The sequence below is a fragment of the Podarcis cretensis genome (genome assembly GCF_951804945.1).
Source record: "Podarcis cretensis genome assembly, chromosome: 2".
In the NCBI taxonomy this organism is placed as follows: domain Eukaryota; kingdom Metazoa; phylum Chordata; class Lepidosauria; order Squamata; family Lacertidae; genus Podarcis; species Podarcis cretensis.
This window is the reverse complement of record NC_137171.1, coordinates 97,193,639-97,337,817: the sequence shown is the minus strand read 5'-3', so window position 1 is coordinate 97,337,817 and position 144,179 is coordinate 97,193,639. Positions and strand designations below refer to the sequence as shown.

The 144,179-nt window shown below is 43.3% G+C and overlaps 1 protein-coding gene and 1 long non-coding RNA gene across 2 annotated transcripts; one reads left to right on the top strand and one right to left on the bottom strand.

Annotated features, from left to right (window-relative positions):
• Positions 1-37,552: 37,552 nt before the first annotated feature.
• Positions 37,553-90,297, bottom strand: RYBP (RING1 and YY1 binding protein). The gene is made up of 5 exons (XM_079964100.1): positions 89,583-90,297; positions 88,114-88,239; positions 46,133-46,309; positions 45,586-45,684; positions 37,553-41,845 (listed from the first exon to the last, which is right to left on the bottom strand). Exons 1-5 carry the CDS (start codon positions 89,612-89,614, stop codon positions 41,593-41,595), a joined length of 687 nt encoding a protein of 228 aa, XP_079820226.1. The 5' UTR covers positions 89,615-90,297; the 3' UTR covers positions 37,553-41,592.
• A 17,052-nt stretch (positions 90,298-107,349) lies between these two features.
• Positions 107,350-115,297, top strand: LOC307209291. Its single transcript, XR_013835517.1, has 3 exons — positions 107,350-107,389; positions 111,832-111,982; positions 114,511-115,297. It is a non-coding gene; the product is annotated as an uncharacterized lncRNA (long non-coding RNA).
• Positions 115,298-144,179: the final 28,882 nt, after the last annotated feature.

The window sequence follows — 144,179 nt, the reverse complement described above, 5'->3', positions numbered from 1 at the left end:
GTGCACACAAATACTCCTGTAGCCCTCAGTTTGAGATTTTTATTTTATAAAAAGGTCCCCTGAAAATTAACCAGTATTTTAGCACACATTTCTCTAGATCTACACATTTTTATACATAATTTTGTCCTGATATACATATTGCTTACAGCAGATGTTTCCTAACACAATAAAGCGATGCATGTCATTTTCACTAATACATGCATTTTTTTGCCACACTCCCCTAATATTTGCATTTTTGTACACATCTTTTGGTTGGAGAAATGCATTGCAGATTTTGTAGGATAGGTGAACTGCAGTTTGCAGATTAGATCTGGAAGTGCAAAAATTAAAATGTGAAGTTATAGCTGTCCTATAGCTGAAATAGCTGAAATAAATATGCCCCACAGCTTTGCCCTGGAGCAGACAGACACACCATCACACTAGTCCCTCTTGACACAGGAGGTGTGTGTAATATTCTCCAATGGAAGGCCTACTTCCATGTTGCATGTTATTACGTATACATGTTATTCTTTACATGAAATATATATTTTTTATGTAACAGGTGTGTGTGTGTGTGTGTGTGTGTGTGTGTAAACAGGGAAGTAGAACCAATATTTACATTGTTGTGCATAAAAAAGTGGCAACACAAATTCTCAAGCCACTAATTTTCAGACCAAGCATTGGTTGCCTGATCTGTGATGAGCCAAAGTCTAATGTCACCCTTCATGGATGTTATTTTAACCCCCACAAAAAAATAATATATACAGCAGCCATTTTCCTGCAGGCCAAATGATTTCCTTGGACACTGACTTGTTATATGCTGGAGTGTTCCAAATGCACCTTGGTTTATTCTCAGGTATGGATGGCAACCCTTCAGAACACAGCTCACCGTTTTCAGTACGCTGCTCACATCGTCGCCGTGCCGTTCGAGTCTTCCCCTTTTGACAGCTCAGAGCAGAATTGCAAAATTAGAGAGCTCAGAATGCAGGAAAGGTTCCAAGGCATTTTGCTCCTGAGCTAGCTTATGCACGACTCTGATTTAAGACAATCGAAGGCAAAGTTATGCATTCCCAGAGTTCCCTGTGAAGAGAGATTGGTTGTTAAACCAGTGTAGGAATTGCAGCTCTGGGAGGAGAACAGTGGTCCCCTAACAATTCTCTGCACCCTTAACAAACTGCAGCTCCCAGAATTATTTGACTGTTTAAGGTGGCATCATAGTCCTTTAAATGTCTGGTTCGAATGTGGCCTCCCTCCACTCTCTCACACAAAATAGAACTGTTTCAAAGAAATAAATGCACAGTCGGTGAGAGCTTGGGAGCATCAAAAATGCAAAGGACACTTTGGGAGAGAATGTCTGTTGCGAGCAGCAGAGTTCATGAAGATCCCACTGAGACGCCCAAAGAAGCAAATGCATGCATGTACAGGCTGCTGTTTCAAACTCATGCAGAGCTGTTATTTCTAATGGAAGAAGCAGACGTTTGCCTCTTTCCATTTAAAAGTTCACAATAAGAATGTCACCAACATTCAAGAGCGAAACAAAGCATTTGCAGGACAAAATTCTCTGCATCTGTTTTAATACCACCCACCACATATGGCCACAAATCTGCCACACACACACACACACAACCAACCAACATAAAAGAAGCTTAAAGGCAGAAGATCCTTTAATATGGAGGAAACATTTGACATACTCCCTGGCTCGTAAGCTTTTACGGCACAGTGTGCTTGATTCTTATGATTTACCCGACTGTGAGAATTGACAGCAGCTCACGGGTAGAATTAGGCTAGGGGAAAATACACGACTGTGGAGCTAAGAGGGCAACAATAACCCACAGCAATCAGGTCAATCAAGATTACCACCTGCCTGCATTTAAACCAGCCATATAAAGTAGCGAGACCACACCGAGTGATGCAAAGCAAGCAGCCAGAGCCTCGGGAGGCAATGTGTAAATGCCAGCTCCAGAGCAGAACGTTTTTTAGAAGCATCCTAAGTGGGCACAGAAATTCTCCTTTGTGATGGAGGTGCGATTCGATGCGCTAAGTCTCTGTGGATGCGCAGCTGCTCAGAGAAAGTCAGCGTATTGGTTAGCAACAGCGTAGTGTGCTTTTGGTCTACTTTAGAATAGGAAGTTAGGACTGGCTTGTTTCTAATTCACCGGGGGGAATTTAAATATCACCCCCATCCCAATGCAATGCTTATTTGAAAGATGGAGCGGTGCCAGGGTAATGAAGTTAACTTGTTACACCTCAGCACTGTGAAATGTGAAGGGGAGGAAACAGATGACACTTTCTTTGTTTCTGATATATAATATTAAAACCAGAGACCTGTAAATAATGAAAGCGGCAAGCAACTATTTAAGAGGCAGTGAGGCAATTAGCATAAAATTAACATAGAGAATAATCACAGGGCATAACCTTGCCACCACCAAACACCTGAGTTTAGCGCTGCAAGATGGGGCAGAGATCACCTCACGTGGCTCCTGAAATAGGTCTGAAGGCACATGATACAGCACCCCTGCTGAAGATCACGTGGATATGGGTCGGATCAGTGCCAATGAGGCAGGCTGGGACAATTGTCTCATGAGCTGGGAGCCAAGAATCAGCAGCCCTCCCTAGGCCTCTTCATTAGCTTGGCCAGTCAATTGCCCACCAAGGGAAGCAAGGCACTGCTCAATTGCCCACCCTCTCCCCTCTCTGGACTTGCCTCAGCTCAAGAAAGGGTCAAGGAAGAAGGAGGAGTTTGGATTTGATATCCCGCTTTATCACTACCTGAAGGAGTCTCAAAGCAGCTAACATTCTCCTTTCCCTTCCTCCCCCACAACAAACACTCTGTCAGGTAAGTGGGGCTGAGAGACTTCAGAGAAGTGTGACTAGCCCAAGGTCACCCAGCAGCTGCATGTGGAGGAGAGGAGACGCGAACCCGGTTCCCCAGATTACGAATCTACCCCTCTTAACCACTACACCACACTGAAGGAGGGGCCTTCAGAGCATCGTCTTCTGGCTAAGGGATTGCCTGAGCCACCACAGCAGTTTGCCACAATGGCTAGAAAGGCTGTTTTCAACTTAGTGGGTTTTGGGTTTTTTTAGGCTTTAAAATGTGTGTGTGTATATAAGTTTAAAACAGCTTTTTTAGCCACTGTGGCAAACTGTAGTGACTCGGGCTCTCTTCTGACCACCTCACACAGGAGCTCTGAAGGACTCCCCCATTCCTGCTTGAGGTCATCCCATGGCTGCGTTTGCACATCACAGTAAACCGTGATTAATGCTTTACCATGAACAGGCAGATCTCTCCCATGAGTGAACAGGACCAATCCTTGGCTGAACATCGTGCACAAAATGGGGAACCCCAATTGGCAGGCAAAGAACAAACCTTGGCTTTGGACCGTGGTTAGCTTGGTTCCCAGGACAAATGTAATACAAAGCCAATACTGTGCTTTGTTTCTCCTATTCACAAGTAGGAAGAAGGGAAGTAGGAGTGATCTGTGTGGTTAGTAAACCATTAGCCATGGTTTATCAGGATGGGCAAATGGACTGAAGCTGAATGGCAGCAGATTCAGGACACCCAACACATAATTGTTAGTGATGCCTTTGAAAGTGGCATATCTATGGAGGGTCATCTTAGCTATGGCAACTGGTTATGAAGGCTATAGGTAGCCTCCAAATTCAGAAGCAGTGTGTAACTGAATACCACTTGATGGGGGAACTATAGGTGAGGGCTACTGAACATAGAAAGAGCTCTGCGTGCTGGGCCCGGGGGTAACACGGGTAACGCGGCCCAGGTCCAGTTCTGAATTCAAGGGTTCTGTGAGGAGTCAGTCGGCAGGGCCAAGGCAGGACACAAGGCAGAAAACCAGGCAAGGTCAGGCACCGGATCTCAGGCAGGTTCTGGCAAACAGCAACATTGTTCCCGCAACGTGGGGCGGGGTCCGACAGCCTTTTATCTTTGTCAGAGTAACGGCCAGTCCTGATCCCCCGGTGACTCACCTCCCTGTCTCAAAGGCGAGCACTCCTCCTGTGAGTATTCAGGTCTCTCCTTCTCTCAGCCCTTAATCTCTGCAGCTCAGGAGATGTCGGTGGGTTACTAGTCCCAGAGGCCGCCTCAGCCTCTCCTAACCCAACAGGTAGTGGAGCAGCTGTAAGTGATTGCCCAGCTGAAGGCAATGAGGTAATCCCCGCATCTGGAGCCAGGGCTGGCTCAGGCCACTGACTTGGCCCAGCTGGTGCTTGTTGCAGGGGAACCTGGGCAGACTGGGGCTCTTCAGAATCAGACCCTAGACTTGGTTCAGCTGCCGCCTGAGGCAAAGGATCCGGTGCAGACTGAGACACCTCTGGTTCCGAGTCCGAGCCCGAGTCCCAGGCCATCACACTCTCCTGCATCAGGCCAATGCATTCAGTCTAGCATCCTGTTCTCACAATGACCATCCAGATGCCTGTGGGGAATCCACAAGCAGGAACTGAGCAAATGAATGCTCTGCTGCTCCCCTGTGGCTTCCAGCAACTGGTATTCAGAAGCATTTCTGCCTCTGTTCATGGAGGCAGAGCACAGCGATGGAGGCTAGAAGACATTGGCAGCGTTATCCTCCATGAATTTATCCAATCCTCTTTTAAGGCAACCTTGCCCTCCCATCAGATGTCAAGGAAGTAAACAACTTTTTGGCTTTTAGAAAACATCTGATAGGGAAGTCTTTAGTGTTTGATGTTTTACTGTGTTTTAAATATTTTGTTGGGAGCTTCCCAGAGTGGGAACATGGACGGCATGTAAATAATAATAAAAACTGTTGTTACCATCTTCATCGTCATCAAAGTCGGTGGCCGTCACTGCCTCCTGTGGGAGCAAATGTCACCATTTATCTATGCGCTTCTTTCACAAGCTGCTCGAAATATGGGCTTTCCAGAGGCATCTGTTTTTTTAGCCACTGTGGGAAATGGGGAGTGCGATGCTAGATGAACCTTTGGTCTGATGTAGCAGGACTCTTCTTACGTCTTCACTGTGATGTTGTGCAGGTCAGATCCAAGGCTGGTACATTTTATCTTTTGGCTACAAAACGCATGCCTCATGTCTGGCCTTTCCAGGGTGACAATCATTTGCGTTCTGGCAGTGTCTCAATTAAATGTTCACGTGCGCAGTCACTCATCATGGAATGCTTCACCTACAACTCGGAGCCCTTCTCCACGCTGCCCTTGCTTTAAAAGCTGCTAAAAATAATGCAATGATTAAGGAATGTTAATAGTCTGCCTTAAACCCACAAGCATCCCAGCAAACAGCAGGGGTTTTTCTCTAATTGCAAGTAGGAGGGCAACTGCAAACGTCCTCTCATGCACTGAAGAACAGGAAGGCGCTTGTCTCCAACACAGCTCTTAATGAGATGACATTCCCACACCGTATCAGCTCCACTACAAAACAGCCAAACCCAGTTGTTAAGGTTAATTGTGACACACTCCCAGCACCAGAGAAGCAAAGAGTTACCGCTCTGCCATATATTATAATAGCAGTAATAACTTTCTACATTACTCAACGCCTAAGGCCTAGCTGGGTTCCTTTGAAGAAAATTACAGAAATAATTAGGGTTAAGAAAAGATGGACACAGCGACCCATCACAGTCACTAATGAGTGAATTCCCAGCTCTTTCCACATTCTCCTGGAGGTCTTTAACTCCACCAATTATGGAGCTACACCTCCATTGGTTTAGACCCAAGGTGGGGAAGCTGTGGCTTTCTAGATTCTTTTGGGTTAAAATCCCCACCTTCCCTGCACATATCGCCTGGGTCTGATGGGATGCCTGGCTTTCCATGGAGCCAATCTGGAAAGAAAAGTGCCCAGCCTACTTACCACAGAACTAGTCATTCAGATCTGTTGGCTGATCTACATGTTTTGCTACCTTAAGGTCCCGCATTTTCAGATATATCTTCTGGCTCTCCTAAGTCACTTACATGTCATAATGTCAAGTCAGAATCATTAGCTCAAGACAGAATCATATACTCAAGGCAGAATTTTACTTACCCTTGCGCTGGTTGCAATCCATCATTTCCAGGTGCCTAATGAAAATGGCCAGAACATAGGCATGCAGGATGGCACCTTACAGAACCATGCAAATTTGGTATTGTTCTTGGGGAACAAAGCTGTGGCCCTCCAGATGGAGGGAGACAGCATGCAGTAGATAACTTCATGTCTTCAGTCATCATCAATAACCAGCACTATTTTTCTAGAACTTCTCCCATGTTCTCTTAGAATGGCAAGGATGCCCACCTGAGAGGTGTCAGAGTTGAGTTCTGGTGAGCTCCAGCTGAAAAGAAGAAGAAGCCCTATCAAGAACTGAAATTGATCCCATAATATCAGTCAGGATAGTATATTGGGACACCTCAACATACACTGTATCAATGTCACCACTCAAGTTTCCACTTAGGTGCAATTGTGTCAATGGCCACCTCATGTTTTTTTAAAAAAGTTACTGTTGTTTTCTTTTAAAAAGTGGGAGATCACAGAGATGATACACATCACTTCTGTTTTGGCCTGAAAAAGCAAAGTTGAAATATTGTACATGAAACTGTCCTGCTTGAATACTACAGCATCCCACATTGTTTTATATTCCAGATACATAGATGATAGATAGATAGATGATAGAGATAGATAGATGATAGATAGATATAGATAGATAGATGATAGATAGATGATAGATAGATAGATAGATAGATAGATGATAGATAGATGATAGATAGATAGATAGATAGATAGATAGATAGATAGATAGATGATAGATAGATAGATAGATAGATGATAGATAGATATAGATAGATGATAGATAGATAGATAGATGATAGATAGATAGATAGATAGATAGATAGATAGATAGATAGATGATAGATAGATGATAGATGATAGATAGATGATAGATAGATAGATAGATAGATAGATAGATAGATAGATAGATAGATAGATAGATAGATAGATGATAGACAGATGACAGATAAACAGACTCAGAGAGAGGAGAGAGACCGAGAGGAAGAGAGGGAGAGAGATGGATTTGGCATGTCTGCAAAAGAATATCTGAAAACTGAATGGAGGACTGAATAAAAGGCTTGAACTAAAACCTTCAAATCACCAACAGAACAAAAGTACTTTGGGAAGGAACCAACTTTAAAGAATGGTTGTGATGATTAAGCATACCCTGGAAGGTGAGTTTGGTGCCAGCTGGCCAGATTTGCCTTGGAAAAAGCCCTATTTATTGTGTTTTCGCCATTCAACCATGTTTTTCAAACTCAGCCTTGCTGTTAGCCAATAACCAATCTTAAATTTGAATAGAATGAAATGATTTTCCATTCAAATCAGCACTGATACATTATTATTATTATTATTTTAAGTCTAGGAATGAGGTGACTGATTGAGAGAATGAGTTAAATGTTTCAAAATGATGCATGCAGCTACTACACCTTCTGCTCCACTTTTCCACTAGTCCCCTTGGGCAGCCATTTAATTTCCATAAACAGCCCTCTTGGCCACAACAGTTGGAAGAGCAGCACTGGGCAGAAGTAGCAACAGCTTCACATGCCATGCTTGCATAACAGCATTTAAAAACTAGCAGGTAGGTGGTCCTAAGTCCAAATAATAGTAAGAATAATAATTTATTATTTATACCCCGCCCATCTGGTTGGGTTTCCCCAGCTACAGAATATTAAAAATGCGATAAAACATCAAACATTAAAAACTTCCCTAAACAGGGCTGCCTTCAGATGTCTTCTAAAGGTCAAATAGTTGTTTATTTTCTTGACATCTGATGGGAGGGCTGTTCACAGGGCAGGCACCACTACTGAGAAGGGCCTCTGCCTGGTTCCCTGTAACCTCACTTCTCACAGTGAGGGAACTGCCAGAAGGCCCTTGGAGCTGGACCTCAGTGTCTGAGCTGAACAATGGGGGTGGAGATGCTCCTTCAGGTATACTGGGCCAAGGCTGTTTAGGGCTTTAAAGGTCAGCACCAACACTTTGAATTGTGCTCAGAAACGTACTGGGAGCCAATGTAGGTCTTTCAAGACCAGTGTTATATGGTCTTGGCAGCCACTGCAAGTCACCAGTCTAGCTGCCGCATTCTGGATTAGTCGTAGTTTCCGGGTCACCTTCAAAGGTAGCCCCACGTAGAGTGCATTGCAGTAGTCCAAAGCAGTTAGCATCAAGGAAGCCATAGATCAGTCTATGTGTGTGGGGGGAGCCAAACACCAGATCATCTTAGGAATTCTTCACTTCAGTCTATCAGGCTATGGAATCAGGCCAATCCAGACTGACTTTCAGGTGTAAAAATACAAGATGGTGGTGCTTGCTGAAACTCTTGGCATGTGCAGAAGTCAACCCAGCTTTGGACTTTTGGCCTGCCACAGCACAGGTTGCCTTTGCAAACCTTCGTACCTCTTCCTTCTATAATATTTGTAATGGCAGCATGCCAAGTGTCAAAGCCTGGGAGATTCCTGTATACGTATGCAGGTTCATACCATAGTCTTGCCATGGGTTGACACAGCTGAAGAGCAACACAGGTTCTTAGGAAGATTTAAAAGGGTCCACAGAGCTACAGAATGGAGAGGTCACGCTGCAAGGCATGTCATGAAATGAGTAATGCTCTCACACAGAGGAAAGACAGAAAGGTGATGCTATGCTTTCTGTCTTCTGCAGACACTAAAATGTAAGAAAAGTGTCCGTCTGTAATTATTCTGGTTGTAAATGGGAGCCTGCAAATCTGAGGGCTCACAACTGGGAGCCTCAAGGGGCGGGATTCTAAACTAGGCATTATTAGAGCTCAACGGAAGCTATGCAGATGTCTTGTGGGAGTTCGCTCTGCCTTTTGAGACCCTGCCCAGACTCAGGATCAGAGCCTCTGGGCGAGCACATGGGCTGCAACCTTTGATCTTCGGCTTTTTCATTTTAACCACACAGAGAACAATATTGCCTCCCTTTTAGCCTCAGAGCCCTTTCCAAGCTTCATTCCAGCAGCAGGATGTAAATCAGAAAGCAGAAGTGAGCGATTGCTCCAGCCGCCACCTAGGCAATTGGAGTGCCATAAATCAAGCCAATCTAAATAAATAAATAACTGAATGAATGACGCACAGGCTCTCCAGCTGGAGCTCTCTCTCTCGCCTGATTGCTATCAGTCGCAATAATTCAAATCAGATGCTTACCGGTTTTTCCTCAGCTTCTGCCCTTCCACTTACCTGGGCTGCCTGTGAAGTCCTGTGAAGGAGGAAATTCAGGAGAGGTTCTCCCTCTCTTTTTAATATTACTACTGCAGTGGAAACTCTAGCATTTGGTCTCCACATGTTCCCATTCCTGTTGAGGCTATGCACAAATGAGGTGGTGGCTGACTTGTGGGTGGGCAGGAGAGGGAGAGCTAGTGGTGAGGAAGCCTAGTAGAAATAAATGTATTATATTTCAGTTTACTAAATAATAATATTATTCTTATTACTTCTACTAGTTACATCTATAATCCAATCTGGGTACAGATACATTGTGCCTTTAAAGCGCATTCAAAGTACATTTGCCTCTCAAAGAATTCTGGGCTCTGTAGTTTGTTAAGGGCTGCTGGGAATTGTAATTCTGTGAGGGGTAAACTACAGTGCCCATAATTCTTTGAGAGAAAAATGTTCTTTAAAGGTACAGCATGTCCTACAAGTCTCACTGAAACAAATGAATAGAGCAAGTCTGCCCAAATCCCCTTGTGGCTTATCCTCCCTTTCACTTTTTTTAAAAAACATAAAACATTAATTTAGATTTAAATATGAAATATCTTGAGAGTCCCATGGACTGCAAGAAGATCAAACCTATCCATTCTGAAGGAAATCAGCCCTGAGTGCTCACTGGAAGGACAGATCCTGAAGCTGAGGCTCCAATACTTTGGCCACCTCATGAGAAGAGAAGACTCCCTGGAAAAGCCCCTGATGCTGGGAAAGATGGAGGGCACAAGGAGAAGGGGACGACAGAGGACGAGATGGTTGGACAGTGTTCTCAAAGCTACAAGCATGAGTCTGACCAAACTACGGGAGGCAGTGGAAGACAGGAGTGCCTGGCGTGCTCTGGTCCATGGGGTCACGAAGAGTCGGACACGACCAAACGACAAAACAACAACATGAACTATATCAAGTCACCTTGCTTCCCGTGGAGACTTGGTCATAATTAACTTCAGGTGACTTGTGGTCAACACATTCAAAGGACTTAAAATGCATGTAACTCTTATAACCAACCTTTGTAATGCACAATAAAGTATTGCCCCTCAGTTATGAGGGGCAGGGAGAAAGTAAACCAAGGGTGGTACCCTAAGTCCACCCAGTGAGCTAATGGCTAAGGTAAAACTTGAATTGGAGACTCTCTAGCTCAGCATAATCTTGTGCCTTTTTTGAGAATAGTAGCTCAATTCCAGAAAAGTGCAAACAGAGGTTGCAGCCTTTGGTCACTATGCCACACCAGATTGGAGAATAATCCTCTCCGCCAGTGTTTTCACTCTTTCATCTTATTAAGCAGGGCTTGCCAAATCGGTTGATTTCCCCTCATAAACAACTCTGCGAGTTCTCGGCGTCTGTCCCAGACACTTTGCCAGTGTGACTAGACTTCCCTCTGCCTCCTCTCCTAAAAGCCTATTGAAAAGAGAGGTTAATGTGTGGCACTCCCGTGCTGACTCAAGGCCTCTGTGGAATTTCTACTTTTCAGAGGGGAAAAAGAAAAAGATTCAGACAGTAACAGCTGCAGGATAAGCTGCTGGCAGAGCTGGCAGTTATGGCAGGCTAAAGCACACATCTGAAAGGGCCTGTCAGTCTGCATTGCTCAAAAAAGATGCCGCCTCCCTTCTAGACCAAAGATTTCCACTGGAGAGTGAAACCTCTTAAGTATTTCAATGGGAAATCAATAAGACTCCCCCGCATGACGTTTTTTAAGAGTAGTGGGGGCTCTTGCTGAATTGCCATCTCCTGAATTTTTGCAGCGCTGCAGGAGAAGTTGGCTCACTGGGGCAAACCACATTTGAACTGCCCTCTCGCCCTATGCAAGCTTGGCTCAGGAGAGATGGTCCACTCTGGGATTTTTAAAAAAATAGTAATTCATGGATCAAGGTTTCTCATTCTTGAAAAGAGGCAGGGGACCTTTTCCACCCCAGTGGCTACATTTTCTTCTAGACTAACTTCTGGGGTAGTACTCATCATATGCCAGTGGTGGGTGGGGCCAAAAGCAAATATGGGTGGGGGGTTACAATTTATCCCCCCAGTCCTGAGGATTCTTACCCCTGCCCTTCTTTCTCTCTCTCGCTCTCAAATCCTGTTCCATTCTATTCCTTTCTCCCAGCTCCCTCTGCTTTCCATTCCAGTGCTATTCCTGTCCCCTAATGACCAGTGAAGAAGTGAAAAGCCAGGTTAGGAGCTGTTCACCAGCATCATCCCATAGAAGGAAAGTTGGGCTTTTACCTAGGCAAACTGGTGGCGAAATGCACTTCCTTCATTTGCACACAGCCAAAGTAGATATGATGGAGCAGCCTATCAGGAGCTGCCGAGGCCAGAACCCTACAGCTGCCCCAGGTGATAAGCTATGTCAAGGTTGGGATAGTTCCTTGGGTCAGGACTGGCCACATTAAGGCAGACTAATGTTGAGCATGCTGCTTTATGGAAGTGAGTCATGGGTAACTTACACCTGCTAGGATTAACGCCTCAATACCTTCTATATGTGCTGCATCAGGAAGGTTTGGGGCATCACATGGCAGGAGAGAATCTCAAACTAAGATGTGCTCTCCCATGCCCACATTCCCAGCATGTTTGCAGTTCTGTCTCAGCGACGTCTATGCTGGCTTCATCATGTATGTAGAATGGAAAGGGGCAGGATCCCCCAGGACGTGCTCTGCAGGGAGCTGGCTTCAGGCACCTGACCCATGGGCAGACCAACTCTGTGTTACAAAGATACATATCCACAGATGTGGAAGATTAACCCTGCTGTGTGGGAATCCCTTGCAGATGACTGCAGTGCCTGAAGACAGACAGGTTGTGCATCCACAGCAGTGACTAGAGGAGGAATGACTGCTGGGAGGAGTGCAGTGAGAAGAAACTCCATGGTGCATCTGTAGTAGCACAACTGGATGCCTTTATACACCCCAGCTGCAACAAAACATGTCTCTCTTGTATCGGTCTCTAGAGCCACAGCAGGCGCTGTAACTCTCCAATGGTTTGACCTCACTCCTGAAGTCTCCTGAGACAGATGGATGCCAACAGCAAACATTGGGTCCTCTTGGACAGAGAGGCCAGCCAAATGGCTTCGTGTTTGGGATGGGACCTTGCCTGAGCAACAAAGTCTTCCTGACTCTGGTGTGTTTCTTGGCTCAGCCTCGACACATCTACCCTTCTCATGAAATGGAGTCTGTGGAGAAGGGAAGCGATTCCTGTCCCTCTCCTCCATCTTACTTTGCTGTGCTTGGCCCTTTTAAACATTTTTCTCCCAACCTAGAGTGACTTCTGGTATCAGAGATGGGGTGGGAGAAAATTGCTTGCAGAAGAAGAAGAAGAAGAAGAAGAAGAAGAAGAAGAAGAAGAAGAAGAGTTTATTCATAATTTTCTATGAAAACAAAGGTTCCAGAGCAACTTGCAAATATTTAAAATACTAAGCAGTATTTTATTCCATGTTTTTTTATAAAATTCAGAATCCAATAGTATGTGCAGGAATGGGCAGAATAATGTGACTAAGCTTTAACCTTATTAAAGAGGTCACCGTCTCCCCTTCCCGCTTCTTTCTTTATACTAGCAGTGGGGGTGGGGGAGGGACATGAATAAAATGGAAATGAAACGAGAGTGCTGGACGTACAGTTAGGAGTCCTTGGTCCTGATTTGGCTTCAGCAATGCCAGATGTGCTAGGTCTGTTTAGCAACCCCTCCTTGATGGCTCCAGATGCTGAGCTTGACCCCCCCCCACTAGCGTCACTCTGACAGTCTCTCATTTGCTTTGTAACATTCTCAGGGGCATATTACTTGAAAACTGATCCACACAGAATTGAATTCCATTTCACTAAGGAATCGGCTTTCCTTTCTCTTCCAGTTTATTGGTGCTCAGTCTGAGTCACGCCATTAATCTTAATGGACTGTCGTTTAGCTATGCGAGGGAGGGAGCTGCCCCTTGCTGCTTGCGACATTTTGTCAACTTGAGGATGGACAGAAAGCTGCTCTTGCATCTTCCTGAGAAGCAGCTGATACTCAGCATGAGCCTACACAGATCAAATCAGAGAAGTCCTATTAAGCTCCACAGGACTTACTCCCCAGGTAAAGTGTGTATAGCAGGGATGACTCACTTTTTTTGACCCAAGGGATGCAGTCACTCCTTCACCAATCCTCCCAGTGAAGCATGCCAGTGGTTGGTATAAGCATCTGTGTGTGTGTGTGTGTGTGTGGTGCTGTGGTCTAAACCACAGAGCCTTGGGCTTGCCGATCAGAAGGTCAGCGGTTCGAATCCCCATGATGGGGTGAGCTTCCATTGCTTAGTCCCAGCTCCTGCCCACCTAACAGTTTGAAAGCACGTCGAAGTGCAAGTAGATAAATAGGTACCGCTCTGGCGGGAAGATAAACGGTGTTTCCATGCGCTGCTCTGGTGTTGGTGTTCCGTTGTGCCAGAAGCGGCTTAGTCATGCTGGCCACATGACCCGGAAAAACTGTCCGCAGACAAACATCGGCTCCCTTGGCCTGTAAAGCGAAATGAGCGCCGCGACCCCAGAGTCGTTCGCAACTGGACTTAACTGTCAGGGGTCCCTTTAACCTTTACCCTTTATGGACAACATGGTACTCACAGGCACCAGGGTGGCAACTTCAGAGCCAAACAGTGGAGGCAATGGCCTAGATCAGGGACCCGCTGCATGTTGTTGAACTAGCAGTTTGAAAGCACATCAAAGTGCAAGTAGATAAATAGGTACCACTCCAGCAGGAAGGTAAATGCCGTTTCCGTGCTTTGCTCTGGTTCGCCAGAAGTGGCTTAGTCATGCTGGCCACATGACCTAGAAAAACTGTCTGCGGACAAATGCTGGCTCCATTGGCCTTTAAAGCGAGATGAGTGCCGCAACCTCAGAGTCGTCCGCAACTGGACCTAACATTCAGCGGTCCCTTTGCCTTTTACACTCTCTCTCTCTCTCTCTCTCTCTCTCTCTCTCTCTCACACACACACACACACACTGCACACACCTCTTCATCTGATCCATGTAGATCAGCTGAGGCGAGGACTTATGACCTCTTTCCCCACTCATCAGACCATTTGTCTAATTACTAAGGATGGGGCACTCATCCCAGCATCATGTTTACTTTCCCACCCTCCCACTTTTGTCACAACTTCCCAAACTTCAGGAAGCCAGAGAAAAAAAATTGTGTTGGGGAGTGGATCCATCCCTACATTGCAGTTTGCCACCTGTGGTGTAAAGGATCACAACTTTAGTTTGCCGGAGCAAGGCGACCAAAATGCAGTGGCATTCTTAGAAACTATGATCCCTTGTAAGAATAAGGCAGCCCCAGGCTGATCGACAGCTGTGCAGGATGGCTGTTGTGGACATCTACTGACATCTGCAAGAGGCAGCTGGGATTTTATTCCTGTCATGGTGCTACAAATGTCTACCAAAGCAAGTAGCATCAATGCTTGGAAAGATAAGTTTGCAGGCAGAAGCAAAGTCCAGTCCCACATTGATTTCTAAATAATAATAATAATAATAATAAATTATTTATACCCCACACATCTGGCTGGGTTTCCCCAGCCAATCTGGGCAGCTTCCAACAGAATAGTAAAAACACATCAAAACATCAGTCATTAAAAACTTCCCTAAACAGATGTCTTCAAAACGTCAGATTTTCTTGACATCTGATGGGAGGGCGTTCCACAGGCTGGGTGCGACTATCAAGAAGGCCCTCTGCCTGGTTCCCTGTAACTTCTCTTCTTGCAGTGAGGGAACCACCAGAAGGCCCTTGGCATCGGACCTCAGAGTCCGGGTTGAATGATGGGGGTGGAGACGCTCCTTCAAGTATACTGAACCAAGGCCACTTGGGCTTTAAAGGTCAGCACAAACACTTTGAATTGTGCTCGGAAATGTACTGGGAGCCAATGATGACCAACCATTGGTCATCACCCTGCACTCAGCTCTCACCTGTGGCTCCTAGAAGCTGTCAGCATGCAATGGCAGCCACACTCTGGGAATGGCTTTGACTGGCTGGCTAAACCAAGAGAGGGTAGCTGATGGGTCTCAAACCCTCGGTGAAGACAGGCTCCAGTGGATTGATCAGATAAGACCAATAGTGGGTTCAATGGTCAAGAAGGCGGTTTCTGCATGTGCTGTACAGGAGATGAGGGGAAGATGGGGCTCCTCAACTTGGGAAAGTAGCCCATCTAGAAGAAGGAAAGCTCTGATCCTAAACCTTCTCAGCATTCCATGATATCTTCAAGGAGAAGAAAAGCCTGCACAAATCTGCAGTGGAGTCCCTAAGACTGTTGGCTGGTGCCTTGAATGCCTCCTTCTGGCAACTCCTGCAGCCAAGCTGGTGCCAAACATGCTGCTGGTACAGGAGTGAAAAAAACTGAGAAATTTGGAGAAATTGTTTTGTCACACCACAATGGCTATCACTCATGTGTGATAGATATCAATCCATTTTGCATGTAGTCTTGTTCCGCCTATTCATAAGTCACAATTTACAGTGGAACCTCAGGTTACATACGCTTCAGGTTACAGACTCCGCTAACCCAAAAATAGTACCTCGGGTTAAGAACTTTGCTTCAGGATGAGAACAGAAATCGTGCTCCAGCGGTGCGGCGGCAGGAGGCCCCATTAGCTAAGGTGGTGCTTCAGGTTAAGAACAGTTTCAGGTTAAGAACAGACCTCTGGAACGAATTAAGTACTTAACTTGAGGTACCACTGTATACTCATTTTATTATGAGTTGTTGTTTTTGGTTGCTGCAACCTTGTCTGTTGCTTTGAGACATACACAATAAACGTAACACTAAACCCATTTAAAGCATCCATTTCCTTCAAAATACCATTAAAGGCCAGCATCAGCCATGCAAAAATAATAAAGCAGTCTAACTCTTAATATTTAGGAGCCAGACCACAGTTTGCAGTTTGCTCAACTCAAGACAGCAGCTCTGTCCCTCCACTCAACCTTGTCCCAAAGATAGAAAGTGAAATACATTTCAAGAGAACCGATTCATTAAAGGATGGTTTCTAAGGAGGGGGTCTTGGAAGCATGTTCTTCACACAACAGCATGTGTTAGTCAGAGTGGGGCTTTGAAACCTCCCATGCATAACAGAAGTGAAGAATCCCCTATTGCTTAATGCTTATCTAGCACCAGAGGAGTGCTAAATGCGCCATCGAAAAAGCCCTCCAGCACAAGAGAACTCACTTTTGCTGGTTAAGATGATTTCCTGTTTTCTTCTGTGGCCTGAACATAAAAGATAGGCTCACTCCAGCCCCCACCCCCTTTTTGGCAAAGCAATGCACACAAAACACATTATCACAGAGAAACTGATAGTGCTCTGTAGTGCTGTAGGCTACTGACAACACTCACCATTATAATATACTTCAACTGGTCCTGAGGCTCCTGTTTCCTGCTGAGGCTGAACCAGATCTTTTTTCCTCATAAGAATGTCTGGATGTTTTTCCACGACAGCCAGAATCCAGAAGAGAACCATTCTGAACTGGATGCACATTCTAGTACGTGCAGAATTTTCATTTTATTTTCAGACACAAGAAATGCAACAATTTAAGGACCCCAAACTCCTTTTCCTTTTTGTTTAATATCAGAGGTATCAATGTGGGGTGCTTGGATCTTTTTTTTGGAATGGCAAAAAATAGTTAAGAGCAACAGCTGATGAAAATAGAACCCAGATCTTCCAAATGATATAGTAATTACTGCCATTTGGTATTTGTGTTTTAACAGTCACTTAATGAGTGTGGAAGTTTGTGGGTTAACGGGCAAACCTGTGGGGAAAGAAAACCTGTGCTGTTAGAACTGTTTCTGAGCCTGCTTCCATATTTAAAAGATCTACATTTGTGGGAAGACACAAGATTTACCCACCCGGGAAGAATGGCAGATGAAGCTGATGGACTATATGGAATTGGCGGAAATGACTGGCATAATCCGAGACCAGGGAGAAGAGTCGGTGGAAGAAGATTGGAAAAAATTTAAAGACTATTTACAGAAATATTGTAAAATTAATGAGCTTTAGAAAAATGGTGGAATGAAGTTATATGGCTTTGGCAGAAATGTTATAAGGAACTAGGTACAGATAGATTGTTAATGTATTAAAGGGAAAAAACAAGGTTAGAATATGTTAAGATTAATTACAGGACAGAAAACAGAGGAAGATGGAAAGGAACTGCTGAAACAGTTAATTGAAGTGGAATACAAAAAGGGAGGCGTGAGGAAGTCAATGAAACAAGCGAATGAAAGATAAGCTTGAAAATATTGGAAGTGTTTTTAATTGCTCTTGTTTTGTTTTGTTAATTCAATGTTTTATGTAGTGTTTTTGTTTTTGTTTTTGTTTCTGTATTGTATTATATTGATGTGTTTAATTCTTTTTCTTTCTTTTGTAATCTTTAAACTCTTAATAAATATTATTTAAAATAAATAAATAAAAGATCTACATTTGTGGATTGTGATTTTTTGGCTAAACATGTTAATATTTTGTTCTAGGTAGGAAAGAAACAAGCCTAGGTGCCCAGGGTTTTCTCTACTACCAGTCGGTCAATGTGGCACCACTGTGGTTCACTTCCATGCTGTAACGATCCCACCCACACTCAGTTATAATAAAACCAAGATTGATGCTCTGCATACAGCCATTGAAACATAGAAATGGTTTTTTTAAGCATCCAGAAAAGAGCATGCTTTGCCGATCGTAATCTTGCCATCTGTGTCTTTCCTGCCTATCTTTTTCTTTCCCCAAATGCCACAATTTCAGGATCATTTGCTATCACGAACATTTCACATCAGTAATTCCCCACTTTCCTTGCTATTGTACTCCAATGTCTGCAAATTACATTATTGTCACAGCATGCATGTCAGGCACCCATCACACTTGACATCTCTATGACTATGAAACCCTCCCTTTGGATTGGCAAGCACAGCACAGCAGTTATTTCTAAAGCCTATCCTTGTTTCACACAAAGCACATTTTAGATTCCAGCTCTTCTTCCTGCTTTCAAATTCATAGTAACATGTGGGTTTTCCATGGAATGAATGGAATCCAGCAGCAAATAATGAATGAGGCATCAGAACATGACTTTCTGCAGTGAGCGCCATCAATATTATTGTGTTCGCCAAAGTTATATATACACCAGGGGTTCTTATTGCTATCACTTATCAATCACAGCTCTCACTTCACTTACTGGTTGAAAACACTGAATGGTGGGAGCAGCTAGGCTGGCTCATTGCAAAGAGATCTTTTAGAAAGATACCTGCATATTTTGCTTCGTAACGTACTTTGAAAAATTTATTTATCTATTATGTTCTTATAGCCTATAATAACATTGCACAGTAATAAAATATACTACCCTAACCCAAATGATGGTGTTTAAGGCAACAGGTTCACAATAACATCCAAATAACATAGTAAGTTCTTATCCCAGACAACCAATCTGTATAGAAAGTGATAAAACAGTTTGTGTTAACCCAAAGTCCTGTTTTCATATTTAGTTGTATACATAATAAAGCTTTGTCAATAAGTTACAAAAGAGTCTTTGTGCTTCAAACCTTGTGCCAATTCCAATTTATTAGTCCTTTTTTTTTGGGGGGGCATATACTATTTTATTGGGCCAATTTGTCAGAGAAGCAAGCACCCTCTAAGTTCTTCTAGCATCTCATTACTATGAGCCTTGTTAACAAAAGAGAACTCAATAGAGGTTTGAGCTGTAAGTTATTATTACTTCCCATGAAAAGATTGAGCAGCACCAGTCTGGACATTTAGAGACATTTTGACTCCAACGCATAACTTTCTTTCTAGGGGGGCTAGAGACTTACTTTTTATAAATGAAAACCCAGAGCCTAAAGCATCTGCTGGGAGCACAATTGGAGACCTTTATGACACAGGTGGCGCTGTGGTCTAAACCACTGAGCCTTGGGCTTGCCGATCAGAAGGCGGTTCGTGACGTGACATGGTGAGTTCCCGTTGCTCGGTCCCAGCTCCTGCCAACCTAGCAGTTCGAAAGCACATCAAAGTGCAAGTAGATAAATAGGTACCGCTCTGGTGGGAAGGTAAACAGTGTTTCCATGCGCTGCTCTGGTGTCAGTGTTCCGTTGCGCCAGAAGCAGCTTAGTCATGCTAGCCACATAGCCTGGAAAAACTGTCTGTGGAGCGGACAAACAGTGGCTCCCTCAGCCTGTAAAGTGAGAGGAGTGCCGCAACCCCAGAGTCGTTTGCGACTGGACTTAACTGTCAGGGATCTCTTTACATTTACCCTTTATGGACAACATGGTACTCACAGGCACCAGGGTGGCAACTTCAGAGCCAAACAGTGGAGGCAATGGCCTAGATCAGGGACCCTCTGAATGTTGTTGAACTCCAACTTCCATCAGCCCCAGCTGGTGGACCAACATCTGAGAAGCTGACAAGGTGCCCATTCCTGGCCTAGGCTGTCTCTTTGCTGACCCCTCTCAGCTGGAGGAGTACCCTCCTGCCAAAGCTTTTGTGGACACCCCCCCCTTCTCCCATGATATGAGGCTTAAAAAAAAAAGCACTGAAAGAAGCTAACCCACTTGTCAAATTTGTAAAAGAAAGGGGAGATCTGCATTTTACACAGCACAGCTATGAATTCCTATCTGCTCCAGACTTAGACTTTGGAATAATAATGTGCTCAGACTGTATCAGACGAAGAACAGGAATCACACCCCTGAAGGCTCTGTCCTCCACCCCTAATATTAAAACTAACATGCAAGTAAAATACTAGCACATTTAGAATAAAAGTTATCTGCTATAGCCTTCTTGCAGGTGGGTTGGTCGTTTTCTATTCACAAGTCAATTTTCACACTGTTCACACAGTCTGAATTGGTCCAGGTGTTGGAGGTCAATAGTATATTGTAATTCTGAATGTGTAGATCAGCTGACTTTAGACCTGAGAATGCACCATGCCTGCCATGAAGATGCTGCCCAAACAGTCCCTTCATGGCCACTAATCCACCATCCCACCATAACAGAAGGAATCACACTGTGTTAAAGGACCAGATCTTCAGTATAACAGCCGAGCCTTAGCCTAAAATTACCACGATGGAGTTGTTCTCTCATCAGGGTGTATTCTAGTTATTCCTCGTTCTTCAAGCCCCTCTGGCACATCTTCTTTCTCCTCTTGTCCTCTTGCCCCTTGTCCTATGACCAGTTTTCTTCATTTTGTCCATCCTCCAGATCTGCAAGCGGTGATACGTTTCAAAGCCTGCATTATCAGGTTTCATTTCCTTTGGACGAGGGCACACTTGAGCCATGTAGCACATACTCACTGCAGTATGTGCTTGGTTAACAAATATCCCAGCAAAGGAAGCAAAAAGGCACACCTTTGTCAAGCTATACCTGAGCACTAGGTCTTTTGCACCGGCCCCCAGATCTTCCATCCCTTTTAATTTTTTTAATCATACTTTGTTTACAGGACAGCTTTCTCTCTGAAAGTTTGCCTAAATTTACAACTTATGCAGGGTTCCCTCCCCCCCAAGAAATATTTGTGTCATGGATCTGTGGCCCGAGTCTTGTAAGAACCTAGCCATACTATTGGACTACACTTCATTGCAGCCGTAAACCCTGAGGCTGCATATACAACATACATTAAAAGCACATGTCTTCTAAAGAATCCTCGAAATTAGTTTGTTAGGCTGCTGGGAACTGCAGCTTTGTGAGGGGTCGGCTACAGGATTATTGGGGGGAAGTCATGTGCTCTAAATGCATGGTGTGTGTGTGTGTGTGTGTCTGTGTGTCTGTGTGTGTGTGTGTGTGTGTGCAGCTCTCTTTCTCTCTCTCTCTCCCTCCCTCCCTCCTTCTCACAACTCCTCTTTGCCATTTCTCTCTAGCTTCCTCCTCTCAGCTGGAGGAGTGTTATCCTTTCAAGGCTCTGAAGGGTCTCTCATTCCAAACACTTGAGAGAGAGATTCCCCACTTATCAAGGGGCAACCTCCTTCTCATTATCTCCCACTGGCGAAACATCAATCAATACCCCCTGGGCTGGTTGCCAGCAAAGGAATGGTAAGGCAGCAGCCATAATACTCTGTGCAAAACCTTCCAAACCTGAACTCTTCGCCAAGAAAAACACAGATCCCACAATCCCAATAAATGGTGCACACTTGCAAAGATATGCATTATTCTCCTGCTTTCTTCGGAGCTCCCTGTATGTGAGGTTTTGCACAATTTGGACTGCACATCTTCCATAACTGCAAGGAACCCAAATTTGGGTTGTTTTTTTTAATGATATTTATTAAGTTTCACAAAATATAACAAACTTCGAAACAACAAACAAAAAACATCAGAAATACAAACAATATCAAAAAACATAAAAAACAAAAACATACAAAAGATTCAACATAATAATAGAAGAAACATTAAAGGAAAACTCTGGTTCATTCTAATAGTCTTCAAAACCTTATTTTCCTTGCTTCCTCCCGCCTTCCCTTCTTGTATTCCACTTTAAAAGTTTTTTCAGCAAGCTCATTCAAATTCGTTTTATCCTTTATCTTTCCCTTTATACTCTTCCTTATCCTAATCACTGGAACCCCATCATTTCATTTACACTGCCCTTAGCACTCATAGATTTTACAATGATTTTGTAGATAAACTTTGAATTTCTTCCAGTCTTCTTCCACCAACTCTTCTCCTTGATCTCGGATTCTGCCGGTCATTTCTGCCAATTCCATATAGTCTATTACTTGTATCTGCCATTCTTCCAAGGTGGGTAGATCTTGTGTCTTCCAGTGTTTTGCGATGAGTATTCTTGCTGCTGCAGTAGCATACATAAAAAAGGTTCTATCCTTCTTTAACACCAATTGGCCGACCATGCCCAGGAGAAAGGCCTCTGGTTTCTTTAGGAAAGTGTATTTAAATACCTTTTTCATTTCATTATAAATCATCTCCCAGAAAGCCTTGATCCTTGGGCACGTCCACCAAAGGTGAAAGAATGTACCTTCAACCTCTTTACATTTCCAACATTTATTATCGGGCAAATGATAGATTTTTGCAAGCTTGACTGGGGTCATGTACCACCTATACATCATTTTCATAATATTCTCTCTTAAGGCATTACATGCCGTAAATTTCAAACCGGTGGTCCACAACCGTTCCCAGTCAGCGAACATAATATTATGACCAATATCTTGTGCCCATTTTATCATAGCAGATTTGACTGTTTCATCCTCAGTATTCCATTTCAGCAGCAAGTTATACATTCTCGACAATACCTTAGCCCTGGGTTCTAGTAATTCTGTTTCCAGCTTCGATTTTTCCACCTGGAAGCCATTTTTCCTGTCCAAATTATAGGCCTCTCTTATTTGAAAGTAATGTAACCAGTCACGCACCTTATCTTTAAGTTTCTCATAACTCTGCAATTTCCATTTATCTCCCTCCTGCTCCAAAATTTCACAATATTTTGGCCATTTAGATTCCATGTTAAGTTTTTTTAAGGCCTTAGCCTCCATTGGAGAGAGCCACCTTGGGGTTTTATTCTCCAAAAGATCTTTATATCTGACCCAGACATTAAACAGCGCTTTCCTGACAATATGGTTTTTGAACGACCTTTGTACTTTATCCTTGCCATACCACAAATATGCATGCCATCCAAAAGCATTATCATACCCTTCCAGATCAAGAATGTCTGTGTTCTCAAGAAGTAGCCATTCCTTCAGCCAGCAAAAAGCTGCCGCCTCATAATATAGTTTAAAGTCCGGCAGGGCAAACCCCCCTCTCTCCTTCACATCAGTAAGAATTTTATATTTAATTCTGGGCTTTTTGCCCTGCCAGACAAATCTAGAAATTTCTTTTTGCCACTTCTTGAAACAATCCATCTTGTCAATTATCTGTAGCGATTGGAACAGAAACAATAGTCTTGGCAATACATTCATTTTAATAACTGCTATTCTACCCAGTAAGGATAATTTTAAATTTGTCCATATTTCAAGATCTTTTTTCACTTCAGACCAACATTTTTCATAGTTATCCTTAAATAAATTAACATTCTTTGAAGTCATGTTCACCCCTAGGTATTTTGTTTTTTTCACCACTGTTAAACCTTTTTTGGGTACAAGGCTGCACATTGAATTTTACATGCATGGAATGAACAAATATGACTAGCCCTGTGTATAAACAGTAGATCAGTATTGGAACTGAAGAGTATGAGTCCAAATCTCTCCGCAGCCATAATGCTCAGTATGTGACCTTGGGCAATTTAATATAATTCAGTCCTGCCAGATTTAAAGTGTTAAAAGTTCGGAGACTTCCGGAGGCGGCGCGAACGGCAATGGCTGCCCTCTCCTAATCGGGAGAGGGAAGCTCCGCTGAGAACGGGTCGTCCGCTGCGGCGAAGCGGAGACCCATTTTGGAAAACCACAGGTGACAGAAGCCTGTGGTCTCGGGACCCGGCGGGCGCCAGGAGCAGTCCCCAAAACGTTGAAGGAACCCCGTAAGGGGCTCCGGATCGTGGAGGGGGTTGCGGCGCTGTGGGTCGTTCCGTAGTCAACGGAGCGAAGCCGCGTTGCTGCTGCCGGTGGGCGCTGACCTTTCTTCCTAAAACTTCTGATTCGGAAAGCAACAATCCGTGACTAATAAGGATTTTACAAAATTTTGAGACCTAAAAACATTGAATTTGGCTGAAAGCGGAGTGACGAAAAATAGGAAGTCCGTCTTCCGCCGACACTGAACTTCAAAGCAAAGAGCTGGAGGAGTGGAGGCAAAGAGCGAACTTTTAACTTAACTGATCTGGGCACCCGTGGAAATTATTTCTAAGCAGAATAAGGACTTTAAGTAATTGATTATATGACTTCTATTTGGACTCTGATACCTTTCTTCCATTTGGATTACAATTTAAGCAAAAAACCCAGGTGCTGGAACTGCCTGAGCAACTGAGCAGTCAGTCTGCAGGGTTGGATATTTTGAACTTAAACTTTGAAACAATCTGAGGGAGTTTGGACTGGCTACTTTGAAGCACCTTTCGGAACACCAGTAAGCACTGTCTGAAATATTGTGGCTTTTTAAATGCTAACTCTGCTAAAACCTACCTTAATGAAGGTTCCTGGACATTAAATTAGACTTTATTAATTTTATTGGAATTGATTTCTTCCCTAAAGACATTTTAAGCTCCCCCTAGAGGATTTGGGATTTACAGCAGTGACATTGTTTTACTTTCCTTTTCCCGGCCTCCTGTTTGACTGTTACCATCTGGGCCGTTGTTTTCTCATGGGAACAACTCAGCTTGACCTTGATTCTTAGATAACTCTGGAATGAGTGGTGCAAGAAAAAAGGGACCGAGAACCAGACAAACAACTTTAACAACTTTAACCGCAGCCTCTCAAGCACGTAGATCATCTGTGCCTACTCTGCCTACTTTGCCTATTTTGACTTCTGAGGAAGAAGCTGCTTCTCTGCCACGGGCAGGGGAGGGAGAAACTGAGGAATTACAATTGGAAGAGATGGCCTCAGGAGCAACTGGCTCTATTTTAGAGAAAATTCTTGAAAAATTGGAATCTTTGGATAAAAAAGTTGATCAGCAAACAGCTAAAATTGATCAAAACACAGAATGTTTAAATAGATTAACTGGACAAGTCGCACAGAATGTACAAGCAATTAGAGAACTGAAGGAGACTGCAGGTGAAAATCGGAAATTGGCTGAGGATACCAGCCAAAGACTGGGAAATTTAGAAAAAGAGGTAAGACCACTCAGCAAACAAGTAGGTGAACACCAGACCTATCTTTCCATGATAGAACTGCGGAACAGGGAGACCAATTTAAGGATAAGGTCGGTACCAGAAGTGGAAGAAGGCAACCTAGCTGAGTTTTTGACTAAAGAATTTTCCAAGTTTTGGAACCTAGAAGAAAAAGATCTTAAAATCATATCTGCCTTCAGGCTTGGAAGACTTATAAAGAAAGAGAAGCCCAGAGACTGTTTAATAACATTGAGATCAAAGGAGGAAAGGGATAAGATTTTGGGCCTGCATTACGGAAAGTCACTGGATATTTTGGACAAAAAAATTGAAATTTACAAGGATATTCCTAAACAACTGTTGGACCTTAGATCTGATTATTTGGAACTAGCAAGACTGTTGAGGAGCAACTCAATCATCTTCAGGTGGGATTTTCCTCAAGGATTATCTTTCACTTTTAGAGGGAAGAAGATTAAAATCAGAACACTGGAAGATAGAGATAAGTTTCTGATTGCCTACGGAGAGGACCTTCAAAAAGGACTTGAACTACCTTCGGGGCCTGGAGCACCAGGGGTGCCTGCACCCTCGGATCCTGAAGATCCAGCAAACAAGGTACCACCCCTGGAAAAATAACCAGATTTATTCAGGATGTCTCTGCAACTTCTGAGCTGGAATATAAATGGCTGCAACATCCCGGAAAAAAGGAGGAAAATATTTCATATATTAAAAAAGGAACAACTGGACATTATTTGCTTACAAGAAACACATGTGACTAGGCTCCACAGAAAAGTATTAATAAATAAAAGACTTGGCCAGGAATTTATATCTTCAGACAAAGTAAAGAAGAGAGGCGTGGTGATATATGCAAAAGAGAGCCTGTCACCTAAATTTTTATTTAAAGATGAACATGGAAGAATTCTGGCAATCGAAATACAACATCAAGGAGAAAAGATTCTGATATTAGGAAGTTATGCACCAAATGAAGGGAAATCGGAATTTTTCAAGAAGTTGCATGAGACCATGCTGGATTATCTGGACTATGACAACATCATTATGATGGGAGACATGAACGGGGTCGTGTCAACTAACATGGATAAGTCACAAAGCCAAAATGTTACAAAAGACGGCAGACTACCAAAGACCTTTTTTGAATTGACAGACAATATGGACTGGATTGACATTTGGAGAACGAAGAACCCCTTGGGAAAAGAAGGAACATTTTTCTCTGAAGCCCAGCTGACTTGGACAAGAATCGACCAAATATGGATAACTAGAGGTCTGGCACCCAAGGTCAGAAAGGTGGAAATCTGCCCAAAAACCTGCTCCGACCATAATGCACTGAAAATGGACATGATACTATTACCAACCGGCTCCTTTAGATGGAAGATGAATGACAATTTGTTTAGAGATCAGGAGACTATTAAGAAGGCCCAGAAAGCTTTGAAAGACTATTTTGAGATAAATATGAACACTACGGTGGAAAAAAGAATTATTTGGGACGCAAGTAAAGCTGTAATGAGGGGATTCTTGATACAACAGAATGCTGTAAGGAAGAGGACACAAAACGACAGAAAAGATAAGATTTTGGAGAAAATAAAAGAACTAGAGAAGAAGTTAAGATTAAACCCGAAGTCACAGCCGATCTTGAGAGAAATCAAACTCCATCAAGCACAATATTCTAAACTGATAAATCAGGAAATAGAGTGGAAGATTAAATTAATGAAACAAAAAACTTTTGAATCGGCAAATAAATGTGGGAAACTGCTAGCTTGGCAGTTGAAGAAGAGACAAAAATTAAATACAGTTACAAATTTGGAAATTGAAGGAAGAAATATTCAGAACCCCACGGAGATTAGAAAGTGTTTTCAGAAATATTTCAAAAAATTATATACTCAAGGGCCGCAGGACGAGGTTGAGATTAAACAATTTTTGGAGAAAAATGGACTTAAAAAACTGTCACAAGAAAATAGATCACTCCTGAACAGTAAAATAACACCCCAAGAGATTGAAAAAGCCATTCAGAACATGAAATTGGGCAAATCTCCAGGGCCAGATGGGCTAACCTCCAAGTATTATAAGACATTAAAAGACTACTTGATACAACCACTGACGGAGGTTAGCAATGAAATTATGGAGGGGAGGAGGGCGCCGGATTCGTGGAAGGAAGCATTCATCACATTGATACCCAAATCGGATTCTGAAAAGACACAACTCAAGAACTACCGTCCCATCTCCCTTTTAAATGTGGATTACAAAATATTTGCAGATGTCCTGGCAAGTAGACTTAAAAAAGTTTTAAATGAAGTAATTCACAAAGACCAGGCAGGCTTTCTCCCAGGTAGACACATGTTTGCTAATACAAGGAACATTATTGACATCTTGGAACTTTTGCAAACAGACATAAATACAAAAGCAGTGCTAATTTTCATAGATGCGGAGAAAGCCTTTGATAATATCTCTTGGAAATTTATGAAGGGAAACTTAAAAGAAATGGGGGTGGGTCGGGGTTTTGAGAATGGGATTGATGCAATATATTCAGAACAAAAGGCTAAATTGATAGTGGTTACAGAAGAGTTTAAAATTGAAAAAGGAACACGACAAGGCTGCCCGATTTCCCCTTTGTTATTTATATCGGTTCTGGAGGTGCTCTTGAATATGATTAGATTAGATTAGATTGGTGGAAGGGATTCAGGTCGGAGCGAAACAATATAAACTTAAAGCTTTTGCAGATGACCTAGTTTTGACCCTGCAGGAGCCAGAATCTAGTACAATAAGAGTATTACAATTGATTCAAGATTTTGGTCGGGTGGCGGGATTCAAACTAAATAAACAGAAAACTAAGGTGCTGGGAAAAAATCTGACAGATACAGAGTCGGAACGGTTTCAGAGAGAAACAGAACTAACTGTGGTTAAAAAAGTAAAGTACCTAGGGGTAAACATAACAGCAAAGAATCTGAGTCTATTTAAGGATAATTATGAAAAATGTTGGTTTGAAATTAAGAGAGACTTGGATAGTTGGACAAAATTGAAGCTTTCTTTGTTAGGCCAAATTGCTGCTGTTAAGATGAATGTATTGCCAAAGATGTTGTTTTTGTTTCAAACATTGCAGATTGTGGACAAGACGGAGTGCTTCCGGAAGTGGCAGAGAGATATATCTAAATTTGTCTGGTAGGGCAAAAAGCCCAGAATTAAGTTTAAGATACTAACTGATGCGAAAGAAAGAGGGGGCTTTGCCCTGCCAGACTTAAAGCTATACTATGAAGCCACAGCTTTCTGCTGGCTAAAAGACTGGCTACTTCTCGAAGACACTGATGTACTGGACCTGGAAGGTTTTAACAACGCTTTTGGTTGGCATGCATACTTATGGTATGACAAGGTTAAGATCAATAAGGTCTTTAAGAACCATATTGTCAGGAAAGCAGTATTTAATGTCTGGACAAAATACAAAGACTTATTGGAAAATAAAACTCCAAGGTGGCTTTCACCGCTGGAAGCTAAGGCCCGAAAAAGACCCAATATGGAGGCCAAATGGCCAAAATATTGGGAAATATTAGAAAAAGATGGAGACAATTGGAAATTGCAGAGTTTGGAGAAAATGAAGGATAAAGTGCGAGACTGGTTACATTACGCTCAGATTAAAGAAGTCTTTAAAAATGATTAAAAGGTAGGGTTCCAGGTAGAGAAATCGAAGTTGGAAACAGAATTGTTAGAACCAAAGACTAAGGTATTATCAAGAATGTATAACTTGCTGTTAAAATGGAATACACAAGACGAAATGGTTAAATCGGTTATGATAAAGTGGGCTCAGGACATTGGGTATAATATTATGTTTGAGGACTGGGAAAGGTTGTGGACCACTGGGCTGAACTTCACTGCATGTAATGCTCTGAAGGAAAATGTAATGAAAATGATATATAGATGGTACATGACCCCAGTTAAACTTGCCAAAATATACCATTTGTCTGATGATAAATGTTGGAAATGTAAAGAACATGAAGGAACATTCTTTCACCTCTGGTGGACCTGCCCTAAAGTGAAGGCCTTCTGGGAAATGATATATAATGAGTTGAAAAAGGTATTTAAGTATACCTTCACTAAGAAACCAGAGGCCTTCCTTCTGGGTATTGTCGGCCAGAAGGTGCTAAAGAAGGACCGAACATTTTTTATGTATGCAACAACGGCAGCAAGGATACTCATCGCTAAGAGCTGGAAAACTCAAGATCTACCCACACTGGAAGAGTGGCAGATGCAGCTGATGGATTATATGCAACTGGCCGAGATGACTGGTAGAATCCGAGACCTGGGAGAGGAGAGGGTTGAGGAAGACTGGAGGAAATTCAAGATTTATCTACAAAAATATTGTAATTTGGTTGAATGTTAAGAAGGATGCTAGATCATAAATAACTGCCCACCACTGAATTAGATCTGAAGTTGACGATAAGTGAGATTAAGGAAAATACAAACTTTTTGGAGAATTGCTAGATTTTATTTAAATGAGCGGAGATAAGATTGCAAACAAGTGGGTAATTTGCTTGGAAAAACTTTTTGTAACGATGCAAGTGCGAGCGGGAGACACGAGGGAGTCCAAAGAAGTGACGAAATTATGTTATGATATAAGTAATGTTGTTTAATATTTATGCATTTGTATTCAAAAATTTTTAATAAATATGTATATAAAAAAATAAAAATAAAGTGTTAAAAGGTCAAAATGGGACCATCCCTTCCAGGGATGCCAAATTAGATAATATTGGGGGAGCTCGTGTAAGCGCCATCACACATAATCGACCACAAGACATATGGAAACCATTTGAATGGCAGTGCCCATCAACTTTAGGAGGCCCTGACCCCCTCAAATATTTTAGTGGGCCCCACAAAAGGATCCCAGCCCCTAGGAGTTGGCCCCTATGATCCCTTCTTAACTAGGGTTGCCATATTTCAAAGTGAAGATCCAGACAGAAAAGTTGAGCTTTTCTCTCTTTTTTGGCCAAAGTTGTTGAGCTTTTAAAGCTATTTTTTTTGGGGGGGGGGGGCGGGGGACAGCACTGCTGACAGCCCAATACAAAATGTGGCAATTGTCACTCCCTGGAGCAGAAGTCTATTTGCAAATGCAGTTTACTAAAATGCAAAGGCCTTGTACTCTCTTCCTGATAGAGATCAGGAACAGAAACAGCTGTTCAGTGAACTCTGAAAACACGTGAGTTTTTGTTTCAACAATGCTTCAATATAGCAACAGCCCATGCTACGTGAGGGCCTCACCTGAGGAAGAGCTAATGAAAGAAATATTGCAACAAGGAGCTGGTACAAACACAGCTCCAGGCTCTGTTAACAAACAAACATCCTCATCCACACACCCAGATGTGAGCATGTGCAACAGCTCTTTAGACCTTGGCTAATGGCATGTCCCACCAGCTGCATTCATAAAACAGGAGATTTGAGCCACAATCTCATAACCCACTTACCTAAGAATAAACCCCCTTAAACGCAGTGGGACTTGCTTCTCAGTAGACAAGGACAGGATCACAATGTGTGTTACTATTGATTCATGAAAGACCTTTTACTTATATCTCAAGGGGATTTACAAACAAGCCATTTGAACAGCTAAAAGTAGTTTTTAGAAAGGTACAGCAGAATTGAAGATATGTAGGTTTCAAAAAAATAATACAAAGTGAACCCCTTGTCATCTAGCCGAAAAAGCTTGCTGAAATAAAAATATCCGTGTGTATGGAAAGTGCAAATAATGAAGTGTAACCTTTTCATGCAAACAAATGCCTAAGTTCTCTCTTCTGAAGGAAGTTCTGAATCCAACCAACCCACAAATTACCGTATTTTTCGCTCTATAAGACGCACCAGATCACAAGACGCACCTAGTTTTGGGAGGAGGAAAACAAGAAAAAAAATATTCTGAATCTCAGAAGCCAGAACAGCAAGAGAGATTGCTGCACAGTGAAAGCAGCAATCCCTCTTGCTGTTCTGGCTTCTGTGATAGCTGCACAGCTTGCATTCGCTCCATAAGACGCACACACATTTCCCCTTACTTTTTAGGAGAGAAAAAGTGAGTCTTATAGAGCAAAAAATACGCTATTCACTCAGTGGGATCTGGGATTATGCTTGCGTGAGTAGCCAAGTCAGAAGCCTTTCCTGTACTAGCATTAGGCTTCACACATTACATGAGTGGCGTGTGAGGAGACCACACTACAGTAGCATTGATGCCAACTGGGTAACATTAGAAGAGGCCGTTGGCAGAGCATGCGGAACTGGAACGATGAGCACACCAGTGGTATGGCTGCAGATGGTGAAAAAGCCCAGGTGAAAAAGAAACCAGGCTTCACATCCTTCCTTCAAATCTGCAGCTCACAAAATGTCAGCTTCATGCCTCCAGATTGAGCATAACCAACCCCATCTACAGAAGCAGTTCTGGCAATCTCTTACAGTGGTGCCTCGCAAGACGAAATTAATCCGTTCCGTGAGGTTCTTCGTATAGCGGTTTTTTCGTCTTGTGAAGCAAGCCCATTGACAGCTTAGCGGATTAGCGCTATTAGCGGTTTAGCGGCTTTTAGCGGATCAGCTGATAAGCGGCTTAGGGCTTAGGAAAGGGGGGGGGGAAAGGGGGGGAAACCCGCAGGAACTCGCAAGACATTTTCGTCTTGCGAAGCAAGCCCATAGGGAAATTCGTTTTGCGAAGCGCCTCCAAAACGGAAAACCCTTTCGTCTAGCGGGTTTTCCGCCTTGCGAGGCATTCATCTTGCGGGGCACCACTGTACTACCATTTAAAGCAGGGGTTGGCAAACTACGGCCCCCGGGCTGGATCATGCCCACCTGGGTCCTAAATCTGGCCCGCGCCGTGAAGTCGGAAACCGCCGCAGAGACTCCCGGCAGTGGCGACGGGAGGAAGAGGCTGAGCGATGGCAGCTCTGCCTCTCAAACGCCACACCTGGTTTACCTCAGCGGCATTTGATTGGCAGAGACGTCACCGTGCTGAGGTAAACCTGGTGTGGCGTTTGATTGGTAGAGCCGCCACTGGGCTTCTTCCTCCCATCACCGGCAGAGCTGCCGCTGCTCAGCCTCTTCCTCCTGTAGTCGCTCGGCCTCTTCCTCCTGTCCTCATCCCCACCCTGGTGCTCCTGTGGGCCAGAGAGCGGAGCGGACAAGCTCGCTCTGCCTACCCATGAGAAGCAGCAGTGGCAGCCCCCGGGAAGGTAAGCACAGTGGCTGGGGGTGGTGGGAGGACTACTTGCCCCCCCCCTCACCTCTTATTCCAGCTCCCCCCCCTCCCCGGCCCACCGCTAAAAAAATTTGCCGACCCCTGATTTGAAGAGTTGCACTTGCCAGGAAATTAATTTTTTTTTTTTGGTCTTGTCTTGCGGTTCAGGTACATAATTGTGAAATAAGGAACAATGTAACTCCCCCAACAATGCAGAACATGAGACCATGGCCTTTTCACAGCTTCCCTTTCCCCATCATGGGGGCCAACCATCTCTAAGACTCCCACATTCTCTCATTCTGCCAAGGGTGGGATGAAATCTTATCTGCTCCCAATTATTCTGAAATCCAGAGAGGATTTTTTTTTTTGCATGTTGCCATCTTGATAGTGACGCCTCTTTCAAGTTCTGCAAGTCAGATGACCAGTTCTTGGATTACAACATCCAAGCAAGTGTCCTGTGGGGTTATGCTTTGAGCAAACATCCCTGAAACGTTTGGCATGGCCACCTGAACAGAGTTTGTAAAAGTGCCCTTTTAGCAGAGTTCAGCTGTCTTGACTTCTACAGTGCCTTTTGAGCTCAGGGTGCAGGACTAGATGAGTCGCTGGCCTGATTCAGCAGGCTCTCCTTATGTTCTTCCCTTGGTGTTTAGGGATAAAACAGCAGCAGAGGCTATGCACCTCTTTATAGGAAACAATGCCAGTAGAAAATGGAAAAACAGCAGAACACCATTCACCTTAAGTTATTCAACTTGCCTATGGAAACAAGGAAGGCAAAATAATACTTAGAGTGGGGTAAGTAGAAACGAAGTGCTAAAAACAGCTATAGAAAAAGAAGACTATATTGCTTACAGGTGCCTAAACGCAGCTAAACACCACTTCTTTACTCATGGTTTCTTTAGTGTTGGAGAGACAGCAGGTGCCACAATGGTCAGAACCCCATCGAATGCTATATAACTTTTAGGGCACACCAGCACAGTCAGTTTAAACTCGATAGCTCCACTGGCACAGAGTCTCAGTCCTGAAAACCTCTTGTATCTCTCTACTTTCTTCATAAGCCTATTCCTGTAACTCTTGCAAACTTTTGGAGTGATTTACTTATCTTGCTTTTCTTTGTGACTCTCCAGAGTATTTGTTTCCAGAAATCCCAAGGTATCTGGAAGGCACTCCTGCTCACCCATCTTGGTTCTGAGGCTTCTAGCATCAATATATCAACATGTTCTCTCTCTCTCTCTCTCTCTCTCTCTCTCTCTCTCTCTCTCTCTCTCTGTTTTCTTCCTTGTTATCCCCTCCCCACAATGCTACTTCTGTCCCTAGGGCTCAGGTAAATGGCAATCTAGCTTCTGTGAAGGAGCCGTTGTCAAACATTCCTTATCTGAGTCATTGAAATGTTTGTGAACATCCTTCCACCATCACCCCAGCTCAGTGAACAGAGGTTACAAACGCAATACAGATATTTCCCCCACCTCCAGCATTGGAGAGTTGTAAAAATAAGGAAGGGAAGGTGTTTCAGCCACGTTTACATGGACCCAATTGAGTGCACTCATCTAAAGGAATTAAAATGGTTGACCGCACATCCATCTCTCTCAGTAGGCAAGGTGAAGAACATGGAACAACAGCAACAACACATTTCAAATTAACTCTACCCTACAATAAGGGTATGGCCATTTTCAGCTCTGTAACAGGAACTTTTCTTCAGAATGAACTGCATTTTCGAAGCCAAATAAAAAACTAACCACTTTTTTGCCTTCTAGCTTTCTCTGGCGTAAACTTGGGATTCCACTAGTTTGCAGCTTTCCTGTCTCAACATCCCAGCCAGCTCTGGTAGCTGCAGCCAATTAATACTTCCTAAATGCTACCGGTTGTGTGGCACACAAATGTGTATTACACAGGGAATTTCATAGTACTTTAGTGAAATCTGTCACATTACACGCTTCAGATATTTGTGACTCACCTGCCTGCAGGAGGAAATGAAGGCCAAGCAAGCACGGCGCTTGAAGAATGATCAGGATTTTCCGTTCCCTGGCTATGCTGACCGGATCATTTTGTTAAGCATCTCTCGGGAGTGTTTTCATTTTCAGGAAATCTATGGGGATGTTTCTTCAAAATATAGTTGGGGGCTGCATTTATAATCCTCTGAATGAATAGACGAGAAAGTTGTTCACAGCAAGAAGCTAAACTGAAAATCTATTGTGACTCTGTGGGTCACAGCTCATCCACACAATTTTCAATACCTAACTTTAATGCACATATAGGCGACCTGTAAATATCAACAGATAATCAAAATCACCAAGTTCATCCAAAATGTAGTTGCTCATTTTTAAAGGGATTGTAGGACTAGTTAGAATTGTCCCATTTAGAAGAATTTATGGGGCAGTAATTTTAGAAAACTGGCTATTTTAGTGCCCTACCCAAAAAATATGTCTGTAGGGTTGGAAAGGCAAAACACTGCACATACACACTGTATGAAGTCGCAGGGAATAACTGGTCTTGTGACCCTCTTCACTATTAGCTTGGAGAGCAATTCCAAAGCCTGCAATTTCTACAGCAACCAGTCTCCCACTAAGAAGCTAGACCGGGAGTGGGGAACCTATGGCTCTCTGAATGTGGCTGGACCCAACTCCCATCAGTCCCAGTCAGCAAGGTGAACTGTGAGGGATGATGGGAATTGTAACATCTGGAGGGCCATAGGTTTCCTATCCCTTTCTAGGCAGTCCATGGGACACACAAATAGGGACTCACATTTGCTGCAATAGGGAAATAGGGACTCACATTTGCTGGGAAATAGGGATTCATATTTGCTGGGAAATAGGGACTCACATTTGCTGGGAGCAATAACTTTCACCTAGAAATCACTTTGCCTGCCGTTGCTTCCCATCTAAAAATATATGTAACTAAGTTACGTGGGAGTATAAAGCGAGATGAGTGCCGCAACCCCAGTGTCGGCCACGACTGGACCTAACGGTCAGGGGTACCTTTACCTTTTTACCATGTGTGCAACAAAAGTTTGCGAGAACCTGAACATTTCGGTAGTAAAAGTATGATCTCAAGAAAAAAAAGTATTGCTAAGATCTTGCTCATTTAATACAAATTGTTCCCTTTCTTGCCTGTCAACTGTGTAAGGCGTGTTCCAGGATGTGTCTAACATGTGCTTTGGGCTCCCTAGAGGAAAAGCTAGCTCCTTATTCTTGGCACAAATTTTGACAAGCTTCCAACTGAGATTAAAGCGTGTAATGGCTTACACTGCTCCTTTAAGCACTGCCTCTACAGCTCTTTGAAGCAATTTCTATGTACGCTGGTTCTCACCCACTGGAGGATCTTGAGTTAATAGTTTTATGGATGTTATCAGCTGAAGCTTTATAACAGATTGTGAACTTTTTGACAAGTATTATAAACTGTCCTTTCCTATAAATGAGGCAAAGACTAACTAGTTAACATTGCCTCCTTGCTCCTGACTCAAAGTCACACTTGCAACCCAGCTCTTGCTACTTTTTAAGAAAAGGCTGTTCATAAAAACTTCACCCAGTCGTAATGATTAAAGTCTGCCTGGGTTATGTAGCCTGTGAGAGCAGCCCTGGTTCTGTGGCTTTTCTCAATTTAAAAAAAAGCAGGTTCAGGTTTGATTCAGACAACCATGTTACCCAACAGTAATTTACATGTAACTACTTGATACTGGTTACCTTAGCCCAGGCATAGGCAAACTCGGCCCTCCAGATGCTTTGGGACTACAACTCCCATGATCCCTAGCTAACAGGACCAGTGGTCAAGGATGATGGGAATTGTAGTCTCAAAACATCTGGAGGGCAGAGTTTGCCTATGCCTGCCTTAGCCCACATAGAAAGACCAAAGTATGGGTGATTTCTCTTAAATAGGAGTAAGTTCTTCAATGGGATAGCTCAGTCAGGAGAGTATGAGAATCCTTAATCTCAGTGCTGTGGGTTCGAGCCCCACGTTGGGCAAAAGATTGCTGCACTGCAGGGAGTTGGGCTAGATGGCTCTGGTAATCTATTCCAGCTCTACAATTCTATAATTAAATAAATAAATAAATAAATAAATAAATAAATAAATAATTCTGGGCGACTTCCAACAAAACACTAAAATACAATAACCTATTAAACATTAAAAGCTTCCCTAAACAGGGCTGCCTTTAGATGTCTTCTAAAAGTTTGGTAGTTATTTTTCTCTTTGACATCTGGTGGGAGGGCGTTCCACAGGGCGGGCGCCACTACCGAGAAGGTCCTTTGTCTGGTTCCTTGTAGCTTCACTTCTCACAGTGAGGGAACCGCCAGAAGGCCCTTGGCGCTGGTCCGGGCAGAATGATGGAGGTGGAGACGCTCCTTCAGGTATACTGAACCGAGGCTGTTTAGGGCTTTAAAGGTCAGCACCAACACTTTGAATTGTGCTCGGAAAGTGTATCTATGATACACTTGTATAGGATTGTGCTGCTGCTCAGTTTCATAAGCTTGCCACATGGCATAGAGAGTTGTATCGCATGCCAGATGCAGATATGTCATATAATAGTACTCTATACCCACACTCAAACTCTGGTTGCTGAAAAGATAACACGTCTCTACTACTGAATAATGGAGACATAGCAATTCCCTTTCAACAGAAAAGTTGAATTGCCACCTTTGATAGGTACTAATGGGCAGGAAAAAATTGCCTAACCAATATGTGGCTTTGCTCTTCCAGTCACAAGTGTTTAAAGCTAGCTTTTACTGCTGCTGTTTAAACCTGTTTCCACTACTGAAAGAGCCAGAAAAGCACAAAGAATTTAAAACACAAAATCAAAAACTGATGTACTACATGGCCACAAAGTAGTATTTCAGAGAACGAAACTGTCAGTATATCACGATGCCACCTTAAAACGTTTCAAATGATCAGCTATCTAACTGTCTCAAGGTCTTTGGGATTCTGAGTACATACAGACTGTCACTTGTAGGATTAAGTACAGGAAACAAAGACACCTGGTTTGGACATCAGGCTAAGCTAAACCAAGGCTTAGGTCAAACATGTGAGCTCACAGGACAGAGAACACAACCATTTTGCTTCTCTTCTCCTGGGTCAATTTGCTATTGCATCATACTAAGCCACACTTGGCTTAGCACATAGACTGAACCGGGGCTCATGGTTTAGCTCTTTCCAGACTAAGAATGAGCCCAAAACCAAAATAATCCTTCATCACAACTTGCGATAAGTCAGGAGAGCGCAAAACCATGAGCCTTGGTTGGCATAACAGCCATCATCCAGCAAACTAAGCCAAGCTGTGGCTTAATTCAGTCCAGTGCAGGAAACCTTTTACATACTAGTAGTTCACAAGCTTATGTGTTCACACTAAAACATAGTTTCACTAAGCTTGACACACGATCCAATCTAACAAGATCAGCTGTCTACACAGATTTGCTTAATTGAAATATCAATAAATATACCCTTTTTTCTTGCAAACAAAGTAAATTAAGCAATACCAAAATCAAACATGCTAGCACAGCAAACTGACTAGTCCTTTCCTCAACACCAAAGAATAGAAATTCAGGTTTAATTAAATGTTACTATTTTATTTGTGAAAAAACTACAAGCAGAATTCATAAATAGACATTTCTATTTAAAGCAGGAAAATGATAAAGTGGCTTCTAATAACAGTCGTGCACATGCCGGTAACAGGAATATATTAACATCTTTTATTTGCTAGACAAAGAGCAGTGTCCAATATAAATTTTCCGAAAACATTTAAGACCTGTGAATTTTTCTGACCAGTTCACAAAACCACCATTGACACTTTTAGCATGAAGATTAAACAAACTTAACAGGACTGTCAGCTCTAAAGACTTTACAGAGCAGAAAACTTTCAAAAGCGTTATACAAGCTGTCTTTCTGGGCAAATGAAAAATATAGCTCGTATAATACATTAACGTAAAAATCCACAAGATAAAATTATGTCTTGACATACTTAAACAAGCATTCTCTATTTGTCTCCAAACAAACAAAGCTAAAGAAATAATGTAACCATCTTTACACAGTAAATTAAGGTTACAAGTCATACACAAGAACAGAACTGCTTGCGCATTAAAAACTGTTCAGCTCCATTGTCATATTCTAAATGTTGGCTCTTAAAACCATTTTTTTCGGTTACATACAAGCAAAGGTTATTATAGTCAGCAAGTAATAAATTTTCAATAATTTACGTTTACGGTTCTTGTCGTTTTTAAAAAAGTAGACTGAAAATGGTACTGATAAGGCAGATGGAAGTGTCTCAATGAGTACAACTACTGCCCAATTTTTAAATCTAACTGATTTTTAACAAGCAAAAGATTTTCAATCAAAACTGCCTATCCAATTGGTTTTCTTCTTATTCTTATTGTTCCCTTTGCATGACTATTTCAAACTGAGCAAGTCAAGCAAGCTGTTGTGCGTATGGTGTGCACGTGTGTGTGTGTGTGTGTGTGTGTGTGTTTGTCTGTGTGTCTATATATAAAGTGTAAAAATTGAAACTTGCAAATGTTAACACTGTGCTTTGTCCTCGCCTGCTTTCTGTGCCACTTGCTACGAAGCATTTCTGGCCCTTCTTCTACACTAGTATTTTAAAAACATGCTCTCAAAACTACTGTATGGCTAACTGAAATGCAGAAAAGTGAAGGAAATTCCATTTTTAAACATGCTTTTCTTTAAAAGAAAAGGGAGGGGTTGTTGTTATCGATTGCAGAGTTCGCAACGCAACAGCTAAAAATGCGGCCCAAAAGAAGTTTGAATGCTTAGCTGACAATTTCAGCCAAATGCAGTTCAGTCACACCACTTGTGCCAAAGACAGATTTGCATACTTTATTCTAACAGGCTAATATGCCAGAGGCACACACACATATATATATATATTAAAAAGGGAGAAAACTAAAGAAAACCCAAAGAGGATTTCATTGAATTGGTAAGCCAGTGAGCAGTTTGTTACTGTTAAAGCTTTTGTTACCTAACCTAAAGGGCATATTCCATCAGGCAGAACCCGCCAACCCCTGCTGCTATGCACTATTTGAATGACGGCCCACAAAAAGCTGCACTAAAATGACTGGAGCAGCAGCGCTTGGTGGGTGGTGCTCACCATATTGAGCAATTTTATTCAACACACACAGTTTTTTTCCTACTCCAAAGGCCTTATTCTAGGAAGCCACTGAAGATGCACTCCTATTGCCCATGCCTGTAGATCAGGTTTTTGCTGGGAAGGGGCCAAATGCATATAGGCCTAATTCTTTCTGGTTCATTCATTTTAAAAAAGCTGTGCAAAATACACACATCTGGGACTTAAGTTCAAAACATCTCTTTAAAAATTATTTTTTTTCTCTCTCCAAAAATAAATTATGGCTGACCAATTTACCTCCCTGAGATCCTTTAAAGGAATAGGAAAACTTGGAAAAGGAATGTCTTTACAATATCATACCAATGCTAAAAAATGTGGATTGATGTGGACTATTAAAAACTACACCTATTGTATTTCAGAGCTTACGAGAATCATCTGGTTTTCCTTTGGTTCTTGTTTCTTTTTTTCTTTTTAATAAATACTTTTAAGAATAAGAGTTCAAAAAAGAATAATTCGATATATGAACAGTGAGAAACCCACCATTTTCAGAATTGAACTGCAGCTGCCAAGGCACTGCTCTGCTAATCTTACCTCTTTGAGCAGAGCGGCTTTTATTCAGTTAAGCATAGGTTAAAATTTAAGATTGATATGAGAGGAGCTTGTGTTTGTTGCTACTTAAAACTAATCTGATAAAAATGCAACGCTATACAACAGAAATAATTTATATATTTCAAGCAAGAAATTAGTACAGTAATTTTTCTAGCACCGAGTTCTGCCAAGTGGCCCACCGGGTATCCATTTTGATAATTGGGAAAGGGGCTACTGAAATTACAGCGAAGCACTCTGGGTCGCCTAAAAAAGCACACGCACAATGAATTTTCTAAAACAGTGTTCCATCACTTCATTCTAGTGTTTTAAGTAGGGTAACATGTGAGCTAGGAAAAAACTGCAACACAACTTGAAACGAAAGCAGCTTACACTCAGAAAAACCTTACTAGAAAGAATAAGAAGCTATTTGGCCATTCTGCTCCTAGCTTGCCGGTATGCAAGTTCTTCTCAACTTTAGCTCCCATAGCAGTTTATTTTTATCTAGACATGTCTAAACACCAATAAATCCAAAGACATCATCATTTGATGACGGACTGCTGTTGTTGTTGTTTTTAAAAAAGCGATCTCTCAGGATACACAATGAATTAATTAGAAATGAAAGAGCAGAGTCAGACATAAAATATTTGCATTGAGAATAAGCTGTGTGGCATAGTGGCCTAGTTATGATAGCAGGGGCAAGGGTGGCACCCTCAATATTAGGCTGTTGGCTGCCTTAAATCACAAATGCTAGCAGATATCCCCTGCCCCGTAGATATTCAATGTTACCCCCCCCCCCATAACCGATACAGAGCTGGACAATGGCTAGATAAAAAGTTGTGAAACAGTTAAAGTGAGATCAGTTATGCGAGAACTAGGCAACGTTAATGTGCAGCCATCATGTACATTAATACTAGGTATTCTGAAAACAGTGTAGACTGCAGTTTTTAAAATTTGTACACTACTGTAGGAAAAGGCTGGAATTTTATTGTTTTGTAGATATCCTACTGGGAATGCAAGTTACCTGGAGCACCTTTTGGATTTTAAAAAAGGAACAGAAAATAAGAAAATAGACATCTATCTTTGTCCAGTACTCTTCAGCCAAAGCACAAGAAGAAAGCCAGGTCCTATCTCCATTTGAACCTCCAGGAACACTCTTGTTAATCTAAAACTGGTTCCGGTTTTGTTTAAGCACTTTCCAAAGGGCACTCACCGTCCCAGATCTTAAATTGTTTCACTTCACAGTGTTTCAAGCACCAGCGTTTCCATGTATTGGTTTCAAATAACCCTATATATATATTTTATTTATTTATATATATTTATTTATATTTATATTTATATATAATTTATATCAAAACTGATAGTACACAGTATAACTGGAAGAAGAGGGAGAACTGAACTCAACAGGATATGCTGGGGTGGGGGTGGGGGAGAAGAATGAGAGGATGTAGTTTGTGAATACAATAAATAAAAATCCTCCGGCAGCCCTCCCTTCCCACCCGCATCATATCCCCTCACCCAAAACAAAACAAAACAAAACAAAACAAAACAAAACAAAAAGCTTCCAATATTCATGGGGGCGGGACGACTGTGCACAGCAGATTTATAAAAAAGTAGAGTCAGGAGCACATCCAATTATAAATGATTGTTAGGAAAATCATATAAAACAATGGAATACGTAAGTGTCAAAAAGTAATTGTCAGGGTGCGATATTCGTCGGTGGCCGGATGCCCGTAGCCTTCTCAAACGATCCTGGTGTCATCAGTTCAAGGGGACGATGTCCATAAAGTACGTTGAAGCACAGGAAGAGGAAGAGAAAAAGTGGCACTGGCAGCTTTCCCAGGACTACAGCCTAGTGGACAGATGGAATATTTTGAATTTCATACCCTGGTTTCATTGAGTTCCCCACAATTCCATGTGCAATTCTCAGAAGGATTCATCGTTGACTACGGACATGTCGCCCTTTGGCGTGGAGGAGCGGGACGAGCCCTTGTCTGTGCTCTCTGAGCCCGAGCTGCTCTGATTCTGCTGTTCTGATCCTGCACTGGAGGTCACTGTCGATGAAGATGTGGAGGAGGAGCGAGTCTTTTCTTTAAAGTCTGTGATAATTACTGTGACGTTTCCCACTGTGACTGCCAGCTGCTGGGCGGTACTTCTGTCCACATTTTTCAGTCTGGGCCTTAATAAGAATAAAGAAGAATCATAAAAAAGAATACCAAATACAGACAACAGATGAGCCTTCTGTTAAAATGTGTTGTTTTTTTCTCAGCTAACTTTCAAGGAACAGGTCAAAAGACAGCAGAGGTATCAGCCCACTGATGAATGGCTATGCATTAAACGAATCAACTGCTGCCCCTCCCCCCACTCAACACCTGACCTTTTGCTCTCTCTAAATTATGAGTCCAGAAAGGCTTCGCCAAAGCATGCTCAATCCCCAGTGAGCACACGTAGCTGGGGAATCAATTTTGGGAGCTTAGCCAGAAAGAACGGAAATATGACAAGCACAATCTAGGTATCAAGAAAGCCTCAGGGTCCCTTCCGGAATACAAGGATTCTGTGCTTGGAATTCGTTATCTTGTCAAGTGCCCCAAAGCCGTGATTTTGCAATACAAAACCACAAGAAAGCACCTGCGAGTGGTGATGTCATTTGCAAAGGGGATCTCTGCCTCTACAAACACCACAGGCACCAGCACAACTTGGCATTCCTTTCCACCTGCTGGGAATTTATACAGAGAAGCAACCCAAATAAGCCATGTAGAAAATTGCTCAATAGTCCCTTCTGAATATGCCTGGAGAAAACAAGGTTTGAAAAATTCACAGTCATTATGCAAATCGTTAGTTCTGTCCTGTCTAGAAATAGAAAGTTGCAGTTTATAGCTCATGAACCTCTTAGAGAGTTCATGCTATCACGCAATCAACATGCCAACTCATGTGGCTGCAGTGCATTCATCCTGTAACAACAACACAGTACAAAGAAGTGGATTCATTTGAAGGCAGTCCTATGTTTGTAACTACTGTAATTAAGATCTTAAGAAACCGTGAGTGGCTGCTTTGCAGCAGCTAAAAAAGGTACTCTATGGGGAGATTTGGGAGGAGTTCAAATCTTAAATAGCTGACTCAAGGTAAGAAGGGTTAATACAACTAGAACCAGTAGCAGTTTTAAAAGGAGTTATTTTTATAGGGATGCCAAATTTAGTCCAATGCAGACTCTTCTCCTAGTTTGGCGATTCTGCAACACCCAGACCTTAATTTAAATATATGACCACTTCAGTTAAAGATATGAGGTCAATCTCCTGCTGGGAAGTATGGGTTGTGGACAATAATCCTTAATCAATCCTTAATACATATATGAACAGAGTCAGCAGCACCAAACTTTATTCATCAAATGAGGTTTTGTATACAACTCAGAGTAGACACTTTGAAATTAATTGATCTAAGCCATGGTCAGGAATTTCAATGGATCTACTCCAAGTAAGATTAATATTAGGTATAGCCCGCAGTTTTGAGTACCTTATCTGACCATGCCAGCAACAATAAGAATATTGACCCTGAACCTCCTTTCACCCTTATCAATTCTTAGTATTCCCAGTTCATATCTGTATTGGATTTGAAATTGTTTGTATATATGCAATTGCTCTAAAATTCTTTTTATTCTACTGCTAAATTGCTTTGAGATGCTTCATAGGAAGTGATTCAAAAATGAGTATCTTATTATACAATAAAATTAATAATACAAATAAGTCACTTACTTCTTCAAGTAAGCCTATCTCCTAGTGCCAAGGGAATAAAAAGATTGCTTTTTTGTGCCAAGGTAACTAAGTGGTCACTTCCCCCTTCCTGAAATTCTCAACTCTAAAGGAAACCATCTCCTAGACCCACAGTCTAAAGCAATAAAACAAATGCATAGGGAAATAGTTCTGTCTCCTCTCCACTGGCCTGTTCTGGAGGTTCTTCTCACCTGCCCACCCCAAGCCAATGGGGTGCCGGGGAAAGCCCTGCTGCTCAAGCAGAAGTCCTTGCACAGGGCTTCCACTGGTGGGACTCAGCTGGTTACCAGGCAACCAAAGCATCAAGCATAGGGCTTGCAAAGCCCCTTGCACAACATCTGCAAACCACCCAGAAATCAGCTAGTTGCTGGATGCTTGGGAAGTGCTGCAAAAGGGGCTCTGCAGACGTTGCCAATTAGGAGTGTCTGCTAAGCCCCTTTTAGCCAAGACCCACTCTTATCTGCCACCTGTAGGTGGGTGTGGCTTGCCCAGAACAGCCTAGCAGGCAAAATGAGGAGCCTGGCGAGCCAAATTGGGCTCACAGGTAGGATGTTCCCCACCCTGCCATGTAATTTTAGACAGGCTGGGATGCTTTAATAAAGCAGAGAGCCACATCTCATCTTTCCACAGCCCATCTTTCCTAATTTCAATGTGCTTACGCTTGATGATGCACCACGCTGAGGAACACCCTCGTGGCACCCTACTTTTACGCATGCAGAGGAAAAGGAATTTCAAGTCAGGGTCTGAATGGCTCAAATCTAGGTTTAACATCTCTCAGTAATTTTGCTTGCCACCTTATTTAAGAACATAGGGTATTTATTTAAAATTCAAAGTTAAAAATATGCCATAAAGTAGTAGCCACAACCCAAAACAAGGAATCAAAATATTGTGAAAAAAATGCAAATACCGTTTGTAGATGAGTAGAGCTTGAAGTACTTGAGGGAGTTACTCAGTTTTAAAAGGATTAAAAACAGAAGGAATATCCAGTGCTGCATAGCACTAAAAACATTTTCATCCTATTACTCTACAATTGCCAGCACAGTAGCTTTCCATTAAAGCCAAACTGGCCGGTAGTTGCCCCTCCACCCAAAGAACAAATTAGAGAAAGGAAAACTCAGTTTACCAACTGAAATAAAGCTTTAAATGGTTCAAATCACATTGGCTAAGGTGCTACAACTGTCTGGAAGACATTCTGTCTGCATGTTTTATAATGAAAGAAACAGCATTTAGATGGCATTAATGGTCATTTCACATGTTATCTTAACAAGGTAACTCATAAGTACTGCCAGAAAAAGAAGTTGCTATAGAATCTGGATTTGCTTCCTTGTTCTCTTTGGCAATGATTCCCCCACCCCACCCCCACTCTCAACTGCATGCAAGAGCAATGAAAAGAAAACTAGACATTGTGGTAATTTTCTTATTTTTTTTCTGGGAAAAGCAGGTGTCAGAGCTGCCCCTGAGCCCCTGACAGCAGGTATTATGCTAATGAATAAGTAAGTAGTGGGTTGGGGGGGGGGGTGGAAGGCAAAGGAAGGACTGAAAAAAGGATTGACAATCCGAGTCACCTGTGGCAGCTCTTTTAAGAAGGAATGGTGTTAAGCTTCCTATTTGTTTTACCACATGTACATTTTGTTCTAGGGTATTGACACCCAAGCCTCAAAGGAACTATCCTTTCTTTCCCATTTTGATGAGAGGCCTATTGATGGGCAATGGAATCAGACCTCGCAAAGGAGGCTGCAGCCTCTACTGTGGGGGTGATCTTGTGAAAGGGAAACTGCAATTACCACTATATAGGCCCGACAGCCTGCAGGTCCCGGCACACACAAGTTATAGAAATACCAAACATTCAGTGTCCACAATCTCGTATATTGTATCTGAATTGGTGAGCTGAAATTATCCCTAATTATAACACCACAACTACCAGAAAATGGCAGTGCAAAGTAATAATAATAATCTGAGGCACAACCCCTTGTCACACTCCATTCCCTGAACCCAATGATTCAAGGAAGTAAGCTAATACATGGGTTGCAAGGAAAAATTACCACCCCACTCCCCGTTCAGTAGCATGGAACCTAAATATTTTCCCACTCCAAATAGAAACGCTAATTCAGCAAGCCTATAATCACGCAGTTCTTTACTTTAAAACAGTTACCTTGAGGTATGATTTGAGTCACTGGTCTTTGTTGTCATATTCCCAGACTGTATGCTGTTTGCTTCGCTTGGGGGATCTTTCACAATATCGGACTTTGGCCTGAAAGAAGGAGACAAGAAGAAATGCTAAAGGGCTTTATACTGTAAAAATATCAACTCTGAAACTTTGACAACTTGTGCCAGAGTGTGCCTTCACACACCCAGTCACGATGCAATGAACGCATGCAACCCTCCCACTAGTCAATAAAGCTACAGGCTACACTTACAGAAGATAATAATATACTTTCCTCTCCACCCACCCTGGAAAAGGACAAAACATGTCAAGTGAATCAAGAGATTGTGGTGACATGGGCAAGGGAAGGATGACTGAATAAAATCATCTGAGCGTCAGTGGAAATGTGCCTGGAAATTAAAGGTATTCTGGATCTGAGTGATATTTCAAGGCTGAGAGAACAAAAGTGTACATTTCTAGGAATTAAGCATAACATATTTGATGAGATCATTTGCATGAGGATACAGAGGGGGGGAAGGAAGGTCCAGAAACATACTTGGTCTTCTTGCTGGTACTCTTCTTTATAACACTTTGACTAATTTCTTTTTCTTTGTCTGGTTTTTTCTCTTCCTGCTTTTCCACCTTCTCTTTCTTCTCCTTTTTAGGAGGTGGTGGTGTAGCATATTGCTGAGCAACTTGTTGTGCAACAAGCTGAGAATTTATCCTAGGTTTCCTAAGAGGTGAGATGGGGAGAAAAAAAGTCAATGACTTTATTTATAAAACGTGTGTGTGTGACTGTAACCAAACATCAATAAAACAAACATATCAAAACAAGCAGTATTTCTAAGTGGTACATTCACACGTTAAAGGTAAGGTTCATGGTACTTAAGAACTTTCTGACTATTCACTGTACAGGTATATAAAATTGAGGATCCTTGTCATCATTGATTTTAGTGAAAATCTCAACAGATCTTAACAGAATATAAATGAATGAAACCCTGCCCATTATGTGCCCAAACAGAAGCAGCCCTGGAACTTGAACCTGCCACACTGTATTCCTTCTTTAGGAAATTTCTAGCCATCATGGTTTCTGAAAAACTGCCACTTCAGAAGTTTGGGGATGAAGATGTGCCACACTGATTACCGAAGGCCAAGAAATCACACTCATTCAGTCTACACTTTGAAGTGCTATGCCAACAGACAGCTTTCAGACTGCTTGTATTGTTTCATTAAATGGACACTAGCAAATTGTTAAACATATAAAGCAGAGTTAGTAATGTCTCATTCAACTGTAATTATTCAGAATAAATCCTTCTTCCCTAAAGCTACAAGCCTGACAACTACAACACAGCGATTGTCAATCAGAGCAAATCTAAAACAAATGGTACATTGAGTGTGCCATTAGCAGTCTTGTCTCTGCCAGCCTCCAACTGGCACTGTGTCTTAACACTATTTCCTGCAAGCTTCCATGATCATTATAACATATTGACATATAAACCTGCATGGCCAACAAGAAAGCAACAAATATGAAAGGCATTTTTAGCAAGTTCTGCACATAAAAGATGTACTGAAGTTGATAGGAGCCTGTTGTACTGACTAATAAGTAGCTGCTGCAATAACAGCTAGAAATCTTTCAGTCTATAGATCCAACACATTTTCAAGCCAAAGTACTTGGAGGTGATGGTGTGGTTTTTATTTGCAACCACAGGCATCTACAGACTCCAGTAGGTAAAGCAGTGAGAGATATCATTCTGGCAATGTGTATTCAGAGAATAGAAATTGATCTGGTGAATGGCATAAAACTTTGCCTTTGTATGTAAAAAAAAGAATGGGTTAAAATCTACCTCAGATGCACTTTTCATTGCAGGATTTACATTTTCTTCCTCAATGATAACATAATGTGGTTTTAAAAAATGATCCCATGTGTTTTTTCAACCAAAACCCAACCAGAAGGTCCTTCTTCTGATATTCTATAGTACATGGCTTTATTTTGGGGCATTTTACTAGACCCGAGACACATTTGACTTATGCTTGGGTAGAAAAATATCTCTGAAATTGATCCAGGGGAGAAGATTAAAGTGCTATTCTCCTGACACAACACTCATGAGCTCTGTCTGATGCATTCTACTACTTCAAGATACACTGGTAGGTATCTTGGGGTAGAAAACTAACCCTAGAACTGTCTTTGTCAGTTTTTTAGTCTTCCTGGATGAAAATGAAGATCGCATGACCTGGCACATGTCCTTTAGGGGATTTATCAGTTTTATACATAAGTTAATATATTAAGTAACTAAAACAGGGTACCAAATCTCAAAAATTAGTTTATAGTTGTGTTGAGAGGGCTGCAAAGAAGCTTGCAGCAGCAAAGGAAGCAGTCAAACCCATTCCCAAATTCCTCAGTGCAGCCCCTCTCCAGAGCAATACAATCCACTTAAATAAACAGTAAAAAAAAAACAACCAGTTACTCTTCTAAGTAAGAAGAAGAGGAGGAGGAGGAGGAGTCTGGAATTGATATCCCGCTTTATCACTACCCTAAGGAGTCTCAAAGTGGCTAACAATCTCCTTTCCCTTCCTCCCCAACAACAAGCACTCTGAGGTGAGTGAGGCTGAGAGACTTCAGAGAAGTGTGTTTAGCCCAAAGTGACCCAGCAGCTGCATGTGGAGGAGTGGGGACGCGAACCTGGTTCACCAGATTACGAGTCTACCACTCTTAACCACTACACCACACTGGCTCTCAGCTGGAACAAGAGCTAATAATAATCCACTTCATTTGCTTGATATTCAAAAATGACAGGGCCAATTACAATTAAGAGAAGACTACTGCTACTGATTTCCTGAGCCCTGGATGAGGTTTCACTTGCCACTGCGTTAGGAGCCTTGCTAAACATTTATCACCTGAAGTGCCATGTATATACAAAGCATATAGATTTCCATCATCAAAGAAATAGCAGTAGGCAAGTATCTCATTTGCTATCAGCATTTGCAATATCCCTCATATTTTGCAAAATGGAATAACTGGACATTATTAGTTTGATCTTGTCCTTTACAATAAAGTATTGTATAATAAAGGAGAAATCACCCACAAAACACTATATCCTTGCAGAGCTGACACCATATTTTTTAGATTATCCTACCCAAACTTACAGAGCCTTGGCTATTTTTAGTACTTATTTAAAATGGGAGCTCCCAGTAAAGGATGCAGATATGAACTGTGAAAGTATCAGCAGAAAAGTAAGGTGTCAATCTTCGACTCCCTCGCTGACCAAAACATTTTCATCACTTCACGGGACCTTGATTTCCTTTTGCTGGTGTCACCCAGTTTACAATGCTTTTGCTATATAATTTGAAACCAGTCTAATCTGCTTAGGTCTACAGAATGCCTAGCACAACATGTGCTTTCTTTTTAAACATCAAAATGTGATAGAGAGAAACAATATGCAACAACAATATGAGGCCAATGCTTACTGGAGAAAACACCGAAAATAGATATTTACTTAGCATGGAAAACCGTTATTGATAAATGTTTTCACGGGCTAATAACATCTATGGATTTATTTGCAAACATGACTTTCTGGCACAAGAAACTACATTAAATACTACCTGAAAACTACTTCAGCACTGAGGAATCATAGAATTGTCGAGTTGGAAGGAACCATGGGGGCCATCTAGTCCAATCCCTTGGAAGGAAGGAATCTTTTGCCCGACGTGAGGCTCAAACCCATGTTCCTGAGATGTAGAGTCTCATGGTCTACCAATTGAGATACTCACAGGATAGAGTCAGGCTATGGTCTCCCCTACTTCTGCTTGGTGCATCATGGTTCTACTAGGGCACTTTACTAGAAAGTAGATTTTAAAATGAAATGGCAGTACTATGACCCCCTCTAGAAAACTAAGTAAAGGCTTAAAAATGTAACCCAAATTTCTAGCAAAGTTCCAAAGAAGAATATAATTCCAAGTGAATACACTGCATAAAAATCCTTATTATCCAAAGTAAATGTAAATTCAAGTTTTAGCCACAAAATGTAAAAAATTGTCACGGGCCCAGGAGTGGGTCACAAATGAATTCACGGATTTGGTGCTTTGAAGTCAGGACTTCAAGGCAGGTAGCAAGGTGCTACTAATGGGAACTCCCCCCACTTCCTTTCAAAGGAAGAAACCTTCCCATTGGTAGTGCCTTACTGTCTGTTACATGCTCTTCCAAACTGGCCGGGTTCATGTGCGTGAGAGAGAACTCCCTGTAGAAAGCTCTCTTGTACACTTGCACCTAGCAAGATCCTTGTCACATCAGCTGGCGCCCAGGGAGACATGGTATGATCCTGCTGAGTGCTGGGTTTGGGTGTGCCAGAGACCTCCATGCAGTAAGCTCAGGCACGTGCCCAGAACAAGCTGGCTCCCCCTTCCATTGCATTGGCCAATTGGGGTGTCTGTGTCCTGCTTAGTGCTGGAGGCTCTGTTAATATGCTTTGCAAAAGCCTTCCTTGAAGCAGCTTGTACTTGTCCTTTAAGTGAAGAGGCAGAGGCAGTGGAGGAGTACAGGAGAGTTGTCTCCCCAACCCTGGTGCCACTAGCTTGAGGCTGAAAGGAGAATAGTGAGCGGCTTCAAAGGGCTTTCATCCCCACTCTGTCTACAAGGTTTCCATTATGCCCACTGTATCTGTGCAGTCCTCTAAGACCAAAAATCCATCTTGACTCAGAAGCTTCTAGCATTAGCATATAGATAACTTGTACATGTTGTATCTCTCTAAATGTCTTTGGCACATGTTTTACCCTATGGTGCTATGACCTCTCTGAATTACTATTATGTGTCCCTGAACTCTCAATGCCAAATTCTATCCTCCTCATTTGAGCAATAATATACATTTCCCCTGCATCCCCGGGGGATAATTTGTTCCAAACCAGATGCTCCTCATAATGGGGCCGGACACCATCTCATAATAACCCTCTATTATATTCCACCCTATACAATGCAGGCATACTTTCAACCTATACAATTTACCAGGTCTTTTGCCTCTTTCCCCATACGTTTAATTTTAGAATAACTCCTGCCATATTTTGAATGTATGTACACACTTCCCCAAGTTCATTACGCTGCCCTCACATTAAACAGGTAGGCTTTATCAATTTAGTTGCCTTATGTAAAAACGTATGTCTACTACTTGAAATCTGTTTGGAGGTTTGTTTTGGCATTGAACAGTATAAATAATAGTGCTGATTAATGATAATGAATTAATTATAAAGAACATTTTGTTTGAGGGCTGTTGATGCCTCTTTCCTGGAGTGCCTATTAGATCGCAAAGGGAATCGCTGCTGCTGCTGCCCAACTCATTTCAGACCATATTCCACCCCCATCGTTCTGCCTGGACACTGAGGTCCAGCGCTGAGGGCCTTCTGGCAGTTCCCTCGCTGCGAGAAGCCAAGTTACAGGGAACCAGGCAGAGGGCCTTCTCGGTAGTGGCACCCGCCCTGTGGAACGCCCTCCCACCAGATGTCAAAGAGAAGAAAAACTACCAGACTTTTAGAAGACATCTGAAGGCAGCCCTCTTTAGGGAAGCTTTTAAGGTTTAACAGACCATTGTATTTTAAAATTTTGTTGGAAACCACCCAGTGTGGCTGGGGAAACCCAGCCAGATGGGCGGGGTATAAATAATAAATTATCATCATCATCATCATCATCATCATCATTCAATCTCCTCTAGGAAAGGTTAACCTGGTACCTTCCAGGTGTTGTTGGGCTGCAACTGCCATAATCCCTATTTGCCATTCTGGCTGCGACTGATATGGGTTGGAGTCCAGCAGCATCTCCTAGGTATGTTATAAAGAACATCACAGAGAACCCTAGGAGCGATTTCTGAGAGTCAGAGGAAAACCCTCTGGCTTCTGCTTAGCTTAATCTAAAAGGGATTTGTTTTAGTATTTTAACTTCTGTATGTTTTAAAGTATGGTTATAATTTTTTCTTTTCACAGATCTGGATAATTCCAGCACTCATCTAAGAGTTAAAAGCCACTATTAACCAGACAGAATGGCAATGTTACAGATATAACCTTCCTTGGAGATGAAGCAACAAAACATGAAAACACAGAGCTGCCAAAGTGCTACTTATGAAGATATTTTAGTAAGAAGGGTCCCTAAACATTTATGAATGCGATTTCTCTTCCTGTAACACAAAGCACAAAGCAAATCACAAGTTTACCTACTGACTTTGGAAAATTGAACTACATTCACCCAACTTTGTGTTCCACATGAAGAACTCTGTTACAATGCAATTGTGTACTACACAACCAGATAAACTTTTGCCATGTGTTTGAAAAGTAAACTTTATTTATTATTTGTAATTATGAAAGACCTCATAAAAATTACCAGACAAAACATGTTCAATAAAATACTCTGTAAAAGCCAAACCAGAATGAAACAAAGCAATTTTGAGAGTTCCAGCCCCTCCTTAATATAAAGACACTCATCTACCATAAGAAATACAGTATTCTGTTCATCTTTCAATTGCTGCAGTCAAAATGAATCAGTTGCTCAGAAACAAAATCAGTGTGATTTTTTTTTAATGCTGCTTGTTTCAAAAACTGTACAGCACATTAGATAATATAAATTAGTATTAATTCCAACACCTATGGATACAATCATGCTTTGATATGAGATTCTAAACTTCACTTCATTCTATCTTTGATGCAAGGAGTGCCACTGAAGAATGCTTAGCAGGTGCTACTTTAAATACTGCTATGGGCATTTCTTGTCAAAATTTTGTCTTCATCTGCCATTTCATGCAAAACCCAGTTTTTAAAACAAAACCCAGAAAAATCATGATATGCAGAAATTCGCATATATCTGACAGAATGGAATGAGCACCAGCAATAATTTAGCATTATTCAAATGCTCAAAAAAGTTGATAGAATCTGTTATTTCTTAATGCTTTTAGACTAACAGAAAGGCATACCCCACAGGATCTCCACAGTTAAATGTGTACCAGTCTGCAGATTTCAACTTCGTCCCCATGTCAATGAAAATTTGACAGAATTACTAGCTGCATTAAGTAGTGAGAATGATAAACATGATCTGTATTGGATTATTTAAAGCCCAATTAATGATCTGTATTAGATTATTTAGAGCCCAATTAATCATGTCATCTCCTTGAAAAAACTGAGCTAAACTCACAAAATCTAAATTGATACACATTCAACACAGAAAAATACTTGTCAATTCAACAAATAGGATTCTAAACCTTTTAAAAAAGCAAACTGATTCCACTCAAAAGAGTTTAATTACACCAGACCAAATAGTATGCTATTCTCCTATGCGAGTCCTCTGACCCCAGCCAGCCTTTTCTAGTACATCATAAAAGCGCAGAAAAACTTAGTGCTGCTTACACAGGAAAATATCAGTAAAAAATAGTTCATTCTTTATAGGAAATTGCTTTCTTGTGTAAAGGGGCTTTGCTTTCTTCTCAGGTGTGATTTAGATAAAACTGGGCAAATGAGCTGGACGTGAGTAGTGCTGTGGTCTAAATCACTGAGCCTCTTGGGCTTGCCGAACAGAAGGTCGGCGGTTCGAATCCCCGCAACGGGGTGAGCTCCCATTGCTCGGTTCCAGCTTCTGCCAACCTAGCAGTTCAAAAGCATGCCAAAAAGTGAAAGGAGATAAATAGGTACCACTCCGGCGAGAAGGTAATCAGGGTTTCCGTGCGCTGCTCTGGTTTCGGTGTTCCGTTGCACCAGAAGTGGCTTAGTCCTGCTGGCCGCATGACCCGGAAAAACTGTCTGTGGACAAACGCCGGCTCCCTCGGCCTGTAAAGCGAGATGAGCGCCACAACCCCAGAGTCGTCTGCGACTGGACTTAACTGTCAGGGGTCCTTTACCTTTGAGCAAATGAGTTATTTGGGAAAACTCAGCCAGATGGGCGGGGTAATAAATAATTTTTTATTATTATTATTATTATTATTATTATTATTATTATTATTATTATTATTTGCAGCTTCTCACTCACTGGTATATAAAATCAAGTGAACCAGGTGAGGGTGAGAAAAGAGTTTCATAGATGGGAAACGGGGAAGAGTGGAGGAATGGAAGCCTCATGCCTCTCAAACTGAATCTTTGACCTAGTTTTTCAACTTTTCCTTCTTTGAAAGAAAATACTACCTCTTCCTACACCTCTGTTATGCACAAAATAATAAAATCAATTTTTTGGGGTCTTGCTTACTGTGGTCTCAAAACTGTTAGGATATTTTGTACAATAGAGGAAAAGCTAACATTTGTCATATATGCCAATTAAACACATACTATTTTGTATATGTTTTACAAAAGAGACAACACAAAGCCTGCTTAGTAATAGTGGACAGAACTCCAGCAAACACTGATTTAAGCATGAGTAAAGAACTGTACATTCTACAGCTCTAGCCCAATCTTGAAAACCGAAATTCTACATTCACTTCTCATCTTGGGACACAAAATATATTAGCCGAGTGTTTCCCAACCTTTTTCCAACCATGGCCCCCTTCCAACCTTGTTTCCTTCCTGTGCCCCTCCCCAATGGACATAGCCAAGGGAGGGCAGGGGGGCAGCTGCCATCCCCCAAATAAGTAAAAATCAATACAAATCAATACAAATTTGAGGTTCTGCCCCCCCCCCGACAAAAGCCTATTCCCCCTAACAAAAATCCTGGCTACCGGTACATCCATGCTCCCGTCCTACCAGTAAAAAAGTAGTCATAGAACATGTTTTATTTATATTTTTTTGTAAATTATTCAAAATTACCCTACTGGTCAAAATGGGAGCCTCAGCGATCGCCCTCTCCCACCAGAAACAAACCAGGATTGCTCCAAGAAAATGCACGTGGCAAAAAGTAGCGCTAGGCCCTGGTGAGCCTCCCCCTTACCAGCTTGTGATTAGCCAAGCATCTTGTATTACAAATACCCTGTACAAAAAGTACATTTCCCCCACAGCTGTGCTATTCAAAAAAGGAAGATGACCAAAAGTTTCAAAAATGCACGAATCCTGACTTATATGCTGCTAGTATTATACCTACGACAATTTAGAAAAACCTTATGAGGAAGATGGAATCAGAATTCAAAATGACCTTAACAAAATGAATTTCAATAGGGACAAATGTAAGGTTCTGCACTTAGGCAAGAAGAACCAGGTGCACAAATACAGGATGGGGGACACCTGGCTTACTAGCAGTACATGTGAAAAGGATCTAGAGGTCTTGGTGGACCACATGAGTCAACAGTGTGATGCAGCAGTGGAAATAATCAAATGCCCTTTCCCTTGCTACTCTAAATTACCCACTCTCTAAGTAGTTGTGTTTGTCTCACTTTTTTTCCTTAAAATTATTGGGAGTGCTGTTAATTGTGTACCTAGCCCCACTTAGCTGTATACCTCTTTCCCCCAAGCTTCTTCCATCTACTGCCTATTCTGCACATTTTTAAAGCCTCATTTTCTTTGGGCTCTCCAATCCTCAGAAACCCTATTCTCTCTTTCCAGACCCCACCTTATGTGTTTTAATTGAACTTTTCCTTCTTTCCCAGATGTTGAGCTGCTTTATTAACTGATCAAATGAACATTTCAGCTCAGCCAACTCGTCACAGACGTCATTGCTACAAGCAAATACAGATGTGTTCAACAGCACCTCACATTTCTACTATCAGCTAAAAATTAGTGAAAAATAAGTAATTCCATCTGTAGGCTAATTCTAGCTCTGCAGCTATAGCTCTCACACAGAATGAAAGCTACAGGTAGAGTTGATTCAAACATAGACTGTGTAGATGCCACCATCAATGAAATAATTAGCTCTATCACCACAATTAGGACAATAATTTCTATGATGAGAATTCAAAGCTTGAAAATGCATCAAGTTAAAAAGAAGTAGTTTTAATTGGATTGTCGCATATTTTTCTTTTGAACAGTCATCTTCTGAAGGCATGTAACAGAAATTCTAGCCATTTCTATAAGAAAACTAAGTCCATTTTATTAACTGGATTACTTTGCCTTAGGTTCCTCAAGTGTTCCAAGGGTGCTTGAAGGGGCTTCGATAGATCAGGAAAGAGAGGCTTAGAAACAGGAGGGAGACATTGCAGGGGGTAGGAGTAGCATGTTGCCTTATTTATCCCCTCTGTAAATGGGCTCCCACGGCTGAGGGTTAAGTGGTGAATGGCTGTTTCCAAGCTGTCTGGCTTCTCTCCATGATTTCACAGCTGCTCCAATACAGACTGCTGCTGGAGAATTTCACATGTGCGCCACAGGCTCTGACAGCAGCCTGCCAAGCTTTTCTTCTCTGCTCCCACAGCATTCATCGCAGTCATTACAGCACATGCAGCCCTGCCCAAACTGCCACCAATGAACACTGCCAGTTCTCCGCAACCGAGCAGTAAGTGGCTGTCTATGTCTAGCTAAACGCAGCGGCAGCAGGTGTGAGAGGAGGAGAGAAAGGAGTAAACAGTTAATGGCAACTAAACCAGAACATAAAAAGAGGGAACTCTTGAGAACAGTTTGCTTTATCCCACATCTCTTGCCCTCTCATTCCTTTGCTTAGCGGGTTCCAAATCATTCTGGGAAACCCTTTTCATTGCCAAGCAGAGCAAAAATACAGGAAGACCCTGCTGAATCAGGCGCCAAAAGCCCTTCTAGTCCAGTACTCTGTTCTCACAATGGCCAACCAGCCACAGGCATAACCCGAGAGCAAGAGGGCCCTCTCCACCTGCAATTCCCAGCAACTGGTATTGAGAAGCATACCACATTTGGAAGTAAGAACACAGCCATCATGGCTAGCAGCCATGCATAGCTTCATGCTTCACGAATGTGTCTAATCCTATGTTAAAGCCGTCCAAGTTGGTGGTCATCAGCACCTCTTGCAGGAACTAATCCCATGGTTTAACCGTGCACTGTGTAAAGAAATACTTTTGGCTTGAATCTTCCAACACTCACATTTATTTAGTATTTCAGATTAAGTGTATTTCTGTGCCATTTTCCATTCAAGTGAATCCCAAAGTGGTTTACAAGTGGTAGCTGGTAACATTTTGACTTACCGTATTTTTCCCTCTATAACACGCAGATTTTTTCTCCTAAAAAGGAAGGGGAAATGTCTGTGCGTGTTATAGAGCGAATGTGTGGTCCCTGGAGCCGAAAAAGCAGGCAAAAATCAAATTGCGGGTCTCTTAGAAGGGAAACTTGAAAAGAGGAAGCGGCTGCTTTCCTCCATTCTGCCTCAGGGTCTTACTGCCCACCCTCCTCTGTTCAAACGGAACAAAGAGCAGGGAAAGCCCCTCCCCTCCAGGCAAGCAGAGGGGAAAGTGTCGTCTCTGTGCTCCGGTACTGCTGGGGGAGAGGGAGAGAGAGGGGGGAGGGGGGGAGAGAGAGAGAGAGAGAGAGAGAGAGAGAGAGAGAGAGAGAGAGAGGGAGAGGGAGAGGGAGAGGGAGAGAGAGGGGGGGGAGAGAGAGAGATGGCTGGCTTGGGTGGGGGGAAACTTTTGCCTTTCTTTCCTCCCTCCCGTTAAATCCCTCTCCTGCATTCCTCCCCTCCAGGCAAGAAGAGGGGAAAGTGTCATCTCTGTGCTCCGGTACTGCTGGGGGAGAGGGAGAGAGAGGGGGGAGGGAGGGAGAGAGAGAGGGAGGGAGGGAGGGAGGGAGGGAGGGAGGGAGGGAGAGAGAGAGAGAGAGAGAGAGAGAGAGAGAGAGAGAGAGATGGCTGGCTTGGGTGGGGGGAAACCTTTGCCTTTCTTTCCTCCCTCCCGTTAAATCCCTCTCCTGCATTCCTCCCCTCCAGGCAAGAAGAGGGGAAAGTGTCGTCTCTGTGCTCCGGTACTGCTGGGGGAGAGGGAGAGAGAGGGGGGAGGGGGAGAGAGAGAGAGGGAGGGAGGGGGAGAGAGAGAGAGAGAGAGAGAGAGAGAGAGAGAGAGAGATGGCTGGCTTGGGTGGGGGGAAACTTTTGCCTTTCTTTCCTCCCTCCGTTAAATCCCTCTTCTGCATTCTTAGCCAGCTGCTTCTCTGCACACCCCTCTCATGTCCCTTCTTTGTTTTTCCTTCGCTCCCCACTCAAAATGTGGTTACAAAGCATAGATCCACATGGATCCTCAGGATCTTTGCATTGGGTCACCCCAAATTCACCATCAGATCACATAGCATGTCCATGGCTACAGCCTGCCCCCCCAAAATCACGCACCCACTGTTGCCTGGGGCTGCAATGGTGCAAAAACGTGGTTAAAAAGCATGGATCCACATGGATCCTCAGGATCTTTGCATAGGGTCACCCCAAATTCACCATCAGATCACATAGCATGTCCATGGCTACAGCCTGCCCCCCCCCAAAAAAAATCACGCACCCACTGTTGCCTGGGGCTGCAATGGTGCAAAAACGTGGTTAAAAAGCATGGATCCACATGGATCCTCAGGACCTTTGCATTGGGTCACCCCAAATTCACCATCAGATCACATAGCATGTTCATGGCTACAGCCTGCCCCCCCCAAATCACGCACCCACTGTTGCTTGGGGCTGCAATGGTGCAAAAACGTGGTTACAAAGCATGGATCCACAGGAATTCTCAGGATCTTTGCATTGGGTCACCCCAAATTTACCATCAAATCACATAGCATGTCCATGGCTACAGCCTGCACCAAAAAAATCACGCACCCACTGTTGCCTGGGGCTGCAATGGTGCAAAAAACGTGGTTACAAAGCATGGATCCACAGGAATTCTCAGGATTTTTGCATTGGGTCACCCCAAATTCACCATCAGATCACATGTCTGTGGCCACAGCATGAAGCCCAAAAATGATACATCCACTGTTTCATTCAGAATGTTTTTCCCTTTGTTTTCCTCCTCTAAAAATGATGTGCGTGTTATGGTCAGGTGCGTGTTATAGAGCGAAAAATACGGTAGTAGGGTGAGAAGTTTTTAACCTGCTGCTGTTTGAGTGTTGGAAGAAAGACCACTCCCTTTTTGCCTGGCCTAGGGGGAAGAAGAAGAAGAAGAAGAAGAAGAAGAAGAAGAAGAAGAAGAAGAAGAAGAGTTTGGATTTGATATCCTGCTTTATCCCTACCCTAAGGAGTCTCAAAGCGGCTAACATTCTCCTTTCCCTTCCTCCCCCACAACAAACACTCTGTGAGGTAAGTGGGGCTGAGAGACTTCAGAGAAGTGTGACTAGCCCAAGGTCACCCAGCAGCTGCATGTGGAGGAGCGGAGACGCGAACCTGGTTCCTCAGATTACGAGACTACCGCTCTTAACCACTACACCACACTGGCTCTCTAACCAGTGTGGCCCACAGGGCCCACACTCACTTTGAACAGCTAAAAGAGGCTCCTGGGAGGCCACTTGAACGTTGCTGGAACAACTCTTGAGTTAGGCAACTGGCTAAAATGTTTTAAAATGTTTTAAATGGTTCTAATTTTGGTTCCTCTGTTTTTGTCAGGTCGGTGTTGGATAAATGTTTAGTTGGGGTTGGTGGTTATTTTAATTTGGGTATAACTGTAAACTGTTTGTTGTTGTTGGTTTCTATTGATTTATTGGTTTGTTTGTTTGTTGCTTGTATAGGATATTTTGTTTTATAATGTCTGATGTGTTGTAAGCCGCCCAGAGTGGCTAGAGAAACCCAGCCAGATGGGCGGGATATAAACAAAAACAAAAACCTTGTTGTTTTCATCACAATATGATTTGCATAGGACATGTCCAAAGTGTCACTGTCTCCTCCTCTCTAAATAACAAACAACACAATTGTTCTCATCTGTGGGCAGGGGGAAAAGCTTCCATTTAGAGAGGGCCTAAGTATGATTTTCAGACAAAACTGACTCCATACCTCTTATTTAGAAATTAAATCATACCACATGACGTAAGTTTCTGAATTCATGTATTGTTTACACATCCATTGCAAAAAAACTGAAAACTTTTAAAATGTGAGTAAAACTTGCTTCCAGTTACATACAATTTTCCTCCCCCCAAAAATCAATTTAATTATTCATTATCCAGAACAAATTTTCTCTAAATTAAAAGAACTGAGTATTCCAACCAACAGACAAAAAATGTTTTGTTTTGTTTTGTTTTGTTTTTCATTTGAGCCAGGGTACACCAGAGCACAGCAGAACATATGTGCAATGCTTGGTTCAGTCCTGAAAATGTGAAATAATAATCTCTGCTCCTGTGCAGAGTTCATCACACCAGACTAAACACAGTCAACCTCCTTTATGTCTGAGTTTTGGGAGACTATCTTCCAGGTTTGGTGAAAGAAGTGGAGACATATTCAGCCAAGCACAGAAACCAAACTTCTTTGCGATAGCTATACTACTGCATTAGGATCTGTTGAGTGATCCACAGCTTATAAGTGTGTAGGACAGGAAAGAGTGTATGGCTTTGAGATTCTGAGGAGAAAATGTTTAGAAATGTTTTGCCTCCACTGCAAACGACGACGACAAAATAACACATAATAACTGCAGGTTAAACAACACAATTCCTAAATCTTCAATAAAACAATACTAACAAAACGCCAGCTAAACAATGTTACATTCACTCTCCCCCGACCCACAAGCTCAATAATTAGTCACTCTCCTCAATTCATAAAAGCAAACAGAGCGTACTGATCCAAAAGAAATGCCAACAAACTGTAGTGTAAAGGGCACCCAGTCGCCTACGCAGCAATTACACAGATGTGTGTTCATGCGCAGTAGCCCTACTCCCAAGCAGGCTGCTGTCTTCCAATGCCAGGTTTTCATTGAGAAAATAGGGTAAAATTCATTCACTCTTCCTTAGGTATCCACACGCTCACTGAGTACTGCCACCGTTGTTCCCCGCAAGCAGTACCAGCAAATCAAGAAGGGGGTGATAGCCTTTAATCGATTTATGAATCGGGTTGCAAACAACTGGCAGCACTCCATACCCCATCATTCTTACCAACCGTTTTGCTATAATTCAAGGCAATGCCACAGAATGCCATAAGAATGCCATTCTAATGCAGATGGTTAAACTAGTCATTAACTAGTTTTCTTGAAGGCCCACTTTGTGGAGAGAGTGGTGGACCTGTGCTTCAGCCTAAATCTCTTAAAAGTGATCTGCCAGAAAAGTTCTGTTTCGTCACAAGGGTAGCAACAGTTGGTGTGCAAGGGAAAGAACATGTCACCTCTCAGAATCCAGGAGCCTCCAGTTGTTGTATGAGCAACAAAATTAAGCCAAAGTAAAGAAGAAAGTCAGCAAGCCCTAGGCTCTGTGGTTTAACCCACAGTGCCACCCACGTTCGAATCCCCGCGATGGGGTGAGCTCCTGTTGCTCGGTCCATGCTCCTGCCAACCTACCAGTTCGAAAGCATGTCAAAGTGCAAGTAGATAAACAGGTACCACTCCGGCAGGAAGGTAAACGGCGTTTCCGTGCGCTGCTCTGGTTTGCCAGAAGTGGCTTAATCATGCTGGCCACATGACCCGGAAGCTGTACGCCGGCTCCCTTGGCCAATAAAGCGAGATGAGCGTCGCAACCCCAGAGTCGTCCGCGACTGGACCTAATGGTTAGGGGTCCCTTTACCTTTTAAAGAGGAAAGTCAGTATCTGCACAGCATTGGTGGGGGGGGGGAGGCAACACCACCCACCCAGCCTCCTGTCAGCGGAGCTGCTGCCACTTACTGACAGGGCAGGGGCCAGGTGGCCAGAAGGCCTGTGCCAACCTTCCCACTGGCTCACCTCTCTGTCTCTTGGTAACTGTAGAAACTTTGCTGGCAGAAGACAAGGTGTGCAGCAGCTGCTCTCCTCACTGGCCACTACTGCTTCACATACGTTCTGGGAATTCCCGCCAAGCTAGGCTACTGAATTACCATTTATCTGCCACTAAAATCTTCTCCTTGAACATTTCACATACCAGTGTTGCTACATACAGCAAATATGTTATGTCACTACAAGCACACCTCCTTTGCTTTAACTGACTAATAAATGAAACCTGCAGATTGAGTCATACTGTAATGCACAGGCGGATCCCACCAGTATTATTGTGATTGCAAAACACGAGGACAATGCCTGCAGAGATATGCAGAGACAATGCTTGCCTTTCCTCTGTTTTTCATTTTTGGTGGCTAAATTCATTATTAAGATGAAAGACTGAGGAGTCTACCTTTTCAGAAAAGACAATGTCTAAATCTCTTGGGACGCCACTTGCAAATCATGCTACAAAGACATTTCTTTTCAAGCAATTTAGGTAATGCAATTCACGACCAATTATAATCAGTAGCATGATCCTTAAATATAAAAGCAAAGCTTCAACAATTGCCAAATAGAAGGGAAACAAGTTTAAAGGCAGGTCTCCTATGCATATAGTGTAACATTCAATTTCTCCTACATTCTTTGCATCTCAAGTTTTCTATAGTAGGTTTTTAAAAAATAAGTCTTAAATTTATATATTGCTTTTTAACAAGATTCTCAAATCAATTTGTGAGAATGCTGATATAAATATCTTCAGCAACAAGACCTGTCAACCCCAATCCACACTTCATATGGATTATTCAAGGGAGAAATCTGGGAATGGACCTTGCACTCATGTTTTTCCTCAGTTAAGAGATTGGGTTGAAAATGAGCAGAAAGGGAATGCAAATGTAGTCCACAGCAGTTGGGGGTATGTCAATGGGGAGAAGTTAAAGGTAAAGGTAAAGGTACCCCTGCCCGTACGGGCCAGTCTTGACAGACTCTGGGGTTGTGCGCCCATCTCACTTAAGAGGCCAGGGGCCAGCGCTGTCCGGAGACACTTCCGGGTCACGTGGCCAGCGTGACAAAGCTGCATCTGGTGAGCCAGAGCCGCACACGGAAACGCCGTTTACCTTCCCGCTGGTAAGCGGTCCCTATTTATCTACTTGCACCCGGAGGTGCTTTCGAACTGCTAGGTTGGCAGGCGCTGGGACCGAGCAGCGGGAGCGCACCCCGCCGCAGGGATTCGAACCGCCGACCTTTCGATCGGCAAGCCCTAGGCGCTGAGGCTTTAACCCACAGCGCCACCTGCGTCCCTTAAAGAGAGCACAACGGGGAGAAGTTAGGGGGAGTGATATTCAAACAGGCTCAAATATAAAACAGAGCATAAACTACAGAGCACATGCTAGGAAAAGTTAACAGAACAGAAAGTTGCAATATGTTCTCAAAATGTGCAAGTCTGGAAGACTTCTGACTCATTTTTTTTTTTTGCAGATTTAATCGTTCAGGAGGTCCATTCTTAACCCGAAACTGTTCTTAACCTGAGGTGCGCTTTCACTAATGGGGCCTCCCGCTGCTGCCATGCCATTGTTGCACGACTTTTGCTCGCATCCCAGGGCAAAGTTCGCTACTAGGAGACCTACTTCTGGGTTAGTGGAGCTTGTTACCCAAAGCATTCTTAAGGAGGACAGTATGTAACCCGAGGTTCCACTGTAGTTCGTAATCAGTTCAATAGACTGATCTGAATTTTGGCAGAGTAGGCGACAGTACTCTTGACGATGGCATGGTCATGCCAAATTTGGGGCAGAAAGGGTAAGAAATGGCTTGTTTTGAATGAGCTATTATGTTTGATGAGAGACTTTGGAATCTGACAAGTGGTGCGTCTTCATAAGACTTTGTTAGAGTGGTTTTTCTGGATAGACTTCTCCATTTGTGCTACATGCTCTGAGAAACAAGTTGTGTTAGGTCAAAAGAAATACCTAGTATGCACTTTTGTCTAATAGTGTATCATGTTTGGAGTTTTTTTTACTGAAAATTGATTTTTATGATTGATAATCGGTGACAGTTCATGAGGGTGTCCCCTGCACACGCTCAGTATGAACCTGTTTTGAGATAAGGTTAAGTAGAGGAAGGAGGTAAACAAATAGAATTTTCTGGCTAAGCAGTAGCCTATTGGTTCTGACCCAGTGCCATGACCAGCAATTCTGCAAAGGTGGCCAAGAGACAGAGAGGTTGGGGAGGGGGCTCCCTCCCTCTGAGGGAAAGTCACCAGGGGAGGTGTTTAAGGGAATTATACAGATATATAAAATGTTGGGGTTTTTTAAGTAAACTGAAGTGAATGTAATAGGAGGGATGATAGAAAATTGCAATTTAGGGGAAGGAGATAAGCATAAAATGATAAGGGTAAGGGAAATGGCAGGAGATGAGTAAAAGTGGTTTAGGAGGCACAGAGTAAGAGAAAAATATAAAACAAAATGCCCTCTTTGTTTAGACCACAAATTCTTTCTAAAATGAGGAGCTGAATACCCGCACAACTAAAATGTGTATTTAACAGGAAACCCATAATTCTACAGGTGCAGCTTTCAGAAACATTCAAAATGTAAACAACTAAGGATTTCTGCCTGACATACCCATAAAATACATAGTTTTCGCTAAGAATGTCAGTCTGATGCATCTGAAGAACATCGTGCTCTTTCACCACAGCAACATGTAAGGGTAATCCAGGCAGAAATTCTACAAATTGTTTACGCAATATGGATATGACACAACATCCTGTGTTGTGGTTAGTTCAAGCTTCACCACTACTTTGGGGGTAGATGCCTGTCAGTGTCAAACAGAGTTAGACTTAAGTTCTAAATTGGCCTGAATAGACTTATTGAGTCTACACAACAGAAACTACAATTCCACACTAAAAGCACCCAACTGGCAAACAATACTATCCACACAGATTGGCAAGAATGGGAAGGGCCTTCAAGGTCACCTAGCACAACCCCCTGCCTAGTGCAGGGCCACAAGTGAAACATTCCTCTTAACTCCATCTGTACATTTCACTCAGGGTAAAATCCTGTACTGTCAGTTACTTTGAAGTACTATGTTTATGCCACAGGAAGGATTTAAGTTTTAGGTTACTGAATTGCACTGTAACTATATGCAAACTTAGTAAAATGCAAGCCATGTGTAAGGACTGGGGTTAGAACGCTGAACAACTGCACATACTTTATATTAGTAGTAGTATTTCTCTTTCCGTAACTTTTGTTGTAAACCTGAACTCCCATCAAAATGTTGCCCTCATTGGGAAAAGGAAAAAGCCTGAGGAAGGGGCAACAGAGTTCAGAGAGGAACAAATTATATGACAAGGTATGAGAAATGAACAGCAGTCCACCAGAATTGATTCTCTATAATTAATTAGCATATCTGCTCTCTAAAAACAGCAGGGACTTTTGGGGACGGGGAACCTTGCAAGGAGGTACAAAGCTTTAAAATTAAAACTTACTCCACTGAGTGTTCTGGTGCCACATTTAGGAGAAAATACACAGCAATTCCATTCAGGCATCAAAGCATCCTTAATTTTTTTTTTAAAAAAACCAGTCAATAAAACAATTTAAAATCATTATAGTTAAAACAATAAAACCAGAAGTTCAGTGCTTTATCAGGGGGTTGAACTATTTGACCTTCAAGGTCCCTTTCATTTCCCATTATTTTGTGTGGGTGGTTTGATTGCCATTTGGGCACTGGTCATGCAGAATGGTAGTTTCAGTTGCATAGACTCCATGTGTCTATTCCAGTAGACAGACCAATTTACCCTTCTGCGAGTGACATCCATCAATCTCTTGAGGTAACGGTGAAAACTGAACTAACTTCAACATAAGGTACCATATCTTACACATACTGCCTAAATAATAAATCTATTAGGGGCATGGGCACTTAACAGTTGCAAATCTCCCAGCATTTTGGAGCTCAAGTGAACACAAAAAGCCATTAACACAACATGAACTGAATTTCCTTCTTAACTGAATATATCATCTGGACCTTCTCAGTTCCTGTCCTCTAATTATGAATCTGCAGAACAGCTTAGCACATAAGATGCTTTATTTCTGTTACATTAGCACTTTTTGAAAATCTTTTTCAACAAGGTACTGTACAGTATTGGAAGGACAGATTGTGAAGCTGAGGCTCCAGTACTTTGGCCACCTCATGAGAAGAGAAGACTCCCTGGAGAAGACCCTGATGTTGGGAAAGATGGAGGGCACAAGGAGAAGGGGGCGACAGAGGACGAGATGGTTGGATAGTGTTTTCGAGGTTACCAGCATGAGTCTGACCAAGCTGCGGGGGGCAGTGGAGGACAGGAGTGCCTGGCGTTCTCTGGTCCATGGGGTCACGAAGAGTCGGACACGACTAAACGACTAAACAACAACAACAACAACTGTACAGTATATGTAAAAACCTAATGGAAAACCATACCAGAGGAACTCTTCCGTTCTAACAATATGAGTGTTAGAAACCAAGTTGAGGAGTTCTCGCTAAGAACTCGCAGTTCTGCTGTGAGGCTGTGCCAACTGTAAATTCATGCCAACCATCCTGGCACCATCAGTTATAGACATTTTCTATTTAAAGACTCTCACATCAATGCCAGTGTAGCCTTTCATTATCCAACCCACTTAATACCCACAATCTCTCCGCAGTTCACTTGCTCTGCCTCTCCACTGACCAAGGAATATAACACAGGCTGATGTGTGGATTATTGGGATTCCTATTTTTTCCTCTCCTGCTGGCTAAGTGCTAAGCACTTGGCAGTGTGCCTGACCCACAACACGTGTGGAATTGTCAGCCTAAATATGTCATCTGGAGAGCATTGATGGGAAGCGTAACTAAATGTTGCCGTCTTAGCAAGAGCTCCAGGCTTACAAAAGTTGCAGCTTTTGTAAGTTCCATTAAAATTTGTTTGGTTTTTAAAAAATGTGAGTAAACATGAATTTTCCCTCCTGTGTTATGCAACAGATGAAAAGTCAGGAAGAATGTGATTTCTTACTATTTGCAAAAGGCAAGTTAAAAAGAATGCAAAAGAACTGAAGTCCCTCTTATACTCCAATTTTCCTACTCATAGGACTTTTTTTATATGTTTTGTGTTTTTTTAAGGTTTTTATTTATATACAAAGAATGGATACAGCATTTAACTAGAAAATACGGAAATGATACAACTATCAATGGTTACTATAGTAGACTTTTCTGAAACAGGAAAATCACAAATTATAATCTGGTAAGCATAGCTCATGGTCTACTCTGACTGGCTTTCCCAAATCAAAAGCAGCAGATCTTTTCTAACACCTAGTACATGTTAGGATATTTCCGTTCCACCTTAAAAAGGGAGCAGGTTGTTGTGTCACAGCCTGCATATTTCCTGTTCACAGGAAGTTTATGTTTTGTCTATTGCTTTCGTTTCTCTCTGTGTGCCTGAACATCGAAGCAGGCAGTCATGTTTTCTTTGTTCTGACCATCGCTGAATAAAGTTCTAAATAATGCTCTCCTGCGTGCACCTTTCATTGTACGAACTCTGCTGATAGAGTGTGCACTAGTCCTTGGAATGTGGAAAGCTATTTCTGAGGCTTTGTGTCACTAATTGACTGATACTGCGTTTCTACCAGAGATCGATGGATTGTCCGGAGACGGCTTGGGGGCCACGATGGCTTTTGTCTCCCTGGCAGTATCCCAACAGTACAGGCATAGGCAAACTCGGCCCTCCAGATGTTTTGGGACTACACTTCCCATCATCCCTGACCACTGGGCCTGTTAGCTAGGGATCATGGGAGTTGTAGTCCCAAAACATCTGGAGGGCCGAGTTTGGGGGTGCCTGACCTAGTACCTGATCATTTGAATAGGAGATCCCAGTAACTGAATTTGGGATCTTCTGCATGCAATGCACATGCTCTACCACTGATCCAAGCCTCCCCTCTAAATTACAGCCAAATTAGCCATGCTACATTCAACAAACCAGGAGGAATGGAAACAATGGCCCACATGGGCAAGCCCATACAGACCAGAGGTGTGGGTTGGACAGCATTTGGGGCTACAAAATTTTTTAGTTTTTTTAATAGAAAAAATTTGGACCAATAAAATAAAAGGCAGATCTGGCTGGCTATTAAAATTAAAGAGTGGTGCAGCATAATCCTAAGCATGTTCACTCAAAGGTTTAGCAATAGTGCAGCAGCATCAGACCTTGCTCCTTGCTCTCCACCCAAGACAGTCTATAAGAAGGGTCTCTTCTTGGCTTCTGATGTCCTGTTAAAATTCTGTTTATTGGACACTTAACTGAGGCTGAAACATTTTTATTGCAATGATGGTATGAGGAAACACAATTTTAAAAGTTACTTGCAAACCATGCTGTGCACCTTTTTTGCGGGGGGGGGGGGTCAGAAGGGAAAGTTAGAATTTTTAAAAAGTGGCTTTAGCACAAAACACAATGAGAAACAAAATATTTTTCCCAGTCTCCTGCAAAATCATAACTTAAGTAAATAAATGAAAGCCGTTTGATCCCATTTTATTTCAGCAGGCTAAAACATTATGAATCCTTATAAGCAGTCTAAATTTTAAATTTTTACAAATATATCTAGGTTAACTGTAACTTCACTCTGTGTATTACAAGTTCACAGGAAAACAATTTATATTTAAGTATTAATATTTTCTTCCAAAAAATGATAGTATGTATGCAAGAAAACTTCTAAAATTATTTTTTGCTTCCCTTTTGCCGGAACTTGTTGAACTCTGTTCCGGAGAGTTCCGGCTGAAGAAAAGCCCTGCCTTTATTCCATGTTCCCTAGGCTCTCCCCGTCCCCACTTTTCCTTGGACAACAACCAAACCTACACACCTTATTTCTGTTAGTTAAAATGCTAAACAGGCTTCTCCATTCAAGTAGTATTCTACACATCAGCCTGAAAGAAACGCTATGTCCATTTCACACATATACAGAATATAGAATATAGAATACAGTGGAAACTCTCCTCACATACGGAATCCGTTCCGGAGGTCCGTTTGTGAGTCTATCCGGGTCGCTGGGGAAAGCGCCATTATTCTGTGCATGTGCAGTCGACAGAAGCCGCTTCTGCGCATGCTCAAATTGCGGAAAACCCGGTATTTACTTCCGGGTTTGCTGCAGTCGCGAGTCAGATTGTTCACGAGTAGGGGCGGTGGTAAATCGAGGTTCTACTGTAATCTATTAAACAACTTGATTCTGCCAAAAGGCATGAACAAAAGAGGAATTTCTAGATCCTAACACCTCTATATTTCCTACTATGGATACAAATGCACATGCTGATTAAGTATTGTTAGATTTGCACAACTGTTAAGGTTTGCACAAACACCAAGTTTTTTGGAGCTCATTATGAAAAATAGCCGCTTGCCTGAAGTGAGCTGAGAATTGCTTTTAAGTAGTGAGGCAAGCAAGTTCTACAAAAGAATACGGTATTTTATAGCAGACCACAAATGATGACGCGGGTGGCGCTGTGGGTAAAATCTCAGTGCCTAGGACTTGCCGATCGTATGGTCGGCGGTTCGAATCCCCGCGGCGGGGTGAGCTCCCGTCTTCGGTCCCAGCTCCTGCCCACCTAGCTGTTCGAAAGCACCCCTAAGTGCAAGTAGATAAATAGGTACCGCTTTATAGCGGGAAGGTAAACGGCGCTGGTGCTGGCTCGCCAGAGCAGCTTCGTCACACTGGCCACGTGACCCGGAAGTGTCTCCGGACAGCGCTGGCCCCCGGCCTCTTAAGTGAGATGGGCGCACAACCCTAGAGTCGGACACGACTGGCCCGTACGGGCAGGGGTACCTTTACCTTTTTACAAATGATGAACTAATAAATATTTTGGGGTGATCATAAATATTATGTGCAGAACAATCCATGTTTACTAAGAAGTTAAGTTCCCCTGAGTTCAATGAAACTCACTCCCAGGTAAGGGTGTAGCCTGTGCGGACTTATTGGCACGACTGCTTTAATACCACATTACTCATTATGTTTTCATTGTTTGTAAAGAAAGGAAGGTAAAGTAGAAGTTTTCATGATAAACAAAATCTAGGCCATACTTTGCTATACAACAAATAAATAAAGATCAACCAGCTGTTTATTCCATTCAGGCCACGCATAAAATGTCTTCTTGCAGCGATAAGAACCCAAGAGAAATCTTGCCGGACCAGGCCAAAGGCCCTTTTAGTCCAGCATCCTGTACTCACAGTGGCCAACCAGATGTCTAAACCTAAGGCTTTCTAAATCTTCACTAGCTGTAACCTTTCCTTCAAAGGGGAGTTGCTCAAATCCCTTGATCATTTATGGTTTCCCATTTCTGAATTTCCCCCAGCTCTACAATGCCCTTTTCGCAGGGAGGTGTCCAGAACTGTATACAATATTCCAAACATGGAATCACACTCAATATGCATAATGGCATTATGATATTGGCAGTTGTTTTCAATCCAACCCTTCAGGTTCCCTAACATGAAATTCATCTTTTTTACAGCTATCACACACTGGGTCAACATCTTCATTAAGCTATCCACTATGAGCCTAAGGTCTTCTTCCTTGTTCCAGGAGCTCAATGCCATGAACACACACTCACAACTTCTGTCCGACTGGTAGATAAGTGTACGAGTGACATTCCAGGAAGTACACTGAATAGTGCCCACACCCCTTCTAGCTTGCTCCATGCATCTCTGTAGTTTATTGAAGTGGTGACCTAACAAATTCCAAGGTCCAAAATAACTAAAGGGAGGGGCAAAGCAGTTTGCCCTGGCATCACACTGAACTCACTCCATTCCTTGTTACCTTAACTCTTTGTCAGTGGGCAGAAACACTTCATCAGCTGGGCCTTGCCTCTTGCTTGTTCATGGCACATTACTGCCTATATATCTCACCCAAAGGTAGAATCAAACAAGCTCAGCAGAGAAGAAGCTGCAAGGGCACCCAGTAGTTGTTGTTTAGATTGTACCACAGAGATTGACCTTTGGGGGAGGGGGGAGAATGACAGTAATTTACTTCATGTTCAAAATTACTAGGAGCCAGAAGAGAAAGCTGGTAGGATTTTAGCCTACAGACATAAGCAGGCTAAAAATAGCATGGTTCTCTCTGGAATTAAGCTAAGTGATGGTGCAATAGCTCATAGTTCAAGATTCAAAATGATTTTATTCAGTTCTATACCGGTACAGTGGTACCTCGGGTTAAGTACTTAATTCGTTCCGGAGGTCCGTACTTAACCCGAAACTGTTCTTAATCTGAAGCACCACTTTAGCTAATGGGGCCTCCTGCTGCCGCTGCACCGCTGGAGCATGATTCTCTGTTCTCATCCTGAAGCAAAGTTCTTAACCTGAAGCACTATTTCTGGGTTAGTGGAGTCTGTAACCTGAAGCGTATGTAACCCGAGGTACCACTGTACTTGTTGGCTTTTCAGCATTTTGAGTAATCAAGTCTTCTAACAGTAACAAATGTTCAGATCAAAATCCTAGAGAAACTTGTAAATTTACACATCAGAAAAAAATACGCATTATATTAATGCAACTGACTGAAGCCTTAGCTCCAACTGCTTGCATGTTGATTAATATAAACAAAATTGCAAGGTCATTGATTTGAACTTTACAGAATGTAGACTCTGTTAGACACCATGTATAAGGCTTCAATTTAAAAGATACAGAATTCTGTTGCAGCATTCGAGAAACTTCAGTAATAGTTGCAAGGTAGATATAAGAAATTAGATATATTAAGAAAAAGTTTAATTATGATAAAAGTGTGTATTGGCAATAAGTAATATGAAATCGAAATATGGAATAGACGGGAGGTTGGGTCTTTAGTGTTAAAACCAATATATGTTTTATTGTTTGTTAAGAAAATTATGTGTCTATGGTTATTACTGTGTGTAATTTGGTATTTGTGTTTTTTCTTTTTTCTTGCTGTATCAATAATTTTTTTTAAAAAATACAGAAATATAAAAAAAAACAAATTCAATTTTGAAAATTATCATAGTTTCATTGATTAAAGTATATATTAAAACCCTATCAGACACATTAAGCATTGTTTTTTAGATGCAATGCCATATTTAGTCTTACAAAGCATGATAGCAGTGGTCAATACTGTCAATACTGTTTATTATCTTTTTGTAGCCAGCCCAAAAGCTTAAAAGCATGTAATTAACAGAAATTTTAAATTATTTTTTTAGAATTGCAAATTATATAGTATCATGACCTTATATTATCCAGTAAAGGATCTGCATACATGCTTGGGAGCTATTCTGCAAAGGATTCTTAAGACATCCAACTTACCTGTGTGAATAGCACACGTTTAACTTTCTACCACTATTTGCAAAGAGTGGTCCACAAAAATTTGGCTTGGCTTACTAGCTAGTAACAGTTTTGTGGTTGCTGTTAAGACCTTCCTTCCCCTAGTCCTTTGTGCATACCTAATAGTGTGTGTGTCCTGTTGCTCTGAACTTTGAAGCAAGAACATGCCTGCTTCAAAGTCTAGTTCAATATGAAATTCCCCTCTTTGAATGGGTGGGAAGAAAGAAAAGCAGAATGAGCCAGGAAGCCTGCTCAAAAAGTGCAGTGTGACATAGGAAACCCTCTTGCACTCTCTAAAGTAAACAAAAAAGAGGGTTTCACGGGTATGGGGGGGGGCTTGCACCTCATGAGAAAATATTTAGAAATCTCTTTTGAAGTATTACAAGGAAGAAATTGATGTCAAGAGCTTTAGCCGATATTGTACTGTAATAGATTAGCTATAGAAGGTGTCACTGTGACGCGATTGTTTCACATCACACTATATGACATGACATGATGTTTTCCTATCATGTAACAAGAACAGAGGCTTTTGACAAGAACTGACAATCCTACACCTATCCTGACATAATGGTTACAGAATAAATCTGCAAAAGTGACTTGGCTGCAACTCTGAGAACCAACCACATGAAGAACAGTAATTCTGTGCATGATTTTCTCCAGCATTTGTTGGGGGAAGGGGACGAATGAATTACGCTATGCCACAATCTGTCACTGTAAGTTTCTCTACCGCTCAACTGTTAGACTTGAGTAGCAATTATAATATAAATCAACACCAGCTGACTCGTTTCTCACAGAACAATTGTCCTAATACTTTTAAGAAGTTTCCACAGACAATGAATGCAGATGTGCTAAAGGTTTGTGCCAAAATAAATAATTAAATAAATGCTTGAAGCAATACGCTTACCACCTTCTTGTATATATTTTTAGCTACCCCATGAATGCCAATTGGCACTGAATATACATTTTATAAAATGAAAAATTAATAAAGCTAACGGAGCAATTAAAAAAAACCATGCACTGGGAAGGGGTGTTTGTTTGAGCAGAGGTCTCCTTTCACTCAACTCCACCAGCTAAGCAGCCTCCCGCTGCCTGCAGAAATGAAGGAAGCATTGGCATGACACTCCCCCTTCTGCACAGGCCTACTCTGATACACGGGCAGGGCCACTCACCTGTCAACCTTTGGGCATCATAATGTTGTGACACTGAAAGGTGTGCAGGGAATCCCATCCACCTGTGAAATTTGAGATATGGGGAAGGGGGTAATAATGGTAACTGACAAAGCAGCACTGAGGTGGATTGAACTGTTGAGTTAAGATTCTGCTACTTTGGCTGCATGTACCAATTCCCCATAGCAAGGGCACAGCCAACAAAAAAATTAACCCTACCCATCAGCTAATATCACTTATCCATTGTGCTGACAACAGCTAGAGGCTCACCACCCTTGCTTTATATTAAGAACGCAAGAGGAACTCTACAGGGTCAGGCCCATCTAGTCCAGCATCCTGTTCTCACAGTGGCCAAACAAGTGCCTATGGGAAAGGGATAAGTTATATCTGTCACCTAAGCTCTGGCCACCTCTAGGTTAAATTACTGCTATGCACTATATATGTGGGGCTGTCTCTCAAGAAACTTCAGCAGGTGAAGAATTCAGCGGCCAGGTTGCTCACTGGTGCAAGATAGTTTGCACATATAATGCCAATTATGGCACTGGCTGCCAATTGCTTCAAGGACCTCCTCTTCCCATACGAACTGTCCCAGACCCTGCAATGATAATTTGAGAGCCTTCTTCATGTGCCTCCTCTGCAAGAGGCCCAGAAGACAGCAACATGAGAATGGGCATTTTCTGTGGTGGCTCTCTGCTTACGAAATGCTCTCCCCATGGAGGCTCACCTAGCTCCCTTGTTAACATACCTTTAGGCGCCAGGCAAAAACATTCCTCTTCTCCCAGGCCTTTGGCTAATTAAACAATCAATAGCCTTTTAAACTGGGGTGTGTGTGTTTCTGTTTGTTACTATGTTATGTATTTTTGTGTTTTTATATTGGTAACTCACCCTGAAATCTTCAGATGAATGGCAGTATACGTTTTTAAATGAAAACAATAAAGATAACAATTATTCCACAAGCAGAACCTGAGTGCAACAGCAATTTCCCCACTTGTGATTCCCAGCAACTTATTTTTGGAGGTATATTGATAACAACAATGGAGGCAGAACTGGCTATCACAGCTAGAGTCATTAATTATCTTTTCCCAAAAGGAAAAGCTAATTAGCCCTAGTTTGGGACCTTAGTATTTTCAAGAAAAATTAAAAGCATCATACACTAATTATGAAAGTAGCACACAACAAAGTGAGAGAGACATATTCAAGCCCCACCTCTTCAAAAGACTCACTGCATAGCTCTGAACAAGTCACCGTCTCAAGTCCCACTTCCTACATATAAAAATGGGATTATCAGTCACTCATATTTTTATTATTTTTTAATGAGATTTATAAACCATTTCCCCCCAGAGTTCCCAGGGAAGGAAATACCAAAATATTCAAATCAACTGTTTAACAATATTCAAAACTAAGAGCATATGAATGAAGTTAACTTGGTAGCAGGACACAACACAAGTGTCTCAATCTATAGTGTGCTTTCCTGAAATGAAAGTAAGGATAAAGCATGTCACACATCTGAAGGGAGGTCAGGCCTGGAGCCATAGAAGAAGACCCTCTCACAGACCCCCCCCCATTACAGTGGGACAACCACAAAAAGGGTCCCTTCGGCAGATCTTAATGCATTGGCAAGTTGTTCAGGAAGAGGCATTCTTTCAGATATTTGGAGCCCAAGGGCTTTATCTATCACTATAAGCACCTTGAATTGAGGCTGGAAGGTAATAGGTAATCTGTGCAATTCTTTCAGATTAATGGTTATAAGCAGTATATATAAGCACCCTAGCCACAATCTGAACTAATTGCAGCCTCCAGACTGTACTCAAAAGGCAATCTACCCCAAGGAGCCAAAATGCCCCCCCCCGCCCCCACCGATGGTGAACTAGCCAGAGTTGGGAATAAGCTCTCCCATACACTGAAGACACTTGGGGTTCAAGTGAGTGACTCCAGAAGTATTCTGAAGCTATGAACCTGCTTCTACAAGTGTAGTGCAACCTCTTCTGGAATAAGATGACTTCCCAGATCCCACCTGCAATAACCACACAACTGCAGCCCCTCCATTTTGTCTGGCTACAGTTTCAACAGGAGGCTCATGTTCCTGCCACAGAGGTACATTAAACCAGGGACGTTTAAAAACTCAGATATACTGTATAAGCTAATCGCCAAATGCCACCTTAAACCTAGGTTACGAGCACTACAATCAAATATTCAAGCGCCTTTTTGCAGTGGAATTTATTACTATAGTGGTACTTCAGAAGTTGAACGGAATCTGTTCCAGAAGTCCATTCGACTTCCAAAACGTTCCGAAACCAAGGCGTGGCTTCCAATTGGCTGTGGAAAGCTCCTGCAGCCAGTCAGAAGCAGCGGAAGCCCCGTTGGACGTTCAGGTTCCAAAGAGTGTTCACAAACCGGATCACTCACTTCCAGGTTTGCGACGTTCAGGAGCCAAAACGTTCGACTTGCAAGGTGTTCGGGATCCAAGGTAAGACTGTATTATTATTATCAATTTCCTTTCTATACTGTTTTATAGTTTAAAGGAAGAAATCTCAAAGCTGTTTACAATACATTAAAACATCAAATAAAACAATCCAGAATAAAGCAAATTCAAGCTTCAAGGAAAATATTTCAGATCCTCTAAGTGACATTTTGCTTTCCCCCTATTTATTTACCTACTTAATTTATACAGCTGCTTCACAGAAGAAGTATTCTAAGAAGCCAGTGTGGTGTAGTGGTTAGTGTCGGACTAGGTAGGGCCTGGGAGATCACGGTTCAAACCACCACTCCGTCATGGAGCCCACTAGGTGACCTTGGGCCAGTCTCTTAACTTATCTCACAGGGTCGCTTGTAGGGATTAACTGAGGAGGGGGGTGAACTCCATGTACTCTTCGGAAAAAGGGTGGGATAGAAATGCAATAAATAAACTCTTCTCCTTACCTGCTTAAGAAAGCTGGAGGGGCCAGCCAGATGGAGATGTTGGTTGCCAACCTAGCATCCAGAGATCTCCACGTGGTCGCAACTGGACCTGCGCTAGTAGCAAAATGAGCCTGGCTAATTTCTAACACTGGTTTGGTGGTCATTCCATTTTACCAGGGAACCCTGAAAATAGTTGCTGTGTGTGCCTCCTAACAATCCTCAGCACCCGCCATGCATGCACTGCGGTTCCCAGGATTCTTTGGGGAAGCCATGACTGTTTAAAGTGCTATGATACTGCTTTAAATGGATAATACAGGTGGGTGGGCCATGCATCAGTGAGGCAAATTTAAAAGTGAGCTCCTTCACACTTCAGAGCAGCAAGCAAAACCATCATAAAGATTACTATTTGTTGTGTGACTTACGGTAATACTACGTTTTAAAATGCCTCGGTATTTGGGTTGCATTTCAAAAAATAGTTCAGAACAGTAAAAATCATTCTTTATCTGGGATGCGAGACTCCATGGCCCTCCAAATGTTGTGTTCCAGCTCCCCACAGCCCTAGTCAGCATGTTCAGTCATCAGGGATTATGAGTGCTGTAGTCCCAACTGTGACCAGAAGGTCACAGATTCACAACAGCTGCTTTAGATTAATGTATTTTTAAATGTTTTGCTTTTTAGAAACCCAGGTTTTAAATAAAAAAAAAATGAGGAAAAACTTGGCATGTATTATCTGAAACCAACTTTTCCTCAGGATAAATGCCAAATCTGTCATCAGCCTGGTCTGGCAAGTTCATTCACAACCAAACAGCTACGGGCTAAGCAGCATTTGTTCTCAAGCAACTGTTTTCTCATTAAGTGAATGACTGAATTCCTATTCACCAAACTTCCTTGCTGTTACCACTCACCAAACTGGTTTATTCTGTTGCTGTCTACACACACCTGGAAGGTATACTGAAATTTTGTTGTGTGCAGTATTAGAAACTCAGGTGTATATGCTAGGCACCAAATGGCTCCTTGGTTCTAGGTTGCCCCAATGGAATTCAAGGGGTTGGACTAAATGACCCTCAGGAGCTCCAATTTCAAAGCTACAATTCTATGATCTTAACTACATTGGTTAACTGTAGCTTGCTCTTACAACAATTCACATGTCCCAGTATGCAGGAAGGAGAAACCCACATAGAGGAAATGGAAATGCTATTAACTATGGAGTAAGGCAGACATTTTTGAACTGTGGTCACCAACCTGGTGCCCAGAAACCTCCATGTGCAACTGGACCAGACCAGTAGCAAAACATGTATGGCAACTGGCTAATTTCAAACTCTGGTAGTGGGTACATGGTAGTTAACCCATTTTGGCAGATAACCTGATTTAATACATTCATACAAGGTCAATTTGAATCCTTAATCTATAGCCATTACAGCAAGCTAGATAATAGAAAAACCTATCATCTTATGCAATGAAGGGGTTATCATATAATTTTTAACCTATTTACTTATGAAGCTGTCAACTGATTCTAAATAATCAGGACCTTTACTCTCTTGCTCTTAAATGAATTAGGTAGGTTTTTTTTTTAAAAAAAAATCATTGTCTTGAAACAGATATTTTGAGTATAAAAAATTAAAAGGCAGTGGTTACTCTTAAAAAACAGCCCAGTTGAGTCTTGCTGCTAGCTAGCACCTTGCCAACTTAATTAATGTATAACAAGTCCTTCCAGGCAAATAGCTTGCCAGTCTCGCCTCTCAAGACAACATTCAATGCACACAAGTGTGCTGGCAACATTTCTCTTCCTTGGCTTACACTTTTATTTTATCCTGCAACATTTGGACAAATAAAATATTGCTCAAAATGCCACTTAAACACGCTGAAACGTGCAAATGTTGCCTACCACACAGCAACATCTCTGATTAATATTAATTTAAGTTTTTCACTTTGTTCCGTTCTGCTTAGGAGTCTGGAAGATAACAGCAACTTATATAAGGTTTGCTGGTGTACAGCTAAATAAAACACTAAAAATAATCATGACACCAGATGAAGTTATGTACTTGCTCTCCTCCCCTGTCCCCAATGGAGCTGCAATGGCTCTGTAATAGTAGCACAGGGACAAGAGAGCTAATACACAGCATTAACATTACAGAGGAAAGCCTCCCCTTCTTCAGCTAATGATGTACTCCATACAAGTATGCCCAAGGGACAAGAGACTGTGCCGGCTGATTGACTCCATCACAGGGCCATCGTCCATCAATGTATTGCCTCTTCTATTGAAATCTTAGGAAGAGAAAGTCCTCAGCTAGGCAAGCACTTTCAAAATTAATAATGTCACAATGCAGCTGGTCAAACAACATAAGCAGAATAAACAGAATAAGTGAATAAACAGAAAACTTACCTTTGGCAGCCATGCACAGAAGTCATATACAGTTGTACCTCAGAAGCTGAATGGAATCCGTTCGACTTCCAAAACATTCAGAAACCAAAGTGTGGCTTCTGATTGACTGCAGGAAGCTCCTGCAGCCAATCGGAAGCCGCAGAAGCCCCGCCGGACATTTGGCTTCCAAAAGAACGTTCGAAAACAGGAACACTCGCTTCCAGTTTTCGATTGTTTGGGAACCGAAACGTTCAACTTCCAAGGCGTTCAGGAGCCAAGGTACAACTGTACATTCAATCTAAGAACAATGCATCTAAGTTTTTGGACCCCTGAGCTTTACAGAATTACAAGCAGCCCTCAAACGAACAACACAAAGGGTGACATCCAATGTTTCATCACATTTACTCACTGAAATCTTGATATAACCACCAATGGCTATCACTCAAACTATTCAATCTATACTGTACTATGTTCCAAGTTAACAGCATAACTTGGAGGAGTCCCTGGAAAAGATTCAGAAGACCTGCAAGGGGATGAGGGGAAGCTCTGTTGTGCAAGCAGAATTACATGGTTAGCGCTATGCTGAATACAACTCAAAAGTATTTGGGAGGGGACAATGCAGATATATCTTTAAAAGGTAACAGTCGATTCCACTGAATTTCTCAGATTGAATCCATGGCACTAAATGCTACTAAAACCTATTACTTGCTTGTCAACAAAAACCTAAGAACTGAGCTGTTCTAGAACACCTGAGGAGAGGAGCAAGATGTGATCCATGCAGTTAGAGGAGTCAGATGCCAAACGGTCTGTTAACAACAGATTAGGAGACTGTTGGGGTGAACCAAAACTAATAGCCATAGGTTCATTTGGGAGGAGAAGCAAGAATCAAAAAATGAAAGCATAGATATAGAATCTGTCAAAAAGCAGGATGAAACAAGGAATTGGAGGCAGGCATAAAAAGGTCAAGGGACCCCTGACCATTAGGTCCAGTTGTGATCGACTCTGGGGTTGCGGCGCTCATCTCGCTTTATTGGCCGAGGGAGCCGGCGTACAGCTTCCGGGTCACGTGGCCAGCATGACTAAGCTGCTTCTGGCGAACCAGAGCAGCACACGGAAACGCCGTTTACCTTCCCGCTGGAGCGGTACCTATTTATCTACTTGCACTTTGATGTGCTTTCGAACTGCTAGGTTGGCAGGAGCAGGGACTGAACAACAGGAACTCACCCCGTCACGGGGATTCGAACCGCCAACCTTCTGATCAGCAAGTCCTAGGCTCTGTGGTTTAACCCACAGTGCCACCCGCGTCCCTGGGAGGCAGGCATAGATAAGCCAAAAACACAATCAGAAGATGGACTGATATTGGTGCAAAAAGGCAAGAAACAGTGCCAGCCTGAAGCCAAGTTACTGTACTGTTTAGGCAAGGATCTCCAAACTGCTGTTGCTGAAGTTTATATCTAGCAAGAGTGATAGCAAGGACCGGTTGCTTGCTTTGGCGGCAGAGCCATGCGAATTATAAAAGTCACCACATCAGACCCTCTTGCTAGAGTCAAACCTAACCTGCAATGGAGCTACCAAACACTGCCAAGGTTAAGTTTTCCAGTTTAAGTCCTGGTGTCTCTTATATGAAACCTATGACTGTAGTAAGCAAAATTAAGGCCTATTGACTAAACTTCTCCAGGTCTTATAAAATATTATACAGGAACTTATGAAACTTAGCCAGAAACACAGGACACAAATATACCGGGGGGGGGGGGGATTCCAGTTAAATAAGAACTGCAGCAAATTTCAACAGGAGCTTTTATTTGATAACTAAACTTGCTTGCATTCATGTCTTCACCTGACTTCCTTCATGGTATAATTCCAGATCCATGAAGGATGAAGACACCAAATAATCATAAAGAAACAAGATCTTGTTTCTTCAACTTCTTTAAACCACTAGAAAGGTTGGTAGGTGATAATTTTTCCAATGCAAAATAAGCTTATCAAGAAGCTGAACTAAAGAGCCTGCCTATATGCCAAGATTTTGGTGCCCTCCTTCAGATATTAGACATGTGGTATAGTGGTTAAGAGCGGTAGTCTCGTAATCTGGGGAACCGGGTTAGTGTCTCTGCTCCTCCACATGCAGCTGCTGGGTGACCTTGGGCCAGTCACACTTCTCTGAAGTCTCTCAGCCCCACTCACCTCACAGAGTGTTTGTTGTCGGGGAGGAAGGGAAAGGAGAATGTTAGCCACTTTGAGACTCCTTAAAGGGAGTGAAAGGCGGGATATCAAATCCAAGGAAGAAACCTTTTTTCAATGTGGTGCTCTGTTTTTGGAAAATCCCTTTTAGTGAGGCCCATTCTGCATCTTTTCAGCACCAAGGAAAACATTTTTTTCAGGCATTCCTAAATCTCGTTAGAAGTTGGTCATCTATTCCTTGATTACTGATATTTTTACTGCCCTGAGGTTATATTGTTAATTTTTATTGCTGTTTTACTGATCAGGTTTTGTTTAAACTGAATTAAGATTTTTATGCTTTCTTGAAAACTGATTTGAAGATTATAATAAATTTGATTCAATGCTTATTTGTTCAGGAAGTTTGAAAACCTAACGATACAAAAATCATTGCTTCTCCCCCCCCCCCCCCCTTCTCAGATACATTGGGCATTTGCTTAGGATATTGTATAACAGACACTATATATTTTCTGTTTATTATTGAGCAAAACATATAAAGGTTTTTTTACATATAAAGGTTTTTTTACATATAAAGGTTCTCTTGGTTTGTCTAGAACATGTCACCTTTTAAAAATACATCCGATTACATTCAAACTATTTGCCATACAGCAGAGTAACATGTCAGGACCAGACAGTCAAAAATATCTCTATGGGGGGAGGGGGAGAGAACCCTAAAGCTGCACATCTAACCTGTGTAAATTCAACGGCAGGTCAAAAGCTACTTGTTATGGAAGAAACGCACACCTTTCCAAATGACCTACATTCTGCAAAGAGACCTACTGACCTACAGAACCATATGAGAGCTCACAAAGTAGGTCACTGGGTTTCACTGTTTTTAAGCATTACACTTTGAAAGAGACACACAGTGACTAAATCTAAAGACAAATGCACATCACAGGGGATCTCCACATGCAGTGATATAGCAGTTTTTTAACCAAATTGCATAACAAAAAGCTATTATCTTTTAAGTCACATGAGCGGCTTCCATTTTTCTTTTTTTTAAAAGGATTGAAGTGAAAGACTATTTAGACCTAAGTTCTCCACAGGTGAATTTTATGGCTTTCTGACTAGCCTACTGAACAATGAAACTGTCAGAACAGTCAAAGGAAGATACACACAGGAGTTTGTTTTCATTTAGGAGCCTACCAACAAGGACTACCAGCAAAAAGTATGAACTGCCCGTACTTTATGTCCATAAAAGAAAACACCACTCCTACAGCACTCAAGCCTTTCCAACTTTGAAATCCTTTATTTCATCCACGACAGCTTTCAGCCAAGGCATTTGGGGTTTATTTCCAAAGCTACCTGAAGGGACAAAATGTCAAGCACCCCCCCCCCTTTATAACTTCCAAGAGAGCTATGTAGTTCTGGATACTCATTCTGCCAACCTCCTGTGCAAGGCAGTGCAGCCTCGTTGGAGACCAAGGTGTTGTTTGAGGTAGTTCCCCCTCCCCTTTCCAACACTGCCCCATCTAAGGCAGTGTTAGAAAATGGGATATGAAAGCTAGGAGCTAAATTAAACCTAGGTTACAGGCACAAATAACGGATTAATAAGAATAGAATACAAAGCTGAAAATGAATGAACGGCAGCTAAAATATTATCTTCATTTTTTACATGGTCTAGTCCTTCCCCTGCCCACCCCCATAATATTCTTCAGAAAGTCTATTCTCCAGTCTTCAGACAGTAGCTGGAAGTGGGGAGGCAGAAGAAGGTCTCCTTTTTCCTTCCACTTTGCAGTTTTAACCTGAAATCTTAAGCGCAATACTGCGCCCAGAGCTCAAAAACTGCTTGCGCTCATTAAATTCTCTGTCGCAAAATGCGCCTAGAACAATGGAAGTTTCTAACACTGATCTAAGGTGTAGGGAAATTCATTAGAAAAAGAAACCCATAAAAGAGGCATAAGGATTCTAGAAACAGGCAAAAGGTTTTCAGCCTATTTTCCCTAAGTCAAGTTATGGCCCAATTCTAAAAAGTTTTTTTTTCCACAGAGGAATGCTCTTAAATTTTACTATTGGGGGGGGGGGAGCATGCAAGGTTTGCAGAGATAGGCTGTAAACAAAAAGGACATTCTTGCCTACTGATTATTAAGAATACAGAAGGACTATTCGGGGGGGGGGGAATCCACACGCTTAAAAATCCAATTCTTTGCTTTTTCATGCTTTTCCACCTTTGACTTTTTATTTCCAAGATAGTTGTTCACATAACTATCTTATGTGCACATAAAATAATCTGGAAGTCTTGATTATAGAGATAAAAAATGCAAGACACACCAAGAACATGGGAATAACTTGAGTTCTGTGCTTTCAACTGTATTGGCAAACTGTTCCGCAATCAATTATACAGGTTACATACACTTCAGGTTACAGATTCCGCTAACCCAGAAATAGTACCTCGGGTTAAGAACTTTGCTTCAGGATGAGAACAGAAATCGTGCTCCGGCGGTGCGGCGGCAGCAGAAGGCCCCATTAGCTAAAATGGTGCTTTAGGTTAAGAACAGTTTCAGGTTAAGAACGGGACCTCCGGAACGAATTAAGTACTTAACCCGAGGTACCACTGTAGTATTATATAGAAAGGAAAGGATTGTTAAAGTAGCACTGTACTTTACTTTTACTTACATTGTGCTTACCCAGGAAGTTGGTCACAACCATTTTAAGGACAGGTCCCTCAGCATATTCAATCAGCTTCCAAAAAAATCTTAATTCACTCAATGGAAATTAATGCCTAACCATTCCAGGTCAATGGGAATGGGAAATAGGTCTCATTTGTTACAAACTGGAATGTGCCCTCGAATTTTTATCCTGTCTCTTTGCTTCTCTTTAAGAAAGATGGAAAAATGGAGGGAGAAGTATAGAAACTTGTAGCTTCTGCATGGCTGGAATGTAAAAGGTAAGAATCACATCTGTCACTCTGCCCAGTTTTGCAGGCTAGGCAAAAGCACTTCAGGCGAGTGCAGAATGATGAGGGGCACTGCCTGGGGAGAATCCTAAGGAACAAGCAGTTAGACCTAGAAGGCAATTTGCCAGCAGACTAGAGGTCCCTTACTCCTGCTTTAGTTAAATTATCTGCCTCAATCATGGGCAATGCAAGGGGGTGGGAAATCCGACTTCTAGAGCAAAACTATGACACAGATGAGTGGAGGTGACCCCTTCTAAAGGACACTGTTCACCTATTCACAGCCACCTCTCTTCTCCCAAGCACTTTTGTCTGACCTGAATTCACACTTGGAATTGAAGTTCAGTTTTGGTATGGGGGGCGGGAAGTGTGGTGAGAAAGAGAAGAGTATGGAAAGGCAAGCTGCAGACAGCAGATGGAGATGCTGTCTCTCTCTCAAATACACGATTTTTCAAGGTATTTCAGCTCTTGCCCCTTGTTTTTTTATATGGCTGGAGCAGACCTGGATTTAAATCAGTGGTAGTGAACAAGCCCAGGCGAGGTAAACTTTGCCCACCCCTGATTTAAATAAACATGTCCACTGATGTTGCATCTGGTTTGGACTACAGAGTTAAAAACAACTTTAAAGTGCCACTTTTCCCAGTACGTATAGTTATAGCAATACGAAACTAATTATGAACACTATGTTGACACTGATGGTGTCAACAGAGAACCACCGAGCTGAATTTACAAACAAGATAGCTCAAAAGATAAGATTGCAAGGAAAAAGACAATATGACAGCAAGAACACGCACATCACACAAAAAGCAAGAACATGCACGCTGCACAAAAAGCAAGCCGACGCTATTAAAACTAATCACAGAAAACAATTTGCAGTTCTCGTTAACAATAGGAATGTGGTCAATAAAGGAGTTTAAAGAAAACAAGAACTGAATGCTGAAAAGATAGAAGCAAAAGTTTAGTCACAAATAGCACTCCTGTGTATGCGTTTACTCAGAAATAAGTTCTGCTGAGATCAGTGGAGCTTCTTTCCAAATCTGTGGTACAGAACTGGAGTATAACTTTTCTGAACTGTATGTAGCTGTATAGAAAACGATATATGTAAAGGCAAAGCAAAATACATGAAAAACAATAAAAAATATTGGGGTAACTCCATAGAGATCCTACTTTTCCTTGAATGATGTGAACTGTTGTTAAAACTGAGTTGTTGAGTTTACACAAGTCACACCTTTAAGGTTGCTTGTTTTAGTTTTTTAAGAATTTGCTCCTTGACTCAGCTATTCAGAGCCTACCACACCACTGTAACTGGTTCTACTGTTCGAAATGCTCTTACCCAATGTTTCTCCCAATGTTGAACCAAAATCTACCCCCCTGCAATTTGAGCCTGTTAAGATACAGTCCTGCCCTCTGGAACAGTAGAGAAAAAGTTTTTGCCCTGTTCTGTGGGACAGAACATTAGGTATTTGAAAAGTTCTTTGTATCACCCTTCAGTTCCTTTGATTTTGCCTCATTGGACTTACTTTCCATACCACTGACCATCTTGATTTCCTCTTTACTCATTCCTATTTGCCTAGACAGTGTGCAGAACTGGGCAGCACGCCATATGAGATCTGACTTGTGCAAAATAACATTACTTTTTATTTTATGGGGTTTTTGTATATAATTTGTTTTTATTCTTAATTATTGTAAACAGCCCAGATACCTTTATGTTATGGGATAGCATATAAGTGTCATTAATAAACAAAATGGAACTATTTCTTCCCATGACTTGAAATCTGAATCTATTAATGCAGACTAAAATTGCATTAGCTTTTATTGCAGCTGCACCACACTGCTGACTCATGTTCAGGTTGTGCTTGACTACAATCCCAAGATCCTTTTCACATGCCAAGCCATGCTTCTGAAATTTAAAGTGCATCAAGTACATTCAGTAAACTATTTCCAGGTGCAGCTTCAAGTAAATTTTATTCCTCTGCCACATCATTCACTATTTCATGTGAAAATAACTCAGAAACAGCAGAATCATTTCTTGAGTGAGAAAACCAAGTGAGACTTTCACTTTTGGTCATGACCACCTACCTCCTTCCCCAAAACACAATATCTCAAAGATTAATCAGCTCACAATCCACATTAACCTTTATAACTGAACCCAAAATCTATTAGCTGGTCCACAAAAGACATATTCTGAACCCCAGATCAAAAATAAACCTAGCCACCAAGACTACTGCTACCATCCTATCCTAACAATTTCATATGGTTAGCTTAGAACATAATGCAGAATGAATGCTTAAATCCTTCAATACTCTTAGAATATTGAGATGCCCTGGACTGAGCAGGTAAGACGGGGGAATATAGAAGGTGGTACAAATCATCTTTTTTTCAGGGAGCTTACCTTCCCTATTCAAGTATTTAGATAAATAATAAATGATTTGCATTGTTGGACATTCCAGCTCATGTCTCTATCCCTAGCAGTATCACTCAAAAACAGGTATCTTGCTGCTGATACTCTGGAGGACTGACTTACTGGTCCTTAAGCAATCCTAGTAGATATTCGCAACTGAGATTTTCTACAATACAAGCATGCACACAGATCGTATAATCAGATACAAACATTCTGAGTAATAGCAAACCATAAGCCATAGCATTGTTGTACATTAAGTGTCAATGAAAAAAAATGCAGGTTTCCTGAAACACCAACATGCGTCATATACAGTAACTCCCAAGCCACAACCAAAACTCACTGCAGAGTTCAGATAGTGTTCAGTTACTATCATTTGAGTTATTTACAAATTTATGTCCAATATTGAGTTGGTTTATAAATAATACTTAAATATGCATTTTTATTATATATTTATTATGAAATCTCATTGATAAGAACTTACTTTAAAAGCATATAGTGACATACTAAAAGCATACTTTAAATATGGGGCGGGGAACTAATAGCCCTCCATATGTTGTTGAATTTAAACTCCCGTCTCCCTGGCTGGCCTTGATGGTCCAACTCCAACATACTGAAGAGCAACAAGTTTCCCATTTATATCTTAAGTGAATGCAATCATAATGACTTTGGTGAAACCGCACTCATAGAGGCAGAAATATAGCTAGAAACCTAACAAGAGGTCAACATAAGCTTTCTGCTGCAGGGAACACATAATGAGAAAGTAACAAAACATTCTAATGCTCACTTGACAACTACACCTAAGTTGAAAGTTTTCCTTATTAATTGAATAATTTAATTTAATATGTAATTAAATGGGAGAAGGTTTCCATATTAAGATTATTGTCTCTTCCCCTCCCCAAGAACCCATGTTACAGGACAGGTTGTTTTTTCTTAAGAGACAAAAATATGCTTTTTAACAAATAAGGATACTAATCAAATTACGCTACACAAAGGGGATGCACAACGTCTGTATCCATTGTGAGGACTGTTCTGCAAACTGTACAATGAAGGTTTGGAGTAAATTTTGCCTCACAAAACTGAGTCCCTCATGAGCACTACAACAGCTCCCCAATAAAGTCTACTCTTAACAGTCAGGCCTTCCCAATTACAGATCTTAAGCATTATATACAACAAAAATGTTATATATACACAAATCAGAAAGAGATCAAATATTGAAGTTCAAAGCTTACTTCATGCAACTTAAAAACATTGTTCTAGTCTGTAAGAATGAAACTGGTGGGAAACTTTTTACTACACCTTAAATTAAATTTGACACAGGAAGTACATCTAGCCCACAAACTTCCAGTTGCCCATCCTTATTAAACACAATCTACAATATGCTGATGCTGCAAGTAGGTATAGAACAATACAACCCCAAAAGAAATCAACAGGTTTGTATGCAAGAGCCACAGGTGGATTCACTGACAATACTAAAGCCTAAATGAACATGACTGAAGTCTACACACACACACACACACACAAATGTTCTAGACCGTGATATATATTAGACTTAAAATCAGTGTCCTCCAAAACAGTACAAAGTGTAGAAATACTCAAAAGACATGCACGCTATGTACACGAGTGGACATTTGACACCTACTTAACTCGCTCATGTCACAAGAAGCCTCAATGATCCAGGAAGTTTTTCTCATTGGAAGCTTGCATTTTCAGCTTCTCTGCCATGCTCAAAATACTTAACAAATACATTACCAACTGCTCCCAATCAACAACACAACCTGCTGCCTGCCATTCTGCAGAGTCTTCACATTAGAAAGTCTATTCATGGTAAAATTCTGTGATTTTTCTAACATAAAAAGCATGCAACATATGACAAAGCTTATTAACTTTCCAAAAGTACTAAGGAGAGCATACGAAATAGAACACCCAATTCAGTTAAGACAACTTGTCAGCCAAAAACTTTGAAAGAATTACCTAACTCATACTTAACACTTTCAACATTTTTTTTTTGGGGGGGGGGGAATCCATCACTAATACATACAAGTTAATCAAAAAAGCTATCTCAGGGTCTCATAAATCTGCATTATTGCTATGTTTCTGTGACATAAATCTATGTGTTAGATGTCATATGGCAGCACTCCTACACATAACTTGAACATCTTTGCAAGTATGCATAACCCATAGTATTCTTCAGGAAACTGGTTTTCCAAAGTTCCTTTATTTTACATAAAATAAGTCATTATTATTAGAACAAAGCAGGACTTTGAAGTTGCGCTTCTGTTGTGCCTCTTTATCAACCTTCAGAAAACAAAAAAGGCACTCCTCAGACTATAGCCAAAAGGCTATGACATAGAAAAATACCCAGCTTCCAATCAAACCTGACTGATCTGAAAGTCCCAGAGGCCTCTTTTTACCTACAAACATGACATACAGCAAATAGCATCAAATAATTATTATACAATATACAGTACCTACAAACACTTGTTTTTAATGTGTACATGAACACTTCTAACACAAAACACAGGTTTAAACATTCTTTCAAAGGGAGTCAGTTCTCGTTCCCACCGCCATGGTAAATCAACAAGTCAGCAGCATTACAGTTAGTTACAGGAGAAGGGATGACTAGCACATTAGAATATGAACAATGTACCTTGTAGAGGTGCCTTTCCTGACATCACATATGCTGCATTTAAAGGCTTCAGCACTGTTCCTAAAGGTGCAGACACTACAATCCCAAAAACCTTCGTCGGCTGCAGGTTTTGCTTGCCTTTTTGGCCTTGAGAAGTATGTGTAGGAAGAAAGGGGAGGGGGGAGAGAAGGAGGAGGAAAAGAAAGAATAAAACATGTTAGAAACGAGATCATAAAGCAAAGCTGTTTCATGCTATGCTCTGCTCTGCCTGCCTTTTATTTATTTATTTATTTTTTTGCTCCTTGCCTAAAAAAGTAATCAAATTTTCGATGGAGCAGTGAGGAAAGCATACAAAGCACCCATCAAGCCAAAAATCCGACTTTGTTCTCTCTTCTCACCACACACGTTTCTCATGCCTTACCCTGCAACCTTCCCCCAACACCATACCATACACCGTACTAGCAAGAGAGGAAAGGGGAACATTTCCCCCTCCAACCTTCAATCTCAAGGCAATCAATTTTCACACAACGACGACTACCCACTGAATCTGGAAGGGCAGGGAAAAGGCGATGGTGGAAGGTATCCGAGCTTGTTACCCTCCCTCTTGGGGTGTGCTTGTGTGAGTGAGGGGGGTGTGTGTGTGTGCTTGATTGTACTTTAAAGGATTGTAGGCGTGTCCCTCCATGCGCCCCCTTCGTCTGTCTGTCTGTCTCCTTTACCTTGTTAAATCTCCCTTTGTCTGGAAGAAGTCAGTATGAGGAGACGAGCTGTGTGTGTGTGTGTGTGTGTGTGTGTGTGTGTGAGAGAGAGAGAGAGAGAGAGAGAGAGAGAGAGAGAGAAGCAGCCGCCATAGCTGCTCTAACACCAGATTAGCCCTGGCACCAACAGAGAGAGAAACACAAACACTTCGCCCTCCTCCTCCTCCTCCTTTTTGCTTCTACACACTCCCTCCATCTTAAGAGCCACCCTGGGCACAAAACAGAGCAAGCCCCTCCAAACACACACACAAAAAAACACACACACAAACCTCCCGTCCCCCCCTTCCTTTCAGCAGTTAGCCACACAAGGAGCTCTCTCTGGCTTTCCTGCCCCTATAGCTTCGCCTCCCAGCACAATTGGAAAAACAAGGAGTTTTCTGTACCTAGCTGGGAGGAAGGCAAGGCAAACAAGCTCTCTCTCCCCCCTTCTTTACCTACTTCCTCCATCTTAAAAAGCCCCCTCCTTCCACCACGACTCCCACCACTACTACAACCACCACCTCCTCCGCCACCACGGGGCCTAGCCGTCCCCACCCCCCTCCCCTGAGCCTAAGAAAGCGGGGTGGGTGGTGGTGGGTGCTTTCGGCTGGCACCCGCGCGGCGCGCTCCTTCCTGTCCCCACCGCCACCCTCGTCTCCATCTTAGGGAAGGGAGCCTCTCCCCCCCCGCGACCTCCTCTCGGCTCCTCTGCCGACTCCCCCCCCCCCCTGCGCTGGCCCCGCTTTCTCCTACCTGGTCGGGCTCTTCTTGTCGCCCATGGTCATGGATCGGTTGGGGCGCCGGCGGGGGTGGCGGCCCCCTCTTCTGCCTCGCGCGCAAGGAGCGGAGGGTTCGCAGGGCTGGCTCCTCCTCAAGACCAGCAGGATCCGGGCTGCTCCTGCTGCCGCCGCCGCCGCCGCTCCTGAGCCGCCGCCGCCGCTCCTGCCGCTGCCAGGCTCCCCCGCTCCAGACTAGGCAGCGCACGGAGCGCAGCCTCGGCTCCTCGGCTCCTCTTCCCCCCGCCGCCGCCGCCGCCGCTCCTCCTCCTCCTCCCAGCCAAGGCGAGCACGGCTACAGCGGGCGGAGCTGGCGGCCCTCCGCGGCCAATCCGGGCAGCCCGGCCTTGGGCTCCGCTGGGGCGAGGGAAGGGGAACGTGCAGCTTCTCTCCCCCCCCCCCCACACACCCCACAACCAAAACACGCACACACTCCAAGCACCCACCACCCACCGAGCCCCTCGGTGCACACAGCGCGCGCACACCCCGCTCCGTCCCGGGAGGAGGAACGGCTCCCTCGGCGACGAGGGCAAGGCTGCGCGGACGCCGCTCCCTCCCAAGGCTTGGCGGTGGAAGAAGCCAGCGAACGAGGGAAGCGTGTCGCCGTCGCTGGGCGGCGCCTGGCCACCCACAAGGCCAGCGTGTGACCCCGCCTCGGTCGTAGTCGAGCGCGGCCCCCCTTTCAGACGTGTGCGTGTACACACACACGCATATAAGTGGATTAGTCACGCGGGGGTGGGGTGCGGTGGGCGCGCGAGAAGCATGACGCGCCGCCCGAGTTGCCGCTCGCCCACTCGCGTGGAGTGCGAAATGTGTGTCGCCCGCCTGTCAGGGTGGCCCCGTGTCTGCTTCGCCCTTGTCAACCGCACAGTGTTTCACCCCCTGGTTGTTTTTCTGCGGGAACAAAGTCGCCCCCTGAACAGCGAGGCGGGGGGGGGGGGGGGTCCAATAAAGAGAATAACGTCACCCAAACTGCAGTAGGAAATGGCCCGTGTACATTTAAGTGCCTCCCTCTCCCAGCTCCCCTTCGGAGAGGGAAAGCGGACACAGGCTACGGGGAGGGTGTGCGATGTGAAACTTGGGTCCGCCTGCAAGCCTCTTGCTTCCTCCCCTCAGACAGTCGCCCCCAAAGAAGTGGAAGAGAGGTAGCGATGCTCAGGTGTAGGGGGGTCTATTAGCCACCCACAGTTGCAGCCTATTTCTCTTCAGTCACTTATCAAGTGCAAGAAAAATGTGTCAACATTTGCCCTTACGTGGGTCACTCTCAGGAGGCCGCACACTCAAGGTTACTTGGGCTGCAATCCTGAACACACTTTGGGAGCCCATAAATCTCCACCCTTCCCAATTTCAGTTCGCTTAACAGGAGTATTCTTTCTACCTTCAAAACCTGTGGACATCATCCTGAGCAAAACCTACACTTTTACACACTACTGCAAGCTGCTTCAAATGAAGATTGTGTGGTGGCGTTCAAAATTACAAGCCCTATTCTGGACAAACAAGTCAAACAACCTTGTCATGACCAGGGAGCTATTTTGGGCCCCCAAAATAGGATTGCCCCAAGCAAGGAGATCATATGTGCCTACTCAGATTATTGCCTATAGGTGAAGAGTGGATTCTAACCATGACTAGTGATTTTGAAGATGGTACCAGGCTGCAGTAATTATTATAGATTTGTTAACACTTTGGACATAGGAAATGTCTCTTTACACCAAGCAGGTGTAAGTGAGAGACTTGCCCCATGCCCAAAATATAATCTTGTAGAACCCCTTCAGTCTGTCACCTACTGCGGGAGGAATGTGCCACTTACATGCATTACTTAATTAACCCTCATAAAATCACATATGAAATAAAAAGTGTGTCATCAAGCTAGCATCTCATATGAACAGCATGCTTCTCAGTTTCCCAGAGCATTTGGGCCACTTCTCTTAAATATATACATGGGTATTTATTTACCACATTTATATACTGCCTTTCTGCTAGTACATGCAAGTGGAGAATGTGATACTCACTGGGTATATTTCATACCTAACAGGAAATGAGCATTATCACCAGGTGTCATGTTTTCTTAGTGAGCTACACATCCCCAGAAGAAAATACTATTCCAGACATTCTCCCCGTGCGCATACCCACTCCCCCAGCGCACTTCTTTTTACATCCTAAAACTGTTTTCCCTTTAGCAAAAGACAGTGAAAGGTGTAGCACATGATTGCTCTGCTAGCCTGTGTTCCTTTTAGATGTGTAGGTTGATTCAATCACCAGAAGTTGAAATAATGAACATCGCTGCTCATTTCACATTTTGAAAATAAACTATTCAGAGAAGTTGTGACCACCACCACCCCAAAAATAAACCCATCACAAGCAGAGGGAGAAAGTAGACACTACGGAAAATGGCAGCAGAGTGCATTCATCCTCTGAAAGTCCCAGTAACTGAGGAATATGCTTGCCATTCCAATGTTAATACGGTTTTCATTATTCCCCTCTAGAAGAAGAGAAGCACAGGCCCACTGGAGACATATTGAAGCACCCTGGAGACAATTCTCTTCCTGTGGAGAAGAAAATATGTCTTGTCCGTACACAACTTACACAAAGCAATGGTTGATACTCTGCCACAAATCAGTAGGAGGTGGGAGGAACCACATGGCTCCATACCCCTGCTGCACAAAGGCTTGATTAATCCAAAGGGCACCTGTAAGCCCACCAAATGTCAGAGTTTCACCAGCAACATATCCAGAAATTGCCAGATCCCACTGTGTTGCAGGAGCTCTGGACACTTCTCATTGCTGTAGGCTGCCCACAGCCTCCTGTGCCAGCGCAACATCATTCCAGTATATGTGGCTTCTGTGCATATCTGATTTGGCCAACACCATGGTAACCTTCTGAGGTTGCCAAAGAACCCTTTGGCTTTGGTTTGAGTGGCTAGTTCAGGTTTCAGTCTGCTTCTGCTGCAGGCTGAGACCACAGATCCACAGCCAAATGTTGCTTTAAGTGGGATTCAGTAGCAGACATGTACAGGCAGACATGTCTCTCTCACTGACTCACATCTTTTGGAAAGAAAAAGTAAAATGGCTACTTGGATGACCATGGGAGAAATAATCATTTTATTATTTTTACAGGTCTATCTATACCTTCCACCTACTCCCCTCAAGTGAAACAAAAATTCAATTGAATCTCCCTCCCAAAAAAACTCAATGCACCCCAATGCTAAACATGATCTCACAGAATTCAGTGGGACTTTCTACAAAATAGTTGTGTGTAGGACTCCAAACTAACTTAATTTATGAAAGACGCCTAAACTGGGCTTCTCAACCAGGTTAAAAAAAAGAGTAGTGAATTAGGTTGCCACTTTTGGTTGGGTAAAATGCAGGACAGGTTGGAAGGGGTGGAGATTGGAGGGCACACATACTCCCATGGCACCAAATCTTCACCCCCCAGTTTGTGGAGGGGGGGTTCCCCACATTCAGCCTCCCTCACCACCCCAGCCCTACTCTTCCCCTTGACTCACATAGATGGGCCAGGTTGCCTATGCTGGCAGCAGAAGAGACTCAAGCGTGGAGGAGGAGAGGTCAGGTCAGAGTGGCGGAGGGGGTCAAGCAGTGATGGACCCGCACCATGCTAAACCAGCACCAGTGACGACTGAGGAGGAGCACCAGCAAGAAGAGAGAAGGAAGGAGATGGCGTGGGAAGGAGAGGGAGTTGCTTCTTCCCCTTTCTCTCTATTGTCACTCACACTGTACTGGGCTCCTCGTCAGTCACATCAACAGTGACCCAGCCACCATTTTGGGCTGACTGCCTCCTTCTCACGCCTGATAGTGTCAAGGAATGGAGGGGCTGCTCCTGGGGTTGGGGAGGATAATACAGTAGTGATGAGGACAGTGACAGGAAGCGAGGGGAAGTGGGGCAGATGACACCAGCAATGAACTCTCACTCTCCACTAGACCCACCCTCTACCTGCAGAATTTTGAAGAGGAGGAGCTCAAATATGGGAAAAAGACATCCCATTTGAAGTGCTTAACAGGACAGGAGCAACTCTTGTCCCAAAACTGGATGATCCCATTTTTCAAAGGATGTTTCAATAACTTCTTTAAGAAGAAGCTTGAATCGTTTCCTCCCCTTCCTCTTGCAATAGTTAATGTAACCAGTCAGGAAGAAAGGCAGACCCAAGCTCAGATTTTACAGCTGTACTATCTTGCTTTTCCTAATTTTTAAAATGAACGTATGGAAGAAATAAGGTAGTTAGCTTCATTGCATTTATCCCTTTCCATCCTAAGATGCCCAGGATGCCTTGAGCACTCTTGGAAAAGATTTGGAAAATGTGACTCAGAAATGTAATAAATAAGTATAGAGCAGTTGCTGGCTAATAAGCTCTATACCTGCCTTCGAAAACAAGCTTGCATCTGAATCTGAAATGACTCAGTTTGTGCACTTACATTTCTTAAAAGCCGCATGCACTTTCCTAGCACAGAGAAAGAGTAAACAATTATGCCTCATATTAGAAGTACCTTCCTGATTCAAATTTAATAATAGGCCTCGTGATGCAAAGAAATGGAACAAACCACACACTAACCTATCTGATCTGTGAGAAATTTTATTCCTACCCACAAAAATGAGAACCAGCTAGATCCTGAGTACAAAACAAAGCCTCTCTTCTGAGCCTCCCGTGATAAAATTTTATTTGGTTTCTAGCAAAGTTCTGGAGGCTGCTTGGCTTGCCACAGCCCTGGCATGCAATAACTCAAGTGTCTTCATGGTGATGAGTAAGGAGGAACAAGAGAAGAGAGGTATAGTAAGATGGGGGGAGGAGAGAGAGAGAGAAAGTGAGCATGAGGAAGAGCAAAACCTGTTTACTCATTCACTGCACCTGCTTGTAAGAAACATTCCAGGCAGCCCTTGGCCTGCTTGCTCACTTATGCTGCAGACGAGTGCAGGCAAGTCAAAGTCCTAGATTCACACCATTTTAGAGTTGGAAGGGACACTGGAGGTCATCTGGTCCATTCACCTGCTCTCAGTGCAGGAATCTTGCAACTACAGCATTCCTGGCAGATGGCCATCCAGTTTCTGCTTAAGTACCTACAGCAAAGGAAAGCCCACCACCTCCCAAAGCACTCTGTTTCCCTGTCAGGCATTTCTTGGGAAGTTAGGAAGTTTCTCCTAAAATTCAACCCAAAGCTTTCCCCTTGTGATTTCTACCCATTGGTTTTAGTTCTGCTCCTCTGGGGCAACAAAGAGGCCTTTATCTTCTTTTCTCCAGGCTAAATATAGCTAGTTCTTCTGACCTGGTTTCTCACATGGGCTCCCAGAAGAAGAGTTTGAAGAAGAAGAAGAGTTTGGATTTGATATCCCGCTTTATCACTTCCCTAAGGAGTCTCAAAGCAGCTAATATTCTCTTTTCCCTTCCTCCCCCACAACAAACACTCTGTGAGGTGAGTGAGGCTGAGAGACTTCAGAGAAGTGTGACTAGCCCAAGGTCACCCAGCAGCTGCATGTGGAGGAGTGGAGACGCGAACCCGGTTCACCAGATTACGAGACTACCGCTCTTAACCACTACACCACACTGACTCTCCAGAGTCTTGGAACAGCATCATCATAGTGATGAAAGAAAAGTAAAGGTAGAAGACCATCAAAGAGGAGATGGTGTGGGGCAAGAAAAGGGAAAACAGGGTAAGAGAGGGGTTGGGTCATCCAAGACAAGAGAGGGAGCCAAGATGGGAGAACAGTGCCTGGAACAATTCTGGTGGATTGGCCCAGCAGTAAAAACTCATTGGAGACCTCAACTAGAAACACTGCAAATAGTTTGCACTGTAAATCAAATGTTTTAAATCATTTGGAAGCACAATGTTCCTGCTATGTGTATGAAGCTAAGTTATTATTCGAATCTATGCAGCTAATTATCTTTTGCAAGCTGCTTTAAGTGGGGTGGGATGAGGGTTATTTGCCAGAGCAGTCGGGAAGGCGAAGCAGAGAAAGTGCTAGAAGTGGAAAAGATGAAGATGAACCTTGAAAGAGATCTTCTACCTGGATAGTACTGAAGCAGTGGTTGCCATAAATGAGCAAATAAAAGGCATCACTTGCAATATGATTTGCACCGAGTCTAGCACTTCTATTCCCACCCCCACAGAAATTCTGGAGTTAGGACTAATAGTGCATTAGAACAAACAGGCAGAACTTCTAGCAAACTATTCAAGCCACATTCGGAGACAGGACACTTCAGCCAGTCAATGCTTGCAACCAGTAACAGGAGATGGTTGATTGTGTCCTGCTTTTAAGATTTTCATGGACATCTGGGTGGCCAAGCCACTGTACGAAACAGAATTTGGAGTTTGAAATAAACAGACCTTGGAACGATCCAAGGCATGTACTGATTCTGCTTTGGAGATAGCACTTTGGCTGCTACCCCAATGTTATTTTCAGTGGCCCATAAAGATGTAAAAAACAAACAAACATATTTTCACAAGACACCACAGGTCTGTCCTCTGACCTCCGATAAGGTCCACTGACTTTCTTACCAGAAGGTAGAAATTCCCTAAATAGTACAGAGAAAAATACCGATGAGAATGCACAGCCAGTAATTGATCTGAACAGAATCACTCTAACAATAAAAATGTCAAGTTGTTTGTTCAAATGAGGGGGTGGAAGCTAGCTAAAAATGTAATTCACACTCTCCTTTATATTCAATAACAGTCTGTACAAAAATAATGCAACTGCAATAAGCTCTAAGATGCCTGGAAAGATGCTTTGAGGACTTCCGGGTTGGCGCCTCCAGCAATGGCTGAATTCCTCTGATCGGGAGGAATTTGCTTCGTGGAAATTAGGGTCTGGCCGCCACGGCAAAGGCGGGGACCCACCAAAAATCACAGGCGGGAGAAGCCTGTGAACGTGGGATTTGGCTGGCACCTTTTGCGCCTCCCCTACTCGTGGGGAAACCCGGTTTCGGGGATCCGGAGCGACGTGGGGTGAGTGGCGCGGTGCTTCGAATTGACTGCTTCTTTCATGGAGTGAAGCCGCATAGCTGTTGTCGGAGAGCGCTGACTTTTCCCTGTGGACAGTTTGATCTTAAAACAACTACCCGTGAGTAGAACGGAAAATTGGATTTTTAAACGTCTTAATTTGGCACCGAAACGGGGAGGTTTAAAACAGGAAGTCCGCCTTCCCCTTTTGTAAATAGACTGAAGCAAAGAGGCTGCAAGCTAAAGTCTCGGAAAGTCTTCTGTAAAGGATTAAACCTCCATCGGTTAAAATCATTAAACCCCCCTTGGAAGCAGGAGAAGGGGGGGGGGATTTTGGATCGTGTAAGCCTGCAGGAGAGAGAGTGAAGAAAGATAAATTACCACCGCTTCGAACCTGGAAACGGGCTGCTAGTAAGACTGACGTTTTGGGAAAGTTCATTGACTGTGAATAAATCGTATGTGGACAGATTGCTAAATAAGAGAAATATATTGTTTCCATTGTTTCCTTCTGCATTTAAAAAGGAGTAAAAGTAACCGAAAATTGAAACTAATTTTGTTGCTTGACAAATAGAAATTGTTTCCCTCTAGAGGGAGCCTTTGAAACTGTTACAGGAATGGAGCTGGGGGGATTACCAGCTGCAGAGATAAAAAACTGTGAGAACCAGGGATTGACCTTGGATTGGTAAGAATGTCGACAGAAGAAGCCTTGGTGATTGCATTATGCAAGATAAGTTCCTCATTGGAACAGCTTCATGAGAAGATGGATGTGATGACTATCAAAATTGACAATTTGGGACAAAAAGTGACTGATTTGGGACAAAAAGTGAACATCTATACAGAAACTATTCAGGGATTGTTTCAGGAATCTACTTTGACATGGCAAATTGTTGAGAATGCAAGGGAGAAAGTTGTTGTTGAACCTAAAGTAATACAAGTGGAGAGAGTCCCAGTCTTACAGAGGCAATTTGATGAATATAAGTTGTTGCCTTCTATGGCTGAATTTAGAGAAAGTCAGATTTTGAGGATTGGAACCCTGCTTGGATTTGAGAAGGAAAGTTGGATAGATTCCCTCATGCAGGGATGTACTGACCTTTGGGATTTGGACTTGGGCCAGGAGGAGATTGGAGTTGTGGAGACTTTCAGTTTTGGAGGGATTTTGAAACACGTCCTGAAACATTTTTTGGACTTTAATGCTAACTATGGAGATTTGGCTGACCTGTCGAGAAGGATTAAAAATATTGCTAGGTTGGAGCCTCCCCGAGATCTACTCCTCGGCATCAAAGGAAGGAAATTAAGAACAGGATCAACAGAAGACAAAGTAAAGTGCATGTATAAATATGAAGAAGATCTGCAGAAGGGACTTGGAAAAGAGTTAAGAGCCTCGGACAGAAGATCACCAGGTTGATGGACCATATGGAATAGACGGAAAGGACTGGCAGAATCCGAGACCAGGGAGAAGAGACGGTGGAAGAAGATTGGAAAAAGTTTAAAGTTTATTTATAGAAATAGGGTAAAATTAATGAGTGTTAGAAAAATGTTGGAATGAAATTATATGGCTTTAGCAGAAATGTTATAAGGAGTTAAGTATAAATAAGTATTATGGCATTAATGGAAGTTAAGGTTAAAATAAGTTAAGTTAATTATATGACAGAAAATAGAGAAAGAAGGAAAGGAATTGCTGAAATAATTAATAGAAGTGGAATACAAAAAGGGAGGTGTGAGGAGGTCGATGAAACGAGGGAATGAAAGATAGGGCATTGAAACGGTATGATGTATGTTTTTTTAAAAAAAATTATGTTTAGTTTAATGTGTTAATGTTGTGTTGTGCATTGTTTATATATTGTAATGTATTATATTTTATCTCTTTTGCCTTTTTTGGTTTTTTTTTCTTTTTCTCTTTTCTTCTTTTCTTCTCTTTTTTTGTAAGTAATAAAAGTAATAAATATTTTTTTTTAAAGGAAATGCTTTGAAGAAAATTTTATTCTCTCAAAAGTTGGTGTTTTCTCCTACAAAATTCATAGTTTTCTCTTTCCTCCCCTGAATCTGCAAGATGAATGATGTAGTTTCCCTGGACCTCTTGGTTTCTTAGCAAATACTATAATGTCGCACACAGAAAGCATGCCAAGCCACCCCACCAGTCTGATTTCGTGTAATGTTAAAACATGCACAGAACAAGGCAATTTTCCTGTTTATGAAATGCTCTTTTTAAATGTGTAATTAGCACATTCCATCTGGGTATTGTTTTCTTAACTGGTAGCTTGATCAGGTAAGTTTAAGTCCAGCAATCGTAGAACAGACCTTAGACTGGTATAAGGTGGTCTGTTGTGATCTCATGTGGCTGTTATCAAAGGTCACACTTCTGCATCAGTGGTTTTCAGTTACTACAGGATACTATAAAGTGCTGACATTCCTGCTGATTTATGCTGACCTTTTAAACCCTTCCCCTATTCTGCCAAAGTTCATGCAAGTGCTTTTCCTTACTTGCTGAGGGCAATATTAATGTAAAAAATAAATACAAGGATACTAACAGGGTGTGATGGAATCGTACAAGCATGAAAAAGGACCGACAAGATCTTGGTTGGGCACCTAAATCCTAAAGATATGCTTAATGGAATAGCTTGCACTGATATGGATACTAGCATCTATGTTTAGCGCGAATCCATCTATACATGATCTCAGATGTTGCCGTATTGGGCGCATAGATTGCGCCCTCCTAGCAGAGTCCTGGCAGTCACCAAAATGCTTTCAGAATGTATCAGAAGTGAGCTATCTCCAGGCTTACCTCAACAACAGCTTCTTTTTTTCTGTCCCATTTCAAATTGTGCAACAGCTTTATGCAATATTATTTCTGTAACCTCGGGTTACAGACGCTTCAGGTTACATACGCTTCAGGTTACAGAATCCGCTAACCCAGAAATATTACCTCAGGTTAAGAACTCTCCTTCAGGATGAGAACAGAAATCATGCTCCGGCGGCGCGGTGGCAGCGGGAGGCCCCATTAGCTAAAGTGGTGCTTCAGGTTAAGAACAGTTTCAGGTTAAGAACAGAACTCCGGAACGAATTAAGTTCTTAACCCGAGGTACCCCTGAAATATGGTATCTCAACTAAAGCACCCATGAAAGTTGGCCATCCAAACTCTGCTTAAAAACCTCCCATGAAGGAGAGCCCACCATTTTCTGAGGGAGTCTGTTTCACTGTTGAACAGCTCTTTCCATCAGAAAGTTCTTCCTGATGTTTAGTCGGAATCTCCTTTCTTGTCTTCCTAACCAAAGAGGAACCTCCTGTTTCAGCATGTATTGTTCAATGCACAGCTGTTTAATACACATATGATCTGTTATGACTGGTATGGAACAGTTGCTTAAGTTTATTATTTTTGTACCTAGTCAGGACAAGTGGGCAACAGAGTGGCATTCTTAATCACTACCCTCCAACCCTTACTCTGAAAGCAGTGTAATATATTTATATTTAACTTGGCTTTCAGTGGCCAGAGATACAGTACTATAGGGGAAGTTGGGCATAATCAGTGTAATGGAAGGTTTTAACATTCAGATATAGTTAATTTCAACAATTAACATATGGGGATGAGATAGGTTATAAATCAATCAATTAGTGAATACTGCCCCAAGTAGAATGACCAGATGAAAAATGACAGAGTTCCCGCACCTTTAATATATGTGTAGAAGAGGTAATTTCAGCAAGTGTTGCTTATCACATAAGCTATACATGCTGAAATTTCCTATTTACACGTGTATTAAAGGTACAGGAGTCTCATATTTTTCTTACTCACTGGGCTACCTATCAAATATTATTTTTGAAATCTAGACACCCTGGTCACTGCTTGTAAGATTTCTGCCACATCTAGGGCTGCAGCAAGTCCACCTTTTATTTTATACATGGAGAGCCAGCATTTATTTATCACAGCTGATTCACCTTCTAACTACTACCACCAAATAAAAGTACTTTTTTGTTTACCAACGTATTCAGCTATATCCAAGTAGTTGCTGCAATTTAGGCAGTCAGACAGGCTTCTATAATTAAAGGTAACAATATATTCTTTATTATAAACAATAAGGGTATGATAAGGTGAAAACTATACTTCTATTTTTTACTGATTATTTGAGCCTTACTTGGATTAACTATAATAAGGTTACTGTAACTTTAAACAATAGTCACAAAGGTTTATATAAGGCTGGCTGATCAAACTTACTCCCTAACCCTATTTGATTTATATGCCAGTTATCCTTAATCCTTCTTCCCAGTGGAATGTCTCCCTCGGGGGGGGGGGGTTTGTGGACTCTCCTTCCGTGGAGGTTTTTAAGCAGAGATTGGATGGCCGTCTGTCATGGATGCTTTAGTTGAGATTCCTGCACTGCAGGGGGTTGGACTAGGCAACCCTTAGGGTCTCTTCTAACTCTACAATTCTATGATTCTATGATAATCTCACTACCAAGTACTGTGGAGCTCAGCTGGTTTTCTTGGAGCTAAACTTCCAGGCAATTCTCACTCATGTCAGCTCCAGAAGCTTCTTAGTGAATTCTCCTCACTGCTCAACACCCTTATATGGCTTCACTACTAATCTGGAGCTTAAAACAGTAATTTAGCTCTTTTGGGCAGACTATACTGAAAGGCTTTTCCCTAGCCTCAAACAGCCTTTTGCCATCTTGCTTCTTCTCCACACCAATCTTATTCCTAGCCATGCTCACTCTACTTTGTCAACTCTGGCTCCCTCTATCCCCTGGTCTCTCCTAACAGTAGCAGAAGAGGCTTATTTATATCCCAGCCAGACTATCCTTCAACCAATCAGAGTCAAGTGGTATAGAATTCCCCCCACAGACCACTTTCCCCATCCAATGAGTGACCAACAATTTCTACCCGGAAACCAATCAAAAGTGTGATTTTGCAACCCACTATCTCAGTACATATTTAAAAGAACCCAGTTTTTTCAGACCAGACTTCTGTGTAATTAGCAGCCAAATGTCAGGCACCAACTGATAATTTAATTCTTACAATGCCCCCACCCTCATTTCCACACATTGTGTCGAAACAAAACCCAGCTCTAATAAAGATATTTTTTTAAAAAATGATTTCTCCACAAAGGCAAAGAAATAGGAACATTAAGCACACACCAGAACTGAAATTTATCTATGTAACGTGTTGTTAGTCCTACAAAATAAGTGAGCAGGTGATGTGTTTCATCAGTCAAATTTCTACTGGCAAGAGCATGTTTGCTAGGCTTAGGAGTTTAACAGTTTGTAATGGGACGCGGGTGTCGCTGTGGGTTAAACCACAGAGCCTAGGGCTTGCCAATCAGAAGGTCAGCGGTTTGAATCCCCGCGACGGGGTGAGCTCGCGTTGCTCGGTCCCTGCTCCTGCCAACCTAGCAGTTCAAAAGCACACCAGTGCAAGTAAAGAGGTACTGCTCCAGCAAGAAGGTAAACGGCATTTCCGTGCGCTGCTCTGGAAGCTGACCCGGAAGCTGTATGCCAGCTCCCTTGGCCAGTAAAGCGAGATGAGCGCCGCAACCCCAGAGTCATCTGCGATTGGACCTAACGGTCAGGGGTCACTTTAATGAATGTCACTTCTCTTCAGATAATTGTGATTAAATATTGTTATTACTTATGCCATAACAACCTTCCAGACAAACTAGAAGGGCAGCATCTGACACATTTACAATTTAGTATTTAGTCATGATCCATGTGGACAGTATTATGGAAATGTTCCTTGAGCATGTGAGGATAGTGACCACTGAGATTCTCCCTCACACCACCCCTAAATTTAATGCATGGTTTTCATGTCCCTTCACCTAATAGCACTTGCTCCAGCTTCTAAGTAGGTGGAATAAAACCCAAGTCTAATGTATGTGGCTCTGGAAAATGCAGCTGGCAGGGGGCTACTCTTTGCCTTCGAAACATGCTTTCCTCAAAGCAAACATCAAGCTAATTGCTTCTGTGTTGTGTCTGGATTCTCACCAGCACAGGACTGCAGAGATCCGAGGATTATTTACCTGCACCTGGACTGCCCACACAGGCTATTTTAAACTCCTATGAAATATAAGGAATCAATGCCAGTATTTGTGCAAGCAGTTTGATGCCAACTATAAATGTTAGCTTGGAACACTTTGCTTCATTGGCCAGTGTGGTTAATATAAGCCCCGCTTCCATGTTTGCCTTAGACTGTCACGCATTCTTAGAAACACCATCTTTCTAGCTGCTAATGAGGGATTTGGCAGGTGAGTATTCTCACTAAACGTTTGCTTAAATGAAATTTGAGGATCTATCCAGGAACTTGGTTTTCCTCATCACTGGACAGCCAGTGTGGCGAAGTGCTGGACTAAGCCCAGTGAGACCTGGGTTCAGTTCCCCATTCAGCTGTGAAATGGCTTGGATAACCTTGGGGTCTGACACCGTCTCTGAGCCTAATCATCTTCATAGGATTGCAGCGAGGATAAAACGAGAGGGAGAATCGTGTACATTGCATAAAGACACAAGAGCATTTATTTATTTTTATTTATCTTAATTATTAAATTTTCATACCACCCTTAATCCGAGAATCACAGGGCAATTTACAATATAAAGAATGTCACGAAATTAAAAGACAGCAGTCATGAAATTAAAAGACGCCTGGTCCTTGGGAGAAAGGCAATGGCAAACCTAGACAGCATCTTAAAAAGCAGAGACGTCACCTTGCCAACAAAGGTCCGTATAGTTAAAGCCATGGTTTTCCCAGTAGTAATGTATGGAAGTGAGAGCTGGACCATAAAGAAGGCTGATCGCCGAAGAATTGATGCCTTTGAATTATGGTGCTGGAGGAGACTCTTGAGAGTCCCATGGACTGCAAGAAGATCAAACGCATCCATTCTTAAGGAAATCAGCCCTGGGTACTCACTGGAAGGACAGATCATGAAGCTGAGGCTCCAATACTTTGGCCACCTCATGAGAAGAGAAGACTCCCTGGAAAAGACCCTGATGTTGGGAAAGATGGAGGGCACAAGGAGAAGGGGACGACAGAGGATGAGATGGTTGGACAGTGTTCTTGAAGCGACAAACATGAGTCTGACCAAGCTGCGGGAGGCAGTGGAAGACAGGGGTGCCTGGCGTGCTCTGGTCCATGGGGTCACAAAGAGTCGGACACGACTAAACGACTAAACAACAAACAAGAGCGCGAGAGGAGCCTGATGGATCAGGCCAACAGTCTATCTAGCCCACAAGCTGTTCTCTCAGTGGCCAACAAGATGTCTGTGGGAAACCCAGAAGCCGGATCTGATCACATGAACATTCTCCTCCCCTGCAGTTTCCAGGAACTGGTATGTGGAAGCATTACTGCCTCCAGCTATGGAGGCAGAGCATAGCCATAATGGCTAGTACACTGCCATAAGGTCCTTGGGGGAAAGGTGGGATATGAATGTAATCTTCCATATGCAGTTAGCAGCATGGGGGAAATTATGGAAAGACGATCTAAAATTTACAGAGTGCTATATGCTGAGACTCTCGAGAGTCCCATGGACTGCAAGAAGATCAAACCTATCAATTCATAAGGAAATCAGCCCTGAGTCCTCACTGGAAGGACAGATCCTGAAGTTGAGGCTCCAGTACTTTGGCCACCTCATGAGAAGAGAAGACTCCCTGGAAAAGACCCTGATGTTGGGAAAGATGGAGGGCACAAGGAGAAAGGGAATACAGAGGACGAGATGGTTGGATAGTGTTCTCGAAGCTACCAGCATGAGTTTGACCAAACTGCAGGAGGCAGTGGAAGACAGGAGTGCCTGGTGTGCTCTGGTCCATGGGGTCATGAAGAGTCGGACACGACTAAACGACTAAACAACAACACATGCTGAAAGAAAACTATATGAAGATGACGTACCGCTGCTTATCTAACACCCAGTAGTTTAGCGAAAACGTATAGGACTAATTCGAATGTATGTTGGAAATGTAAGGAAAAAGAGGACACTTTTTACCATATGTAGTGGAATTATACAAAGATTAAGGAATTCTGGGAAATGATATATAATGAACTAAAAAAAAATGTTTAAAATAACATTTATCAAAAGACTAGGAGCTTTCCTTTTAGGAATTTTAGGTGCAGACATACCGAAGGAAATGAAAAGACTATTCCAGTATGTGACTACAGCTGCAAGGATGTTACTTGCCCAGCGATGGAAAGAGGAGAAGATGCTGACAGAAGCGGACTGGCAGATGAAACTATTAGACTATGCAGAGATGGCGAGATTGACCAGGAAAATCATAAATCAGGAGGATCAAAACTTCAGTAGGGAATGGGACAAATACAAAATGTATTTAAAGGAACACTGTAATCACTTGAGCCCTTTGGCAGGCTTTTAATAACTCCTGCAGTGTTACAGAGACTTTGGATATTTGGGAGGAATTTTGTATGTAGAGAAATTATAATATGCAGTTGACCTAGATATACTAAGGACCCACAGAGGGGAGGAGGGAAGTCCTAGGATTCAGAAGAATCTTGTTTAATTTCAGAATATCAGTGTGTTAAATCTGAGATTTCTTTTGTAAAATGAATAACAATTATATTAAAAAAATACGAATGAATCTTCCATAAAAATTGCAGTGGGAAGGGGCATCACACCAATTAGGAACGTGGGAAGCCGCCTCATGCCCAGCCAGACCATTGGTCCGCTGAGCTCAGTACTGTCTCCAACCCAGGAGAAACGATTCTCTTCCCATCCCAAGCTCTGCCACTGAGCTGCAGACATTCCCTTGATATTATGCTGCTTCTACCTTCGGGTGTTCAGATCTTGCTTCACAGAGCCCTCCTTAATGATTGTGATCCTTTCTTCAAAGACTGACCCTGCATATCCAGCAATAAAAATAAAAAAAGCAAGAGAGCAGGCTGCTAAGCAGTCTCTGGAAATTGGAACCTCAGGCAAGCAAATATCAGGCATGCCATCTCCTTAATAGGTTGGTCTCACACTGCAGAAGGGCCCTAGTCGTTTGGTGGTAGAACATCTGCTTTGCATTTAAGGTGAAAGTGTGACGCTACCCCGTTATTTTTGCTACTGGATGCTGCGTGTTGTTTAAGTAATCGCCTTACAGTATTGGAATGTGGTTTTTCAGTCTGTTGTTATATTTGCTACTGTTCTGCTCTGTTGTTATGAAATCATTGTTATTATTGTTTAGCTTTGTTATCACTTTTTTGCTATGTTATTGTTTTGCTATGTTATTATGAGGCTGTTTTTGTAATGTCTGCTTGAAATGCATCCCTGTTTCTTTGTTGTGAGCTGCTTTGAGTATGAGGGGTGGGTGTGTATGTAAAAGCAGCATACCAATAAAATGAATGGATGAATGAATACGGAAGGTCTCAAATTCAATCCTTGGCATCTCCAGGTTGAGCTGCCTGGAACCCTGGAGAGCTGCTGCCGTTCAGTTTAGACAATACTGAGCTAGATAGACCAATGGTCTGACTCAGTGTAAAGTAGCTTCCTATGTTCCTAGCAAGAATTTCACAGCCTTGGCTACCCATGTCTAAAATGTGGATAATAATGACTGAAAATAGGAACATTATTAAGATGACATAATGTGCTGCTGAAATTTTAGAAGATAGGAGATCAATATCATTGTGCTTTTTAATTAGCAACAAATATTAAAAGCCCTGATCTAGCTAAGGTTAATTGCAACTAGCCCACAATCCTATACATATCTACTCAGACATGTATGTGTCCAATGGGATTTACTCTCATGTGACTGTGCATAGGATTAGGATTGCAACCTAAAACCCTATCTTTGCTTTTACGTCTGCATTCATTGCACTGAATTTCTGCTGGAACTTTGGCAAGTGAAAGTGGCTGTATTTCATTTTTAACTATGTGTGTTTTTAGATGGTTTTACATCGATTTATATTAACTTCCATGTAGAAAACAAACAAGTGACTATATTCATGAATTTGTAGAGGCTAATCCAGTATTTTGGAAGTGGAATATAGGAACATAAATTGCATTAAGTTTTCCTATATGTTAAGCAATCCCAATAACAGGTAGAGCAATCCTATGTTTTCATTACGCTGGGGTCAGAGATTATGCCACTGCTATGCTGGTGGAACTGCCACATTTAATGCAAGTTCAGATGGAGTAAGAAGAGGACAAACATAAAATACAAAAACTGGGGGGGGGGGGGTAGACATTCCCCCAGTGCCCCTGGAAACATTGCTATAATTGTTGGAAATGCACTGGCAAGAAGGTTCAAATGCCACCCACCCACAAAGGCAGCTAACGAATTCACTGCTAGGAGGGACAACCTTCCTACATCACCACCACACAAGATCACATGGCGGCACCCCATTAGCTGTAGTGGCACTGCCAGCAGCAACACTGCTACTGCTGGTCCCCAAGCATATGGAGGCAGGGGTTTGAAATCCCCTTATGTCAGGGCCTGTTGAACGGTCACTTTAAAATGTGAAGGTTCATTATTGTTTCACAAGTTGTGTATGTCTTTAAGGGCCAGGGCCAGGGCAAATAACGAGACCCAGTCTTACAGCTGTGACACATAGCAGGTGCTGCTGAGTTGTGTTAATCAAGCTGTGTCAGCAATTGGGTAGAGTATATAAGGAACAGCACCTAGCTCTCCCATTACCCTGGGGGATGGGTTGGTGCTTGGGTCATGTTTGTTGTTATCTTTAGTGGAAAAGGAGTTTTTGTTTTTGTTATTAAAACCTTGTTAAAGTTATTTTTGAGTTCCTTGTTATGCATGGTCTCCCCAGCAAGCTCTCTGCAGCACTACTAAACTGCAAATAGCCAACAGGGCCGGCCTACCCATGAGGCCTGGTGATGCAACTGCCTCAGGCAGAAAGGTCCACAGGGGCATCAGATCTAAATGTAGATCTTTATTCCTCTCTTGTTGCTGATGTAGATCTTCACTCACCCCTTCTTCCCTAACCAGGGGTTGGGGGTGCTGTGTGGTGTGTGGTGGTGAGGATTCCATTTGCCAGGTGCCAAAATGCCTTGAGCCAGGTCTGCCTTATGTTGCCCACACAGCCATTGTTTTGGAACACAACGGAAAAAGGGAAGGAAGAGCATCCCACATGACATAGGATTCACGTCATTCTCTGACCAGGAGCTCTGCAAAGTGTGTGTGTGTGTGTGTGTGCGTGCATGTGCATGTGCATGTGCATGTGCATACACACAGAGAAAGCTTTCCTGGGATAAAGGTTCAAGGCCCACCTAGAAAGGAAAAGGTCTTTTTGCTAAAGAAGGGCCCTGAGGCTCACTGAGACTGGCAGGGCAGAAGGCAGGGAGACGAACAATAGGTGAAGCCAGAACCAATGACAGGCAGAGCCAATTAATCCTAGTTTTGTCCCTATCCTCCTCCCTGTTGAGTTCTCTAAGGGGAACATCAGGACTAAGGACGGGGAAGCTGACAAGCAGTGATCCCAGCCCCTGGACTGGCAGGCAGAGAGCCAGTGTGGTGTAGTGGTTAAGAGCGGTAGTCTTGTAATCTGGGGAACCGGGTTCGTGTCTCTGCTCCTCCACATGCAGCTGCTGGGTGACCTTGGGCTAGTCACACTTCTCTGAAGCCTCTCAGCCCCACTCACCTCACAGAGTGTTTGTTGTGGGGGAGGAAGGGAAAGGAGAATGTTAGCCGCTTTGAGACTCCTTAGGGTAGTGATAAAGTGTGATATCAAATCCAAACTCTTCTTCTTCTTCTTCAAGCAAGCCTTGACATCCCTTCTTCTTCAGGAGTCCTAGCGCCGGAGGAGCCCATGAGGCTAGCTGCTCAGAGGAAGCCCTCTTGTTTTCGGAACGCTCGAGCAAAATCTAGGCCCTACTCGCAATACAATTCAGACACGGAAGAATATTAAAGGTAAAGGTAAAGGTACCCCTGCCCGTACGGGCCAGTCTTGACAGACTCTGGGGTTGTGCGCCCATCTCACTCAAGAGGCCAGGGGCCAGCGCTGTCCGGAGACACTTCCGGGTCACGTGACCAGCGTGACATCGCTGCTCTGACCAGAGCCAGAGCCGCACACGGAAACGCCGTTTACCTTCCCGCTGGTAAGCGGTCCCTATTTATCTACTTGCACCCGGAGGTGCTTTCGAACTGCTAGGTTGGCAGGCGCTGGGACCGAGCAGCGGGAGCGCACCCCGCCGCAGGGATTCGAACCGCCGACCTTTCGATCGGCAAGCCCTAGGCGCTGAGGCTTTAACCCACAGCGCCACCTGCGTCCCAGCATAGCAAAGACAGTTTTAGCAGTTATCCATTACAGCACGTGTCGTCTCCATCCCCCGTTACCTTGTTTATCTGCATGGGGTGGTCTGTCCTGGCAGCCCCGGTTGTAAGAAGGGAGTGGGGGTTGTTGTGGGTTTTTGCCTGGAATCCCAAGGCAAAGTACCTCATAGGGTTCTAGGCAGAGAAGTGTTAGCAAGCTTTTCCTGTGCGTTGTTGGAGGTGGAGCACTTTGCAAAAAATAGCCTTTCTCCTTAATTCCGTTTTCCCTTGGGATTTCAAAAGTGAGAGAGCGGGGACAGAGAGTGTGTGTCACACGCCCTGTTATCTGAGTCACAGTCTCTCTGTGTGGGCTTTATATAATGGTAATGGTGTCCTGTGAATGATTGGGTGCTGCACTGCACCATATTTTATGCCATAGCTGTCAACGTTTCCCTTTTTTAAAGGGAAATTCCCTTATTCCGAATAGGATTCCTCACAAGAAAAGGGAAAAGTTGACAGCTATGTTTATGCTCTGCCATGGCATCATGGACAGGACAGTTATCAACTGTTTTTAAGTTCCACCCCCTCCCAACTGAAGTCAGTGGAAGGGAATTTCTTCAGCTCAGTCCAGGGCTGGTATAAAATTGTGTTTTCAACAGGAGTGTGACTGTGGTCCGGAGTGGCCTAGTGTACAATCTGCACTCTCCTCCTCGTACCACATTCTGTTGTCCACAATTACACCCCATGGGGTTTTCTGTTTTCATCTGTGTGTCTCACTCTGCTGGCATAGCTTCTGTCAAATCCTGTGGCCCCCTCAGAGTCAGAACAGCCCCCCAGATATGCTGGATTGCTTCAAATAATTTTCATTTGTTGGGGGGTGGGGAGAGAATAATGTGACAGACTGTTCCTTGATACAAATCACTATCTCCAAAGCAAGATATATTAAAGGTTTCCCAGAAACCATAGCACACAATTCTGAGGCAAAGCTAAGGAAAGATGGCTCGCAGTTATTGTCAGACGTTCAGGGAAAACATCAGACAGGTAAAATTAGGCATCACTAGCTCATGCCTTCATACCATTCTAGTAGAAACCTGGCAGCCAAGGTTTGCCACACACAGCTACATGTAGCCTAGGCAGATATCCAACAGTCATGGGTTTAAGGAAAACTTTTTTAATGATTAGAAAACATGATGAGCATGACATTTAGTCAGGGGGTGGGGGCCTTAGGGTTCGACTCCATCGTTTAAAATGGTAGTGTAAAGGTAAAGGGACCCCTGACCATTAGGTCCAGTCGTGACCGACTCGGGTTGTGGCACTCATCTTGCTTTATTGGCCGAGGGAGCCGGCGTACTAAGCTGCTTCTGGAGAAGCAGCAGCACACAGAAACGCCTTTTACCTTCCCGCCAGAGCGGTACCTATTTATCTACTTGCACTTTGGCATGCTTTCGAACTGCTAGGTTGGCAGGAGCAGGGACCAAGCAACAGGAGCTCACCCCGTTGCGGGGATTTGAACCGCCGACCTTCTGATTGGCAAGTCCTAGGCTCTGTGGTTTAACCCACAGCACCACCCGCGTCCCTTGTTTAAAATGGTAGCTATGAATAATAATGAAAGATGAACGATGCAAAAAATGTCCACTATCCTGTTATCTGAGGCCAGCTTAAAATTTCTAAGCAACTTTAAATAACCTATATTTATTTTTGTATTTTGATGAGTAATGGCCCGTTTCCTGACAGCTTAGGCCTTAAAATGCAAAACCTGACATTATAGTGATGATTTATTTGTTTTTTGCCAGCAAAGAATGGTTCATGATTCAAGTGGGAAGTTTTGCCATTATTAATAGCAATCACTGTTAATAGTATTAATAATAGAAGTATAAGCAATTATGGAGCACATTTTAAATAAAACCACTTCAACTTGAATTTGAAGTTAAGCCAGTGTATGCTGCTAAGGATGGTATTCTTCAGGATGCACTACCTTCTAGACCAGTAGTTTTAATTGCTTCTTCTGAATGCCCAATTCATTGTTTAGAGGCAATTTCCTCCACCCAGCAGTGCATTCTTAGTATGTGTCACAGGACCGAAGCCAACCAGCACTCACCTCCACCCCAAATGTTTTTTATCGGTAATATGGGCATGTGGTGAAGTTCTCCATTCACAGAATTGTAAGTGTGCTTGGTGGCAGTGCCCTTTGAGGGAGTCATGCTCCAAAGGAACTCTTACAGAATCACAGTGTGCCATAGCCCCCATTTAAATGCAGAAGCAGTGAACAAACTATAATTAACAGGGTCGTTGCAAAGTGTTTTTGACAATTGATAAAGCCAGCTGATTAAACAGAGCTGCAGTGAGCTCATTTTTTCCAGGTTGAACAACAGCCTCCACGCACATCTAATCTTTTGACTGGAAGATTTGCTTTACTGCTCTCACCTTGCCACACCCAAAGGAACCTCTCATTGTGTCTATTTCATTAGCATACTGGAGACCATCAGCTTACTTATGACATCTCATCCCAAGAGTCTGGATGTCATCATTTGGCATCTTAATGCAGGTGTTGAACAGCAGGGAGTAATCCGAGGATAGGATTATGTTGCAAGGAATAATATAGACAAGTTTATGGGAAAGTGGTCTTTCGATGGCTATTTGACAGAAGAACTCCATGTTCGGAGGTAGTATACTTCCATGCCAGATGTTGAAGATGAGTAAGAAACAAGCCATTGCCATCATAATTTCGCCTGGGATCTTCAGAGGCATCTGACTAGCCATTGTTGGAAATAGAATATCCGACGAGGTCACCCTTGATCTGACCCAACAAGGCAATTCTTACGTTTTATGGCTTGTTTTTAGACTTGGCTTAAGTTATACTTCCATAAGTTAAAATATGAATCTTTTGCACTCAGAAGCATACAAGCACATACTCTTTGGACTGTGTTGTTCTGTGGATGCTCAAAGCACAGTAATGCAAATTTGTGATCTCTTTTTTACTGGATTTGCAATAGTGCAGGCTGGATGTCGCCAGTATATGAATAGGTACCTTGGGACTGCTCTGGGGATCATAGGTCAAAGTTTAGTGATGTATGTAGTTGTCTCACTAATGGGTCTTATTGATTATTATCCACAGAAACAACAAAGAGCTCTGGCTCCTCCCTCTCCCAGCAGATGCCGGCAACCAAGAAAAACTACCTTGGCCTTTGAGCTCTGAACAATTTGTAGGACAGTCAAGCTCTCAGTGTAGATCGACACCAAGACAGCGTATAGATTGCTGCAACTGGGTAAGTGGGAAATGATAAATGGGTCTGAGAAATATCTCCATAGCAATGATACCTGGGAGCAAAAATGCTAAAACAGAATAAATGTTGGATAAAGTACAATACTGAAGGGGAACGAGGTAGAGCCTTGTGGGACTCCACCACACAGTTCAGCCATCTGAAAACAAGACAGGAACACAATCACAGAGGCTCTTCGCTCAGCTCTCTCAATGAAACTTTGATGTTACTCACAATGTAAAGTGCTCCTTGCCGAAGCACTCTCCTAAAATGGTTTTGAAATGTTAGTAGCTGTTCCCAAACTTGCAGTTCTAAATTTCAGTGAATGCTTTCAGCAGCTGCTTGCAGAATGAACGCCCTGGTATTCTGCTTCATCTTATTGGTGTGGGCCAGGGGTCAGCAAGGTTTATCTTGCCTGGGGCAGATTGGTTCCACAGAGATCCCTCTGTGGGCCGGATTGTGCATGCGCATGAGCACTCGTGCCCACAATTCAGCATCGGCGTCTGCGCAGATGCGATTTTCAGCACCGCGGAAGCGAGTCCCCGCGCCACGCCGGTTTAGCACAGCGTGTCAGCAGGCAGCTCAATTCAGGGGTGGTTTGTGGGCCGGTCAAACGACCACTGCAGGCCACTTCCAGCCCATGGGCCTTAGGTTGCTGACCCCTGGTGTGGGCCATGCCTCAGACAACAGTTGCTAAATTATCCTCCAGCAAAACAAAATAGTGGCTGGGTATATTTCCACTCCTCTAAATGTGCTGCCTTTAGATATTGAAGTCAGATCTACTCACTGCTTTTATAATTAGGGTGGCTGTGTGTCCTACTTTAGAGAACAGCCTTCCATTTTGAAGGTTTCTTCTGCTTAAGGATTGATTGATTGATTGATTGATTGATTGATTAAGGATTGATAATAATCAAGTCCTGTTTGAAAATCAGGAACACTAAAAAAAAAGCAGGAGCCTTGAAGTGCCCAGCAGCTGTTAGCAACACTCCACCGCCAGACTGAGCAAGCACATGACTCATTTGGTGTCTTTTCTATTACAGCAAGCTATATCTTGTATTTCTATTTAAACTGCAGCAATGGTTTCTAAATTTGCACATATTGTATGCAAATTGGTGTCAACTCATCCTCTCTCTTTTTGGTGATGCAAATTCTCTTTTTTGGCAATGCGTGACTGGCCATTCTGTTTATAACTGGCCAGCCAGATGCATGACTGACACTGTAATGATTAGTTTAACCCATGGAAATCAGCAAGACACATTGGATCACAGCTAGCCTTCCGAGAGGCATCTCCCACAGCCAAAGATCACTCCATCTGCATTTCCCCCCCCCCTTAATGTACCAGCTAGCTCTGATCCAGTTCCAGCAAAGCAGCCTTCTGTCTGTACATCACGAGTGACTGGAACAGGTATGATGTGGGAGGTTGTAGGTTCCTGTTCACCCCTTGCAAAGGAAGATCGCTACCCGTTTCAAAGGAAATTCAATGATGACTAAATGCAAGGCATTAAAAAGTCTGGCAAAACTTGTGCTCGGGGGGGGGGCAGAGTGGGTGTTATTACAGACTGATACCAATAGTACTTGGTTAGAATGCCCTTGCTTGAGATATGCTTTAAAGCACATATAAAAAGGTAAAGGTAAAGGTACCCCTGCCCGTACGGGCCAGTCTTGACAGACTCTGGGGTTGTGCGCCCATCTCACTTAAGAGGCCGAGGGCCAGCGCTGTCCGGAGACACTTCCGGGTCACGTGGCCAGCGTGACATCGCTGCTCTGGCCAGAGCCAGAGCCAGAGCCGCACACGGAAACGCCGTTTACCTTCCCGCTGGTAAGCGGTCCCTATTTATCTACTTGCACCCGGAGGTGCTTTCGAACTGCTAGGTTGGCAGGCGCTGGGACCGAGCAGCGGGAGCGCACCCCGTCGCAGGGATTCGAACTGCCGACCTTTCGATCGGCAAGTCCTAGGCGCTGAGGCTTTAACCCACAGCGCCACCTGCGTCCAAAGCACATATACACACAGCTTAACTGAAACAAGGTTTGGCTTTATTAATTTCCAACCCCTCCTCTTTTATGTCTCCTGCTGCTATTTCCCATTCCTCACAGGGAAATATCCCTCTTCTCCTATTTTCCGTAGTTGACCGAAGAAGCTGCAGAAGTTGAAGATTTGGCACACGCTTCCTAGATCCCTTTCCAGCTTGTCTAACTGAATTTTCGTATTAACAAGTGCAGTGCCAAGCCTACAGGCGCTTGCCAAGATTCAGCCAGACAGGAATATTCACAACAGGGCAATAAACACCTTAATATGAGATTTAAGATGAGAACATAGACAAAGCCCAGATATAATACTGCAAAAATATTTTTGCAGCATAATACTGCATATATATATATATCAGAAGTGTTGTCAAGCAAGCCAGGAGAAGAAAAAGAAAGGCTTTTGCATCGCTCCTGGGCCCACTGCTCAAGTTATGGCCAAGGTGCCAATTTCTCCAGCACCCCCCTTAACTTCCAAGCCCATTCATATGTCTTCTTCTTTTTCTCCCTAGGACAATAGCATTATACTGCAGTTCTGGATTCTGGAATTGATTAAGCCCAGTCATCTTCCCATCTGAAGAAATGGCACGGTAATCAGGACAGAGGGAAATATGTATATACTGTAAGCAAAGTTACAGACTTTAAAGCTCACAAGGCATGCTGTGCGTGGATAACAAGGAACAGCGGGCAAGTGTAAGCAAACGAAAACCTTTGGCACAGTTACAACCTAAGGGCCGTGTTCACTGCTCCAAGGAGCAAGGCATGATTTCCTCAAAAGTCCACAAGCTACAAAGATCGTAGGCCAGTCAGAAATTTCCTCTGGCGTGTTCTCTTATCAGCCACCTATTCCAGACACATGTTTTTAAAAGATGAAGTGTTATGCTTCCGGTGGTTAGCACTACGACCCAAGAGCTTCTGTAGTACAGTGTGAAGAGAATGAATGGCAAGCTCAGGTTTTCCTGCTTCAAAACTGTTCTTTTAAAAACAGAAGCTGGATGACCACCTGTCAGGGATTCTTTCACTGTGGTGGTTGGGCTGGATGACCCTTCGGGTCCCATCCAACTCTACAATTCTATAATCTCTTTTCAGCCACTGCATCTTCACCTTCAGCCCTCCCACCTTCCCTTTGCATCACCACATTGTACAACCTTCTGTGCCTGGGCATCGCCATGTCTGCTGCCTGTCCACACCCAGCCAAGTAAGGCAAACAGCTGACAGTTATTTTTTTATTGACAAAAGCACGCATTTACAGCAGCTCCTGAGATGCACTGAATACACAAACACACATGCTTCTAGCTTCTATGGAGATGGCATTAACTTTTCCAGGTTTGTGCCTGGCGGGGCAGTTGAAGCACAGTGGGACCAGCCACGCCCCCCTGCCTCCAGGCTTATGTACCCTCACTTGGTGTTATGTGCATACACAACCTTAGACTTCTTCTGTATGGAAGTTGTCATTTTGCTTCCCTCTTCAAGTCCTTCCTGGTTCTAGCACGCAGCAGGGCAGGGGACGGCAGGAATTCAACCAATTGACTGAACAGCTTCTTTCTCTGCCTCCGACACATTCTGTGCTCCCACAGATGACCTCCCCCCTCCCTGACCCCTGCCTTGCAGGTGGCCCCAAACCCCATAAATCACTGGCCCCTTCTCCTGGGTCAGTCTCTGGCCCCTCTGCCGCCGTCACACACGTGCCAGAGGCCCCAAATCTGCTTTGTTTGCAAAGTTTCAGGATCTACCTGGAGCAACCGAAGTTAACTTCATAAACTCATTTTTAATTACAATTTGGGCCCAGTCAGGCCTCGCTATAAATTCAGGAATTAGAGAAAGGTTAGATTCGTCTTATGGGCTGGCTAATTAAGAGTTTCAGCAGCTCTGCTCTCTAAAACATTGATGCTGCCGGGCTCCCAAAGTGGCTCTGGCCTGACAGTGCATATGTCTGACTTAGGCTTAATTGCACCTAATAAGCTTCCCAATAAGATATGTCAGATACCGAGAGTGCCTTGCAGGAGCATTTACATGTCATAAACTCTGACATGGAAGGTGACATTCAGCGTGGTTCTCTCACTGTTCTATGCGCTTGGGCATTTACATTTGAATTCCATCCTTGTTTTAACCCCAAACCTTAATCTAAGCACATGTGGGAACCAGTAAAGATACATTCTGTTAGAACTTGGAGAATCCAATTTAGGAGAGAAAAGCTGCTCTTGTAATTGAGTGGCAGGGAACCTCTGGCCTGCCATTTCTCGTTAAGCCTACCCATCTATTGTGACCATCTTCAGAGGCCCCCTGTGTGTGCTAACCTCCCCTAGAAACTGCCTTAGTTGGGACCAGGGAGAAGGTCTCTTCAAGGGCTCTGTCTGGGCTTTGGATCTTCCTACCAACAAAAGCATGTCATACCTCCAGTTGCCTTTGAAATTTGTCTAGGGCAATAGTGTGTCTTCTGAGAGGGGTTTGTGTGGCTTTTTTTTCTTTCTTTCTTTTTACAGTACACAAGCCATGCACCCAGGACTCCAGCCAGCCACCCTGGCTCTCAGCCAAGGTCCAACAAAACTCTCAGGTCATCGCTGTTTTCAATTGGTTTGTGCTTTTCAGTCAGGTTTTGATACAGCACTAGGCACATTGTGCAAAGGCTGCAGTGCACCGCTAAGAGCCCACTTCCCCTGGCTGTGTTGGAAAGCAGCTAGGATGGACGAAAGCTTCCATTCATAGGATGCTAATAGACAGCAGATTTCCAGTTGATCTTCTGAATGAAAACTCTTCCCTTTCACTATTGGCTGCTTCCACTTCATTCAAGCAGACTGCATGGATGCATGTGCAGTTTACAGGTGTTTCCATTTACAAATCCAAAAAAGTAATGAAGAAGAATGGGGTTGTATCGCTGCCTTGTTTCTCCTGTGAAGGCCCAGAAGGGAAGGTGCCGTCCACGCTCAGGCACAGTGCTGAGCCTTAATTGCTAATAGCAATTCTGCCTAATTAGATAATTAGATTAACTACCCAATTAACGGAGATTGTTGTTAGACAAAAGCAGGTGGTGGCTCGAAGGTGATGGGAAAGATGCTACTTCTCTGTTTTAACGCACCTGAAGTCCCAGGCCCTTCTGTAACTTTTCACTTATGTCCTCTTCCTCGAGGGTTCTTTTGTTATCTACTCCAGGCAAAGAACTCCCACCTCAGAGTGGTCTCTCCACTCACCTCTGCCATCAGAGCACTACGGACTTCCTCAACTTGGTCTTGGACTAGAATTTCCATCACTCCCATCCAGCATGGCCTCTCTGCATCTTACCGGTTCTTCATAGAATCATAGAGTTGTAGAGGTGGAAGGGATCCCAAAGGTCATTGAGTCCAACTCCCTGGTTGATTTATATAAATAAAGCTTTTGACACTAGTTGTTTCTTTTATGAGCAAGTTAGTTTTTTATTTTAGATAATGTGGTCCTGCTTAATTGTGGCTGCCCAAACGTGCCCTGAGTGTGCAAAAGGTATAAAAAACAAGGGAGTGCAACAAGGCTAGCTTATGCAGAGTAGATAGAGCAAGAAAGGAGAACATGGTCCAGTTAGGTTGGAGGGGGCCCATACCATCTTGTGAGTCCCCCTGAATGTCTGCAGGATGGAGTGGGGACAGCAATCTTCCTAATATTCACAATGGCAGAGAATGGCACCATGCTGTGATTTGTAGCTGGTGGTTACAAGCCACCCAGCGTTTTATATTTCCCACAATGCCTCTATGTAATGCAGTGTTGAGGAACCACCAACCTGCAGGCCTAATTTAAAAGGTAAAGGTACTCCTGCCCGTACGGGCCAGTCGTGTCCGACTCTAGGGTTGTGCGCCCATCTCACTTAAGAGGCCGGGAGCCAGGGCTGTCCGGAGACACTTCTGGGTCACGTGGCCAGCGTGACGAAGCTGCTCTGGCAAGCCAGCACCAGTGCAGCACATGGAAACGCCGTTTACCTTCCCGCTACAAAGCGGTACCTATTTATCTACTTGCACTTAAGGGTGCTTTCGAACTGCTAGGTGGGCAAGGAGCTGGGACCGAAAGTCGGGAGCTCACCCCGCCGCGGGGATTCAAACCGCTGACCATGCGATCGGCAAGCCCTAGGCACTGAGGTTTTACCCACAGCGCCACCTGCGTCCCGCAGGCCTAATTTAGGACTGTCCTAATTTGGCCGCCGTGGCAGTTTTCCTTAAGCCACACCCACCTGCAGGTGAAGACACAGCTCCGTGCCAGAAGTTTGTAGGCCAGTCAAGGGTCCTTAAAAACCCCCTGTGCCTTTGCCTATGTAGTTTGATTTCAAACCACCCTGGCAAAGGGAGTGGGATTTGCAGGCACCATCAGTCAGTGGCTGCAAACCCTTGTTCCTTTGATGGTGTGGTTTGAAGAGCAGCTTTATGGAGTGGGACTTGGAGTCAAGAGAAAGAATTAAGCCCTTCTTCCATAGCCCTGATCCAGAGGTGCATGTGTGTGGAGGGCCAGCTTATGGGTGCTTTTAAGGGGGGAAAGGCGACATGTCAAGAGAGCCGATGAAGGCTAGCCTAGTTTGGCCCTTGTGATTATGGGCAGTGGTGTAGCGTAGGGGGAGCACAAGGGTGGTTGCCCCAGGCACAAATTTGTGAGGAGCGCAAAATTTCAACACCAGGTTCTGTCTCAATACAGATGCGCACTTCCGTCACTGGGCTCTGTTAAAAATGGCTTCTCCATGCAAACCAGAAAGTGACCTCTCCAGACAATGGGATAACTCTTCTTTTCTTTTCTCTGCAGCTGCTATCTCCTGGGTGATGCAGACACTGTTAGACAATTGAATGTGCATGCGTACTCTCTTTCCCTCCCTCCCACCCACCCTTCTGCGTGGCTCTGGGTGCTGGCAACCCATGCTACACCACTGATTATGGGATGCAGAAAGGAGAGAGTCCTTAGCTTGCATTCAGGTTCCGGGTCCGGTCCCCAGCACCCTTCACTTCAAAAGCCTGAGAAAGGCTCCTGTGTGAGACCATGAACAACCTCTGCTGGGCTGGTTGCAGCCATGTGTCTGCTCATCTGCCTGTGTATAATTTCAGTTGGGACGCAAGTGCCACTCTGTTAAGATTACCACCGGCAACCCACCAAGTGCTAATGCCGCGCAGCCCTCCTTCATTTAAATAGGTCTTGTGTGAGAAACTCTGCCCCCTTGGGGGAAAAAACATCATGGAGGCTTTCTGCGTCAGCAGTAGTGTCTGGTGCTTTGCACCCCAAGCCACACTACAAGGCAATGAGCTGCGCAATATTCTCCCCACAGCCCACGCTTTTTATTCCTGTAAAAATAAATGCTAAGGAAGTCTGCTCAATCTGCAGGGATGAAATTTATTGCCCTTAAACAGGCAGGCATGTCCAAATCAATCTTTCCTGAGCTCTTGTGAGAGCGCTATTGAAATGAAAATGATAAAAAGCTATTTCCTTAAAGATTCTCTAAAAACGAACTATGAATAATGATCCATGTGACAAATTCATCGGCCATGTGTCCCCCCACCAAGCCCTTTCTTGTGAGGAAGTGCGTTGTGGTCGTCTCTTCCCAAACCATGAAAATCCTTTATGTTCGTTCTCAGGGCTAGAAGAGTCAGACAGGCTGACTCCTAAGCACCCCACCCTCTCCCAAATGGGTGCAATGTGTTCTCAGATCTGCTTTACAGAAACTTTCCCCCCTCCTTCCAGCTGGAGCAGATTCACAACTACATTAGGAGAAGGCAAGGATGTAGCTGGAGCCTCTGGGCTGAGGAAAGGCACCCTCTGAATATAGCTACTTGGTCTCTGCCAGCTAGAAAATATCTCTCTTTCCCACAAACTCACCTACCTTTTAAACTTCTGCATTTTGCAGAAATTGTCAGCAATTGCCCTTTACTGACATGCAGAATAGCAACCTAGTGTTTGTATCATTGTTCTGCAGACACTGGCCACAACCCCATACAGGGGCAGTAGGGTTAAGCCCCCTGAAATCAGTGCCATTTCAGCTGAACTGTTGAGTTGCTGTGGCCAAGAACGTTTCTTCAATTTGGGGTCAGTGTGCGCCTTTGTGTTCAAGGACTCACTTTCAGAAGTGACCGGTTGCCCGAGACCTTTTGAAAACCAGTAGAATCCTATGTATGGGATGCACCAAAGTGATCAGTATTTAATTTGTGCTTTTAAATGGCTTAAGTTGCCCTTCTTCTCATTTCTTGCCTTCTCACCTGTATTCTATGCTCTTTCTTTTTGTCTTTGTCTTTCCTTGTTCACCACAAACTAGCAATGGCTGGTTCCCTTTTACTAAAAGTACTCTCAGCAAAGCTTCTGGTTACTTTTGCCAAGACTCCTACTTGATTCTCAATGTCCATATTGCGTCTGCCGCCTGAGATGCTGCCACTGTCAACAATCTCTCTCCCTCTCTCTCTCTCTCTCTCTCTCTCTCTCTCTCCCCCCCCCCCCCGGCCCCCTTCTGGGACTCTTTGTTCTTCCCCTTATCTAACTCCTTTCTCTCTTCTGCATACTGAGCTCAATCCTTGTGCCAGCTCCTGGAGCCCCTTACTCCATCTGCTCCTGTTCCAAACTTTTACTGCCTATCAAAAAGGATGGTGATTTTATCCCTCTTTGAGTCGAAATGTGAAGGCAGCTAAGCACCTCAAATCAGATCAGGACTCTCACAACGTCTTGCGTTTTGCCTGCCATGTCTTCATTTCTGTCCACTGGAGCCCTATGTTTTTCCACCTGTATCTGGGTTCATGTGTTTTTTAAAAAACAAAAAAATCAAAAACAAGAAGTGAGGCTCTTTAAATGATGACTGAGGAACACACAAGAATTGGGGTGGTTTTGTTATTCTTAAAGCAGAACAGTGCAGGGTTCCACACACACACACACACACACACACACACACTCCAAAAAAAGCTTTCTTTGATTTTTGATTTTTTTAAAGTATCTACTGCTGTGCTTCAAACTCCACCCCACCTGTGCTCTTCACCACTCTGCAGGCAACATCCAGGACAGGAATGCCTTGTAATGCCTGTTGAAGGACATGCCCTCCCAACACAAACAAGTGCTGAGAAGCTAAACTGGCAGGTGTATTTAAAAAGAAGAAGAAGAAAGAATACATACTAGTTGGCCACCTCTAAATTGTTTTAAGGTAAGAAAGAGACATATTCCCACTCACTTCTCCTTCTTGAAATATGATACAAATATGGACTTTTAGACTTTTAGTTGGCCTAATAAAGTTATTGGCCTAATATGGATTAGGGATGAGAGTGAATCCTTCTTACTTTCCCCATAAGAGCCTCTGGACCTATTTGTCTCCAATCTGGCAGGCTTAACCCACTCTGCAGGGGGCCAAGTGCCTGCAAATTCCACCCATTTTTGCCAGAAGCCTTGCTGCAAGATGGGAAGGGGGAGATTCAGCAAAGGCAACACCCTTGCAAAGGGCAGAGCATGGAACTGGAAGTGCCACTCCACTCTGCCGCACTGTCTCTGCTGCAAGATCTTGGCGGAAATTAGCGCTGATTCCAGCACTGCTTCCGTGAGCAAGTGGGGCACCCGCAGAAGCACTGTCCTTTCTAGGAAGTTCTCCAGAATAGTATGTGATAGCCTTCCTGGTCATTGACTTGCAAACTTGGTATTCTCACCTCTGTAGCATCTGTAAGCAACTTTCACAGAATTGTTAACAGGTGCTGGGGTTTTTTATCAGCATTTTTAAATCCGTGAAAAACACACTGTTACAGTGAGCATTTCTGAATTTTTATGTTTCCACTGTATGGAATAAAAAGAATTGTTTTGGAACATGCAGGTCTGTGGACTATTAATAAACCTGAATGGACTTGAAAATAAAGACACATAAACCTAGATAAAAACAGCAAAATGAAGTATGAGGTAGCCAGATCATTTTCGCTTCCACTGGAATAGCCCCCATTTGCATACCGAATGCTATTAAAACAGAGCAAATCGAAGTAAGTCACTGGAACGCTGCATGTGGGTAAGGGGGGGGGATTGTGAAATTACCGCAGGAATACATTCAGTAGCAGTTGTGTTCACTTATTTCCATTTTTCAAAGGCTGTATTAATAACCCAATCATATTTTAATGGGCCAGATCCATCCTACTGTGTGTGGTGTTTTTTTTTTCTTTCTGAGCAAGAGCGCCTGGAATTATTTTGACCCCTCGGGTGGCATATACAAATCCTGTTCACCGCAGACGCCTGCCACAACTTCCAAAGGTACACGTAGAGAATTTCTCTAGTTCCCTGCTGGCCTTGAAACCTAATTTCTAGCACACCGGAGTTTTTTATTTTATTTTTATCCCCCTTCATTAATCATATTTGCTTAATAACCTTGTTGCATCTCAGCAGAGCAGGAAACTGACAGGGTCGCGTGAGGTAATTGTGAGGTGGCTCAGCTGGGGAGGAGAAGCGGTGGATGTGCTGTCACTCTCAGCCGCCGCATATGGAACAGATCCTTACTGATTTGCTTTCCCGAGCTCGCCCAAGAAGCTATATAGCAGGTGCCTGTTTCTAGCAGTGCCTCACTCTGCGCCCCGTATAATAGAGTTGGCAACAGTAATATGGGGGTGGGGGGGGTTGAGTGACAATTGGGGCTGAGCTGCGGTGTCTCACCAGGGATAATCAGGGTTGACACAGTAAGAAAAGATTACACATAGATCCCATCTATTCATTAGTTCATTGGAGGAGGAGGAGCTGCTCATTAAATGAAATCACAGCTGCTATCTGTAAACTATTTTCCCCGATATATCCCTGCAGGACGAATCCTGTCACCTCTGCTCTCTACAGGAGTCTCGTGAGCGCACTCAGGTTATTCCAGATCCCTGCGTTTACACAGACGAGGATGGATTCCGCATTCCTTTTGTTCCCCCCCATTTCGTGCTGTTTCTTTGCTCAAATGGCACCCTCCTTTCACTGTTCCATCTCCCTGGCTTCCTAGATTATCATTATTGCAGCACAGGCAGCATTATGCTTATAAATCTTTTTTAATTCATCTCGTTGCAGCATGATGCTCTGCGAATAAGGGCTGTAAAGTACTCTGCACAGTAAAAGTGTCACAGAAATAGCTGATAAATAATGCCACCTTGCGTGTTCTTTTCATTAACAGAAAGGGAATAATTAAGTGCAGCCACCTATGCGAATGCAATAAATAAGTAAAATTGCTGCCTTGTTGTATCGCTAAAGGCAAACCCGCACATAGATTCTGAGAAGGTTCAGCAATGCTGTTAATGTACTTCTAAACTTTTCTGCACAATTGTGTGGAAATGCTGGTTCTTCACATATATCCCCAGAAATCTACACTACAGTGCATATATAGACTGTGTGGTCTGCATGGCCAACTTGCAAATTTAATTTCACTTACTTATTAGATTTATATCCTCCCTCTCCTCCAAGGAGCCAAACCACCAAAGGTCTCTCCATCTGTTCTGCTGAAAGACCAGCAACTTTTGACTTATCCTCTTCTGGAAATCTTTCCATGCTGGCTGGTTATTACAATAACTCTGGAAATGAGAAATAGTTTGCCCTGCCCTCGCTCCCTCCGTTTTCCTTTTGTGTCATGACTTTTAAACTGAAGGCCTGAGGGCCGGGCCTGTCTTTTCACGACATTTGTGCACCACTTAGGCTGAAGAGCACGGTAAACATGCTTCAGATAGATAAATAAAACAACAGAAAGGGAAAGAAGCTTAAGGCCACCAAGGCCAGAACTCTGCTGCAAAGCAGGTTAATTTATCCAGCCAGCTGCCTCCTGGAGACCAATCCATACAACAGGTACACAAAGAGCTGCCTCATGCCGGATCACAACAGTGGCCCATTAGTTCAAAATTGCCTACCCACTGACAGGCAGGACCTCTCTAGGGCTTCAGACAGGAGTCTTTCCCAGGCATTGAACCTGGAACCTTTTGCATGCAAACTGCGTGCTCTGCCACTAAACTAAAGCTGCAATCACAGAGCAGGGAATGAGCTCCAAGGAGACTCCAGCAAGCGCACCAAACAGTAGGCTGCAGGAAAGTGGAGGAAGCAGGCTGGGGGGTGTGGCATAAAGGCTAAAGGGTTGAGGGCAATGTGCATTCAGCATGCACATTTACTAAAATGCAAGTAGCAGCTGCTGGAGGATGCTGATAATTGCACCGCAGCCAAAGAGGAAGAGTTTAACCTTTTCCTCCCCACCTGTGGTCCAGATGAAAATCTTCCTTTCAAAGTGGCTATTTGCAGTGGGAAGGGGGTGGGAATCTCATGGGTGTCCATGGGGATTTCTTCCCAGGGCCAAACCCAAGAATGGGATATAACTAGAAGCCTGCTCACTCATCTGCGCTTGCTGTCTCCCCAACTCCATAAAATTAAACCAGACACGAACTGGTTTGCATTTCACATTTTCCTGCTTAGGGACTTGGAATTATGGTTTTCTGAAAAGTATCTGAAGCAAAGCATCCTCAGCACCCTTGAAAACAACAGCAGCAGCAATTCCAGGGTTCTGTGGAAGTAGCTAGGTCAGAGAAACTGGTTTTGGGACCAGTTTTGTTTGTTTGTTTAGCAACCTTTATATGCCGCTAGATTGTAATAACACCTCAAAGTGGTTTACAAAAAAAATAAAATCAGTTTTTTTTAAAAAAAACCCTGTTAAAAACAATTCAATTTATTTAAAACATTCAAAAATAATTAAAATCAGCAATAAGCTAAAAACCAGATTAAAACACACTGAAGTCATTCTACTCGTCTGTATCATAAATGTGACCTCAAGTACTATTTTGTACTTGTCCTACATAATAATTTTTTAAAAAACCCCAGCTCAGTAGCAAGAAATTGTGCCAGGCCTCTCAAAGGGGGATAAGTCATTCATCCGTTTCTCTGAAACAGCATATTATGATGGATGCAACTGCCAGGTTACAGCTAATGGATAATGTGATATAAAACATAATTACTTGAGTGTAACAAATTCTTCTAAAAAGCCTTGTGTCCATAGAAACCTTACCAAAGCCAGTGGATTTATTGCAAATATTCAGAGAGAGTGGAAAGAAGAAGCACTGCTGTATCTTGTTGAAGAATAAAATAGTAAAGATATGTGCAGAGTATGTTATATGAAAAGCAATTAATATCTGTTCTGTTTCTCCTGGCAGGATGCAGAATCACAACAATTAAACCCAAAGGTCTATGGCAATCTTAGAGCACCAGGCCAATGTCCTCAGCGCTAACCGACACATTGCATGCCAACGGATATGACTGTAGCCCAGCAGCCACTATTGAAGAAGAGTAGAACATAAGGGTATGATAAGAAAAGCCCTGCAGGATGAGGCCAAAGGCCCATCTAGTTCAGCATCCTGCTCTCAGGCTGGTCAACCCCAGATACTCATGGGAAGCCCACAAAAAGGCCGGAGCACAACAGCACTCATGCACTTGTGATTCCCACCAGCTAGAATTCAGAGGCATAGTGCCTTGACCATGGGCATCTTGCAATACACAGGTTTGCTATCACTAATCAACTGGCCCTTGTGGGGCAGAACAACTGCCAAAAGGTTGTGTGAATCAGCCATTGGTTATGTTAGGCATGTTTTTGTGCACTTCAGGGATCTAAAGGTCACAACTTGGACAGCCATTTTTAGTTGGCAAGATCCAGGTTGAGGGAGTGCCATTTGGGTCCCCTGCCTCCTGTGCTAACCTCCTCTAGATACCAGCAAGCCTGGGTCCTGCAGGTTGTTGTTGTTGTTGTTATGCCACACATCTGACCGGATTGCCCGAGCCACTCTGTGTAGCTTCCAACAAAATACAAAAACGCACACCAAAACATCAAACATTAAAAACTTCCTGATACAGGGCTTGGCTTTAAATGTCTTCTAAAAGTTATATGGTTGTTTATCTCCTTGACATTTGATGGGAGGGCGTTCCACAGGGCAGGCTTGACTACCGAGAAGGCCTTCTGCCTGGTTCCCTGTAACCTAACTTCTCACAGTGAGGGAACTGCCAGAAGGCCCTTGGCGCTGGACCTCGGTGCTGAATGATGGGGGTGGAGACACTCCTTCAGGTATACTGGGTCAAGGCAGTTTAGGGCTTTAAGGGTCAGCAGCAACACTTTGAATTGTGCCTGGAAATGTACTGGGAGCCAATGTAGGTCTTTCAGGACCAGTGTTATATGGTCCCAGTGGCTACAGTTCTCTGCAAAACAGACATGCTGCAAATGCAAACCACTTTCATACACAATGCACACAAACATAGCATTTAATGCACATTCAACATATCTATTTTACACGCTTCTCATCTGCTTAGGGAGCCTGGGTAGGGAACATTTAGTCTAGCCTATTTGCTTCTGTCCAGAAGGCTTTAAGCCCTCATGCCTAGTGTGGTGATTTTAGATGAGGGCACTGTCAGAGCACAAACGGATGCCCCTGCAGGCCGCAATTCCAAACACACTTCCCAGGGACTAAGCCTCACATAGAACTTCGTTCTCAGTAGACAAAGTGATCCACAGCTTGTTGTGAACTGCTCTTGTGAACAGCTGGTGTTAATGGTGCAATTGTCAGTCAGTGACTATGCATAGTGAAATATACTCGGAATCGAGTGTGGATTTCATGCTCTTTATTCAGCTCATAGTAGTGAGGAATGGAAGTTTCCCCAAAATATTTGTTTTATATACATTATTTACACAATGGGTCCCACATGATTGGCTAATTCTGGGATTCTCCTGTAGGCCAATCAGGTTGCGGATTCACTTCCACCTGGATTTGGATTGGGTGGCTCCTGTGGACCAATCAGACTGCTGCATTCTGGATCCTATATTTCTCGGACCAATTAGACTGCTGCATTCTGAATCCTGTTGTTCTAGGACCAATCAGACTGCTGCATTCTGGACCCTATTGTTCTAGGACCAATTAGACTGCTGCATTCTGGATCCTATTGTTCTAGGACCAATCAGACTGCTGCATTCTGAATCCTGTTGTTCTAGGACCAATCAGACTGCTGCACTCTGAATCCTATTGTTCTAGGACCAATCAGACTACTGCATTTTGGATCTTATTCAGTACATAACACATAGTCACTAGCTTAGATGGCTTAAAAGGTGGGGTTGGATAAATTCATGGGGGAAAGATCTATCACTGCCCCATTTGTGAACTTCCCAAAGGGGTCTCATGAGAAACAGGGTCCTAAACTAAGTAGACCTTTGCTCTGATCTAGGAAGGCACTTCTTTGTATCTGGTTTTCACTGGAGTGTAATGTAGGTGCTTTTCTTGCCTATGGTCAACTCTTTCAAAATATTTTAGATGCAGTTAAATTTTAAATGTTTTTCCTGGTTTTTACTGAATGTTTTTAATTGTATAGTTCTGCTGCCCTGGGGTCCTCTGGGTAGAAAGGCTGGATAAAAATTTAAGAAATGAACGAATTGGCTGCATTGAATTGCCACATGTGTATGATGAGAGGTCCATACAGAGAAAACCTCTTATCAAGCTGTTTGGCAAATGGTTCTCTGCCAAATCCTTGGGCATCATTCTCCTCCCCCAGCCCCCAATTTGGTTGCTTCCTGGGCTGCAAGTAGAGCAAAGCCTCTCAATAAACAGTCTCAAGAACATAGCAAGGCACCTCTTATGTCCTTGTGATTGTTCACAGATGCCACAGGTATGTTAGGAGCACTCTTTTTTAACAGTTTGAGCACACCACAATTAGATCTCCAAACACCCAGAATGGCAGAACAGAGCACTTCAATGCCAATTCTCACATTACAAAATTTCCCAGTACAGCAGTTCGTTCAAGTGTAACGAAATAAGCACATATCATTTCTTTCAGTGGTATATGCTAAACTAGCCAAAAACAAACTAAAACCATTCTTCTATGATCCATTTCTAGGCTGTGCCTACCTTGCACACATTTAATAAAACCCATCCCCTCCCTTTCAAAAAGGGGTGTTTCTCAAATTAAAGGCATACTGCCGTTTGGTTACTGCACTGTAAACTCCAATGTACATTGCAAATGGTATTTTAATTTTAACGAGGCACGTGTTTTAATGAGGCAAATACTTCATGTAGAACCAAGGGGCTTAATTGAAGACTTTGAGGGAGCTGGAATGTAATTACTCTTAATGGCTCATCACCAGCTACCTGTTGTAAGCTGTTCCCTTTGCTAGTGGCACATGTGGATTCCTTTAGATTTTGCAGGTAAAGACAACCATGAAGAAAAAGCTTTCATGGACTTACCCTATTCTGCAGTTTCTTCCAGGGGAGCTGACTTGGGCCCCAGGTTATGGGGTGCCCAGTGAGCATGACCTCATGCGCGCCATCAGACCTCGGCACCTAACTTCCAGTGGCACTCAGGAACTCAGGTTCCGAGAACTCACGAGACCTCAAAAAGTATTTCCGAGGTCTCAGACATGACTTCCGGTTTTTCGTGAGGCACCAGAAGTTGCATCGGGGCCTTGCAGTGTGGGTGCTGAGCACCCACAACAAAAAGTTTTCTGGGTGCTTGGGCACCCAGAGTCCCCTGTAGTTGTACTGGTTTCTTCAGTGTGCTAGGCGATGTATAGAACATCAAAGTGGCATGTTCCCTTTCTGCTGTAATAGTCAACATATTGCACACTCTGTAGCACACTCTGTAGCACACTCTGAAGTTTTCATAGATATGCTCTCCCAAATTTCTCTGTGCAGCATGATAATATCTAGAGGTTTTCAACATGTGGGACTTCATGTTCATGGCACAAGTGTCCATGCAGCTGCCAAACAGTCCTCACTCAACACCAGCATTCAACATTTGACAATATTTGCTTTTTGATGTCAATACTTGGTATTTGATATTTGTCAGCATTGGACAGCTGATATTTATTTCACAATTGACATGTGACAGTATTCATTGTTTGATCGTTGATAAGCGATAGTATTTATTGTGTGGCAAAATGCTTTTGTTTTCAAGTGAAAACAATAAGAACAGCCTAATAAAACAGAAAAAGTCACACCCTAGGAACACAGTTCTTCTGAACTTAAGGAATTCTAAATCCCATTGCATTCAAAAGGAGAAAGATAAGCACCAGTTTCATTCTCCTGTAGAAAGCAGCGGGGACTGAGATGTTCCTAAAATGGTTTGATCACGCCCCAGTGTTTTAAAGATTAATAATTCCAAACTCAGATTATGAACTCCACTGTGCCTATGTTCTTTCGGATAGGGTATGACAATCAAAATGCAAACAAGAGCAAATGAGCAATATAGCAAAAAGAACAATAGGAAAGCTAACACTAGAACAACAATACCAGGATATGCCTGTTGCCTAAGGGTGGGCTGAGCATAAGGGTCAGCCAAATGTCTTGTGATCTCTGTCTCCAAGCAAGTAGAGATTGGGGAGGAATCTCTTAGGTTCACATTTTAATGCACTTCAGTCAAATCTGTGCCTCTCCTTCTAATAAACTGGCCTTCACTGGCCTGGCATCCTTTAGTGCTTTGGGCTCCAGCTTTCTTTGGCCCCAGCCAGCTGACAGAAGTCGTAGTCCAACACATCTGGAGGGCACCAGGGTTAGTAAAAGATGCCATAAGCAAAGCAGACCATGGCCATCTTTCAGAATTTGTCCATATCTGGATTTTGTGGTGCAGTTCTCAATCCAAAACACACACCACAATAGAAATATTAGTGAAAGTAACATACTACAAACTACATTAAATCTGAGGAAATGGCTTGCAAAAATGTGCACATTAGGCAAAATTGTGTTCGAAAATTAATATAGTAGGAGAAATGCCCCCCCCCCATGTATACAAATTTTAATGCACAGAGCATATAAAGTGGGACATTAATGTGTTCGCAATGATGCCTCCTGCTAAGGGATAACCTTCCTGCCTTCAACAGCACTTTCCCAGACATTGCTTGTATTGTACAGCCATTTCCCCTCCCCATCCCTACTTAGTCATAAAATCTGCTAGGAATTACCCATTCCCCATGCCAGCTTGAACAATATGACTTTAAAAGGTTTAAAGGCTGTGTTCTGGTGGCTCTTCATGCATTTTCCAGGGAGCACAAGAGAGTGCTCCTGCCAGCACATTTCCACTGCTTTGACTTTGCTGCTCCCTCTTTCCATCCTAGAATGCTACAGCAACTCAGCTGGATGGAGGTCACCATGCCATCTGCAGCTGGTCTCTCCCTCTCATCACTGGACCCCTGGGATGCACATCTTCCAGGATGTGCTCCCAGACACCCAGAGGGTGACCTGCGCCTCACCCTCACCCCCCAAAAAAGCACTTTGGGGAGGCGAGATCTTGTGCAGGATTGCTGCCCCCCAAAGCACTTTTCAGGGGGAGGCCACAGTGTGAAAGCGTACAAGACCACAGCACCCAAAATGGCCACCAAGATCTCACAATTAAAAAATAGGGTGTCCCATTTTTCCTAGGGCACTTGGATGGTATGTTTCATGCACTTAGCTGAGGGGGACTTGTGGGTGCCATTTCTTTCATTCCACAAATCATCTCCCCAGTGCCCTACACCCTGCAGCCTTCCTGGGTGTCTGCACTTCACTTTAAAGCCCAGAGGGAGCCATCATGAGGTAACTCCTCCCATGGGCCTTTTTCAGAACAAGAGGTATGGACAGCCAGGGATATGGCAGAGTACTGGATAAATGTTTACTGGGAAGAAACGCACACTAAGTACCTCACAGTGATAAGGTTAGCTCAAAACCTCACAGTCACCGAAATTCTGAGGAAATTCTAAAGCGCCATCAGAATGAGATTGAGAACATGTTTCTGAACACCAGTTGCTGGAAACCACAGGAGGAGACAGTGCTCTTGTGCTCAAAATCCTACTTGCAGGTTTCCCACAGTTTGGCCACTGAGAACTGGATGCTGAGCTAGATGGGCCATTGGCCTGATTCAACAGGCTCTTCTTATGATTTATGTTCTTATATTGGTTGTGGATTTCAATACAGCACTAATTCATATAGTGTTACTCCATATACTACTACAGTGGTACCTCGCTTCAGGTTACAGACACTCAGGTTACAGACTCCGCTAACCCAGAAATAGTACTTCAGGTTAAGAACTTTGCTTCAGGATGAGAACAGAAATCACGTGGCGGCAGCAGGAGGCCCCATTAGTTAAAGTGGTACCTCAGGTTAAGAACAATTTCATGTTAACAACAGACCTCCAGAACGAATTTTCTTAACCTGAGGTACCACTGTAATTCATATAATGTTGCTTCCCTTTTCCTGAAAAAAATTCTCCCAGAAAACGCTGGCCTACTTTGCCCTGGAGTGCCACCATCTTCAATTCCCTCCAATCTCTTCTCTCCCATATCCCTTCGCCTCACACACGCAAAGAGAGAAAAAGAGAACTCTAGGTCGGAGCCAGTTCTTGTCTCTTTCTTCCCCTGTCATTCCCTTTATTGCGCTGCTCGTGTCTGCTTGTTTGCTTGGAGAAGCAGGAGGGGTGGGGGTTGAGATTGTGCAAGCCGGAGTTGCTAAGCAGCTGCCTTTTTTTATTTTTTATGGCTGGAAGTCTATTGTCTCCTTTGTTTCCAGCAGTGCCAATGTGACCCAGGTGGCAACACACCTGCCACTCACGCCTGTGCCAAAGCAGCCTGAAAGAATTCCAAAGGCAACAAGACTGAAAGTGACAATTGGGGGAGGGAGGAGAACTGCAAGGACTTCCCAAATTCAAATATAAGCAGCACACCCCACAAAATCCCAAATGCATGTAAAAGGCTCTGGATGTGGAGAGAGCCAAAGATAAAATTCAGCATTATAACATTAGGTCTGGGTGGCCGCAGTGAGAACAGGGTGCTGGATTAGATGGGGCCATTGGCCTGATCCAGTAGGCTCTTATGTTATTACGTTCTGAGTAGAGTGCCCTCCCTGTTGAATGCCCTCCCTTCAGATGTCAAGGAGATAAAGAACTACACAACTTTTAGAAGACATCTGAAGGCAGCCTTGTATCGGAATATTTTTAATGTTTGATGTTTTATTATGTTCTTATATATGCTGTAAGCTACCCAGAGTGGCTGGGGAAACCCAGCCGGATGAGCGGGGTATAAAAAATGAAATTGTTGTTGCTGCTGCTGCTGCTGCTGCTGCTGCTGCTGCTGCTGCTGCTGTTACATTTTCGGTATGCTGGAGGTGCCACAGTGTATAGCTGCTGTGCCCTGCACTCATTTGAGTGAACTGTTGGGTCCACCTCATTACCCTCATTTACCTCCCACAATACCTCAGGGGAATGGCTGTTGTGATAAGAAGCAAGGGTTGTTTCCCCCTTTGCCTTAGTCCTCATCTCTTTGGCCAGAATTTGCAAGCACTGGCACAGCCCTGCCCAACACCAAGTGGTCGGGAAGCTGTGCTGGCTTCTGTTGGGTATGCTGTTAATAACACCTGTAGACAAGATGGCTTAAGTTGGGGGAAATTCCATTTGCAAGCAATGGGTTGCCCCAGATGACTACCTCCATCTTTTCTACCCCATACACTCAGCTCCAGTCAGAACATATTACACCAATATTATATCAGTTGTTCTGCTTGCCAGTGCATTTCTGGGCCCAATTTAAAGTTATGCTGGTCACCTGTAAAGAAGAAGAGAAGAAGAAGAGTTTGGATTTGATATCCCGCTTTATCACTACCCGAAGGAGTCTCAAAGCGGCTCACATTCTCCTTTCCCTTCCTCCCCCACAACAAACACTCTGTGAGGTGAGTGAGGCCGAGAGACTTAGAATCATAGAATCATAGAATCATAGAGTTGGAAGAGACCACAAGGGCCATCGAGTCCAACCCCCTGCCAAGCAGGAAACACCATCAGAGCACTCCTGACATATGGTTGTCAAGCCTCTGCTTAAAGACCTCCAAAGAAGGAGACTCCACCACACTCCTTGGCAGCAAATTCCACTGTCGAACAGCTCTTACTGTCAGGAAGTTCTTCCTAATGTTTAGGTGGAATCTTCTTTCTTGTAGTTTGGATCCATTGCTCCGTGTCCGCTTCTCTGGAGCAGGAGAAAACAACCTTTCTCCCTCCTCTATGTGACATCCTTTTATATATTTGAACATGGCTATCATATCACCCCTTAACCTCCTCTTCTCCAGGCTAAAAAGAAGTGTGACTGGCCCAAGGTCACCCAGCAGCTGCATGTGGAGGAGCGGAGACGCGAACCCGGTTCACCAGATTAGGAGTCTACTGCTCTTAACCACTACACCACACTGGCTCTCCTGTGGTTGCGGACCAGGTTACCTAAAGGACCACCTGCTCCGATACCTTAAGATTCTCTTCTGGAGCCCTACTGAGGTCCTTAGATGTAAAGGAAATCTGACTTGCAGGTACATGGACCAGGGCATTTTTGGCAGTGGACTCAAAACTGTGGAATGCATTATGACTTGATATTCAGCAGGCCTCATCCATGGACAATGTGGGGTGCCTTAAAGACCCCCCCCCTCATTATGGCCTATAGCAGTTAATTATGCCCCAGAGGTAGTCTGCGCACACGTGGGTTGCGATTTGATGCTTCTGCGCATGCACAAAGCGCATTTTAGCAGTTCTGCGCATGCACGACTGCCAAAACCCGGAAGTAACCCGTTCCGGTACTTCCGGGTTTCGGTGGTCCACAACCCAAAAAAACGCAACCTGAAGCGTCTGTAACCCAAAGTATAGACTGTAAACTGCATTGAGAAGACTTATGAAAGACATTAATACAAATGTATCCAATAAACATAGATGTTCAATAGCATGGAGGACAAAATGGAACCCTGATGGCACCACAGGAGGATTCCTATTGTGCAGAACCGTAGGCTCCCATAACTACTTTCTGGGAGCAGCCCTGGAGGTAGGAGCAGAATCAGTGAAGTACAATGCAGCTTCCCAAGATGCTCCAGAAAAATACCAGGGTGACCAAGACATTTTCAGTGCCCTAACCAGGACTGAAACCAGACTGGAATGCATTCAAGTAATCAGTTTCCTCCAAGCATGCCTGAAGCTAGAACTTCTTGAAAACCTTGCCCCCAAAGGGAATTTCCCCCATGGAACGATAGCTGTTTAACACTTCTGGGTCTAGGGAGGTCTTCTTCAGCAGATGCACCACCACCTCCTTCTAGGCAGATGGAGCTTTTTCCTCCCCCAGTGAAGCGTTGATCACTCCCTGGACCCACCTAGTCAGACCCCTATGGCTAGCTATAAGAAGAAAACATGGGCAGGGGTTAAGGGGGCAGGTGGCCAACCACAGTTCTTCAAACTAGCTTATCCATCTCCTCAGGCCACAATGATAGAAACCGATCCAGTACAGATGGAACGTGCAATGTTCTGGACTTGCTCTATCTGTCTTGAGGAGAGAGTAAATATCTACCAGGACTGAGTAAATATCCTCAACCTGTTGCAATTTTGATTTCCATATCTCATGGTGCAATATCTCCCAAAGCAAATATGGGATTATGCACCCTGTTTCTTGGTGTAGATCTACAGGTTCAAACAGAGGAGACTTAGGTTTCTATGGCATGCTTGCCCAACTTACTTTTTCCAGCTATAAAATGTGAGAGTTAGGTAAGCCGGGAGTAACAACTCTCTATGGGAAACTGCAACCAGCTTTTGTAGAAAATATTATCAGCTGTCTTTACAAATCTTGCATACTGTAAGTGTGATAAAGGGACATGCACGCAAATGTTGAGGGCGCTTAAGGGTACATGGGGAGGGGAGTCATCATGCAAATCAACATGAACCTGCAATAATCTAAATATTAGTTTGATGTGGCTCAAGTTATTTAATGTATCAATTTAATTTACTTCTGAATGATTGTCTGCTGTATTCCCACACAGACATGCACTCTCAGCCGTAGCCCTGGGAATCCTGCAGCCAAACACAGTAATATTCCCACGTTTCAATAAGCACCTTTCCCAAAGTACCATTTCAGGACTAGAGACATAGGCTAAGATCCTCTACAGCTGATAGAGAGCTCAGAGGGTGAAGGTGGGCTCCTTGGGCTTGTGAGGACCACTTCAGATTCCAACAAACAATGGCTCGCTCTCCATGGTCAGGAGATTATGTGCCAAAGGCAAAAGGCTTGCGATGGTGGAGTGGCTTTCAAAAAGTGATAAATGTAAGGGATGACTGCACATATCAGGCTGGCCACGGGCAATGATAGAACCAGGATAATGGGCAGCAATTTCAAACAGCCATCGCCACCTCCCATGTGCAATAAGAATCTGAACTCAAACTCAAAGCCTGGGAGTTGTTTATGGATGTTTGAAGCACCCTGAAAATGACCCTACTCAGCACCTGCATTTTGCTCTGAGGTGTTCTCCTGTACAGGCTGGTACTGCACTTCAAACTCTTCCTCCAATTGCAAGAAAGTTTTCCTTCCCTGCAAGGAAAAAAAAAAGCTCCTGTTTTTCTGCCTCATTCTCAGGGCAATTTCTTTTATCGTTTTGGTGGGTGTGAGGCTGAGCTTACCTTATCATGGCAAGATAGCCATGGGTGGTTTGTGTTTTCACTTCCATTAAACATTTACCCAGCACTCCTGGCTGCCCGCACTTTCTGATCTGGGGGGGGGGGGGATGTGGGAGAACTTACCTGGTCAGGATGTCTTCCCTGGAGCACACGGATCTGGGGAGGCTGGCAACCAAGCACCTGAGATCATTTTGCTTTCTAATTTTATTTTAAAAGGAAGTGTTTCCTTTTACCTTAAAAAAACCTTAAAAAATAACAACAAACAACAGTCAAGCACACATAGGCAGCCGCCTTGCTTTCCTGTTTCCAGAAAAAAGCGCAGCCTAGGATGTTATAGATCTCTCAGGAAGAGTTGACACCTGGGAAGGCTGCAGAATGCAAATCACCAGAGAGAGGACTTGTAGTGTGTACTCTCACAAGGCTCCTCGGCCATCTCAGAAGTAAAAACTCTGCACCCCATCCTTAAGGATTTCATTGAAATGTTCTTTACTCTTTGATGATGTTCAGAAACAATTTCTCATCCCATTAACCATTGGAGAATGGTTGGGGGGGGTGGGAAGTGAGATGGAATTTGAGACACAGCATTAGTAAAGGCTAAGCTGAGGAGTTAACCATGTTGTGTGCTGGTCAGTGTGCTGTGCTTACTGGCAGCGAGTTAATTAACCGGGTCTGTTCTGTAAACTGAGAGGCTGAATTATGTCTCTACTAGGAAGAGGGATGACATTCCAGCTAGGCAACTTGCCACAATTCAGTGTAAGAGATTTGAATTTGTGGTCTGACCACAAATAACCCCACTCAGATTCCTCCTCTTGGCCTTCCTCTTATTGCTGTGGATGACTCTTTCTTCACAACTGCTCCCCCTTGGCCTGCTTGTTAGAATTTAGCTTTCAAAAAAATCAATGAATGGGCGCCGCATATTGACACATTCTGGTTTGATGACTTCTGCTAAAATTCTAATCATGAAAAACGGGTGAAGTATAAAAATGCCTTCTATAAAAAATAGTGAACAAGAAGAGGCCTGCTGGATCAGGCTAGAGGAGACATAGGCAAACTCAGCCATCCAGATGTTTTGATATTACAGTTCCCATCATCCCTGACCACTGGTCCTGTTAGCTAGGAATGATGGGAGTTGTAGTCCCAAAACATCTGGAGGGCCAAGTTTGCCTATGCCTGGGCTAGAGGTCCATTAACTCCAGCATGCTAATTCCAATCAGATGCCTCTCAGAAGGCAAGGCCTGATCCCTGCCTCTTTCATTCTCAGCTCCTCTCCTGCTCACGTTCCTCTCTTTACCACCATTCCTATGGACATAATGGTATGTTGTGAGTGACACCCTAGAAGTTCAGAAAACAGAAAAAGACTTTAACCCCCACATACATAGGCAGGTGATTAATGGGAAGAGGACGCCCCAGCTTTGAAATTCCCTCCCTGCTTCATTTGGCACCATCATTTTTGCCACGGGCCCTTCAGTTCTGCTTCCCTAAGCTTTTAACTAAAAGCATCATGTACAAACTAAGGAAACTGTAGCTCTGCTCCTAACAAGCCAGGATCTGCAGCTAAGGTTTGTTCTCAGCTTACTGATGATGGTTTGTTGAGGCAAAACAAACCATATTCCCCAAGTTGCACATAATTCTAAGACAGGCACTATGATTTGTTTCCTCCATGTGTTAGCAAGGAGGTGCATTCTCAGCAGACCCTCCACCAAGGTTTACCGCAGTGTGTTTACGGGAGCTCATTCAGAAAATGCAGCCGGACAGATTTGCCTTAATGTTGCTGGGCCCGAAAAGCTGGGTCCAAAAAAGGTAGCATCGTGTGATCCTTTCGTTTATTAAATGTAACATCTCTAAGTTGGCCTGAGGCACTGGAGGGACAGTTTGAGAGCTGCCTCTTCGATGCTGTGGCAGTTGCCCTGTGAATGTGCCACACAGGCAGGCTTCGTGCTATTTCTTTCACCGTTTTCTGTTCAGTCAACAAGCAAATTTTGCCATGGTAACCACTCTCACATAAGAGACATTCACAGCAGTGCTCCACTCTGCTTGCGTGCATCTTCTTTGACTTGGCTGAATCTTTCCATTGGCTGCAAGAGAGACAGAGGCTTTTCTTTCTTTGCTTGCTCTTTCCTTTGCCTTCCTGGCCCTTTTCATTGGAGTGCACAGCTGGTGATGCTCAACTTTAATTTTGTGCTCGCCCGTTTACACTCCCTAAGGCTGCAACCCCACTTACTTGGGAGTGGCAACAGGCAATTCTGTCAGTTTCAGTTTACTTCAGCTTCCCGGTCTTAAATTCAGTTCTCCATGTTCCTGGAGCAAATTGCAACTAACTCCCCCCCCCAAATCCCCTTGAAAGTTCACCAGAATTTTAGTGTGTCTTTCTCTTACACACATACACACTTTTTGTATGTTGTTTTGAGTAATAGGCCTATTTTTGCAAGCAATTCCCCTTAATATAACACATTTTTTTGTTTTGTAAAAATTATACACTGCTTGATTGTAGGAAAAAACCTCAAAGTGGTTTATTATTCTTACTAATGTATGCATTTCTGTGCACATTTCCCCATATTATATATATTGTACACACTGCTTGGTTGCAGAACTGCTTCGCAAAATTCAGAGAAGTGTGAATTTTGAAGGATAATTGTGTTTGGGTTCTTGTATTGTTTCAAGAAGTGAAAATTAGGCTGTTTCTCATTAAAATGCAACAAAAGTGACTCTCTCCCCTAACTCTACCTGGAAGTGAACCCGCACTGGATTCAATACAGCTTACCTCTGAGCAGACAGGGTTAGAATTGAGCTGCAAAGCATTGCAACTCTTCTTGCTCCACTGGGTACGAATGGTGGCAGAAGGAGCGCAGTCTGGAGGACCTGTTGCTGTAACAGGTTTGACAGCAGGCAGATGTAGCCTTGATTAATGTCCCAATGAGAGACTCCTCGGAACCTCACACTGTTCATAAACAAAGAGAAGTAAATTAATATAAGTAGAACTATTGCCTGATTAAATGTCCTGGTCAATTAATTGGTTCAATCTTTGCCCATTTCAGCAGCACCACCTTAGAGGAGGTATTCCTCATTATCCTTTACACACTTGACACTTGTGGTATTTATAAATACTTCTTTTTTATATAATGTATTTAAATGATTTGGCAGTTAAATGTTGCAGCCCTACATGTAATAAATAAGCAGAGCCTTATTGGATCAGACCAAAGGTCCTTTTAGTTCATCATCCTCTTCTTATAATCCTCACGGTGGCTAACCAGCAGCTTATAGGAAGCCCTCAAACAGAACCTGATAGCTTTGGAGTCCTTGCGGTGGGAAATGGAGCAAACTTTCGTACACATTCTTGGCACCCTAAGAAACCTGGAACTGCTTTTCTCCCCCTCCCTCCCTCCCTCCCTCCCTCCCTTTCTTTTCACTGAGTGCATGTGGTCAATTAAAGCAAAGCAGTCGCATGCCCAGATCCTGGTTTTACGTACCCACAAAGCCTTCGAAAGTGCATAGAGAGGTGGTGCAATAACAGGTGGGCTCCTTTAAAAATACAAATCTCTAGATAGAGTCTGGGTGCGTTTTCAAGCAAACCTATGAGTGCTTCACTAAAAAAGTGAGGGGGGGGGGACAGAAGGCATCCTCTCACTACGAAGAAAATAAATAAAATGGTGTGGATATGTTTGTTTATCAAAGGCCACCACCTGAGTTCTAAGGGATCACTCAGTGTTGTTATTGTTGTTTTTCTGGGGATCAAAGAGAACTAGTGAGAACTTCAGCAAAATGGTGGTCTTCAGGTTTCCTGCCATTCCACTGCCCTCCTTCCGAAGTTTTCGACCCTCCTCCAGTCAGCATTCCATTGCCATTCAGCATACTCAGTCTCTCACTGGGCTGTACAGTGGTGCCTCGCAAGACAAAAAGAATCCGTTCCGCGAGTCTCTTCGTCTTGCAGTTTTTTCGTCTTGCGAAGCAAGCCCATTAGCAGCTTAGCGGATTAGCGGTATTAGCGGCTTAGCGGATCAGCTGATAAGCAGCTTAGCGGCTTAGCGGATCAGCTGATAAGCAGCTTAGCGGCTTAGCGGATCAGCTGATAAGTGGCTTAGCGGCTTAGCGGATCAGCTGATAAGCAGCTTAGCAGTTTAGCGGGTCAGCTGATAAGCGGCTTAGCGGATCAGCTGATAAGCGGCTTAGCGGCTTAGCGGATCAGCTGATAAGCGACTTAGCGGCTTAGAAAAAGGGGGGAAAGGGGAAAAAACCCGCAGGAACTCGCAAGACATTTTCGTTTTGCAAAGCAAGCCCAGTGGAAATTCGTTTTGCGAAGCACCTCCAAAACGGAAAACCCTTTCGTCTAGCGGGTTTTCCGTCTTGCGAGGCATTCGTCTTGCGGGGCACCACTGTATTAGGTTGTTCCCCCTCCCTTTTTTTATACCCCTGCAAAACCTGGGGTTCCCCTGAGCCTGTTGGTACTTTGTGGATAACTTGTGTGTGGATACTGCAGCCTCTCTATAGCCAGGCTTTTGGCTGATGAAAACCATTGATGGCCTTTTAAATGTGTTTGTGGGAGGAGGGGGTGGGTTCTTGGTTTGTTTCTGTGTTTGTTTTATTATGAATGTTGTGTTTTCATTTTGGAATTTCATGTTTGAACCACCCTGTGATCTACAGACGAAGGGCAGTTATACACATTTAATAAATAATAATTTTAAAAAATAATTTTGCTGCTCAAGCCATGGCACTCACCTCTGAATATCGGAAACAGGAGGGAAGCAATTATTCTAGGATGATTTACCAGTAGTTGGTGGACCATGAGAGTCTTAATCTCAGGGTCATGGGTTCAAGCCCCTCGTTGGGCAAAAGATTCCTGAATTGCAAGGGGTTTGGCTAGATTGCATTTGTGGTTCCTTCCAACTCCAATGATTCTGAGTCTATTAAAACATGACACCTGCAAGGTTTAAAGGGAACCCATACTTGGAGCTGTATGCTGATGCTCTGATAGGTCGAAAAGCCTGTAACCCCGAAGACTCACCTGTGGGCACTCAGTGGTAAAGAAAAGGAGTTTACAACATGCCCAGCAGCTTTTAGTTCTCTGTTCTTAGGCCACATGCTCAGTCTCTGGGAATCAAAAATTCGAAGCAGGTTCCAGGGCTCACCCCTGACAAGCTCCAACTCCAAATCAAGCCCCGCTGATAGCACTATTTGATTTGTCAAAAAGCAATATTTACTTGGGAATTATTGTACATACAGTTGAGCAGAGGCTATGTCAATATTAAGTTGTATGCAGCTGTAATAAGTACAATGGATTCTGGCTACTACTTTCTCACACCTTCTCCATTTTATTGACATTTACTGACACTTAACTCATTTACTCTGGGCACGAGGTCACGGTGGAGGTGCTGGCCGTTTGTCTTCCAAATTCTGCGCACTTTCAGCCAATGCGTCTCCACCTCTTCTCTAGCTCTGAAGGGACTTTTGCAAGACTAAAAACAAACAAAGAGTACCAAGAAATCACAACCGGCCTGGCAAAGTGCCATCTGCATCAAAAACAAACCAAACAACCCAAAAACCCCACCTGTGGACATTAACATGGCAAAAGTGTGAGGCTACCGCCTTTCTGTTTAGCAGAACCCTGTGCCTTTGGCAATTACACGACAGGCAAACCATCTGTGGCCGCTGCTTTGCTCAGCACAAAGTTGCAGTGATGTGAAAGGTTTCACTTGTTGCTATGCAGCCGTGAAAAGATACCAGGAACCCAGACAGAAAATGCATCAGTCTAAGTAGCAGCATCTTGCAAATAAATAATCTCTTCTGGCGTGTGCACCATAACACCGAATCTGATCACGGCCCTAATTCAGCATTCGGCTGACTGAGCCAAACCACACCATTGGTAGAGCATCTGCCTTGCAGGCAGAAAATCCAAGGTTCAACCACAGCATCCCCAGGTAGAGATGGAGATGCTCCCTCTTTTGACACCCTAAACAGCTGCCTCTGCGAGGCTTAACTACAAGGCAGCTTCCTAGTCCTGTAGGAATTCCTTTTCTGCAGATCTCCTTGAAGCTCTGCCACTCCCATTCCTTAGACAATTCTCAGCAGGTTGTTCCCATTTTGCTCTAACCAACTTGTGGCTGAGCTGAGCTGTGGACCAATCTTTACCTTCGCTCAGGAGGTTATGTGTGAGTATGTTGCCAGTGAATCATCATTCTCCTTCCTCCGTGGAAGATAAAGGTCAACCACAAGCACAGTCGTCATCATCATATGTGCTCCATGAACATACGCGGTTGTTCACATACCTGCAGCCACAAAAGGGCAACACCCTCATATGCTGACAAGGCCATTGGCAACAACCCCCTTTGGGTGTGCATCAGTTTCTTGGAGAAAATATTAGTTCCTCGTATGTTTCAAACAAACTTCTTTGGGGGAAACCAGCAACAGAAACCACTGGGGGGAAATAATTCTATAAACATGCATCTATCTTTGGCATACTTGGTTATCCTTGGAGGACAAGTTGCACAGAATGAATTGAGACCTTGAAAGGGAGACTGAAACGTAACACTGCTGAATTACAGCTCTGAATTATGATGCTTTGAATCAAGATAAAGGTATTTTTAAAATACCACACGACTTAGCTTTCTAGTGCAGGGATGTCTGTATTATCTGAATGGCAGCTGCATGCATTTTTTTGTTGTTTTATATTGTTTTCATTTATTATATTTATTGTACTTTTTTACATTGTTTTTCTTTTGTATCAATATTGTGGGGGTTGGGGGGGGCGTTAGGCCAACAAGCCCTGTGTGCAATTGCATGGTTCCAGGAATGTAGTAAAAATGCACTAAAACCACTGTCCATTTATTTTTGGCTAAAATCTGAAACACCAACTTTGTAGGAGCAGTTTTGTGGTCTGAAATGGCCACATAGGGCTGGCCCCCTGCCCCTAGCCAACCAGGCAGGGACAGCTGCTGCCATATAAGCAGGGGAACTAGTGATCCTGCTTGCTTTGCACCATCGCCTGTTGGTCCAGTGGTGTCTGACTCAGGGACTGTTTGCCGCCAAGTTCTCAAGTGCTGGCTGGCTGGCAAAGGGTGGAATTCAAAGCTGCACAAAGGGATTGTTCCACCAGGGCAAGCATTTTGGCTTGCCGAACAAAATGATCCACCTGTCATCCCACCATGCACTGTTCCAGGGTCTCTCTCTTGACAATCCTGCAGGTGAGGAAAGCCCAGTTGCACAAGCAGAAGCCTTTTCTGCCTGTGGAAAACAATCCAAAACATAAGGCTTATTTTAGGGTTGCCGTATTTCAAAAAGTGAAAATACGGACACAAAAGTTGTTGAGCTTTACTCTCTCTCTCTCTCTCTCTCTCTCTCTCTCTCTCTCTCTTTTTGCAAAGTTGGTTTTTTGTGTGAGGGAGAGCTTTTTTTGCAAAATCTAAAAAGAAAAGTTATTGAGCTACTTTTAGGGAACTTCGTCAAAATCTGCACTGCTGACATGAATTGCCATACATCTGATTTTTCCTGGATGTTTCAGTGATTTCCATCCGGACACTGTTTCTGACGGTCTAATCCTGGTTATGTCCAGGAAATTCAGGGCGTATGGCAACCCTACTTCTTTTGTCCACCTATATCCTGCCTTTCTCCCATAATGGAACTTGCGGCAGAATACATGGGATTCCCAGCTGGTTCGCTGTCAAGCCACTGACCAGACTCAAACCTACTTCACTTCATCTCTTTTGCATATCTTAATCTAAATACAGGAACAGGGAAAGAAAAACCCTAAGTGGCAACTACTATCTAAAAATGTCTTGGGTGTGTGTGGAGTTATTACTATGGCACATTTACTTTAGGAACAAAGCACCACAGCAGGAGACATTTCGCTGCTTATCGCTTCCAGGGCCCATTCTGTTTGTGAAATGAGTACACAATGTAGCTCTTAGTGTTCCTCTTGACCTTCCAACTGTGGCCTTTTCACTTGACCTGCACTCTCGTAAATCCAAGTGGCAAACAAAGAGCCTGACTCTGGCTCCACCGCATCCGAGAGGACGGTGCTCGCTTTGAGTTCAACAGGGACAGGATCGGGCCTTGTACACAGGCCAGCTGGCAGAAACCGCGTCTGAACAAAGCTGTTGCCAGAAGCGTTTTGTCAGCCACCAAGGAAGAAGTACAAAGGGTGAAACACACGGCAAAGCCTCTGTGAGTGACTTTAGCTGCATGCTTTTTAAATAATAACAATAATAAGCTTTTAGCTGCCTACGTGGCAAGCAGTGCTTTCAACTAACAAGGTGCCCAGGTGGATTTGACCAGAGGGCATTGCTTTTACTGTTCTGCAAAAGTTGAGGTAATCTCACAAGAGTATATTGTTGCACACCACTCCAAATCTTCAAGTGGTGCAAGATCCCAGGGGTTTCAGACACTTTACCCAGGCTTCGTGTATCCTTCGGAATGAGGAACAGTAGCAGAGACTGTGGTGTCTATGATATATGGTTTATTTGCACGTGCATACAGCCTGAGCCTACGATGGAGGGACTCACAGCATTAACACCCCAATAGGATATTGCTTCACCCATAGCTTTAGATGCAAGCAAAAATCAGGCATGTCTTTCCATCACAGGCTTCAGATTGCTTCTTCCTCCAGCTTCTAGCTTCCACACACACAACTCAGCTCTTTTCTAAATCACTACCAACGAGTTGAGAGGCCCACCCATTTGCCGTCTGGCACACAACCACTTCCTTTGTTACTTTAACAACCCAAATTTAGAGGGCCATTCTCAAGAAGCTCGTCTGGCTATTCCAACAACATGAAAATCCTTCCTTAGATTTTAACACTTTCTGGATCCAGGAATTACAGTAGGCTTACAGCTTACTGCCCCTTCCCACTGCAGCA

What these genes read in the sequence shown, in the direction of transcription:
- RYBP (XM_079964100.1), bottom strand. Translation starts at nt 89,614, where the DNA reads ATGACCATGGGCGACAAGAAGAGCCCGACCAG. An exon ending in AGTACCAGCAAGAAGACCAA is followed by an intron (nt 45,685 to 46,132) that starts GTATGTTTCTGG and finishes TCCTTCTTTCAG; the next exon opens with GCCAAAGTCCGATATTGTGA. An exon ending in GACTCAAATCATACCTCAAG is followed by an intron (nt 41,846 to 45,585) that starts GTAACTGTTTTA and finishes ATTCTTATTAAG; the next exon opens with GCCCAGACTGAAAAATGTGG.